The 108,521-nt window shown below is 40.7% G+C and overlaps 8 protein-coding genes across 10 annotated transcripts; 2 read left to right on the forward strand and 6 right to left on the reverse strand.

Annotated features, from left to right (window-relative positions):
* Positions 1-21,894: 21,894 nt before the first annotated feature.
* Positions 21,895-26,452, reverse strand: tmem150b (transmembrane protein 150B). The gene is made up of 6 exons (XM_037791316.1): positions 26,234-26,452; positions 25,619-25,678; positions 24,968-25,035; positions 24,592-24,719; positions 24,314-24,491; positions 21,895-22,655 (listed from the first exon to the last, which is right to left on the reverse strand). Exons 1-6 carry the CDS (start codon positions 26,296-26,298, stop codon positions 22,414-22,416), a joined length of 741 nt encoding a protein of 246 aa, XP_037647244.1. The 5' UTR covers positions 26,299-26,452; the 3' UTR covers positions 21,895-22,413.
* Positions 26,453-27,285: 833 nt separating this feature from the next.
* adsl (adenylosuccinate lyase) lies at positions 27,286-39,852 on the reverse strand. The gene is made up of 12 exons (XM_037793013.1): positions 39,563-39,852; positions 35,049-35,252; positions 34,882-34,926; positions 34,554-34,633; positions 32,678-32,849; positions 32,499-32,545; positions 32,192-32,282; positions 30,365-30,434; positions 30,111-30,258; positions 29,783-29,963; positions 27,601-27,777; positions 27,286-27,465 (listed from the first exon to the last, which is right to left on the reverse strand). The coding sequence occupies exons 1-12, from the start codon at positions 39,704-39,706 to the stop codon at positions 27,379-27,381; spliced, it is 1,446 nt and encodes a 481-aa protein (XP_037648941.1). The 5' UTR covers positions 39,707-39,852; the 3' UTR covers positions 27,286-27,378.
* A 3,183-nt stretch (positions 39,853-43,035) lies between these two features.
* On the forward strand, positions 43,036-52,089 carry si:dkey-110g7.8 (GTPase IMAP family member 8). The gene is made up of 6 exons (XM_037793028.1): positions 43,036-43,743; positions 44,532-45,087; positions 46,426-46,523; positions 46,623-46,754; positions 49,080-49,670; positions 49,789-52,089. The coding sequence occupies exons 1-6, from the start codon at positions 43,713-43,715 to the stop codon at positions 49,860-49,862; spliced, it is 1,482 nt and encodes a 493-aa protein (XP_037648956.1). The 5' UTR covers positions 43,036-43,712; the 3' UTR covers positions 49,863-52,089.
* A 2,415-nt stretch (positions 52,090-54,504) lies between these two features.
* On the reverse strand, positions 54,505-58,872 carry atf4b (activating transcription factor 4b). 2 transcript variants are annotated; one of them, XM_037792293.1, is made up of 4 exons: positions 58,691-58,872; positions 56,085-56,543; positions 55,474-55,943; positions 54,505-55,443 (listed from the first exon to the last, which is right to left on the reverse strand). In XM_037792293.1, the coding sequence occupies exons 2-4, from the start codon at positions 56,437-56,439 to the stop codon at positions 54,904-54,906; spliced, it is 1,365 nt and encodes a 454-aa protein (XP_037648221.1). In that variant the 5' UTR covers positions 56,440-56,543; positions 58,691-58,872; the 3' UTR covers positions 54,505-54,903. The 2 variants fall into 2 exon arrangements, with proteins under 2 accessions (XP_037648221.1, XP_037648220.1); XM_037792292.1 differs by having other exon boundaries at positions 54,505-55,943.
* Positions 58,873-60,667: 1,795 nt separating this feature from the next.
* LOC119501141 lies at positions 60,668-71,096 on the reverse strand. Its single transcript, XM_037791278.1, has 16 exons — positions 71,028-71,096; positions 70,480-70,684; positions 67,520-67,588; positions 66,824-66,970; positions 66,577-66,732; positions 66,041-66,145; positions 65,791-65,910; positions 65,591-65,701; positions 65,081-65,281; positions 64,356-64,469; positions 64,118-64,168; positions 63,375-63,503; positions 63,164-63,268; positions 62,131-62,170; positions 61,846-61,900; positions 60,668-61,532 (listed from the first exon to the last, which is right to left on the reverse strand). Exons 2-16 carry the CDS (start codon positions 70,483-70,485, stop codon positions 60,785-60,787), a joined length of 2,157 nt encoding a protein of 718 aa, XP_037647206.1. The 5' UTR covers positions 70,486-70,684; positions 71,028-71,096; the 3' UTR covers positions 60,668-60,784.
* A 2,923-nt stretch (positions 71,097-74,019) lies between these two features.
* Positions 74,020-81,411, forward strand: napsa (napsin A aspartic peptidase). Its single transcript, XM_037792034.1, has 9 exons — positions 74,020-74,246; positions 74,570-74,723; positions 75,641-75,764; positions 77,363-77,481; positions 77,662-77,861; positions 78,037-78,159; positions 79,277-79,421; positions 79,571-79,669; positions 80,485-81,411. The coding sequence occupies exons 1-9, from the start codon at positions 74,179-74,181 to the stop codon at positions 80,644-80,646; spliced, it is 1,194 nt and encodes a 397-aa protein (XP_037647962.1). The 5' UTR covers positions 74,020-74,178; the 3' UTR covers positions 80,647-81,411.
* Positions 81,412-83,223: 1,812 nt separating this feature from the next.
* mief1 (mitochondrial elongation factor 1) lies at positions 83,224-87,066 on the reverse strand. Of its 2 annotated transcripts, none has more exons than XM_037792033.1 (5): positions 86,939-87,066; positions 86,443-86,596; positions 86,149-86,329; positions 84,932-85,203; positions 83,224-84,676 (listed from the first exon to the last, which is right to left on the reverse strand). In XM_037792033.1, exons 2-5 carry the CDS (start codon positions 86,587-86,589, stop codon positions 83,825-83,827), a joined length of 1,452 nt encoding a protein of 483 aa, XP_037647961.1. In that variant the 5' UTR covers positions 86,590-86,596; positions 86,939-87,066; the 3' UTR covers positions 83,224-83,824. The 2 variants fall into 2 exon arrangements, with proteins under 2 accessions (XP_037647961.1, XP_037647960.1); XM_037792032.1 differs by having other exon boundaries at positions 86,866-87,022.
* A 3,958-nt stretch (positions 87,067-91,024) lies between these two features.
* LOC119501266 lies at positions 91,025-98,011 on the reverse strand. Its single transcript, XM_037791527.1, has 4 exons — positions 97,568-98,011; positions 97,063-97,464; positions 96,381-96,476; positions 91,025-95,891 (listed from the first exon to the last, which is right to left on the reverse strand). Exons 1-4 carry the CDS (start codon positions 98,009-98,011, stop codon positions 92,571-92,573), a joined length of 4,263 nt encoding a protein of 1,420 aa, XP_037647455.1. The 3' UTR covers positions 91,025-92,570.
* Positions 98,012-108,521: the final 10,510 nt, after the last annotated feature.

A 108,521-nucleotide genomic window follows, 5' to 3' on the forward strand; every position in this document is an offset into this window, starting at 1 on the left:
AAATGCATAAAAGTGTCTCTCAAATTAAGTTAGATTTTATGATCAGTTTGATCTACTTAATTACATATTCATCATCTTTGTTTTTAGCCGTGTTAGCTCTAATAGCAATGTCCGTCAGTTGGTCTGTCCACCAATTTGGTCCAGACTGAAATATCTCAACAACTATTGGATGGATTGCCATTAAATTTGGTACAGACATTCATGATCTCTTCAGGGTTAATTGTAATAACTTTGGCGATCCCTTAAACTTGTAATTTAGCTCCATCATCAGGGCAAAACAACCTGAAATATATGAAGTGGCATTGGTGCTAATTAGCCAATTTAAACATGCTAATATTCTAAACCAAAATGGTGACCACGCTAGACGTTATACCTGCTACACATCCACATCTTAGCATTGTCATTGTTAGCATGCTGAAGTTAATGTTTAACTCAAAGCTCATAGAGCTGCTAGCATGGCTGATAACTCTTAAACAGAGCCAGTTTTCTTAAGATTTTAGCTGGTGCCTCTTGCATCGCAGCCGATTCCTCCACCAGTCATTGTTTTCATACACTCACACAGAAACTGCTTAGCTTTATGTCTTTGAGATCGAGTTGTGCAGATCACACTAAAAAGAAAAGGTGTATTTCTAAAAATGATATTGTAGGTTATTCCCCAAACTCTTTCTGACTTTCCCTAATGAATTTAAGGTGAGTAGTATCAGGGTGATGTTGAGGATAACCCAGAAAATAGGGCCTCTTTCATAGGCTATGTAGTTATGTTGTTGTGGGGTTTTTTTTGTAATATTTCAAAATAAGAAGTATTAAAATATTATTAGTAAAAAGTTAGCCTCTAAATTTTGCGTTTTCTTTCTTCCGTCATTCGGGGCGCCTCTATGGATAGACGCCGCCCCTAGCATTCGCCTATACTGCCTATAGGGTCGGCTCTCAAGACAAGAGTTATGCTTTTTAGTGTAACTCTATCTTGATGGTAGTATTTAGTTTAAAATAGTTTTGTTAAGGTTGTATGGTGTATTCCGTATTACACAGCTATATTAAAATGTCTCTTTTATCCCTCCCTGTGCCGACAGCCTTGAGAGCAAAGGGAGTGAAAAGGAGAAGGTGAGAGAGTCAAACGTGTGAGGGAGTAAAGGGAGACGACGTGTCAGACAGACAAAAGGATTCATCACATAACAAAAATAGAAAGGGAACAGATTTAGACAGGGAGGAGTGGGTGGGGAGGTGGGGACAGGATTACAGGTGTATTTGTAACGGTCAATCTAAAAATGCCTCCATGAACTTTGTGTCTCTACGTTTTTTTCTGCAAAGTGGCTTAGCCTCCTCCCAGTCATTCCTGTTTACAAGGTTGCTTCCTGATGACGTTGTGCTGAGTGTGTCACGTTCCGTCATCTGGTATTCCTCTCAGAGAGCAGGACCCCTCTATGTAAAGTGTGCGTGTTTATTAATTGATCCTGTTCTTATTTTATTGCTCCACAGGACCTTTTTTTACATAGATTTCAGATGCACTCTTTTCCTTCTTCTGATTCCCATCATCAACCCTTTGGTGATGGGTTCACATTTCTAAATGTATGGGCCTCAGCGGTGCTGTCTGTAGGTTACACATGGTCACATCCTGGAACAGAGGACGTGACATTGTTCTGACTTTACGAAGTAGCAAATTTGAAATTGTTGATCTAGCTGTCATAACCTGACCCGTGGGGCCAAAACAAAAATGGGAAATGGACGTGGGATATGCCAGCAGATTTAATGTTTCTATTTTTACAAAGGAAACAGACTAAAAAAGGATTTTCTTGTGAGGTGTATTATAGTTGCATTAGTAGTGTAGAAGTGTTTCGCCTTGTGTTGGATACAGAATGTGTCATGTGTGGGTGTGGAGGTTTTGGAGTCGTTTAAAAGGCAACTTTAACGGAGCTGGGCTGAGTAACGAAAGTAAAGTAATGAGTAAAGTAACTAATTACCTTAGACTGTATATAAGAAGTGGACGTAGTCACCGTGATGTCGACCATTGGTTTGTGGACTGCCGTTTTGAAGCCTCGAGTTCGGCATTTTGGCCGTCGCCATCCTGGTTTTTTGGAACCAGAAGTGACACGAGAGGGCGGAGCTACAACTACAACCGAACGCTGTATAAGACACTTTTAGATGACCAAAAGGTTATAATTAACTGTCATGAACTGTGGAAGGGTTAAAGTTGTAAGACAAAAACATGGATAACTCCCAGACCGGACAATGCCGTGGTAGCAACCTGTCAATCACAAAGTAGCCACGCCCCAAAAACATACCCTGCTTTATGGTCTATTTGACTCTAAATGGGACCATAATTTACTAAATGAACATCATGTTGTATTGAAGAAGACTTGAAACTAGCGATTGAGACCATAAACTCATGTGTACAATGTTTACTGAGGTAATAAATCAAGAGAGAAGTAGAGTCATAGACTTGTATACAATGAGACTTCTTTTTACAACCAGAGGAGTCGCCCCCTGCTGGCTATTAGAAAAAATGCAATTTTAAGGCACTTCAGCATTGGCTTCACTTTTCAGACCCGGACGTAGCCCACTGGTTTTGGCAAGTTTTTCGCAATTTGCAGGTTACCTTCTAGACTCAACCATGGAGAAGCAACTGTTTGTTCTAAACAACAATGGCGGTTCCTGAAGAGGTTAGCATAGATGCCACAAAAGCATCAGTTATATCAGAACTGGAGAGCATTTCGTCACTGAAAGAAGAGCAAAGAACGGTACTTAAGGCTTTTCTCGATGGAAAAGATGTTTTTGCTCTTCTCCCGACTGGCGGATGGTTCATCCAATCACCTGCCAAGTATTTTTTGAAAGTGCCCGCCCTTTTCAAAACAGTTTCCAATGCTTCTCAGATGGTTCTGAGTAACAAATCATCTAGCAGGTCAGCTTAGTTCCATAGTGCTGTTGTCGCGTTTTTGTACCTATTGTTATCACACCTGATAGCTGTCTGAAATGTCGGCTGTGATATGGTGCTTCAGTTGTTTTTCTTGCTTTAAAGTTTGAGGCCACAAAAACATGTGAAGTTGACCCGATAGATATTCGCTTTTTAAGAAACATAAAAACTCTGTAATAACTCATCAGGAGTATCAGAGAGGTCTCCATTTAAGCACCTGCTTTAAGAGTCTACAAACGGGCCATTAGTAACCATTAACCTAGAGGCCCCACAGTGTGCCATATGAATCTAGGTTAGGTCTATTAAAATGTAAAATAAAGACTCCAAAGATCCACTGAAAAAGATATAAAGTGAAAGGTCAGGAGGTGGCAGGTAATTAATGTGACACACCCACGCTTGGCACCTTTGTAATTTGGTAGCGCTTTCTCTTTGTTGCTTTGCCATGCAGCTGCTCACCCAGAGTTGAAAATCCTTAGAGCGCCATAAATTACACAGACGTCAAGTCCTCCGCACAGATTCTTGGAAGACTTTTATGCACAGAGAGTGTGCACACCTGCATTCACAGCCGCATGTATAATGTGCTGCACAAACATGCACGTACACACCCATATACTGTACACACACACACACACACACACACTGCAACAAACACACACAGTCCTTCTACAGTATCTCACACATACTTAGTAGGAAGTTTTAATACTTTGGTTGGACCCTGTAATCAAAGCGAACAATCAGACAGGTCCAGACGGCGCACTCAGCAAATACCAAACTGCATCCGAAAATGCCTTAAATAGCTCTGTCGTACCTGCTCATTACATTATAAAAAGGTAATTACTTATCCGATGGATTTGGGGGTGGGCGAAGGGAGAGGAGAAGGAAAAGAGCAAATAATGTTGCCACTTTCTATGCATGATGGGATTGGAGGTAGAAAAACGGGTATTCTGGGTAAGCAAAGAAACAGAGCATGAGGAGGATGTACTCTCACACATGCATGTTTCAAACCGGTCTCACAGGAAGGCACATAAATAGAGCATTACACGGACATTCCACATTTCGTCAGTACGCATTTAAGCCTTTTCGCGCGTCAATTGTACGTTGCTTTTCCAGACAAACGTCTGTCCGCAGTTAGATTTCGGCAACAAAACCACTTAGGTAGGTTAAAGCAGCAGTGGGTAGAAATGGAGCAAATATGAATAAGCTATTTTTTATTAAACGGTCACTATATCCTGACAGTAGTGCATGAGACAGGTAATCTGAAAAAAATCATGTGCCTCTGTGTCCTCCGGTGCTCCTAATGGCATCTGCAAGATTCCACAGACCGAAGGAAAACGAGTTAGAGCTGATCTGGAGTCTGCTGTCCCAGCTGCCGTCTATGAGAGTCAATCACTCGCAAGGTCCGATCAAACGGTCAAACTAGGCAGCACTGATCAAATATGAATCAATATTCTGTGTTACTGTGATGCCTATTTCTCAACTCAAATCTTTTCAGAAACATCTTGTGGTGCTCTTTTTAGCTGTAAAATTAGAAAGTTTGTGACCCGGCAGCCATGTTGAGATCAGTTGAGGAAATACCAAGCACCGCTCACCAGCCGGAGCACAGCCAATAGGAACGCTCTCTCTCTCTGAAATGACCTGTGATTGGTCAAAGTCTTCTGTCACGGGCTAGATTTTTTAAAAACCTGAAAACAGAGCCATGAGGAGGTGCAGAAGTCTAGTTTTCTCTCAGAACTCTTGAATTACAATATGCTGAAAGGTTATTATGGATTTTTTTGTCCAATGATGCCAAAAACATTCTGCCTACTGCAGGTTTAAGTGTCCAATATAGAATGCCATAAGGACAGGTTCAGAGCAGGTAGGCACACAGACGGGAGCTTTTTGAATAAAAGGACATAATGGTTTAACAGGGGAGGAGAGGAAATGAGAGGAGTGGTGCTAAATGAGAGGGTGAGAGCGAGGCGTTAGTTGTTAAAGAGCTAGGGAGAGTGGAAACGGGGAAATCCAGGCTTTACCTCCCAGGAGACATGCAGGGTGGGAGGGGTGGAGAAGGGGAGTACGGAGAAGGGAGTAAAAAGACCTGCAACTGACTCTCGAAATGCAGACGAGGGTCGTTGAGTACAAAACAGCTTGGCGTCTACTGCGGCAGTGATCTCCATCCCCTCCCACTCCAGATACAATGAAAATTGTGTCTGAAAACAATGCCATCTGCAGAGACAGAGTGGGAAGAAACTTGGTGGAGTGGCCCAGTTCAGCTGCATGGCAGCCAGGGAACTGTGTCAAGGATGTGATGTCTGGACAGCGACAACAGAGCAGGGTTCTGAGGAAGGGCCAGTCTGTGGTGGGTGTCTGTACTTTGTGTCAGTCTGTCTGATTTTTTTTATCTTATATTGTAGTATTGTGTTCTGCAACAAACTTGTATTTTCAGACGGCTTGCAGGGCAGAAAGGCGTCAGTATGCTTTTCTTCGATAAAAGAAATGCCTCTTCATTTAGGAAATGTGTATAAACTGGGTTTCAATGAAAATAAACTTATACAACAAAATAAAGCCTGCAGGCATTAGCTTATTAGGCAAGCACAAACTCTTGCACAAATAGCACTGAACTACCGTGATGCAGAAAACCTAGTGGAAAGGTGTGCTTTATTATTCATTCCAGTTCAAAATCACCCTCAATAAGAAAAAAACAAACACAGCTGAAAAGGGCCTAAAGACCAGAGTTTCTGGCTGAATCTGCTAATATGAGGTCTGCATTAAATGGAGGAAGGATCAGAGTGTCCTGGGTGTTTGTTTCTCCACCTCTCTTAAGGGTTAAAGAAAAGGGCGTCATCACACCCTGATTGGCTGAGAGGGGAAATGCACCAAGCTGCTCTCAATTCTTAATTAGGAGCCATCAGACCCCAACACCCTGCACAACAGGTGATCTGAATAACCTCCAATCAACTCAGGGGAACTGTGACACAGAGCACGCAGGGGGAATGTTCTGAGTATATGGGAACATTTGCTGTTTCACAACTGATAAGACTACAATAGAATAAAGCTCATTTGGGTATAAAAAAAGAAAACAAACAAAATCTCAGTCTCCCATTCATTGTCTATGGGGCAGCTCCAGACTTTATACTTGATGACATCACAAGTTTGAGGCTTACTTCTCTGGTTTCTGGCTTTGAGAGAGAGTAGCTCACAAATATTGACTGAATTTTCCTCGGCCATGGACATAACATATTGGCACTCCCCGAGAGGCTCAGCGACGCTAGCCCGTTGCCTCGCAGACATATTCCAGATATCTAGCATGCTAAATATCTGGACCTGTCGGGGACCCCGGCCACGAGCCACAGCCAATGAGAGCGTGAGACACGGGTTGTGGGTAAACCTGGTGGAGGAGGGGTCGCCTGTAACAATAGGAGCTTACTGTATGTGTTGCCTTTGCAACACGGAGCAAAGTTGTTGTTGCACCTAGAGGAATAAATAGTAAAAAAAAAAGCGTGGAAAGCAAGCCCCCAGGAAGTGCGCCGGTCAACTTTCGTAGTGGCCAAACAACGGCGGTACTGCAACTTCCGTGTCCGTCACGTGATGCCGTTGGGCCCAAAAATACTTTTCCCCCATAGACTTACATTGGGAAAGAGACGTCTGTAACTCAGCGGATACATTTTTTTTAGATGAATCAACTTCCCAGTACGAACACTCTAATAGCCCTTATTTAAAAAATTAAGTTTTTAAAGTTGTAAAATGCACTAATAGCTGAATCCAGAGTTATTTCCCTTCCACCGTTCATGTGCGTGAGACCCAGACCGAGGCTGGAGCGCAAGCCGTGACGACGGCGTGACGTTGGGACCCCGTGACTGAGTCATGTGACCGAGCAGACGCTACTGCGCATGTCCCAGTTGCCCAAGATACGGGTACTTTTCCTGACGGAAGTTGAGCCATTTAGGCTTCATGCGTCAATGAGCAACTCTCATAGGAATGATCCGGGCCCCGCCTCCAACGCTGTATCCAGTTCTTTTAATACATCCATGGTGGAAACAGGCTATTTTGTGAACACATGTACCAACCACATCAGCTATATGTCTCGCGTATGGTATCACGTCATTTACCGTGTTTTTCTCGCGTGTGTTTTCGTGACAAAATGTAGTTTGGAGACCTCATCAGGGATTCCTCCCGGTGAAAGATCTTGTATAGTGTGTGACCCCCCCTGTCACCGGTTACAAGACAGCAAGTTGTGTAGCGCGAACAGTACAACGATACGACGACTTTGAAAGTGCCGTAGTGTGAACTTGGCTTAAAGAAGCTCAATCTCAATGATGCTACACTGACGTATAAACCGGAACTCTCTCTTCCCCGGCCGTCTTCCTGGACTCCACATGGCTTCAACAGCAGCTTCTCTCTCTCTCTCTCTCTCTCTCTCTCTCTCTCTCTGTTTAATTCCCCTCCTCATCCTGCCTCTCCTCTCCCTCGTCTTCCTCTTCCCTCCTCCGGGTTTGTTTGTTCTCCCTCAGCTCCCAGGTGTTTTCCTGCACGGCTCCATGTTCCGCTGAGCTCAAGCTCCTCTTCCGCTCTGACTCAGGTACAGCATACCGATGGCTTTCCCTCACTGCAACACACAACACACTGATCAATATACACACGTGTGACACACTGGTCACATACTGAAACACAGATATAAATCACACACACACATACTGTAGTACGTCACACACACTCACATTATTCCAGCTCTCTCACTCTTTCTCCCTCATCCAACAATAACACAACAAACCTTGCATCCTGTGCGTGGGCGAACAATAGTGGGATAGCTTTGATGGCCAGAGGTGGTTTGTTGTAGATACTCCCTTATCGGCCCCAACATCGCCAGATCAGCTATAGATCCTGGCAGCGTCCTACTACATGGAACAGCTTTATCCTTTAACCAGTGTCAGGATGTCAGGATGTATGGACAACGGACAACTGCATTAACAGACAGCACATAAAAAAATGTCTCATTGTTGCAAACATTCTATTGTTATGAATATCTCCATGCTAGCCAGTTAAATTTATAATGATTTTGTAGAAAGTTAACATCTCGTTTTGTACTAAATACTGACTCTGTGTGTGCTACAGCTTAATTTAATTCTACAGTTTCAACTTTATGTTTTTCTTCCTATCATTTACAGTTTACTTCCTCCTTAACAGCAGATTATTGCATGCTTGGTGATTCACAAAGCATTCGTTTTGTTATATGAGGTACTTGCACCACTTTAATTAAACTAATTTGTAATGTAATTAAAGCTGCACTAACCAATAGTTATATATTTAAAAAAAATCAATCAAATGACTATATGTATAATGTGATAGGGTTTGCATGTGGTGATGAACAAATATAGAATTAGCATCCAACTGTTTCCCACAGATCTATGAAGCATTTTGATGTCTTTCAGCTTTTTGGTTTTGTTTTTATGGCACAAAACGTATTGTCAGCCATGTTTCCAGCAGCAGGCAGCTGTTTTCAGCTAAAGGCTCTGATAAACTCACGGTACACTATATCTGCAAATGACAGACAAATTTAGCGACTAATCGGAGAAGATAGTGGAGCATTTAACAGCTAAAGAGATAGTTGGTGGAGACCAAAACAAAGCTAAAAGACGAGTTAATATCGTACTTAGATTAGTTGGATGGCCAGAAACATGGCTCCAGGTGAACGTTGCTCAGTGTCGGTTTAATTTGTGTCATCAGGAAATTGTTCTCTAACATAATTAACAACTTCACACAGTGATAATGTGACAGTGTTGTGTTTAGAGTTTGTTTCGCTGCCCCCACGGGGCCAGAAAAATCAAATAATCCTGCTTTAAACAATTTCTTGTAAATAATATGCTGTTTAAGTTGTTCATTTTATCAATAGGTTGTTAGTTTAAGACATTTTATAACCTCAACCATGATGTTGCACAGCCAGGTTTTACAATATAGAGTGGTGCAGGAATGAGTCCTAAAACCCAGAAGTGGGTTTTTAGTTTGATGCCTGAAATAAAGTCTGTGGTTAACACAAGCTGAAGAGATTTTAACATTTTGAGAAAATATCCCACTCGTGAATTTTGAAGCCTTTATGTGTCTTATAAAAGGCGGCTAATAAGTGACTAAATGACACTATTATACGTCATCACACCGACTCGTCTGCCTTTACAGCCTCGTTGTGTAATCTCACGTTCATGCCACTGGTGTAGTTAGTTTATAGACTAACAATTGCATTTATAAAATTATAAAAGTGGTGCTCATTTTTGAAGATTACCTTGGTGAACAAAACGTGTAAGTATCATAAATGTTTATTTGCCACAGAGTTTATTTTCTGCAATAATCCAAAACCCAATGGAAAAATCCCATTGGCTTTTTTGTTGAGGGAACTCAACTTTCTGGTTGGCCAACAAAAATATGTCATCCCTGCACCGCTCTATAAACAAGATAAAGCACAAAGCTTTCCTTAATAGCTGTTGTGAAAATCAAATATTGTTATGCCTTTCATGATATAACTCTGGTTTATACTCCTGTCTAAAATGCATGTAATCCTGGCTGGATTGAGTTATTTAGTTCACTACACTGACACGTGTTTGTCCCATAGACACTCACACACATGTCCTCACAAGGTTAGAGAATACATACGGGGGGCATGTGGGACAAACACAAACACACACACACACACACACATAAATGCACACACATCATACAGGGCTCTGAGTCTCAGCATTTCGGTGAAAACAATAAAAGTACACAAACACGTGTAAACTCAGCAATACATAAAGCATTCAGACTCAGCAACTAATCTAACACACACACACACACGCACACACACACACACACACACACACACTGTCCTTCTCTGGTTTCTCTCCTCTGTTGTCTCACTCTCTCCATGTGTATCAATACTACCATTGATTCACTAAGCCACAGGCGTTACCGGGGTCAGAACTGTGTTGGGATATCAGTTGCCCCTGGCAACATCTCCATCGGTCCGCCCCCACATCCTACATGCAGCCCCTGTCCTTTTTGTCCATGCACTGTATACCCAATGATGCACCGTGTGTTTGTGTATGTGTGTATCACTATGGAGCTAACAGCAGCTGTGTACGGCTGTTTAAGTATGTATGTGTGTGTGTGTGTGAACGACTGCGTGTGTGTCCTGCGTGGGAGAAAGGAGGCGATGAGTCATAGCACACATACCACCAGGACACAACAGCTCCCCCTGTTGCCGGGGCAGGGGAAGCCCCGGAGGTGTGGGTGTATTGTCTGGGAGAACAGAGCTGACCGTGACATCATAGGACGTCTCGCTCCTACACCAGTCAGTGGAGAAGGTCGGCGAGGAGGAGGAGGAGGAAGAGGAGGAGGAGGGGTGGAAACAGGTGGAGGCAGTGGTTCTTTCTTTCTTTCTTACGGGACAGACTGGTGAAAGCAGAATGTGTCACTCATTCCTGAGTTGTAGTAATACTTTGATAACTGCAGCCATCATCAGCTATTAACTTTTATGAATGAGCCTCACTGTTAAAAGTCAGCGGGATTTAGCAAGAGCATTGATTGAGATGTGATGCAGAGGGAAGAAAATTCTTACTGTCGGATCTCACTATGACGTCCGCTTGCTCCGTCTGTGCACATACGTTACTGCTGACACATCTGTGAGATCATATTCATTCATTCTCCTCTGTAATGTGGTTGCATTCTTTTGCATTAATTAGGGCCGTCAATAGGTTCAAATATTTAATCGCAATGAATCGCTTGATTGTCCGTAGTTAATCGTGATTAATCAAAAATTAATCGCACATTTTTTATCTGTTCAAAATGTACCTTAAAGTAAGTAAGGTACTACATTTAACATAAAAAATATGCTCAAATCATAACATGACAAACTCAAGCCCAACAGGCAACAGACTTGACTATGACTTGCCCCAAACTGCATGTGATTATCATAAAGTGGGCATGTCTGTAAAGGGGAGACTCGTGGGTACCTATAGAACCCATTTTCATTCACATATCTTGAGGTCAGAGGTCATGGGACACCTGATGGCCATGACAGTTTTTCCTCTCCAAAACTGGGGGTAAGTTCGGAGCGTTGTTTAACCCCCTTCGCGACAAGCGAGACATGACATGGTTGGTACCAATGGCACATGGAACAGCCCTGGCATTAATACAATCATTTGTGAAATGTGTTATAGTTTAATTTCTTCATCATAAATCTAAATGGATATTAACAACACTCCTCGTAATAATTCAATTTCAAGGTTTCCTTTTTTCCAGTAATTTTTAATGCAGCATGTAGGCTGTTAAAAAAAAAAAAATGAACCCTTTATGTCCGCAACTTAAATTTTGAATTTCCTTTGGTTGTAGTGTTCTCTGGGCTTGCCTAAGCACGAATGTGAAAACATTTTCAAAATCAGTCAAACCGTTTGGCTGACAAGTGAGTTTTCTTATCATACTATATCTGGTATTTGGACACATGGGACTACTGCTTTTGCATTATATTTTAGGATAAGATAAGAAAATATATGATAAGAAAATGGCTATATACCAGAAACTACAAGAAAGCACAATCAAGTATTTGGTATTTATGAACTCATGACAAGTTGAATATCAAATATATGCACACATACACATGTGTAAAAAAAAAAATCATAGGGAAAAAATTTAATAAACAAAATTAGCGTTTTTCCTAATTTTTCAAAACATTTTGACTTTAACTATTAAAATATAAAAATGTTCATGTGATTTAATAATTTTAAAGTTATACCGTTAGATAATTACCCAAAGTATGTCCCGACTATATTTCAGGATTTTTGATCAACCAGAACAAATATTGTGGCATTTTTCCTTATCATACGAAATATAGTTTTTGGGCACAAATGGGTTAAAAAGGCACATGTCATGCTGCTCCATTTCACACTGTTGGATCTGTCTTTAGCGTTAAATGACGTCACCGCATGGTGGCAACAGGTGATTTCAGGAGAGAAACATTTAAATTTTTGATTCAGTCATTGAAAACAGCAGCAGTGTGTGTGTGTGCGTGTGTGTGTGAGAGAGAGAGAAAGAGGAGTCCAGTAAGTGTGAAACAGCATGTATCACTCTTCAAGACCCTGTACCTTTGTTGTACGCCGGCCCAGTTCACTAAAAGACACACATTTATACACAAGGACAGGACCCCTCGCACGCGCATCAACTCGTACACTCGCATGCACATGTGCGCACACGCACCAGGGAGAGGAAACTGCAACACAATGATAAGGTCTGGGAACACAATGGGCTCAGCAGTGCACAGACAGAAGCCAGGACCAGTTTAGCTCTGAAAGGTCAACAAGCCTCTCCAAGCTTTCATTCAGTTCCCCCAGTTATTATTGTTCCAACATTATAATGATTACTCTGATGGCCTTTATTTTGCAAATGTGGGAGCCATCCGGAAATACCAGTGAAATATGAAAATGCAGGCCAGACCAGCGAGGAGAAGGGGGGAAAAAAGGTTACTTACTTTGGAGGGTGAACTGCTTTGACGTCAAGTTTCCCATGGCCCGGCCCAGCCTCGGATCGGACTTCAGGTTCATCTGAGACCTCTGGTGAGGTGCCAATTTAAAGCACATCTGCTTGTATCCACACAACAGACTAATAGCTGCTATTATGATAGTGAATTTACTTGACGAAATAGAAGAGCGCTCTTTGGTTTGCTGAATGTGTCAAAGGTTTTCAGGTGTTTTCAGTTGTTCTGGTCTGATTAGACCTCTGCTCAGGTTGAAGGTGGCCAAAGCTTTGATGGGAATTTATCAGGTCACAAATCTTCATCTAGCAATAAGAATGATAATGGTGTAATTTGTCCCGCATTAACAGGTTCAACAAAGTTAACAGGAGACATGTCATTTAAGCTCCTGAGCAGAGATCTAATCAGCCAGATTAACTGAAAACACCTGTGTGGGTGTTCAGAGGCTTTAAAACAATATGCAGGGACTAACTAACAAATTTTGAACAAATCAGTCAGATTAAAGTATACTTTAAAGCTGCACTTTGAGACTCTGAGCACCTTCGAAATACAGCAAAAATAACGGACAACTTCTTGTTAGTCTACAGTGAAAATGTTACGCTAACAAGAACGTAGACATATAATTTTGTTAGAGAACAGGAGGGACCAGAATAAATATTTTTCTCTGTATAAGAGTATGTAGAGCTAACCCTGCACGGCAGCTGGATTCTCACGATGAGACTAGATCACGCGAGAATCACGGGATCACATATCACACGAAAATCCATCTTGTCAGGCTTAAAGTAATGTGTATGTGGATCGCCCCCTGGTGGCTGGCTGCAGTATAGGTCATAAAGCCCGCCCCCATCATGTTAGCAGATGTGACAAGGGACAAACTAAAAAGTCAAAGTCAAAGTACGTCAAATAAATTTTTCCCAAAGATGATTTTTGTCATTTTACTTAGCTCTTATCACGCTGATGTACGTTAAAGTGTTAGCTGCGGCCGTGCTTGGCTCGTGATTGGTTCGGGCGGGACTTGGATACCGCAGCTACAACGCCCGATCGCTACTGCACAGACTCTGGCTCCGAATGATGTCAAAATCTCAGGATGGCAGCTCCCGCATCCAGGATATTTCGGCTTCACTTCTGTGCAGAGGGAGGAAGTGGAGACACGTCATCCATCTTTATATACAGTCCACGGTTGCATTCTGCAACCTCATGGCTAGATGCCGCCAGATCCTCCACACTGCACCTTTAAGAGAAAAATGTCATAATATTTGTGTCTCATATAATTTCTTCACCAAAAAAGTTCAGTTGCTACAATAAGTCCCAGTCTAGTTGTGATGTCACAAAGTCTTAAACTAAGGTTTAAGTTGAGCACTGAGAAACTTTCCACCTTTAGTAGATTGAGTGTGAAAACAGCCTTCTAGTATCAAAACTCCGCACAAACATCATTCTGCACAGTGATGGCGAAACCAGCAAAGTAACACATTTTGGAGTGGAGTACGACTTTAAGCTTCATCGGGGATGAATAAGGATGCATTGAAATTTGACATATTAGGTACTGTATGGCATTGATAATGACGTCTTTGTTGTCTTACATAGAATGAGCCTGTGACGGGCCTTTCTACTGTAACCACTGATGCTGCATCAAGACATCAATTCAGCCCACAAGTGGCGCCGACCTCGGGGGTCCGTCTGAGCGAACGTCTGACTGATCCTCAAAGCAGCGGAGGAGCAGAGCAGGTCACAGCCCACTCCAAAATGTCACAGCCCTTACATAATCCCTGAATGTATTTTCTGTCGGGACACACACCAGCTACATACCCCTCTGCCCGCTCGGAAGTCTTCCAACGAGACAAAAAACGGTTGAGACATTAGAGAGGGGAAAATGGCTCTGGCATCACGCTAAAGGTTAGCATGGAGAGTGGGAATTTGGACAATTAGAGAATGACCTTGACCTTCTCACCCCCTCTCTGACCTGACCTTGATGCTGACCTATTGATTACGTCACAGTTATTGTGTGAGTCTGGCTTTGTTAAACTGGTGTGGTGAGTGGGCAACTGGACATTTGTGGCTCAGATCACTGTCATACAAAGTGACTAATTTGTCAATTTAGTCATCTTATATCATATCATTAATGGTTAAACTGAACACAAATCATGGATTCTCTCTTGTACTTTTTATTGTTGGCAGTCAAATGAACACGACATGCCATGAAAAGACAGTTTTTATTTTATTTTTAATTCATGTGTCATGCCAATAAACCTGACCTCTGTCCAATTATTTTTTTTTCTCTGGAAAATATTGAGCATAGCTCAAGAAGCGATGCAAACCTCCGGGGACAAACAAAGCTTAAGATATTGCTGCCAACATCTAAAAACAGCATGCATTAAAAACAGAAAGTCTTGAAAATGGCAGCCATTCCTCCTCAGACAGTAGTTTCTCACCATCTCAAAAAATGTCTAAAGCCCAAATATAGTTCGGCAGCACGGGGTTATTACATGTGAATATCTTCTCCGAGCTGGATGAGAATCTGTAATTGAAGAGGGTTGTTTTTGTTGCCGTGAGAGTGATACTTTCTACCATATGAAGATCTGCTTTTTCCATGTGTTCAAAAGCAGTAATCTCACCAAAGAGGCAGACAATCGGAGCCTCGTAAGTGCTAATGACTGTTTGCTGATGTTTCAGGCAAACAGTCGTCTGCGGTTATGTGAGACAAAGAAATTCTTTACGGTTTCTTATGTGTGTGTGTGTGTGTGTGTGTGTGTGTGTGTGTGTGTGTGTCAGACAGAAAAAATCAAGGCGTTTATCCTCTTGTGTTATGATCATGCACGATACACGGAGAAAATGCAAATGTATAGTAAATGGAATGTACCATATAATGGTGCATGTTTCAGCTCATTAACTACAATGGTTCACATTACTTTTCCAAAGCCCACCATGCGTTTCAGATTGATTTTCTACCCTCTAGAAAATGGATGGTTGCCCAGAAGCTACAAATCTATCTAAAAATCTATGCTGCGCTTTGAAAATGGTCCCTAATGTAAATTAGGTAAGGATATTTAAAGTTAACTGGCTACCCACCCACATTGTTCATTTAAAGAGGACTTATTGTGCTTATTTTCAGGTTCATACTTGTATTTTTGGTTTCTACTAGAACATGTTTACATGCTTTAATGTTCAAAAAACACTTTACTTTTCTCATTCCAGCTGTGCTGCAGCACCTCTTTTCACCCTCGGTCAGAAATGTCCATCTCTGATTGGTCAGCTGGCCCACTCTGTTGTGATTGGTTAACCAAACCAAACTCTTTGGAGTCTGCTCCAGCTCCGCTCTTACTAGATTTGTTTGAGGGCGTGCCAAACTAGCCACTAGGCAAGTATTATGCACATGTGTTACTTGGTGACATCACCACGTTACAGAAGAAAAGGCAGGACTTCAAGCAAGGCATTTCAGGCAGTTCAGGAGCAGTGTTTTTTGCATGGACTTCGGGCTTTATAACTTTGCAGACCTTTCACGTGCAGAAAAAACTATACAACACACTAAAGGAAAGGGAAAGAGCACAAAAGCATAATAGGTGCATCAATATCAGTTTCTGAATAAATATGAGGGGGATATTAACTAAGGTTTTGCAGCCCTTATTTTAGAAATTTGGTTTTGCACCAGTAAAATCTATAAAATCTCTACATTACATACATCAGCAATGGTATGGTCAACCAACCAATGGCGTCATTTAGTATAATGACGTCTTGTGCTTCATATGGTTATACAAGATGTAAGGAACACAATGCCATTACTGGCCACCTATGGATTCTTCATAATGCTTCCGTCCTCGATGATAATATTTCTATAGACACTGCCAAACTAATTTGAGAAAGCTTTCACCACCCCTTCACATTATTGAACCTGTATGAAAGTCTATTTCCATTGTTGTCCATTAAAAGAACAGTGGAAGAATGGATTAACATACATGCAGTTTGAGATGTATGACAGCACTACAAGGATGGCTTAAAGGTGCAGTGTGTAGGATCTGGTGGCTTAGTGGTGTGGTTGCAGATTGCAACCAACTGAAGCTTCTCCCGTGTGCCAAGTGTGTCGGAGAACTACGGTGGCCGACGCGAAACCGTGACTGGCCCTATCTGGAGACAGTATTTGGTTTTGTCTGTTCTGGGCTACTGTAGAAACAGGGCAGCCGGCTCCCTGAAGAGGACCCGCTCTGAATGTAGATATATTCTAAGGTAACGAAAACACAACAATTCTTATTTTCAGGTGATTATACACTAATTAAACATACTTATTAATATTATATTCCATTTCTGCCAATGGATCCCCTAAATTCTACATTCTGTTTAAGGTGTTTTGGGGGGATTTGTGCCAGGCTAGCTGTTACACCCAGTTTTTGTGCTACAGTAAGCTAACAGGCTACTGTAGCTTCATATTTATGGTAATGATATGAAATCGATCTTCTCATGTACCCGTCTGCAAGAAAGTGAATAAGCGTATTTCCCAAGTTTGTCTCTAAACTGGATGTTTGTGTATTGTTGGGTGACTCTTGATATACATCATTATGATCATGCATGGCTTTTGTTAGCTTCTGGACCTGATGCTTTTTGACATATCAGATGCCTGGTGGTTGCCATGAACGACTGGTGCACAATGTTGATCAAATAAAATACTACATGCATAAAGACCGAAGGAAGCAAGACTACGGAGTGTGTGTGTGTGTGTGTGTGTGTGTGTGTGTTGTGTGAATACATGTCCAGTGGCTCTTGCATCAGTGCACACACATGTAAGTGGGAGGGGAGCCATGCTTCATTGTCCATGTGCTTTTCGCTCGCTCGTTAAAAGCTAATTTCTCCCCCAACCATCTCCCCTCCCCACCACCCCCCTCCTTCTTCCCCTGGCTCGCTGTCTTGTGCGATCAACAATAGTCTATTCTGTGCTGTCCCGTGCGAGTGGAGACACACCCAAAGCCAAGGCCACGGTGCGAGGGGAGATTGTTGGGCGGTGGCCAAGTGAGCGGGACACTGGCTCAATTCTCGTCTGGGAGCGTGGATCCTGCCTCGACAAAGAGGGAAGAGGTGGTCTGTTTGGCAATCCTATACTGCTCATTTAGTGCAGCGATTCCCCAACCGGGGGTACTACTTCATGGAAAGATTGGGGAGCAGCTGAGCTGATTAGAAATAATATTACAACTTTTTTTAAAATATATCCGTATCGAGTCGGTTGTAACACCTGAACACCACCACATGTTCAAAGTGCATGAAAACTAGTTAGCAAGCGAGCAGAGAAGTCTAAACAGTTAGCTAGTAAAGGATCAATTGTTAAAATAGAGTGACCAATGGATAAACAGATAAAGTAAGTATAGCTAAATGGATAAAAACTGCAAAAAAAGCTAAAAGTTTTAGTTTCTTCTGTAAGCCTTATTCAGAGCCCTCCCCAACAAATAAACGAACAAAGAACACAAAACTATTCACACAAAAACTCACAAGCAAGCATAAGCAGTAGTAAAAGAAAAGAAAAGAAGGTTTAAATGTTCAGCGTGGCCACTCAGATGGTGGTAATACAAATGCAATTCAAACTGACAAACACTGACAGTTCAGCCCATTTGCATGAAAAAGGCATATGAATGACACGATAATAGAGTGCTACAGGAATGAGTCCTCAAACCCGGAAATGAGTTAGCATTTTAGCACTTCCGATTCCCTCGTCTGGAAGTCAATGTTTTTTTTTAATGGGTTTTTAGATAAAAGCCTGAAATAAGGTCTGTGGTTAATGCAAGCTTGAGAGATTTTAGGGTTTGGTTCTACGACATAAAACACATCAATAAATACCCCACTAGTGATTTCTGAAGATTTTTCTATGTCTTAAAAAAGGAGGTCCAACAAACACAGGACTTTCAACCAGGAGACTGGTGTTCGAGATTGCTGTTTTGTTTTGTAAGTTACGTTTGCGACGTGTTTTCCGTACTTATGTTACGTATTTTCCGTACGTATCGTACTTAGTTTACGTAGTTCTTTAAGGCCAACCATGACGTTTTTCCTAAACCTAACTAAGTGGTTTTGTTGCCCTCTGCCGGTACTTCACCTTTATACAGGCATGTAATATTAGACTACCCTTTAGTGGACAGGTGGGTTTATTATACACTTTTGCGTGGCAATATCCAATTTTATACAATTAATAATGTTAAATAACATCCAACACTGTGCCATCCATTTAATGTGGTCTTCTATGTCACCTCCTGTCTGGTTGTCGGAGCCCCAAAAGTCCCCACCTCCTCACATATCACAAGATCCCAACACACACACGCCACGGCTCGGCCACAATACCGTCCCTGATCTCGGTCCGGTCCGCATGCTGAAGGTCGTTCTATCGACCCGTTCTTCTCTATCATGACAATCTGTTCCTAAGTGCCACAGCTGGAGCCCCCCCACACACTCTCTGCTGCCTCCTCTGATAAGCCCAGGCTCTCTTCATTGTCTGAAAACATAAATATGGCACACCAACACACCATCTGAGGGTCCCTGTCTGCACCAGCCAGCCTAATTATATAATTATCCCTTGTCTGATTGTGCCCGTGCAGCTGAGACGAGGGAGGGCCTTTGTGTGGCCGGTGGAATGCGGTGCGCTTGGCATTTTTCAGCGAAAGGGCAGCTTTCTGGAAGCCGCTGCCAAAGGAGAGGAAGAGGAGGGTGAGATCACGGCTGCTGGTGCCCACTCTTCTCTCTTTTCTGTCTCTATCACTCAGTCCATCTTTCTCTTGCCTGTCTCTATATCTGTCCTTCGATCTAGCTTTCTCACTTCTGGACAATCCCATCTCTCTTTCGGTCTCTGTCATTTTCACCCTGTCGCCAACCATTCCCCCCCTCCAACACTTAACTCCATGTTCCTCTCTTAAACCTCCAAGTCTGGCAGATCCAGCTGTCTTGCAGATAAAGTGGCCTTTCGAGATGGAATGCACAGGATTTGGCTCTCCGACGATAAGAGCCGACGGACCGTTTCAGAGACAGCCGAGCGGCGATGTCTGATAGCGAACTCGGAGGCGACTGCTCCGCCGCGTGATAGGAAGGCACTGCTATTGTTTCTGGTGGCGAGCTGTTGAGGGGATAAGAGAGACTCGAGCACGAGCAGGTGTTGGGAGAGATTACAGTACGGGCCTAGAAAGCATGCACCTCTTTCTTGAATCAAAGTCAAAAGCAACAAGGCGGGCGTCGCGTTCTGTAAACCACGTTCTCCTACACTACAATACAGGCCTTTTTTCTGACATTTACATCAAAGGGCCTCCCAGCCTTTGCACGTCGCTACAGGTGATTTTATGAGTTTGACTACTTTATCAGACGCCTTTTATACTCACTAATGAAAACAGCAGGGCTAAGGGTGTTCTGGGCGCCAACGCTTTCTCTCTGAATTCCTCCGTATGAGCTGCTGTATAATTCAAGAACATACTGTCATATCAGCAGACCTCGCCAAGATAGATTGCACTTTAAAAAATCTGAGGTGAACCCGTGTGTCAGATCCTTCAAGTAGGACAAGTTCTCTCAACTTTTTCCCCAAATTTACATCTGCATTTTGGAGTCAGGCGTCACAAGAGCAACCCAAATCAGCTGCAGAAAACAAGTTTTATCAGAGACCCGAGGCAGCATTGTTTAACCACAAGTGTATATAGAAAACCTGCATGCTGTCTGCAGCAGGAACGCTGGTAACCAGCAGCACTCGAGAAATTCCCATAGAATTCCGAGCCGTCCGTCTGATCCCTGTGCCCGCTCGTCAAAGCCCCCCTCTGGTGATCACACAGCATGGAGTATGTGAAAGAATGCTGCCGGGACATAGCAGGACACTGGGGGCCCAGTATTCCCAGCTCAAGCTCATTGCTCCCAATGATTTTTTGTTAATAACATCAATAAAAAGATAAAAATTTGAGTATGACATAAGACAGACAGTGCCAACAGACCCCAGGACAATTGTGTTTAAATAAACACAAGTTGGATGAGAGAAATAGTTTGAGTGCCGGAGCCAAGAGAAGGACCTCTCCCACTATCGGCGTGGCTGTGAGAGCTCCATTGTTTTGCCCATCTCAAATACCCATGACAAATTGTGCTGAATGTAGAACCTCTGTCTAAACTAGAGGCATCTTCCAAAAACATGCTGGCGTAGCGCCACAGCTCGATTTTCCCATCAGGGAGGATGATCGTCAGCCAGCATCGCTCTACAGCGCCCCCGCTGGTCAGAGCTGTTACTGAGGATGTGACTAACTTGCATTTTTGATTAGTATTACAGAGCTTTGGTTGGTAACTTTTGCAAGGTCCTTCAAAATAAAAGCTTAAATGTATCAAACAGTGGGTTACAGTTCTCATTATGTCATAAGGAAACTTTTTTTTTCCTCTCTTGCTAACAAACCCTTTCCTGCATACCTCCATCCTCCTTTTCTATTCCCCTTCCTCTATTGTATTACCCAGCTGACAGGTGGAGAGTGACGAAGAAAAGGTTTTCCTGGTATTCTATGCACTAATCATGTCTCATTCGAAAGATGGAGAATATGTTATAGAGTATGAATGCTGAGGGAGGCATGAGGGGGGTTATTGAGGGGGAAAAATCACATAACAGTATATGCATGAGTGATGGATCTGTGGATAAATTGTTCATATATATATATAGTTCCATTTGAAGGGTGATTATTGAATAGATGTTAATACACTGTGTGTGCAGAGTGAATGATGGTTGAATGGTGCCACCATGTGTTAGTATACATTTATTGCGATATAGGCCAAGACGAGTTTTATAAACTCAGTCCAATTACATGCAGCTTCCACTATTTCTTGAGCTCAAACAATTAGTCAAAACAATCAGCAACTATTTTGAATCATTTTCTGGGGGGTTTTTTGGTCTAATGTGAGAAAACTAAATGTCTTGGGGTCGAACAAAACAATCCATTTTATGAATATTATGATGAGTATTTTCTTACTATTGTTTTGACTTTTTAATCGGGCAAATGATTTATCAGTTCATTGTAAAAACAACAGTCAGATTATCATTTTAAAGGAACAGCGTGTAACATTTATGGGGATCTATTGGCATTAATGGAATATAATATTAAAGGTACAATAGATAACTTTGAACAACCTGAAGGAAACACCAGTATACGTTTTTTCCATCGTCGTTACACTATTTGCTAACAAGCCTTGTTAGAAGTTGGAACAAAACGTCAGATATCTTCCACACATATAAACAAAACATTCATTAAGGACCCGTCAACATTTTTTAAATGATTAATTCACAGTCATAATAATCTTTTTGAGGAAAAGCCATACTTTTATTTGGCACCTTTCTAACTGCTCTATGGATGTATCATTTAAAAGGAAAAAAAATATTCATGTACATAAAAATGTTATCAATATAACCTTTAATAAGTATTTTTGCTTTAGTGTACAATCACCTGAAAATACAAATTGTTGTGTTTTCATTACTTCAGAATCAGCCCTTATCTACATTGGTCCTTTTCATGGAGCTGGCCGCCATGTTTCTACAGTAGCCCGGAACGGACAAACCAAACACTGGCTCTAGATAGGATTTTCGCATCGCCACTGTAGTTCTCCTACGCACCTGGCACATGGGAGAAGTTTCAGTTGGTTGCAATCTGCAACCTCACCACTAGATGACGCCAGATACTACACACTGCACTTTTAAATAAATACAAAGATACAGTGTTCTTTACTATCCTTATGTTTATATGATGATCATGGGATGACAGGATGGCACAAAAAGGTAGTAGATCTTATAAACACTTGAGACGAAGTAAGAGATAAAAATGTACAGGTTCAAATACAGATTTTGTTAAAAGACTCAAATATACAGCTAAATCTGCTATTATTGCAGCTTTCAAAATGGCAAAATACAAAAATATAATATACAGTATAGTAATATCAGATCAAATGTTTACATTATGAAATAGTGCATGGGTATTGGGACTACATTAAAGAAAAACTGTAGGTACAGCACAAGACAATTGTCGTTTTTGAACCACATGCACTTGTACGTAATTGTACGTGTGTGATTTCAGCTATCTGCATTTGTGGCACAACCATTGGTTTCTAGTGAGGCAGGGCTAATGTCAATCCCAACATCCGGTTTCTGTTTCTGTTTCTGTTCAGTTTCTGTTTTCTGTACAGTGAGGTGGTGGAAGTCGATGTGTCTGAACTCAGCTGCAAAGAGGCCAAAGAGGTAGAAGAACATCATGACCAAGCCCCATTCACACACAGCAGCCCCAGAGAGAAAGCCTGTCTTGTGGAGAACAGCCACTGAAGGAGGGGAGAGCTGTCAAGGAGCGTAACGCTAAAGAAATAGACGTCACGATAAATCAAATAGTAAATCAGAACATTTTGGTTCATCGACAAAATCTGCTCTTGGGTGCATGTTAAATTTGTGTGACCATGAGATGTAGTTTGTATTCTTAGCCCCTTCCTCTTGTACCTCTCTGTTTGTAGTTTCCTGTTCTGTTTTGTGGTCGCAAACAATGTGAGGGGCCTTTCTAAATAGAGCCCATCTCACACTTTAGACATGTACACTGCCATTCAACATGAGTTGAAGCTGTCATTTATTTTTCTAAACGAATAAATACAGCTATTACATGTTTTTAAGAGATTTTAAGAAATTGACTTTATCATATAAAGTATACTTCTACAGTTTACAGTGTGTATGTGGAAAGATTGTGTAGCTAAACTAATTTGAACAATTTTGAAGTAACGATTTGATTTAGAACGCCTGAATACCACCACGTGTTCAGAGTGCGTGAAAACTAGTTAGCAAGTGAGCAGAGTGAGCTAAAAGTAATGGACACAGTTGACACAGTTAGTTAAGAATAACGTATAAATGGCAAATATAGCTAAAAGTAGCGGATAAAAGTCAAAATATAGATAACTGTAAAGGGCCTTTCACACAGAATGCGACAACAGCACCACTGCGCTCTGAAAACCATTACTTGCAATTCTTGTGCGGCGTCACGGCGGCTTTTCACTGCTTTTTGGTTGAACTTGACACCGTGATGTGCAGCGGTGAGTGCAGCTCAAAACCACGTTCTGTGTGAAAGGCCCTTAATGGATAGGGTAGATCAGGGGTAGGCACCTTTGGGTACGCATGCCACCAATGGCACATGGAAGCTTAATCAATGGCATACCGGCAATAAGAGAGTTTTTTTTAGAAATGTTGAAGTGCCATCTCATCCGCATGCCGAATCACCTCTTTCACAGCCATCTGCAGCTGCGCAGCCCGGTATTTATGGTAGTTTGATTGAGTTTTTCCCCCACGCGCATTACACAAAGACTCGCCCCACTCTGCCTCTGACTGGCTAGTTCATTTGTTTGTTCTGCAAGTTTATTGCTGATGAACCACATAGGTGGAAGGTTGGTCGGGTTAATGATTTCAACTCAGATGTGGACGCATTCATTAGGATGGCAGTCTACTTGAATAGTGCTCTCGTACATAATTACAATAATTGATATATCCTATCCTTTATGGAGTGATATCCTATATGGATGGAATAAAATTACAGATTTGTTGGAGATTTAAATTTTTTTAAACTTAATGATAACTTTAAAGTTGATACAGCACACTGATTAACAAGAAAATTTAAAAATGGCACTTCATATACAAAAAGGTTGCTGACTCCTGGGGTAGATGTTTTTTAAGTAGCGGAAAAAGATTGAAATAGATAGCTAACAGTAATGGATAGATGGTTTAAGTAGTTAGCTGAATAAGTAACTGATTAATGAATAGCTGTGAATCACAACTGTGGTTGCAACAATAAGCACACATTTCTTTTTAAATTGTAACAAAGATAATCTTTGTATTCCTAATAATCTTAATATTCTTCACGACGACACACAAGAATCAACTTAGCTTGGATTTTATATTCACCAAAGATGTTTTTTCTTAATGCATACGACTATAGGAAGGATACTAACGATGACCAGGATGGTACAAAGGGTGCAGCCGGTGGCCCTGGCAGGCCCGACCCAGCATCGGTCCTGATCCGGCTTAGCGGTGTAGGTTAGAAACAGCTGTACCCAGAAGTAGGCCAGACCCACGAAGAAAGCCAGGAACGCTCCCAACAGGTGAACACTCTTTAAGGCCGATTGCTGAGTGGGCGAAGGCAGAGGAAGGAGAGAGCACAGAGGGGTTATTATGGGTTAGAGAAAGATAATCTATTATTATTTATTTCTTTTTGTAAACTGTCACCTGGAAGTTGCCAAGGATGGAGATTCCTGCAGCGGAGATGAATCCCAAAACAATGCTGGCTATGTTGGCTTTTCCTTGGTAACCATAGTCCCTAACCTGCTGGAAACGGATCACCACAATCCACAAGGCTGACAGACACACACACAGAGAGAAGAAGAGGGTGAAGATGGTCGAGAAGTTGACAATTCACAATTGTTAATTCTGATCATGTCAATAAAAACAGGCACATGTCCAAGACTTCAAAAGCAGACTTCACAACCACAGCTCTGATCAATAGTAAATTAATTTTGGAGCAGGTTCAGCAAGACTAAAGCAAATCATATGATGGACAGAACATTTCCTGCTACCAAGAATATCATAAATATATCATCATTACATAAAACAGCGCAGATGTTGCAGATCTGGGAGAAGAGACAGCTCTGGGGGTTGTAAGTGCCGCACTGACTAAAGGGAAGGACGAGAGAACAGAATCATTATCATTCAACATTAAGTTGTTCACATGATGATTTCGCTGTATCATTTTAAAGCTGCGGTCGGTAACTTTGAGCAAATATGATGAAACATTATTTTTTATAAAACTGTCACAATATCCTGACAGTAATCTGAAAGAAATCATGTTCCTCTGTGTCCTCATGTGAAAACAACCAATCAGAGCTGACTAGTCTCTACAGCAGCTGTCAATCACTGCTTGCGAAACATGTGAACTCCTTTTTAACGGTCAAACTAGACTGACTAGACTAGCTGATGAAATATGAATCACTCTGTTACTGTAATGCCTATTTCTCACCTCAAATGTTGAAATGAAACCTCTTTTAGTGTACTGTTTAGCTGTAAAATGAGATGAAATTGTGACGCCGCATGTTGAAAACAGTTGAGCCAAAACCAAGCACTGCCCACCGGTCTCATGCACTACTATCAGGATATAGTGAGCGTTTTATAAATATTTATCATATTTGCTCAAAGTTACCGACTGCGGCTTTAACTACTCTATTTATTCCTCGCCGTCTCTCCGTGGAATCACACCGACCTGATGAAAGGGACTCCTTCTGTGAGGTTGACTGATCCATTTGATACAGCTACAGCAAACCTAACGGGGAAGAAAACAACCTTTGATTCATTTATTTTCCAATTTCATTGTAAACTGTAACATGGTCATGCTACCCACTGTGAATTTAAATAAATAGTGGCATATTTTACAGTGTAATTTATTGCTCCTGAATGCACATTTGTTCCACGCTTATTCCCTGCACTTCTTCCCCTCTACCTTCTGGTAGGTAAGTACTTCATTGATAACCTAAAATATTTTCACTGTAATTTGCAGGCTGTATTCTAAAGCGTATAAATAAATAAATAATATAAACAAGTTTTTAAAAAATTGTTTTGCAGTTTTTGCTCCCTTCTTTTTTTCCCAGTGCTCCAGCAGGAGGTGGATGTTGCAGTAAACAGCCTTGTAATAGTACTACGGACCCATTATAACTGTCTTACTGTGCTTTATTGAAGTAGTAAATGCTGCTCTGTTTGATGTGGACGTATCCCCGTTAAGTTACACACAGAAAAGAAGAGTTCTCAATAAAGATCACTTCCAAAACTCTATTAAAAACAGCAATAAAGTGTTAATAAAAGGAGGAAGCTCAATACTCACACAGTCCAAATGCCCACGGTGCTAAAGAGAGCCAGGCAGATGGGGAGCAGTGCCCACTGCCACATGTTAGTACAGCTGCTGCCTGGTGGGAAATATGGAGGGAAACCTACACTACCACTGCCAACTCTTCCTTACAACGAAGTGGCCATAGGTTAAGTAAGAACACACATACACAAAGTAGCTCATTCCATCATTACCATAATGGCACTAACAGATGATGTGAGCTTGGCTGCACTTTGTCCTGATGTTTCACACATGGAGTGATAAGTCAACTTTGTGTCAGCAGTATGTAGATGGAGGAGGTGAACACAGGAAAACTACTAGAACATTTGAAGAAGTTGAGATTCTAAACACCAAAAAAAACGTATCAAGTAGCGCACTACACTGTGAGGTACGGTAACATGCCTGGGCTGGACTTTGAGCCGGTGTTTTTTTTTTTAGATTTACAACCTCTTGAACAAGTTCCTCCCAGTTCTGACAGCGGGTTTCCCGTACTCGACAGTTCACCTTCTCCTTTCCGTTAACTGAAAGCAAACCGCAAAGTCTGAGCACTCTTCACAAGAATTGTGAATTTCCTAACGGTTTTTAAACAGCTTGACGGTTGGCGTCTTAAGGATGATCATCAAAAATGTTAAGTGAATTATTAATCCGTCACGTTATTAGTTAAGTATTGAATTAGAATTTGCTTAGTGATGACGCAGGTTGTAAAAGCCCTTGCAGTACATATGACCTTTGGTTCCTGTCAATAAAGATGATAGAAACATAACTTATGACCACATACACGTTATTAATCCCTATTTGTTTGAGTTATATTTCACTAAAACAAAAGGGCCAACGGTTTTGCCCTTTTGGAAAAATTTCAAAAATTTTGGGCACCCTGGACTTCCTAAGTTAAATAGTTTCAGAGTTTTTCTCCAGAAATGAAAGTGTGACACGCGAACAGACACGCGAAGCGCTATATACCCCCGACTACGTTGTCAGGGGGGTATTAAAAGTCTATGATTTTGAGTATATCAGCAGGCAGAAATGAAAACACTGTGATGGAGATGAAATCATTCAACCATTGTTTCTTTATTGAGGTGCAGCGTTCACCGTTGACACACTCCATGATGAAGTCTCTTAGTAATTGTACCCGTGTGTGTGCGTCAAAGCTCAAGCTCGATCTTGACATCCATCTTAGCCTTGTACGGCTGCAGCAGGGGGCGCACTTCCTCAGACAGGAACCTGGCCACCTGGATGGGGGAGGATGTATTACACCCCGTTAGTACACAGATACAACAATAAACAAAGCTGAGAGCTGTTGTGATGGCAGATGGGCAGTCAGGATGGCAGCTGGCATTAAAGACGAGCGGCTGTTGGTGTTGTACCTGCTGGGGAGCGCGGCCGATGAAGGTCTTGGGGTCTAGGATGGTGTCCAGCTGCCCCAGAATGGGGGCGAAGTAAGGGTCTCGCTGCACTCTGGCCAGCAGGTCGTTGTCACCGCCCTCCTGTTTGACCACAGCTGCTGCCTCCTGGGACAGAACACGAATCTTCTCGTGGCAGTCCTGAAGGAGCAGAAAGAGATTCATTTAAGCACAATAGTTGATTACACGAGGTCAGGACAGTGAGCTGTTGTTACGCTACAAACTTGTTTAAAGGGATAGTCAGTGTAGATGACGGTCGACACGCCCCTCGTTTGGAGAAGCAGACAGGAGTTACCGCACGGAAGCAAAGCAATGTACTGCTGTGGACGTGGCCGGCAGCAAAACGTATTTTAGACATCTAAAAGAAAAGCCCACTTAAAAAAATCATTATCAGTTTAAGTGTACAATATATTTACGACATGTTTGCCTGTTTACCTTGCCATGAGACAGATATATAGTCTATGTTTCCGATGGGGAACTGAAGCCGTTGTGCTCTCGCCAAAACAACCAGACTCCATTGAAAAAAACACTAATTTTACCTCGCAGAACACGGGAGTTGCTGGTATACCGCTCAAAGAACGTATATTGCTAAGAAGTGAAAGTCAATTATACGTTCCATTGCAACGCCAGCACCCAGCAGCAGACCCATACCTCCGCCATTTTGGACTGTAATCGAGTCGACTACCATAATGGCGCCAGTTAAACGTCCGCCTACCAAGTGCTGTACAAAAGTAAAACAAAATGATTTCTATTCTATTGTCATAATTTTAATGTCTCTACCGAAATGGCCTGTGTTGAACGATACAAATATAATAAATATGCACACTATTTAAACTATTTACTTACTTATTTATATATTTATTTATTAAACCTTTTTAACCAGCCACTTCCCAGAGGAGCATAAAGTGAGCGATGGTCATAAATGGTAGTTAGAAAAATCCAGCACACAGATTTTTAGAGCAATCTCAAATTTTTTCATGTCAACGACCTCCAAAATAGATGTTCAATATACCACAGACCATGGATGTATGAAAGGTTGTGTCCTGTGCTTTTGCCCTGCATGTTAGTAAATAGCCTTCAACTACATTAAATTCTGTTTATGTCATGCTACTAGCACTACTAGCTACTGGCCGATAGCCGGTTGTTTGGGAACAGAGACGTTAATACAGCCACCACGGTACAGGCTTACAGCATACAGCCCATGGGTGTATTATAAGATAATAAAAGTGATGAATTACAGCCAATATATCCATTATTACAGCACCATGCAGCTAGCAGGAAGCTGGCAGAACCGGATAAGTCATATGAGCGTGCAGGGCGATGCAGTCCCGTTGGTCTGATGCACGTTCATTATGCCGAGGTAAATAACTCTGGATTCGGCTATTGGTGACCTCTTCAACTTTGAGAACACAACGATTTAAATGAGGGCTATTTAAGTGTTCGTACTGGGAAGTTGATTTACTTTTACAGTTAATATCCTCTGATTTACAGACATCTCCTTGTACATTTATGGCTATGAACTGATTGGTGTTTTCAGTGCAAAGTGGCGGCAGCGCTGCCGCAGCGCCATCTAGCGGCCATTGTCAAAAAAGCCCCAGAGTTTCACCTCTTTGCTTTACAGTATACTCTTTGTACCGCTGCCTTGATCGGTTAGTTTGTTTGTGTTATTGTGTGACTTTGGTTAGTTCGGATTCACCAAAGTCACACAGTAGCATAAAGAAACCAACCGACCGAGGCAGCAGTAGACCAGCAACCCCTGTGAGGTAAAATTACAGGGTTTTTTTCAATAGATTTTGCTGGCTTTGGCGAGTGCATAGATGGATACAACAGCTTCAGTTCCCCACCTGAAAGAGCTGTCTGATGGCAAGGTAAAGCAGTGAAAATACTCAAAATATAGCATACACTTAAACTGATATAGATTTTTTCTTTTAGGTGGCTAAAAATACATTTTGCCGTCGGCCCCGTCCACAGCAGCACATCGCTTTACTTCTGTGCGGTAACTCCTGTCTGCTTCTCCAAAATGGGGTCGTTCCGACAGTCATCTACTGTAGGTGAAACACTGACTATGGATAAGTACCTCATACAACCCCACTTCAAAACACCTGAACTATCCCTTCTAAGGCCAATCAAAAATCCCCACTGATACCTGTCTGTTTCCTCCAGCCTTCACCATGCCCATAATGATGTTCTCTGTGGCCATGAAGGGCAGCTCGTGGCGGATGTGTCTCTCGATGACTTTGGGGTAGACCACCAGTCCCTCTGTGATGTTCTGCAGGGTGCTGAGGATGATGTCAGCTGTCAGGAAGGACTCGGGCAGGGAGATCCTCCTGCACACGAGCGAGGGGGGTGAAATGAGTAAATATGTAGAAGACAAGCCTCTGCATGATCCAGTACCAAATCAGAGCTCCGGATGCCTTAAGCTGATTCAGTAACAAGCAACAAGCATATCAGAATATATCTCTGGGGTGTTGGACCTGTTGGCGCTGTCGTCCAACGTCCTCTCCAGCCACTGGACCGACGCCGTCTGCAGCGGGTCGGCCATCAGCGCCACCAGGTGTCGGGCCAAGCTGCAGCAACGCTCTGAACGCATGGGGTTCCTCTTGTAGGGCATGGCACTGGAACCTGGAGGAGGAAGACAACTTCATACTGACATACTGATACCTTTATTACAAGATAGTGTGTCAGAATGTGATCCAACAGTGTGAGTCAAGTTTAGGAGTGAACGTACCGATCTGCTCTTTCTCAAAAGGCTCCTCGATCTCCTTCAGGTTGGCGAGCAGGCGGATGTCTGTACAGATCTGCAGCAGACAGACAGATCAAAGATGAGCTTCAACAAGTCTGAGGCTAATTTCAGAATTCGACTTTTATAGTTTTTTTAGCGATTGCTTACACACTAAAAGTGAATGCTTTAGACAAAAGCATCAAAACCTTAACTTTTGTGAACACACCTTAAACAAAGGCACCAAAAGTGCAAACACATTTTCTGCTTTGCTCTTTGTTTGCAATTCTGCAACACACTTCTTGCAAAACACTGAATGAAATGTCTTGCAATCATTGAGAAAACACTTACCCACTAATAGAGCAACAATCAGTCTGAGCCTCAGCATTACAAATAGACCTCAGGTAAGATCACCTCTTTTGTGAAAACTTCACAAACATGGAGGAGGAAGAGAGAGAGGAAGAGAGAGACAGAGACAGAGGACGAGGACGAGAACAAAGAAGGGGACGGGATCCAAAACCATCCACCGTCCCTTACAATATCATTTTTTTACCATTGCACTGTAATTTTAACATAATTAATTTTGTTTCAGTGAGTTTACAGTAACAGATTGAGTTGATTACTGTAATGTAATTCTACTTTTCTTTCTGTTTTTTTAGGGCTGTCAATCGATTCAAATATTTAATCGCGATTAATCACACAATTGTCCATAATTCATCATGATTAATCATAAATTAATCACACATTTTTTATCTGTTCAAAATGTACCTTAATGGAAGATTTGTCAAGTATTTAATACTCTTATCAACATGGGAGTGGGCAAATATAATTGCTTTATGCAAATGTATGTATATATTTATTATTGGAAATCAATTAACAACACAAAACAATGACAAATATTGTCCAGAAACCCTCACAGGTACTGCATTTAGCATAATAAATATGCTCAAATCATAACATGGCAAACTGCAGCCCAACAGGCAACAACAGCTGTCAGTGTGTCAGTGTGCTGATTTGACTATGACTTGCCCCAAACTGCATGAGATTATCATAAAGTGGGCATGTCTGTAAAGGGGAGACTCGTGGGTACCCATAGAACCCATTTTCATTCACATATCTTGAGGTCAGAGGTCAAGGGACCCTTCTGAAAATGGCCATGACAGTCTTTTCTCACCAAAATTTAGCATAAGTTTGGAGTGTTATTCAGCCTCCTTCAATACAAGCTAGTATGACATGGTTGGTACCGATGGATTCATTCGGTTTTTCTAGTTTCATATGATGCCGGTATCTTCATTCTAGTCTACTATTCGTGTTAACTTTGACAGCTCTAGTTTTTTTGTTGTTGTAAAAACCTGCAATGGCAAAAAAAAAAAGAAAATAAGCTGCAATTTCTTTTTTTCTGAAGCTTTTGTGCTGTTGGTGCTGTTGTTGTGTTCATTGAAATGCAAGTAGATGCACTGTACTGGAACAATCTTTCACAGACTGAGAAAATTTTAAAAGGTATTTAGGTAGTGTTTTGTATAAAGTACATCAGTGTGTTGTTGCTGCTGCTTTTGTTAGAGTAATTCAAAAGGTGCATGTGTGTATAATTTTGTTGCATTTTGAAAAGGATTGTGAGGTTTTGATTGCATGGTTACATTTTGACATAGAAGTGTTATGTCCTTTTTTGGCTTGCACGTAGAGTTTTGACACAATGAAATTCTGTGTGTAAGCAACTGCAAAAAAAAAACTGTAAAAGTCATGTAAAAAGAGGTTTATCAGAGCGCATGCACATTTCCATTAAAGCACCACTAGATGGCAACATTTCTCTATGCGTCTCCGGCTCCTGCAGCTTACCTTGTGAATAGTGGCTCCCAAACTGGCCAGGCTGGACACACAGTCAACGTCCACCTTACGGCTGTAGGTCTGTCCGGTTACCAGGTAGGCTCTGTGTAGTGTGGGAACAACATCATCAGTCTCCATAACCTATTAAATAACACCAACCTTGTGGCGGTCGTGGCATTTAACAGTTTACACATTAACATCTCAATGTCCGTTTGTCTTGTGTTAATAATAATAATCACATTTCTTCCTTTATGCTTAGAGAACAGATACGATTCTACTCAATATTAGAGGCAAAATTGTAAATCTCTTATTTCATTACTTTTTAAAGCCGGCCATCTCTGTCACCATTCTGTCGAGCTCTTCCACCTGATGGAAGGAAAGTGATTAAAAGTGAGCGTTGTTCCATTTATAATCCATCATCATCATAATAAAAGGCTCCTGAATTTGTTTTAATCTCATCCGTCATTGTCAACATGCCAATTCACTGATGGTGCTTACCTTGTCATGGTCCCCCTGAAAGAGCTGCAGGAAGCTAGCCTGTGTGCCAGTGGTCCCCTTGACCCCCCGGAAACGCAGGTCGTCGCGAGCTCGCTGCAGGTTCCGCATGTCCATGGCCAAGTCCTGCAGCCACAGGCATGCTCGCTTTCCTACCGTGGTCAACTGGGCAGGCCTGCATGGCGGAGCAGGAGGAGGGAAGAGAGGGAATATATGTAAACAACAATGCATGTTCTTCATCAGAAAGAATCAGGTGAAGAAGGAGCCCCAGGCAAACTGATTATTAGCCCTGTTTTGACTGCAGGAACTTTCCCCCGAAACTAGGAACCTTTTGAGGAACTCTTTCGACCGCAGGGACCAGAGTCTACACTAAGTTCCGGGGACGTGTTACCCGCAAAAAAGTTCCCTGGTCGGGGGGGTAGTACTTTCTGGAAGTACAGGAACTTTCAGGGTGAGGTTTGCAGGGATGACCGTCGCTGATTGGTGAAACACACTCACAGCGCCGCTGCTTCAACGGTTTCAACTTTTGTACCGCTTCATTCATAAACAAGGAAATACTCCAATATCGATTCAGGACCAGTTTAGGATGAGGGGAGAACATCTCTCTTTGTTTGATCACATTAAAAGTCAAGCTGTCAATCGATTAAAACTTTTAACACAGATGAATCACACATTTTTTTATCTTATCAAAAGGTACCTTAATTGGAGATTTGTCAAGTTTTTAATACTCTTATCAACATGGGAGTGGGCAAATATGCTGCTTTATGCAAATGTGTGTATATATTTATTATTGGAAATCAATGAACAACATAAAACTATGACAAATATTGTCCAGAAACCCTCACAGGTACTGCTGTCAGTGTGTCAGTGTGCTGACTTGACTATGACTTGCCCACAAACTGCATGTGATTATCATAAAGTGGGCATGTCTGTAAAGGGGAGACTCGTGGGTACCCATAGAACCTATTTTCATTCACATATCTTGAGGTCAGAGGTCAAGGGACCCCTTTGAAAATGGCCAGTTATGGCTAGTTTGACATGTTGGAACCAATGGATTCTTTAGGTTTTCTAGTTCCATATGATGCCAGTATCGTCACTCTATCTTTAAAACTGAGCCCGCTACCACCAAAAAATCGCAAGTTGCGTTAATGCGTTAAAGAAATTAGTGGCGTTAAAACAAATTTGTGTTAACACGTTATTATTGTGTTAACTTTGACAGCCCTATTGATGACATTAAAAGTAATGTTCGGCTTCGTCGGCTTCCCAACTTATTTTAAAAAAGGGAAAAAGAGAGAGAGAGAGAGATCACGCAGCGGTGCTGTGAATGAGAGAAATAACGTTATTTTCCGATTGTTTCACAGCGGTTACATTCTAAAGCACAAATAAATAACCGCCAAACATTCAACAGATGATTGACTGTAGAGACAGACGCTCTTAGTTTCATTTTCCTCTACTGCATTTCATTCATTGCATCCAACGTGCATCACTAAATATATGCAGCAGTAAATGTCGTCACAGTGAGATCAAACCTAAGATTTAGCAGTGATTTTTTTTTTTCAACCTGTTTTGACAGGCGGCCACACTGAACTGCAGGTCAGCCAAGTGCGTTTACCGCTGCAGCCCTAGTCCCATGTTATGTTGCATTTTCATACATTACCAGACTAATAAGCCAAATCTTCGCAGGTCTATATACCGCTATGGAAACGCAGACAACAATGGGCCGAAGGAACCTTAGAGTTCCTTGAAAAGCAGTCCCGGGACTAAAATGACCAGGAACTTCTTACTGGAAACGGGGCTAAAGACAAACAGTGAGACATTGCAGACGGGGATTCATCTGCTGAGACGACCCTCAGAGAGGTGCAGCTGTGTTCAGACTCACTGGTAGTGTGTGAAGCCGAGCGTGGGGAGGTCAGCGTATTTCTCTGCAAAGTTTGCCAGTCTGTCAATGACTCTGGCCAGCTGTGGGAAAAAAAGAACAAAAAGGTTTTAGCACGGATTTATTGCATAATACACACGTGCCCATACAAGCCTGGCATGATGAGCTTATTCATGTATTCTATGTGTGTGGTGTGACAAAACACTGCAAAGGAATTACTGCGGTGATTATTTCTACATTGTTGACTTGTTACTGAACAGCTGAGGCTCGTATCTCATAGAAGCACAACTGGATGGGTGTGCGTGTTTGCTGGCAAACAGCTGAGGCTCACCTTAGGCAAGAGAATGTCGAATCCGTCACGCAGCATAATCAGATCCTGAGGAAGAAAAACAAAACCAAGTAGAGAACAGTTAAAGAAAAGCACCACACGCATAATCCCAATGTAGTATTATTCCATCATTACAAGAAAGAAAAGTATACAATGTCCATCATAATTACAGTGTTGTCTCCCACGTAGCATGAGGTGGCACCGAGGTGGATGATGGGAGCGGCGGTGGGGCAGCAGTGTGCGAAGGTGTGGACGTGAGCCATGACGTCGTGCCTGAGCTTGCGCTCCTCCTCGGCCGCCATGGCGAAGTCGATGTCCACTTCGTGGCTCTCCATCTCCAGGATCTGGGCGTCCGTGATGGGCAGACCCAAAGCCTGAGAAAAGGGAGAACGATGAAGGATAGAGAAAGGAGGGAAAGAGGAACACGGTGGAAAAAAAGGGAAGACTTTGTTAAAATGGTGTAGTTGAATATGTCTGCATACGGGGGTCCCTAAACAGTATAGTGGTGACAGTAAAATGACTTGTGGTGACCACTAGAGTAATCACAGCCTCATGACATTTTACAGCCACTAACTAGAGACCTAGAGCATTCAGAGGATGGATGGTTTCCCAGCTGGATTGACAATAAGGGGGTTTCTGAGCAGTTACCAGAACAGAAGTGCTCGCCATCCAATCGCCAAGAAATGCAATTCTTGCAGAAATCACAGCATGGCTTTCTCTGTGGTGTTCCTCAAGGTTTATGGTGTCTTAACGTGGTGTTTTGAAGGAGACAGACAGCCTGATGATAACATTAGCTATCCTTCTGTTTTTCCATTGACAGGCGTGTGCTCTCCTCGTGAGATCCTGATTAGATTGGAGTTTTTTCTATTGGGATGGAGCAGTCATGTGATGGGACCACAGAATGGGTTAATTGCGAAATCTCTCCCTCGATATTACAACACAGTGCAAGACCCAACAATGTCAGACCTTGCCAGGTCAGACTGTGAGCAGGTCTATTCCAAGCAAATAGTGACCCGACATAAGAAATGACAAAAACACGACAACAATAATTTTGGAGGACAGAATTGTAGCTTTATATATATGTATATATGAAAAGTTGTGGCTGGTCGGAAATTCACAGTAGTGAAACTCCAACGCCCGAGTGCAAGTGAATGAAGCAAGAGCTGCACACAAAGACCTTTTTCTGCTAAACTGTGTGTAGAGTTGACAACTTCTGCTAGTGGAAATAAAGAAGAGCTGTAGATGGATAGTGTTGTGTTGTTTTGTTTAGTAATAGTAACTCGTGTTTGATTGTGTGAGCGACGGTTTAAACCTGACTCAACTTAAATATTTACCGATGCTTATGAGTGTCTCCTGATTGCCTGCAGCTACCAACATCTCTGAAACTGAACCATTCTGTAGACAAACATCCAAGTTTTAGATCAGTCATGCTAGTGCAACATACAAAAGTACCCCATTTAAAAGACACTAAAATCACTCGCTCCAAGCCCATTGACCGTATATAAGAAGTGGACGTAGTCACCATGACGTCACCTATTGGTTTGTGGGCCGCCGTTTTGAAGCCTCGAGCTCGGCATTTCGGCCGTCTTGTATTTTGGCTGTCGTCATCTTGGTTTTTTGCAACCACAAATGACACGAGAAGGTGGAACTAAGTACAACCGAACGCAGAATAAGACATTTTTAGGTGTCGAAAAAGGTTATGATTAACTTTCATGACCTGAAAACACACTGTGAAAGGGTTAAAGTTGACATCCTGGTAGGGACAGGTAAATCACGAGGTAGCCACGCCCTAAAGCATCCCCTGCTTTATGGTCTATTTGACTCTAAATGGGACCATAATTTACGAAATGAACATCATGCTGTATTGAAGAAGACTTGAAACTAGCAAATGAGACCATAAACTCATGTTTACAATGTTTACTGAGGTAATAAATCAGGTGAGAAGTAGGCTCATTTTCTCATAGACTTCTATACAATCAGACTTCTTTTTGCAACCAGAGGAGTCGCCCCCTGCTGGCTGTTAGCAAGAATGCAAGTTTAAGGCACTTCAGCATTGGCTTCACTTCTCAGACCCCAGAGTTGCTCACTGTCCAAGCCCCAATGATGTCCCTACCAATGTTGAGACCCAACCTATGCCCTTGCACTACAAAGGCTGCAGAGGTTATGCTGGGCTCGGCTATGAACATGAAGCCTGTCAGGGGGGCGGTCTCCTGTTACTGTGACATTCTCTCTGCATGCTATTTTCACATACAAGCCACACAGTGGCAGCCACAGGCCTCGACTAACTCTGCACAGACAAACTGTAACAAAGCTACACACCCCTGAGGAACATCTCTAAATAAGTAGAAAAGAAGGACTCTGATCAGTTGTGATTAGTGTGTGGGGTCATGTGAGGCGACGCATGTGAGAGAGGTTCTGTCACTAGTTAACCCCCCCTCCTCCTGCCCTCTTTAATATGACAATCCCTGTGAGGAGTTATACCATGTGAAAAAGAATTAGTTAACAGATGTTTTTGAATTCATCAGCAACTGCAACCTTCTGCTTGGCTAAACACACCTTGTGTCTTTCTTGATACAGCTTAATGCTGGCGTGCTCAACATGAGCTGAGGGTCCTTGAAGGGGTCACGTGGCTGTTTGGTTTGGGAGTTAAATGTCAAGATGTTTCAGAGGGCATTTTCTATTCTAATAACCCCTGAAGCCATCATTACAGACTCACTCTGTGCAACCAAACAACCCACATTCATTTATTCTAGAGTTTATTAAAGACCACAAGTTTCCAAAGAAACCAAATACGTTAGACATCTGGGGAAATGTTTATAAAATCATGCACAGAAATGTTAAATATTTCCATTAGGGCTGCAACTGACGATTATTTTTCATTGTCGATTATTTCCTCAATTAACTGATCAGTTGTTTTGGTCTATAAAATGTCAGAAAAATTGTGAAAAATGTCAATCAGTATTTCCCAAAGCCCAAGATGACGTCCTCAGATGTCTTGTTTTGTCCACAACTCAATGATAATCAGTTTAGTGTCATGGAGGAGTAAAGAAACAAGAAACTATTCACATTTAAGAAGCTGAAATCACAGAATTTGGACTTTTTTTTTTCTTTAAAAAATTATTCAAACCGATTAATTGATTATCAAAATAGTCGGCGATTCATTTCATAGTTGACAACTAATCGATTAATCATTGCAGCACTGATTTCCATTTGATGGAGTGGTGCAACAATAAAAACATGAAGTCTTGGTTTTGACTATTTCACTCAGTGTAAGCATTATAGAGCTTATACATATATATATATATATATATATATATATATATATACACACAGTATATTCACATGAACTAATACACAATATATATATATATGTGATACTGTCAGATATTGAGGGTTTAGATGATTTTACCAACCTTGAAGCTAATTAAGGGGAACAAATTTAGGGGGAAAACTGTACGGTTGCATCAGTGTAACGAACCTCAAATAGAAAAGGTTGAGGTTTGTTGTTGTTGCAGCGATGCTGTTGGATTTTGACCCGTCTGTGGTTATCAAAGCAAAGAACGCAGACAGAGTATTTGGTGTGGTACCCATCTAAATGCAGGACAATATAACCTTTGCACTTTTACCAGCCTCTATTTTTATGAACAGTCCATGGAAACAAGTAGTATTTGGTATTCTAGAATACACATGAATATATAATTTGCAGCTGTATATAACTATCTTTACTATTTTAATTGCTAAATTTATTATTATGGAATAGCTTTTCACATCTATCAAATAACTGTTTATCTGTCAAATGTTTCAAAAGTTTCTTAAAGGGTCTTTTAATTGCTGTCTTGTAATTTCTATTCCCCATGCTGTCCATGTATCTGTTTTTATGTTTTTTCCCACTCACAATGTTGTTTGGTTACGATTGCCCAGAAGTCTGTATAAATATTTTAATCAATATCCTCCTCACAAACACTAACCATACACTTCTACGCAACATCTACACACACTTGTCTTTTTTCATATGTTTACTGTATTTTAATTGTTATTATATATATTTCTGGTTCTAATTGTTTGTTATCACTATTATGTAGTCATATTATTTCTTTATATTAATCTTGTCTCTAGGTGGAGGCTTCAGATAAGCCCAGTGGGGTTTTTTGCCTCTTCCTGCACTGAATATTATTCATCTATTTTTTTGTTGTTGTCATGTTGTGTAGTCTTAAATTGTGCAAAATAAATAAACAATAAACAAACAAACAATAAACAATACATTTCATATTAATAAGTTAAATGTATGAATGAAAAAGAAAAAATGGCATTGTATTTTTTTTAAAACACTCATTTGCAAATAGCTTCTGAGCATATTACAGCTGTTACACTTGAATTATGATAAAAAATACATTTCACCACTCATCTAAAACTGGTTATTGTTATTCTTTACACAATATAATATGTGTTTTTCTACATATTGTATGAGCAGACATTACTGTGCTTAGCTCAGGACCTGACACTGAAGAGGATCCCCTCCTTAAAACTATATTTAGAGCAGGGAACTTGATAGGGCTCTCTGAAGGTCGCACACTTTAGTGCATAAGACTTATAAAGCATGAAAAAGTGTGCATATAAACACAACACTTAGCAAGGACACACAAGCTAAGGTTGCTATTATAATGCAACTACAGTAGTGTCAAACCTTCTCAGCCTTGGCCAGGTAGATCCACAGCTTCCTCCAGGTGGTGAATTTCTTCCTGTCACTGAAGTTGTAGGCCATTTCCTTGCTGGCATACCTGGACACCAGCGGGGATCTGTACTTCATGAACTCATCAGGTGCCTCCATGTTTATAAAACGAGGTGGTGTGACGATAAAAGCACTAAAGTCTGCCCTGCACCATCAACAACACAACACACACACCAGCTCCACCAAGTAGCCACTCCGGCTTCAGCTCACGTGGGCACAAGGAAAAGCTTTTGTTTTTACGACACTACAAGACGGCGTACGGCGTGAGGTGTGAGTACGACACTTGTAAAGGTTGTACGGCAAAGTGACGCGACTGAGCTAAGTAATTAATTAATTGCTCTTTAAAACAGCTCAACAGAGTTAAAAACAACGCCCCAAGGCGGGAGAGTACGTCAACAAATGTTTATATTTATTTTTTCTTTAAAGGCATAGAACTAACTTCACAACGGCGACCATAAACCTTAAGGATGTTTTAAACCTCTGTCTTACGTGATTTTGTTTGGGTCCGTGAATGTATCTCGCCATATAGAGTACATGATGAACCTGTTCAGGAGCCAAGGATTATGGAGGACCACAAGGGTTACCTAAATAGTAATAGAGCATTTAATTGATTAATAACTAATTGTACAATACAAATTAATTTATTAAGTGTACAGTAAAAATAGGCATTAATAAATGTGTTTACAAATTAATTTATTAATCTATGAATAAATGGACAAAACTACAAAGTATTTATAATAATAATAATAATAATGTTTATTTGTATAGCACCTTTCTAAACATAGTTTCAAAGTGCTTGCACAGATACAATGAAATACAGACAAAATAAAAACAACAATAAAAGAACAAAACATAAAGAGCAAATAATGAGAAAACTAAAACCCGTAACCAGTGGTATCAAAACAATAAGTTACTACACATAAGCCAAACGAGGACAATATAAGATGTGGGAAAAGGTGCACCAAGTATTTCATTATTTGACATTTTAATAGGCAATAAAAAAAGATGAATTATGAAAAGAATTTACTTTTTGTTCATCTATGTTTTCTTTACTTTTTTGGCTGTTTTTACTTTGATTTGACAGATGCAGTGACAATTGTGCGAGAAAGAGGATGACATGGAGCAAAGGTCTGCGGGTAATAAATTATTAAATAAATAAATAAATACAGAATAAAAGGAAAGAAAATTGCATGATTAAATGTATCAATAAATACAAGAATAAATGAAAATATAATAAATCTAAATAAATAAATACATGGAAAAATAAGAATAAAAAAAATAAATAAATGCTGAAATATATATGGAATGAATAAATAAAAGTTGATAATAACCCCCAGCCACTGTGACAAGCCTTGATACATGGGGCGCATGCTCTACCAGGTGAGCTAACTGAGCATCCCACCTTCATGTGTATTTTGTTGCTGATGCTGATGCTGATGCTGAAATAAATAAAGAAAGAAAATTGCATAAATAAATGTATAAATAAATACAAGAATAAATGAATGAAATACTAAAGAAATGAAAAAGAAAAGAAAATTGAATATAAATAAACATATTTTATTGCTAGTGAAATAAATAAATACAGAAAAAGAAAATTGCATGATTAAAGGTATCAATAAATACAAGAATAAAGTAGATAAATATGAAATAAATAAATGAAAAATAAATACATGGGAAGAATGAGAATAAAAAGAATAAATAAATAAATGCTGAAGTATATATGGAAATAAGTAAATAAATATTGAAATAAATAAATAAAAGTTGATAATAACCCCCAGCCGCTGTGACAAACCTTGATACATGGGGCGCCTGCTCTACTAGGTGAGCTAACTGAGCGTCCCACCTTCATGTGTATTTTGTTGCTGATGCTGATGCTGATGCTGATGCTGATGCTGATGCTGAAATAAATAAATATATAAAATGAAAAGAAAATCGCATAAATAAATACAAGAATAAATGAATGAATACAGAAATAAATACAGCGAAAAAATAAATAAATAAAAGAATAAATAAATTGTATTTTGTTATATATTTCTCAGTCTCTGTGCTAGTGAGGTAACATATGGACACAGAAATAAATAACTGAAGGTGAACAAAAATGTAGGAATAGATTTAAGACATACTGTATATCTATTTATTTCCCGTGTGGTTATCGACATCTATTTATTTCAGCATTTATTTATTTTTATTTTAATTTGTATTTATTTCTGTATTCAACAACTAAACTGTATGGAGGAACACAAGAGTCATGTAAATATTAATAGAGCATAATTGATTCATAACTAATTGTAAAATAAAAAAATAATATGTTTACACATTAATTTATTAATTGTACAATAAAAAGTCAAAATAGCATTAAAGGTCCCATATTGTAAAAAGTGAGATTTTCATGTCTTTTATATTATAAAGCAGGTTTAAGTGCTTTATAAATACTGTTAAACTATCAAAACGCTCAATATACGAAGAAACACACACAGCCCTTATTCAGAAATTGTGCGTTTGAAACAAGCCGTTAGGATTTCTGTCCATTTGTGATGTCACAAATATACAATATTTAGACCATTAAACAGTTTTAAACGTAAAAGTACTAAATGTGTCCCAGTTTATTTCCTGTTTCAGTGTATGTGAATGGCATCAGCTGACAGGATGTAAACATGGACCCAAGCTGTTGCTTAGCAACGCAATTCCGCTGCCATTCCATTGAAATGCGCTAAAACGGAGCATTTCAGATGGAGCATGAATACAGGTATATTCAGACAGACAGTATGAGAAAAAGTATGTGTTTTTTTAACATTAAAGCATGTAAACATGTTCTAGTAGAAATACAAAATACAAGCATGAACCTGAAATTGAGCATGATATGGGACCTTTAATAAATGTGTTTAATTCAATCAAATGTTCTATTACTATTTACGTGACTCTTGTGATCCTCCATAAAGGATGAGCTCAGACATTCGGGGTGATTTAGATCAATTTCAGCTCAACTTCCGGTAACACTTTGTGCACTATTGCCGTATGAATCAGTACATATGAAAACCAACCGGTTCCTACTGGCACTAAAATGTCGGTACAGTAGGAACAAGGAAGTAACAATTTGGATTTTTTTTAGAGGAAAGAACAAATAAGGTGTACTGTAAGGCTGTATTATAAAGTGTTGCCCAACATCCTTCAGAAATTGACTCACACTAATGTGACTATGTGCTTTGAATTCAATGCGATTAGAGGCTATTTATGGGGGCTTTTATGTATTATGTAAGCTGTGGCTGCACATCTTATATCAATATTTAAATTTATTCATGCAGCATGCATCCCCTCCCTGCCTCACAATGTTTCTGTGTCTGCAGGCATCATATAAATAGTTGTGTGTTTGTGCATGATGATGCAGCAGCTGGGGAATACATCCAGCTGTAAACAGAGAACAGAGTGCTCTCTCTCTCTCTCTCTCTCTCTCTCTCTCTCTCTCTCTCTCACTGTCTATCCATCCTTCTATCTGTCCTCCTGACTGCAGTCTGCATACAGTGCCACGCTGCTGCTGCTGCTGCTGCTGTGTGATACGAGCAAGTGGGAGGAACAGCTTCCTCTGTTTTGCCTAAAAAAAAAATGACGAGACATCTTCTTGGAGCTGCTGCAGCAGGGGTGGATTTGGCTTCCAGTCTCCTGCATTGCACAATCTTTCCTCTCTGCTTGGACAGATAAATAAGACAAAAGACAGAGCGCTGGGGCGAAGAGGAGAAGAGGAGAGCAGCAGCTACAGAGGAGAGGACGGAAAAGAGCCATAAGCGGGGGTGAGGGGGTGTGGAGGATAATAGATTAAAAAAAGAGAGAGAGAGGGAGAGAGGTTGAATGGCAGAGGAGGTATGAGGAGAGAGAGAAAAGGAGGCAGGGGTAGACACACAGGGAACAGAGGATAGAGTGATTTGCACTGCAGTAGAATGAGGGTTAGAGAGAAAGAGAGAGCCGAGAAGCATTCGAGCTGCCAGCCTTTCGCACGCCACTCGGGATCCGTCGCTTTCTGAAGAGGCAAGAAGAGGCATCCACCGTGGAGGCGAGAAGGAGACGGAGGAGGGGGGCCGAGGAGGAGGAAGCCAGAGGTTCCACACACAAGATGGCTGCTGTGTCCTCTGCCTCTGACACTGGTAAGTGGGTTTTCATCCTTTGCACACCTCACCACAGGCAGGTCATCACCATTCATTCATTCATTCAGTCAGTCACAGCATCCGGGGGGGTAGAGCCATTTCATAATTTGGACCAAAACATCCTCAATGCTTCTGAAACTGTTGCTTGAGTCAACTTCCTGTGGCTCACATGGAAACTGTCAGCATGAGTAATGAATCAATAAACTTCCCCTCTATGTCCTCCCACTCTTGTCATCCGCATACAGAGCAGGCGTCATTCTCATCCTCTGAATATTCATGTTCTTCTGTGATTGCCGTTCCATCAAAACATTCATCCTCTTCTACTAAATCATATTCTGTCCACATGCCATTCTCTCTCTGGAAGGAGGCCAAGGTTCCTCCTCTCTGACCCAATTTTTTCCAAAGGCTAAGGACAGAGGAAAACAAAAGAGGAGGCATGCTGGGAGGGAGTGTTAGGGAGGGGAGAGAGAGAGAAGGGGATAAGGACAAGAGTGAAAGAGGAGGCGGTTAAGGAGCAGAGGTATAAGGTAACAAGGAGCTGAGATAAGAAGGGCAGAGGAAATCGAAGGAGAGAGGACAGAAAGAGGGAGAGTGCACGAGTAGGAGAGCGATGTTGAAGTGGAAAGAATACAGAAGCTTCCTCATCCCCCAAAAAGCACTTTGTGGACAAGACAATAATTTAGAAGAGATTAAAACAGAAGATGATTTCCTCTGAGGGCCAACTGCTTCATGTAAGCAGTCAGGAAATGAAGTCAACATCTTCCAGTCTAATCTTTCTGTTTCAACAGGGGACCCCAGGGGCCGCCACCCCCCTGAGCGCAGACTGCTGATCCTGGGAGGGCCACGGTCTGGTAAGACCTCCACCGCCAACAGCGTCCTGGGGGACGAGGTCTTCGACGTCGGGACGGAGACCACTCACAGCAACGTCGGCCAGACGGAGATCTACGGCCGACGGGTCACCGTGGTGGACACCCCGCCGTGGGCCATCCCCAGCGACCCGGACGACAGCGCAGAAGCCGACGACAACGACAACGCCGGCGCAGAGTCGGACAACCCGTCGCGGGCCCCAGCGAGCCTGGACAGCGAGGGGCCGTGCATGGGGGCCATTCTCTGCCCTCCCGGGCCCCACGCCATCCTGCTGGTGGTGTCGGTCACCCAGCCCTTCGGTGACACGGAAAAGAGGGCCGCAGATGAGCAGCTGGGGGCCCTGGGTGGAGGGACCTGGAGGTACTCCATGGTGGTCTTTACTGGGGTGGACAAGCTGCCAAAAGGGGTTTTCATTGAGGAGCACATAGCGAACACTGGAGAGGCCCTGCAGTGGCTGGTGGAGAGATGTGGAAGCAGGTACGAGGTTTCTCTTTTCCTCCCTCTGTCTTTGAGTTCACAGAAAGCCGTCTCTAAACAAAGTCGATGTTAATGCATCAAAAAAATCACAAGTAATTACTGGATCTCGTGGTTTGGAGCAACAGCGTAGCAGCAGTTAATAGATAACTTAAATGGGAACATCAAAGTCTGTACAGGTGTTGGGGACTACTGCTACCTATGTAAAACAAGTTGTATAAAGTCTTTCGTGGCTCCAAAAGGAGCTGCGAGAAATCTGATAAACTGCCTCAAGTGATATCACTTGAGTCAGCGTCTCTCGGGGAATAAGACTATAAGTTTTAAAATGAACAACATCTGCGCAACATTTGCCGCTACTGGCATAACAGCCAAATCTCTGATTGAACTGTTGGCAGTCGAGTTGCATTGTGGGTAATGTAGGTGGAGAACTATTTTCAAAGACTTCTGTATCTGTACACATCTGATCTTTAAAAGGTGCAGTGTGTAGGATTTGGCGGCATCTAGTAGTGTGGTTGCAAATTGCAACCAATTGAGTACCCCACCGCTCATTCCTCAATTTCCAAGACTGCGGTAACGTGAGCCGCCGAGTGCAAAACCGTGGTAACGTCGTTCACCTCGCTCAGAGGCCATCCTTACCATAATAACATTACTTTAGAAGCAACAGAGGTCAAACTGCGGTTGGCGGAACAACGGTTTTGCACTCTGCAGCTCACATTACCGTAGTTTTACAAACGTGTCGGAGAACTACAGTGGCCTTCAGGTGAGGTAAAAACGCGAAAGTCTCTCTCTAGAGCTGGTGTTTGGTTTGTTCATTCTGGGCTACTGTAGAAATATGGCGGAGCAACATGGCAGACTCTGTGAAGAGGACCCGCTCCCTATGTAGATATGAAGGGCTCATTCTAAGCTAACGGAAACACGATTCTTAGTTTCAGGTGATTATACACTAATGAAAACATCTTTATGAATGTTATATTTAATTTCTGCAAATAGATCCCCCTGAAATGTTACACACTGTTCCTTTAAACCATCACATTTTGTTTGCATTGATTTAAGCGGTACTCCAGCGATTTAGTATTGCATTTCTGTAAAGTTATGGGACTGACGAGAGACAGATTAGGGCTTTAAGTCTCAAACCCAAACTGTGATAACCCCGATGACATCACTATGACATCACCGGGGTTATTTTTTACAATTTAGGAACGCTCCCTTCAGAACCGCAGAAGACTTTATACAACTGTTTTCACAGGCTGAGTAGGACTCCTCATGACGAATAGAGTGAACTTCATGTGTAAAATTGGTGGAGTGCTCCTTTAAAAATGTGTTTTTGTTTTCCACCTGCAGGTACCACGCCTTCGATAACACTCGGAAAGACACAGAAGACAACACACAGGTACCCGAGCTGATGGAGAAGGTGGAGGAAATGATCACTGACAACCAAGGTTTGTTTTTCACATCAGGTAATATTGTTGCATTATTAATGAATACGCTAATTGTGTTGATTGAAATTCAATGGGTGATGTATTGTTGCTGTCGCGCAGGCTGGTACTTTGAGGTGAATGAGTTGATTTTACTGGAGGAGGAGCAGGCCAGGAGAGCTCTAGAGGAGGAGAGGATGAGGATGGAGGAGCACGCCAGGCAGAGGGACCAGATGATCGGAGGGCCTCCCAGAGGTATGAGTGTGTGTCTCAGTGTGTGTTAGTGTGTGTAAGTGAGTGAGTCATGCGGTGGAGAGGAGAGATGAGTGCACGCGTCGTGATGCTGCTCAAGACAAAAACAAAACTCCAGAATTTGTGTTCTAGGAAGCAGCTTACTTATTCTAGTCAATCAGGTCATTTGTATAGCCCAAAATCGCAAATCACAAATTTGCCTCAGGGGGCTTTACAATCTGTACAGGATACGACACTCTCTGTCCTTTACAGTTCGACCCTCTCATCGGATAAGGAAAAATTCCCCCCCCAAAAAAAAAACCTTTTAACAGAGAAAAAGGAAAAATTGGAAGAAACCTCAGGAAGAGCAACAGAGGAGGGGGACACCCTTCCAGGATGGACAGATGTGCAATAGATGTTGTGTGTACAGAGTAACAACGTAATGAAAATACAACATAGACAATCCATATGACAAAAATGAATACATATAATGTGAACATATGTGAGAAGGTGGATCCAAGAGGATGTCAAGCAGCTTCCCGGCGTCGCCAAACAGATAGAGCCAGAGCAACACGACCTCCTCTCCACAGCAAAAAGATAAGAGCCAGAGCAACACGACCTTCTCTACACAACAAATAGATAGAGCCAGAGCAACACGACCTCCTCTCCACACCAAAAAGATAAGAGCCAGAGCAACACGACCTTCTCTACACAACAAATAGATAGAGCCAGAGCAACACGACCTCCTCTCCACACCAAAAAGATAAGAGCCAGAGCAACACGACCTTCTCTACACAACAAATAGATAGAGCCAGAGCAACACGACATCCTGTCCACGCCAAATAGATAGAGGCAGAGGAACACAGCTTCCTCTCCACGCCAAATAAACTCGGAAAAAAAAGTTTTGAAATTTGTGTTTGGTCGATTATTTCTCTGTTGTTACAATGCTAATTGGCATTGTATTTTACATCGTTGGAAAGCCTGTTTATTTCCCTTCACAATGATGTCCAACTTGTAAGGATCATGCCTTTGTTTGATGAGCAGCACAGCTGATTATGTGGGTAGCGCTCAAGACAAATTTGCCAAAATGCTCTGCCAATGGTAAACAGTGTAGTCTCTTGTTGGTATTGACTCTTGTTTTGAGTTGTTTGGTGGATTGGATGATTGAACTCTCTATCAGTAACAAGGAACAAACAAGATATATTGGCTATTTTACACTTTATTCATTTAATACACTGTTAGGAGCCTCAGTAGAGGTGGAAGATCCATACGCAGCCACAACAGCCTGGCACCTCCTCCTCATGCTGGTCACCAACCTGGTCACACGTTGCTGTGGGATGGCATTCCATTCTTCAACCAGGATGCAACTTGGTTTTGCAGACAGCAGTTTCAACTTGCCTTATCGTCGGGTGTGCCTGATACAGATTAGACCAATGTGGCATGCCAATGCTTGCATTGGTAAAATTCTCTGCCAATGCTAAACAGTGTATTCTCCTGTTGGTACTGACTCTTGTTTTGAGCTCCAGGTGCTGCCAATCAGGTGCCTGATGTGCATGGGGCCTGTTGGGTGCTGTGCCCTACTAAAGTGATCATTTGGTGTCTGCTACAAACATCAGCCTGTCACGTTGATCTAATCTGGATAATGCCCGTGCGATAAGTCAAGTTGCATCCTGGTTGAGGAATGTAACGCCATCCCACAGCAACGTGTGACCAGGTTGGTGACCAGCATGAGGAGGAGGTGCCAGGCTGTTGTGGCTGCGTATGGATCTTCCACCTCTACTGAGGCTCCTGACGGTGTATTAAATTAATAAAGTGTAAAATAGCCAATATGTCTTGTTTGTTCCTTGTTACTGATAGAGAGTACAATCAACCAATTCACCAAACAACTCAAAACAAAAGTCAATACCAACAAGAGAATACACTGTTTACCATTGGCAGAGCATTTTGGCAAATTTTTCTTGGGCGCTACCCACATAATCAGCTGTGCTGCTCATCCCACAAATGCATGATCCTTACAAGTTGGACATCATTGCGAAGGTAAATAAACAGGCTTTCCAACGATGTAAAATACAATGCCAATTAGCATTGTAACAACAGAGAAATAATTGACCAAACACAAATTTCACAAGTTTAGATAGAGCCAGAGCAACACAACCTCCTCTCCACGCCAAATAGATAGAGCCAGAGCAACACAACCTCCTCTCCACCATGGAACCTAGAGAGAGGACCAGATTTTTTATTATTTTTGAGAGGTTAAATCTCCTGGAGGACACAGCAAACAGTGTTTGTATTCTTAATGGTTTCTCATTCTCCCACCATCTTTCTTTGTCTGTCTTTCTGGATTTACAGAGTTGAGGCTGCTCTTGTTGGGCTGGAAGGGTGTTGGAAAGAGCTCGGTGGGGAACTCCATCCTGGGCCGTCGGTACTTTGAGTCGGGCCAGGAAACGGAGCTGTGCCTTAGGAGGCAGGCGCTCGTATCCGGCCGGCGGATCACAATCGTCGACACCCCCGGCTGGGACTGGTTCTCGGTGAGGCGTACCCCGAAGCGCATCCGGCAAGAGTCCCAACGCGGAGCCGCCCTCCTGCGACCCGGACCCCACACCCTGCTGCTGGTCCTCCCCGTCGTCTCGTCCCTCACCGCCAGGAAGAGGCGGACGCTCCTGGCTCACATAGAGACTCTGTTCGGCGACAGCGCGTGCCTCCACACCATGGTGCTGTTCAGCTGTGGTGACTGGCTGGGCCGCACGCCCATCGAGGAGCACATTCTCAGAGGCGGGAGGGAGCTGCAGAGACTACTGGAATACTGCGGGAACTATTACCACGTCCTGGACAGTAAGATTCCTGGCAAGGACAGGAGTGTGTCAGTCCTGCTGGATAAGATGGAGGAGATGATCAGAGAGAACGGGGACAAGGCCTTCCTCCCAATACAGACCGAGTGGTGTAAGTCACACGAGTTCATTTTCATATCGATTTTGCAAAGTGTTTTAAGTTTGTGTGTCTAATCACTTTAAATGTGATATCATACATCTGTCTAATATATGTGTGTTGCGTTTGACAGTGAGCGAGGAGAGCTCCTACTCTTCTGACAACACCGAGCCTGAGGACGACTGTCGAGGATGCCAGCTACAGTGATGCCATCGCACTAAAAAGGAAAGTGTACCGGCTCTTTATCCTTGTTCGGAGTCCTCAACAGGCCCACCTCACATAACCTAAACCTCATCTAGATATCCCGCTCCAACTCCCAAGAGTTTTAGGGGAAACCGACGGCTTGGAAAAGGTGAATCTCGACACGAGTCTAGCTCTTTGTTAGAAAAGACCGAGCTGATCGCTGAGCAAAAGCCTCGACCTGGACTGAAAGCGCAAACTCTCCTCAAAACCCCCAAGAGGAGGAGAAATATTCTGCTTCTTGCTTCAAGGGGACCAGAGCTCGGTCCCTGTCCATGAGCATGTACACAGATATCAACTGCTGCTAAAGAGACCCTGTTTCAACACTGCAGAGTAAAGAATTACTCGTCATTGTTACTATGAGTTCAGACCGCACTGATAACAAGCTGAAAATCAAAAACCAAAAGAAGACAGTATTATCACGGGCAGTCAGATTTGGCGGTAGGAGTCACTTCTGCAGTAAGTTTGTCACTCTGGGTTATTGGGAGACAAAGAGTAATGGTTGCGTCCGAAATTACACCGGTACTCGGTATCGGCCGATACCCAAGGCCCAGCTATCGTATCGGGACTGAAAAAATCAGATTGGTGCATTCCTAACCACGACAGCCCTAAGTCGACATAAACTACTGCTCGGTGCGTCTGAAAAGATCCATACTACTGTTTATTCGTTGAACGATATGTAGTGCGCAGTATGCGATTTCGGACGCAGCCAATGACTCGTATCATGAATTTGGACCGGACTTTACAATATGGTCATCCCCTTTCTACATCAAGTGCCATTTCTGTCATTCACTTCGAAATTAGTTTGAATCGAAAAAGAAAATGGTTTGAGCCAAACGTGCACAGTGTGACAAAAGATAATAATGTGTACTGAAAAAAAGAATTGTTTGTGCACTGCGGTATCATAAAAAGTACACATTGAGACATGAGTGGTATTAAAATTCTGGTCATTACCGTTTGATTAGTTTCTGCTCAGGGAGTCAGGGTTGAGTTGCTTCCTCCAGGGCAAAATCTGGTGCATTTACAGAAACGCTGATTAATGCTGATTGCTAAACTGCAGACGTAAGTCACATATTAATTCAGAGGGATTTTTTATTTATTTTTTTCCTGTGAGTATTTGCTTTAGTTTGCTGGAAGTAAACGACAGTCGGTGTTTTGCAGTTTGGTTGTAATTGGTTCCCCCTTTGGTCGCTGAAAAACTAGATCCATCTGCAGGAGTAAATATGTAGTCATTCTGAGCCCTCCTCTGCTGTAGCGTTCACGCTCGCGAGGACCGTTACAGTTAAATTGAAACTGTGTGCAGTCTCAGATCCCTGGTGCACCCAGTGCATTTATCGACAAGGTAGACTCAGCTACGTGCCTCAGCATCAAAGCGTGAGAGTGGGAGTACTGTGCAGCCCTGCGGCAGGGCAGTATCCTATAGGCTACATCAAGCTTTCGCATGCTACAGAAAAAAAACAACATAACCTCATGAACCATTGGAGCTCACACAGGGCTTTTACTACCTTTTTCTACATCAGTGACACATCTGTTCCTGACATCAATAAAAAAAAAATTTAAAATATATATATTCAGCTCTCAGAGGCATGTTAAGACAACGCATGCAGATAAACGAGTGCCTATAGAGTTGAAGGCAACCTCACTTCATGTTCCTCTGACTCTTGTGAATTTCTGGTATGACATCACATCCCTCTACCTTTACGACTGCAAAAAAAAAAAATTAAAAGTGGACAATTCCCACTCTGGAAGGTAGAAAATAAAGCATATATAATATGTGACCGACACCACTGCCATGCTGTTATTTTCTACAAATGATGTAGCCTATAAAAGAACCCCTGACACTGCTTCCTCCCTATGCTTTACTGACTCTGTGCTTCATCTAGTGACGTAGGCTATACCGCAGCACTTTATGTGACCAGCATGACTTTACAATTTGATATGAATTCTGTCTCAGTCTTAGAGTCCCACTTCACCTGTGAATATTATTGTATAAGCCGTGTGTATTTACAGTGTAAAACACGTTACATTGTACGCTTTTAGCGAAAGCATTTTTGCACTGTGTAAGTTTTACCACTTAACCGTGGCCAACGTGATGTTACTTCCTGTGTGGTCCGTCCTATAAATGGTGATTGCGTCATCAGTACTTTGCTCATCCCCCAGACAACAATAAAAGATATGGATATATTGTTGTGTATTTTTGGCGTACATGTTATTATTTAACAGTTTTTTTTTTTTTTAAAGCTGCAGTGGGTAGAAATGGAGCAAATATGGAAATACCAATCGCCGCCCAACAGCTGGAACAAACTTTCTCATTTTACAGCTAAACAGTTGAACTAGTGGAAAGCAAACATCCAAAACACACATTTAGATGTTTATTTTACTACTTTGTCTATTTGCGTCTGTAGATTTCTCATAAATTCACCTAAAGTTAGCATTACATAATGCCTCATTTGCATATTTAAATATACAATTTCAGAAAACTTGTAATACAAAAATTAATTGTCTCAATGTAAGTAATAAACAGGGGAAGTTTCATGGTGGTATCTAGTTAATTTTTGTAGGCTAGTGTCTTCAAAATGTATGAAATTTTACAATACATATCTTTAAAGGCTGTTTTCTCTAAATGAGTTTTTTCTCAGACTTTGAGCCAGAAATCTCCACTTAAGTAGCACTCATATACCAAACTCTCCAGTTTCATTCCCATCTATAGTCTGAAGGTTTTTACAGAGGGGTTTTTTCACATATCATTCATAGCATGATTTATACAACATTTTATTCCTAAAAAATATGGCGAAAATAGATTTTTTTTTTTTTTTTTATGGCTGTTGACAGTATTTTCTGATTTATGGAGTGATTAAAAAAATATATACAAAATCCACTCTGTAAAAACCTTTAGCTCTCATGTCAACAAAATGAAACAATCATTTTGAATCTGGCTTTATCCAATGTTCAGAATTCTGTTCTGGAAATGTATGAAAATTAGCGCATATTTCATAAGATAATGCCCCATTTGCACATTGAAACATACAATTTCAGAAAACTTGTAATACAAAAAAGAATTGTCTTATTGTAAGTAATGAACAGGTAACCTTTCATGGTGTCTATCTATTAGTTACAGTTTTTACCCTATTCACTTGGGCTGTCTCCTCATAATTTGTTGTGTACTTTGTACACAATTCTAACTACGTCCATGTATACTACATGTTGTGTGCTGGGAGTAGTAATTGTGCAGAATTGTCACTAGGTGCCACTGTAGCAAGCAGACCATACCAACAGAATACTAACCATAAGGATAATTACAGAGAAAAAATAATAGTTAAAACATAATACATCTTGAGTTTTATCTTTTATGCAATTGCAGACAAAAAAGGTTTTCTTCAACTAAGGCTCAGGCAGTACTAAGTACCTCATAGCCAGTAAAACAAAAGCCTTTTAACCCCTTAAACAAATCAATTTGATGTTTATCTTGCCAAAGAAATGTTAGTACATACAGTAGCTGTACTGTGCCTTTTGTTGCCTTATACTGTGAATATGTTGTTCAGAAAGTATTCATCTGGATTCTACCTCTTAACTCTCAAACACAACACCTGGAGAGCAGTATATAATATAATATTAAGCCAACTGTTTACTATAGACTTATAGTGCATGTTTAATACAATTCTTAAAGCTGGAATTATTATTACTAGGTCATCTGAAACCAAATGTTTCCCTTGAAAAATGAGGGCATTTACAGAGATCTACAGAGTTAGCCAAGTTTTTTTTTTCTGGAGGAATTGTTTGTCCTATTGTAAGTAGCTCTGCACCATCTTGACGTTGGCGTGCCTCCAGATAAAGATCGTCCCTGAGCTATCTGGACCAAAGCCTGGACCAATTACACAGCGCACAGCCAGGGCCAGTTGTAGGCTGAACGTACACAGTTTTTGTTGGTAATATTATTCAAGCTGTGCCTCGGTCAGCACTCTCTTTATCCCTTTATTTCACACGCTGTTCTATTCTACCACAGACACCTATGATAAATACGTATGTAGTCTTTAAACAAGCACTATACTCTTTAGCAGTGGTGGTGATTTTTGGTCAGCAGAGGGACAAAACACACTAAAAGAAGACTTTTTTTAAAAATCTGAAACTGGTTAAAAAATGGCATTTTTAACCTCACATGACTTTCAGTTGATTGGATCCATGTGTCTGCAGCCTGCTGCTGGTCAGGCGGACTCCATTATCCTCTTCCCAGTTTGTAAGAGGCTCCACACAGATGGACATCTGCAGGCTCATTGTGATGTATTATCAGACCAGGAACAAAGACTGTCTTTGTGTGGGACAAGGTTACATTCTGAACCGACTGAAAAACTGCTCATAAACTTGTGCTTTACTGATGTAAACTAATTACCTGTACAGATCTGATCACTTGCACTGCAGTCAGTGTACCTCTTGACCTGCGATTTGATCTTCCAGACTGGCCACACTAAGATACATATGCCATATAAAACTGGCATTTATATACTTAAATGAGTATGTACACTGTATATTTCCTCAACCTCGCTTGCCTACCACTATCCTCCCACTAAACATTACCGATGCCCCCAGAAGGAATCACACCAAATCCTGCCAATAGTTTTAAGACTCTTTATTAAGAGATTCATAATACAGATGATCCGGTTATACTATAATACACAATTTTTAAAATACATCCACCTGGCCGGTAACTGAGGTCCAGAGGTAGGAAACATTTACATACATTACAAAAAACACTCAAGATAATATACTGAATGGAAAATACCTGTTTCCATGTAACTACTCTAAACATTACAAAAGTATTCTATATTTAATACCAGTGTGAGATAATTAAAAAATAAATCAGTTTTGCTGGATTGTGGATCCAAGACATGTTGTGTGGTCAAAACATTCTTTACAGATACTTGTTTGCATGAAAGACATAAAAACTGGTGAGCCCACTTTCTCAATTGTCACTTCCTATTACACACACATATGTCATTGTTAGGTCCGACCACTAGGGGTCAGCACTGAGATCTTTTTTGGTCCTGGCATGGCGGACTTCGTCCATCAGCTCTTTCAGGTACTCGATCTCCCTGGCCATGGATTCAGCCTTCTCCGTCAGCTCCATGTTCTTCCTCTCCAGCAGTGTGTGCTCTTCAAGAAGGCATTCCTGCTCGGTTTTCTTCTTCTGCCTGTAACGTGTGGCCGCCGTCTTATTCTGCTCCATCTTCTTCAGCTTCTTCGCCTTTGGTGGCTTCGAAGTCGCCCGTTCGTCTCCATCTGCACCCCGCTGGGACTTGACTTTGAAGCTGGTGGCGCTGGGAGACGGTGGACTGGCTTTATATGCGGGCTCGGGGTACGGTCTGCTTCTGAAGGACTTTGTTGGAGTGGAGGCAGGAGGGGAGGAATGAACGACCGCTGATGTGGTGGTTACAGTGGTGGTGGTGATCCCGATTTCATCTTTGGGAGCCAGCACGAGGACGATGCGGGTCGGCGAAAGGGTGAGCACGATCCTCGGGACCTGAGGGACGACAGAAACGACCACTGGCTTCACCTCCCTCTCTGAGACGTCTACTTCACTCACCTCGCTCTCTGAGACGTCTACTTCACTGCCCAGGTCCAGGGTGTAGGCTGGGGAGGAGGGAGAGTCGACCATGGGAGGGGAAGGCGGGTCTGGAGAAGCGGGCTCGGATTTGATTTCCAGCTCGTGTTGTGGCTCTGGGACGCACAGGGGGAGGCAAGGGACATCCTGTTCGTCTATGTAAGACTCAGCCTCATCCACTGTAATGACTGACGGATCTGAGCAGACAGTGGGAGGGGTCGGTGGAGGTATGCTTGGAAGAGAAGCAGAGGGAAGACTGGAGAGCACGGGGGTTGAGAGAGTGGGCATTGGGAGGGAGTCGAGCTCCATGGGGCAATCCAGGGAGGCTAGGAGGTCCGCTGGACAGCTGGGGGGCTCTTCACTAGGACTGCAGGAGCCAATCAGAGAGTCCAGGTCAAACTCGTTCAGATCCACCCTCTCAGCCATCCAGTCCAGGTCACAGAACATATCCTCTGTAGAGGCAAAGGAAGCAGTATATTATTGAGATGTTCTTTCCCTGTTAAACTGGTTGTCTATACTAAGAGATGGTGCTCAAAAAGTATTTCAAATATTTTAATAAAAGGTGCTTTTTTATTATTTCACACTGCCGTTACCTTTGCTGTCATCTGAGACGGTCGGTCTCAGCTGACTAGGATGGCCCAACCAGGGGAGGGAGAGCATGTCGGACTCCATCCCAGCTTTGTCCCCCTGGAGGAGGACGTCCGGCGGCGAGGGAGGAGGAGAGTAAAAGGGAGGAGGAGAGGAGGAAGAGGACAGCGACGAGGAGGTGAGAGGCGACACGGGTGAAGTGTCGCCCAACGACGAGGGTCCTCCTCCTTCCTGTTGTTCTTCTTGGTCAGGACGTGAAGTTAAGAAGCTGATGGCGTCAGCCATGGGAGAGGAAGGACCCCAGAGAAGGGCCTCCATGTCTTCCAGGCCAAACTGTGAGTTTGTCATCATCATGGTCATAGTGGCTGTTGTTGGTCACGAACGGGGTGCGCGACGACGAGAGGAAAGTCTCCAACTCTTTTATGCTGTCGGATGCAGCAGTGCTGAGGGTTTCCACGAAGGACCTGAGGATAGGGGGAAAGAAAGAAGACATTTGTGATGAAAATCTGAAAATAAATATTGTGGAAATATACTTTAATTAATAAAGCCTATCAAAACATTTGATGATTTAAACTGTATAATAATACTAAAGAATTTTTATGGGTATATAATAATATAGTTAGTATGAAAATAATGTTTCTGTTCTCAAAAAGGCACATTTAGCTGTAAAATGGAGGAAATACCAAGCACCGCCCACCAGCCGGAACAAACTTTCTTATTTTACAGCTAACCAGTTGAACTAGTGGAAAGCAAACATCCAAAACACACATTTAGATGTTTATTTAACTACTTTGTCTATTTGCGTCTGTAGATTTCTCATAAATTCACCTAAAGTTAGCATTACATAATGCCTCATTTGCATATTTAAACATACAATTTCAGAAAACTTGTAATAAAAAATAATTGTCTTAACGTAGGTAATAAACAGGGGAAGCTTCATGGTGGTGTCTAGTTAATTTTTCATCTATTCACCTGTAGGCTAGTGTCTTCAAAATGTATGAAATTTTACAATACATATCTTTAAAGGCTGTTTTCTCTAAATGAGTTTTTTCTCAGACTTTGAGCCAGAAATCTCCACTTAAGTAGCACTCATATACCAAACTCTCCAGTTTCATTCCCATCTATAGTCTGAAGTTTTTAACTGACGGGTTTGTTCACATATCATTCATAGAATGATTTATACAACATTTTATTCCTTAAAAAAATATGGCGAAAATTGAAAATCTGAACATTAATATTGTAGAAATATACTTAATATATATATATATATATATATATATACTTAATAAAGCCTATCAAAACATTTGATGATTAAACTGTCAATAATACTAAAGAATTTTTATGGGTAAATAATAATATAGTTAGTATGAAAATAATGTTTCTGATCTCATGCAGTCCGGAGAAAATACAGAAGTATCAAATCAAGGACTACTTGGCTGCTAAACAGCTTCTTTCCCACAGCAATCAGAATGTGAACTGCACTAAAGAGACTGTTCCTTTAATAATATCTTTTATTTTTAAATTGTAACTATTTATTCTATTCTATTTTTAGTTTATTTAAATATCTATGTATTTACTGTGAAGCGCTCCATATGTATGTCTGTATTGGGGGAGTGTGTGTGTGAGTGACGGTGTGTGTATATATTCTCTGTTATTTATTTTATAATTGTGTATGTATTCCCTATCTTATATTTATCGAACAAATTGCTATTGTTGCTGTTATATGTTTATAATGATGATTGTATTTTACTTCATTATTGTTATTCAATTGATTGACCGATAGTCTATTATACAGGGATGAGAGAGTAACAAACAGGAACAAAGAATCTCACTGCCATGTCAATGTGTATGTGATCAATAAACTAAACTTTAACTATTTATTAGTGCTCTTAATTACTGGCTAATTACTTTATAGTTTTCACCAATTGTTTTGCACTGAATTTCAGAGTGGTGGATGTAAGAAACACAATTTCGTTTTTATGTGGAAATAAAAATGACAAATAAAAGGAATCCTGAATCTATCTCAAAAAGGCAAATCCCATTTTTGGTGCAACACTGCCCCCATCACTGCAATGCACCTGCTGCACATCACATGCTCTCACCCAGCTACCAGTCTTGTGACTCTGACGTCAGCCTGTCTCTACACAGGGTCACTGACGTCATCCTCCTTCTCTGTCAAACAGCCTCACTGTTGTTCTCAACACGCCTACACGAAGCCGCCATTTTGACCAAAAAAGAGGAAACGAACCATTTTCTTGCTGCCACGTAGACACTCGAGATTATAACACTGATAATTCCTGCACACGTAACAACGCAGTTTTGGGCTATTAGATTGTCTTAAATGGTCTCAAAATGTAGCATTTCACATTAATGACACGTGGTACGTCATCTCAGTAGTTACATGTGTATTTTAATATACCCCCCACGTCATTATATACAACAATTCGGGATTTAAATAGTCAAATTAATTGTAAATGACAAGCTAACTTAGTGTTAGTGTGAACGCACCACGAGCACTAAACTTAGTGCTCGTGGTGCGTTCAGGCTGCTGATGACGCGGTAGGCCGGACTAGCTTTCATCGACCAAATGTTATAAAAATATAATACTTACAACATGTTTCTGAATTGGAAGTGAGTCAGTGCACTGGTTGGATGCACTGTTTTGTTGGCGGCTGGGTAGCGGCACACTTTTAGACTGCCATTTCGGCCTGATAGAGCGCTGTTCGTCAATGTGGTATTTCTCTTCGTTTGTTGTTCCTCGGGAGGGAAAATGGCGAATGTGGTGGCGCGGTGCTGATATATATAGTTCAGGCGAGGACTGGAGGTATCCTTCCGCAGTGAACACACATTATCACTCCGCCACATTCCAGACATACTTTACCGGCATCCCTAAAACAAAGTAATCACTGTTCTAGTACTGCTGGTATTGACTTTAATAATGACAGTGATTTCCATTAATTCTGCGGTTTTATTTATCAGAGTTTTATTATATGTTATTGTAATTTTAATAATCACCGATTTTATTGTATCTAAAGTGTATAATTTTATCGTCATTTTATTAATCACTTATTTTATTGTATTTAATTCGTATAATTTATTTATATTTTAATGTTATTTTAATATCATCTATTGTATTTTATTTAATTTGTATAATTTATTTATATTTTATTATTTTAATATCACCTATTTTATTGTATGTAAAGTGTATAATTTTATTCTATTTTATTGTTATTTTATTAATCACTTATTTTATTGTATTTAATTCGTATAATTTGATTTTATTTTATTGTTATTTTATTAATCACTTATTTTATTGTATTTAATTTGTATAATTTATTTATATTTTAATGTTATTTTAATATCATCTATTGTATTTTATTTAATTTGTATAATTTATTTATATTTTATTATTTTAATACCACCTATTTTATTGTATGTAAAGTGTATAATTTTATTCTATTTTATTGTTATTTTATTAATCACTTATTTTATTGTATTTAATTCGTATAATTTGATTTTATTTTATTGTTATTTTATTAATCACTTATTTTATTGTATTTAATTTGTATAATTTATTTATATTTTAATGTTATTTTAATATCATCTATTGTATTTTATTTAATTTGTATAATTTATTTATATTTTATTATTTTAATACCACCTATTTTATTGTATGTAAAGTGTATACTTTTATTCTATTTTATTGTTATTTTATTAATCACTTATTTTATTGTATTTAATTTGTGTAATTTATTTATATTTTATTGTTATTTTAATATCATCATTTGTATTGTATTTAATTTGTATAATTTATTTATATTTTATTATTTTAATATCACCTATTTTATTGTATGTAAAGTGTATAATTTTATTCTATTTTATTAATCACTTATTTTATTGTACTTAATTTGTATATTTGATTCTAGTTTATTGTTATTTTATTAATCACTTATTTTATTGTATTTAATTTTTATAATGTATTTATATTTTATTGTTATTTTAATATCACCTGTTGTATTGTATTTAATTTGTATAATTTATTTATATTTTATTATTTTAATATCACCTATTTTATTGTAATTAACCTGTATAATTAAATTATATTTTTTATTATTCTATTAATGTCTTATTTTATTGTATTTAATTTGTATAATTTAATTCTATTTTATTGTATTTAAGTTGTAGAGTTTTATTTTATTGTTATTTTATTAAACCAGTTTTTACTTCACACTGTTTTAATATTACTGTTATTATGACTTTTAATTCTATTTTATTACAATTTCATCGTTTCATTGTCTCGCGTGCATTGGTCTCAGATTATCTTATTGTTAAATTGTTGAATTGTTTTTGTCTTTTCTGTTGTTTTCACGGTTCACTCTTCTGTTCTATCTTACGTTCGGCTTGTCAATTATCTGTGAAGCACTTTGAACTGCACTAACCTGTATGAAAGATTCTATGCAAATAAAGTTTGATTAATTGATTGAATGGTAGTAGAACTACAATCTTGAACTTTCCTTAAATACTGGCTTTAATAAATCACACATTAGGATTTAAAAAAATAAAATGTTTATTCAAATATAAGTAGTAAATAAGGGATTTATTCTTCAATTGCACCGATCAAAACATCTCTTTCTCTCTCACACACACACACACACACACACACACACACACATGCATACACAAATCAACACTAAAGTGCTTTGATTCACCCGAACATTTCCCACATGTGATTCAGGTTATATAGTTCATACTGCAGATTTTCAGCCAGCAGGCGAACTCTGACAGAAAACCTGCTCTTATTGGACTTCTTCAGCTTCAGTCCGTCCTTTTCTGTAAAATACTGATCCATATCCTTGACAAAAGCCAGAAGCAGCCTCTCAGATGCCATCCCACCCCCCATATGTGCAACAGTAGTCCTACTATCCTTGTTCATGGTGTTCTGAAACACAGACCGTGACAGATGTGCCACCTTCAGTACCTCGGCATGGGCTCCTGCCCTCTGTAACCTGGCGATGTCGTGCATTCGAAGCTCATTCATCCCAGAGAGGATGAAACTCAGACAGTTTTCCAGGTCGACAATATTTCCCTTATATTCGTATACAAGTTTCTCAACCGCCATCCTGTTCACGATCTTCTTGTTGGCCTTAGCAGTGTGGACGCTCATGCCCCCAGCGGACGCCACCATACCAGCACCAATAGCTGTAGCGATCAGCGAGGTACCCAAGGTCATAGGAGCGAAGGCGATACCCAAGACTGCAGTCACCCCTCCTACAGCACCCGTGGTGCCTCCAGCGATGTCCATGGTTTTGCCCTTCTTCTTCAACTTGTCCAGGCTGTCGGAGATGGAGGTGAACTCTGTGATGACGTTCCGCAGGCACTCATTGCGTTTCATCATGAGGAGGTTGTAGAGGCGCAGGGCCTTCCTCACGTTCATTGCTCTCTCACTAAATGATCTACATAGGGAAAGTGACAAAAATCAGTTTCTTTATCCAGCTCATTTAGTTACATTTATTCGGAATTACTGTAACTTTCATTGTCACATTCAAGTTGTTATGCAAAAGGCCACGTTTTGATTAGGTGTTTAGAACTGTTCACCAGAAAACTGTAGCTGTTCCAAACTGTACTTCTAATTTGTATACTCTGAAGCCCTTTTTTCCTCTGAAAAAGTATAAATACATTTCTAGAAATATCGTGACACAAAACTTATGGCCCCAAAATGACATTGTTAGAGCACAAGTATTAATATGATAGTGTCTTTTTGGTTACCTGAGTTCCTCCTCTATGCCGAGGCCATACACTGACGGATCCATTAAATCATTTTCTGTTGGAGTGACAGCACATAGATTAGATAATGTACACTTTGATCACGCTCTTTGTTACTGAGGACACTGTCAGTTTTTACATGGTTACTGATTTATTTATTTATTTTACTTTTTTTTTTTTTAATGAATACATTGAATATTGGTAGTCAATATAAAAGCGTTTAAAGCTTCGTTAGTCTTCAAGAAAATGACACAATATCTATCTAAAAAAACAAAATGTTGTACTTACTTGACACTCTTTGCAACCATCTCAACATCCCAATGACGTCCTGAGGAAAACAGGTTTTTATTTAGTATCATTCATTCATTCATTCATATCATTAGTATCTTTTTTATATCTATTGCTTTTATTAAATTTTTTTCTGTTGGTAAGACAATACACTCTTCTGCAAACTGTGAATCTGTATTATATGGTGCCTTCAAATGGGGTCGTGTTTGCTGTGTTCACGAGAAGAGTCCACATGAACGACCACAAGAGGGGGGCTCTTGTGGTATTCACAACCTCGTAAGTGGAAATTTTCTGAAAGCTACAAGTTCACGAGTTGTGACGTGTTTGTTGACGTTTTCAGAAATAGCGGAGGCCATGGAGGTTTATTTTTCGGTGCATAATAACTTCATATATTGTAATTTTAGTCGTATATTGTTTTTCTTCTGAATTATATAATATGTCTGAGGAAAATATTGATACTCCCAACAGCCTCATCTTTCTCCTCTGTCATTATGCCTTTGCATTTCCTGCATTATTTTACCCACTTAATAGCTTGCTAAATTGTTAGCCTCTGTGGCTTCTAGATGCCGACAGTAACGTGTTCTCACGACTTAACCACTTGAACGGCAAGCATATTGTGTACACGGCTTCCCAAATACGAGCTCACGAGTTTCATTTGAAGGCACCAATAGACCTTTCCATTGCAATTCTGTTGCTAGGGCAACCACTTTGGTCCAACTTTACTTCCTGTCAGTTACTGCATTAGCAAACATTGCAACAGGAAATACAAATGGGGCCATTTAGAATATTTATGTTGCCAAGTTTGAAAAGGTCTCTATGACACAAATGTATAATTATTGTACTTTGAATGGCCAGTCATGTGGAGAGTTTCAATCGTTAAAAGCACAATAAAAACCGTGTTTAAAAATAAAATCTTTTGCAGAGAAACAATACATTTTATTCATAAAACCATCTCAAACTTAGTACAAAATGAACTTGTGTTAAATCACAGTTTATTTGCAGGTGGAGGCGTGAACTATTTAGAAGAGCCTACCTCTGATTCCACGGTGGACTGGTGAAGAGTGAAAGTGCGGCAGCGTACTGTTGGACTCTCTTCTTGTTTCTGGTAGCGTAATGTTGGCCTCTCTTCTTGTGTCTTCTGTTAGTGTTTAACAGACATAGATTAATGGATCAGAATTTAAATAAAGCATGCAATTGTCTATGTCTATGTGTGTGTGCGTGCGTGCGTGCGTTGTCTCTCTTACCATCTTCTCTATATCCTCTGGCAGAACGTCCAGGTAGGGACGGTGCTCTAGCTCACTGTACACTGTATCCAATGGCTCCCCCTTTGAAGGTGGGTGAGGCGGGGAGAATGAAGGTGGTGGTGGTAGAGTCTGTGATAGACAAAGAAAATTAAGCTTTTAATTAGGTTGTCAATCGTTTAAAATATTTAATAACGATTAATCAAAATCGGGATCGGATGTAGTAGGACATCCTGGTATTTTTGGAATATTGCATTTGACATACTACAGTATGTATTGGGACATACTAAATGTTTTTCTGGCGTACCATTCAAATGTAGATATGAAGGGTTCATTCTAAGCTGAGGAAAACACAATGATTCTTAGTTTCCGGTGATTATACACTAATGAAAACATAGTTATGAATATTATATTCAATTTCTGCTAATATATCCCCTGAAATGTTACACACTGTTCCTTTAAAGATCTAGGAAAATCTTCAACTAATTTTCTCAATTTCTCTACAAGTCAAATTAGTTGTTGTTGACTCAACTTGGTAGGTGTCACTTCCTGTTATAAGCCCAAACAGCACTTGGGCCGGCCCTACCAAAATCAACATTCCACACACTGACTGATTGAACAAATAGTGAAGCCATATGATTTTCCATGACAGCATGACAAACCCATGTCTTTCAGCATCTTTTGTTGCTGTTTTGACACCTGTCCAAGCATTATTCATCACCTATAATCTGCAGTGGCTCTCATACCTTTGGAGATGACTGCCCGTGTCGAGGCAGAAGTTCAGGTGTGTCTGGTACCTGAAAATCAAAGACATTCACTTTGTGGTTGCATAACGCAGTTGAATACGACCAAAACACTGAATGCATTCCAACAGTTCTTTTCATACAGGTTGCTGAGCTTTCATGCTGTTGATTGTTGAGTTGGAATCTTTATTTATTACCCTTAACTCACAGAAAACACTGAGTCCATAATAATAACTTTTACCTTGCAATTTACTGTCCCAAAAGTCCTGCAGATGTTCACCTCTTTAGCAACAGCTGGTGAGACTGGAGGTTGTTGAATAGAGCATTTGGATTCCTGAATCTCATCAGTGCCGCTCTATCCAAGAAAATATTAACAAGACAGAAAAAAAAAACATTATTAAAGGGGAACTACGCCCATTTTTCAAAATTCATACATGTTATTCGTATGGTCTAAGATAACACGTTAAAATCTCTTAAGCTTGTGTTAACCACAGATCTTATTTCATGCATCTAACTAAAAACCCATTGAAAAAACCCATTGACTTCCAGACGAGGGAACCGGAAGTGCTAAAATGCTAACTCATTTCCGGGTTTTAGGACTCAATCCTGCAGCACTCTATGCATAACTTTGAGCTTGGAATTTATCGTTGCACAAGAAGTCAGCGGGTCAGCTCTTCTTTAGCGACAGCTGGTGAGACGGCCGGTTGTTGCATAGAGCATTTGGATTGCTGACCCTCATCAGTGCCGCTCTATCCCAGAAAACATTAACAAGACAATTTATTATTTACATATTTTTTAAATCAGGAACAGTTGAGCTTTTGTTCTGTCAACATCTAGCTATATAGATATGCACACACACATATAAAGTCGGGACTCAGAAATGGCTGTCAATCACCTGTAGATGTGTCTCAAAGAAGTCTAACGTGATGCAGAAAGGTTGATGAGGTAAAACACGTTAGCCCTTACCTCAGGTTTTATGCTCATTGTAGAACATCTCTTGGAGGGAAGAGGGGGGCGTTCAGGTCGTGTAGGAGAGTGTACTCCCTCAGTACTGTCAGCCGTTGTACTAGAAGTCCCGCAGAAGGTCACCTCTTCTTTAGCGACAGCTGGTGAGACTGGAGGTTGTTGAATAGAGCATTTGGATTGCTGACTCTCATTTGTGGCGCTCTATCCAAGAAAATATTAACGAGACAGAAAAAAAAACATTATTAAAGGGGATCTACACCCATTTTCAAAATTCATACATGTTATTCCTATGATCTAAGACAGTCCAAAAAATATCAGTAAAATAAACAACTCTCTCCCAAATCCAAAAATTATGACCCTATACCCTATATGACACCAAAACACTGAATGCATTCTAGCATTTGTTTTTATGCAGGTTGCTGAGCTTTCATGCTGTTGATTGTTGAGTTTGAATATGTATTTATATACCCTCAACTCACAGAAAACACTGAGTCCATAATGATAATTTACCTTGAAATGCGTCGTATAAGTCCCAAAGATGTTCACCTCTGAGACGGCTGGTGAGACTGGAGGTTGTTGCATGGAGCTGATGTAGGATTGCTGACTCTCATCAGTGCAGCTCTGTCCAAGAAATATTAACAAAACATTATTAAACACATTTCACATTTTTAAACCAGTTCATAATGCATAGCTTTTAGCCTGCAATTTACCGTTGTACAAGAAGTCACACAGAGGGTCACCTCTTCTTTAGCGACAGCTGGTGGGACTGGAGGTTGTTGCATGGAGCTGATGTAGGAACATCTGGATTGTTGACTCTCATCAGTGCAGTTCTATCCAAGAAAATAGTGGATTTTTGGGACAACTTAGAAATGACTGTCAATAACCTTTCAGATGTGTCTCAAAGAGGTCTAACGTGTTTTGCAGAAAGGTTGGGATGAGGTGAAACACGTTAGCACTTACCTCAGGTTTTAGCCTCATTGTAGAACCTCTCCTGTAAGAGGAGGGAGGTGGGGGGCGTTCAGGCCGTGTAGGAGAGTTTACTTCCTCAGTACTGACAGCTGGAGACTAGCAGAGAAATTAAGAAGGAGCAAGTAAGCTATAGTTGCCCCTTGTATCATTTAAGGGCTTTTCACACTGCACTAAGGGAGCTGCTACTAAAGGTTATCCTTGGGTCAACTCTTAGCAAATATGCAGTGTGAAAAGACCATTAGTGAATCACAACACACTTGGAAAAACAAAAATGGTAGCCTAAATATCAAGGGTTTGAAAATTAATTTTGGATACATTTTTTATCCTAAAAGTCATTATTTAAAAAAGTATTTATGTTACTAAAAACATTATAATATGAGCAAAATTTTAAAGGAATAGTTCAACATTTTGAGAAAGGTGCTTATTTGCTTTCTTGCAGAGTCGGACAAGAAGATCGATACCACTCTCACGTCTATCCGTTAGGAGAAACAGCTTGTTACTTTGTTTAAAATATCATATACCTTCACATTTGGCTCAGAAATTGAAGTCACATAGTGATTGCCTCCGTCGACTGTGGGTTTACTGGAGATCAAATATTTGTGTGAATACAGTGGTGGTCTGGGAGGAGAGCGAACAGGGCGAGGCGTCTTATAGTCTGCAGGATATCCACCGAGTTGGGAACTCTGATGACAGAATGACAATGAAAAAAAATTAATGCATGCTAATTAATAAGCGCTATCGTGAGTTAATCTTAGAGACAATATCCCGACTTACCACTACATTGGTTGTATTGCTAGTCATGTCTGCAGGGTCAACAGTGCTATTGTTGTTGTTATACTGGGACTTTGGTTGTATTTTCGACCTGGGACGAGGTACAGGCCTGACTTTAACCTCTGACTGGCTTCCATCTGTGACATCAGGCTGACAAAAAAACAAAAACATAAGTGAATCAATATTTCTAGTAATGCATGAGAACATAGCTCAATAACCACAATAGTGTTTAAAAGAAAATCATCAAGTCTATACCAAGAAGTTCAATCTCAAGTCCTAGGATTTCTATTTTTACAGCACTCTGAATGTCTCTGGTTCCTCTAAAGATGCAGATTAGACTGTTGTCAGGCTAAAGCATCATAGATGTGGGTCAATAGGGGCCTACTACATCCAATAGTGGGTTTTATCATCTATTTACATGGTAGTGTAAGTTAAGTACGTTTTATAACGTGTTAGAATGTGTTGCTTTTAAGTTTCGCATTCACTTTTATAACGTAGTAGGTGTAGTAGGCCCCTGTTGACCCACATCTATGGAGCTTATAGCGACCGATAACGCATAGTTAATGAAGCCTGATAACAGCCGAATAGGGTGAAAGATGAAACAATGTGATAACATGAAAATTACCGGCAGACACACCAAAAACCATTCAGCAATTCATGCATTCGGATGGAGAACAGTTAGCAGGAACTTGTGTTTACCATTAGTGCATCCAGTTCTTCGTACACCGACTCTGAGACGTCCCAGGAGCTGGCGATGGTGGACTTCATCTAGGGGTTTAATAGTGACAGAAAGTCTAATATTAGAGCTATTAAGATAAGAGCAAAGGCTGCCAAACAACCAGTCATTGGTTTAAAATGACTACACATGCACTGTATTGCTGTTGTCCTTCTCTTTGTATATGATTACATAAAAACTGTTCTTGTTGTCTAACAGGGAAGAACCGTGTTTCTTGTCTAATTGACTGTACAGGTCCTGTAAACCTTGAGTAAATGATTACCACATATATCCGTAATTTAATTCTGATCATGATAATCAGCAGTTGTAAACATCGTGGACGGATTAATCTGTAAGGTTTCTTGGTGCAATGAGCTGCTCGGCCTCTATTAACCCTAGGTAGTTTTGGTCTTAGTCGATTAAGATTTCTGTAGTCGATTAGTCATTTTTTATCCTTTTTCACGCTGAATTACTTATTTCCAAGAAGCTTATGAGCACATCTCTGGTAAACACAAGATTTAAAGTGGTGCTTTTGTGTGATTCTTTGTGGAGAAACTCAGTTTTACAGATCTGTCGGTTAAATCAACTCGATCGATTAGTCGACAAAATCGTCTGAGGGTTAGTTGATTTCAAATTTCTTTGGTCAAGGACAGCCCTAATTAACCCCACCATTATATTGTTTATGGTATTTCCATGCCTGACCCCAGGTGTACTGTGTGATAATTTTATTTAAAAACAAATTTATTTAGTAATATGCACAATATGAGCATAACACTGAAATAATGAAGAACTAGATTTTGACACAGGGGTCCTCTTCAAGACATGGCCTCAAAATAATCAGGAACCACCAAAAGGCCCTCACCATGTCAGTTGATGTTGTGCTTTAGTGCTGCGTGTTCCCAGTCATTTTTAAATTAATTAAATGACCACAAATCAGTTGACGCAAATCGACCATGGGGCATCAGGGCCCGCTTTGCCCGGTTACTAATCCAGTCTTGGTTGCCATAGCGGGAGACCAATGTTCATAATTTGTGAATAATGTTTAATGCTGAAAAAAAATAACCAAATGGGCATTTTTTTAAAACACCGGGCATTTTGACATGTCACAGTACCGGAGACACACAGGTGTGTATGTTGGATCACTGTCATACTGTCAGGACTTACTGGAACAGTACATAAATATGTAAATCAATTTTTTTCCGATTAACTGTTGGCAGAGAAGTTAATTAGTACTGTGACATTCAATGATGTGAATAGATACAAGCACTGTCTACCAGCCAAAGAGAAAAATATGACTGCAATGCATTTTACGGAATTTGCGTGCGAAACCAGCTGAGCTGAGATCAGCATTGTTTACAAAAGCAATAGCATTCCTGATGGGAGGGTTTGCTGGAAAGCGCGCACAGGCAACACTGGTAATTCCACCTGCAGTGTAATTAGTGCTTCTCAGTGTTGTCTTCTACATATTTCATCAGAGACAAATGGTGTATTATAACAAATCTGCTTTTGTGTTGCAGTCTGCTCTTATCAGTACAATAGTTGGATAGTTGTTTGAGCAGCGGGACTATAGCAAGACATTTAAGCATTTTAAACGCACCACCATGCGCTGCTGTATTCACAAGTTCATATCACTGGTTTGATATGTTTAGCTGGACTCCCACATTGTCTCATAGGTGCTCTGATTCTACAAGGTTTGCTGCTGTTTTAGTTCGAGCTTGTGTTTCACTGCTTGGGACAAATTCATACTAGCTAATTGACTGTGTAACTTATTAATGTACAGAGCTCCAGATATAATGACCAATAAGTTATAGTAATTTATTCAGTGAATTGGTGGTATATGTTATGTTAGATGTTATAGTTATAACAAGATGTTATTCACATTATAACAATATATTTTCATGTTATTACGATATACAAACTTATCACTTTATAACATGAAACCTTTCTTTATCTTTTCTCTGTTTAACAATATAGTATTTATCTGGTTATAACATTCAACTTTTCATGTTAAAAAATGATAACTAATTGTTAAAACATAAAACATTTTATGTTATAACGTGATCATCACTTATATTGTTAAAACATAAAAAATGTCATGCTATAACAATATACTATGTTATCACGTTATAACGTGATTATCATCCCTTATATCGTTAAAATGCGAAACATTTCACTTTATAGCAATATAAGTGATGATCATGTTAAAATGTGTAACGTTTTATGTTATAACAATAAGTTATCACGTTTTAACATGAAAAGTTTCACGATATAACAACATAAATAGTATTTTGTTATAACGAAAAAGTTTCTTGCTATAACGTGATAAGTTTGTCGGCTGTAATAACGTGGAAAAACATCTTGTTTTAACAACAAACTTTTCACGTTATAAAGTGATATTGATCCATTTTTTTCTGCCGTAGAATAATAATTAGTGGTGCAGTAATCACTGTTAATTAGTGGGTTAATGTTGCCGCTGGTAAAGGTGGGTGGTGCTTATTTAAATTAGTTTATTCACTGCCAGGTAGCTTAATCCATAATAATATAAATGATGTATTATATATATATTTTGTATGAATAATCTAAACCTGAAAAGTAACTAATATTGTCAAATAAGCCGTTCTTACAGTGGAGTAAAAGGTATAATATTGCATTCCGAAATATAGTGGAGTAGTTGGAAATACTGAAATAAAGTACCTCAAAATTGTATAGTTAAGTACAGTACTTGAGTAAATATACTTGTTTAACATTTCACCACTGCATGCAACTCACATGTGAGGCATCACCCCGGTATGTTTCTTAATCTCTGAATGAGGGTGGAGGTAGAAACAAGGTGAAACCAGGTACACCCTTGTAGGTTAGAAGAAGAGTAAAAGTCTGTATCCCTTAAGCCCAACTCTCTCATATATTTGACTATTTATATACAACAGAAAGAGCTGATTCTTACCATCATGTTCCACTTTTATCCACGTTATCAGTCGTCTTTACTTCACTATTCCGTTTAATCCTTTGGTTATGGATCCAGTGTAAGAAATCTCCCATGTGTATCCTTACATGCCTTTACTCTTGTCAGGACACAGATGCCATTAATGCCTCTTTCTCTGTCGTCCGGTCCGAGTAGTTAGTCCTACTCACACTCAGGTGTGAATTCCCTGCAACGTCACAACAGAGGAAGACTGTGTGGGTGGTTCCTCTTTTTTGCAAAAGTACAACAATTAAATACAGTAAATTACAAGTGGAAAGTAGACTGTAAATATGCCAACGCTGTCATTTCGACAAACTCGTAGTCAGGTATGAGGATATTGCATTGACTTACATTCATTCTTGGGAGGCTTACCCTAACCCGAACCATCACCATACCAAACACCTCCCATAATTCTAAACAAACCCTCACGATAACCATCACCACTACATGCCAAACACCACCCTCTAACTCTAAACTAACCCTAACCTCAACCAATCTCCAAGTCTTCACCCTGATGTTTAAAGGTTTACCTTGTGGGGGACCGGCTTTTCTTATTGTCAACAGCCCCAAGTCTGATTCATGATGATGGAGGGTGTGTGTGAGTGTGATTGTTGATGTTTTTGTTCATACATAAATCTTTATGTCCAAGTGTAGGTGTTTCCTGTGTTGGAGACCTCATCTAAAACTCGTTCAACAGGCCAAGGGAGTGCCTGTTCTGTGATCATGTCTAGGAATGCTTCAGCGTTTTGTTGTCAGAGAGCTCAGGATTGTTGAATGGTGGCTTGGATGACTCATCTTGAATTGGTATTTGCTGTGGTTTGTATATAAGACTCTTGTTCTTCATAAGTGTGGGTTACTACCGAGTACCTGAGATAGCGACTTTTGAATGATACGGTATCAATCTTCTCATGCAACTCTCAGCAAGAAGGCGAATAAGTGTATTTTCCAAAATGTTGAACCATTCCTTTAAAGGAACGCTCAAAAGATTTTAAACATCAAGATCAGTCTACTCGTCACGGGGAGTACAACTCTGTTCTGAAGCTTATTTCATAGATATACGATTATGATTTTAGTTTTACATCTGCAAATCTAATTTTGACCTCAGAGCAGACAAATCCTTGGGCACACCCTGTGATATTTGGCTCAGGTTGGGAACCACTGCTCTACAATGTTAACATCGTCTACAATATATATATATATTAGGGCTGTCAATTGGTTAAAATGTTTTATCACGATTAATCATATGATTGTCCATGATTAATCATCTGTTCAAAATGTTCCTTAAAGGCAGTTTTGTCAAGTATGTAATACTCTTATCAACATGGGAGTGGGCAAATATGCTGCTTTATGCAAATGTATGTCAATATGTATTATTGGAAATCAATTAACAACACAAATAAATTACAAATATTGTCCAGAAACCCTCACAGGTACTAAATTTAGTATAAAAAATATGCTCAAATCATAACATGGCAAACTGCAGCCCAACAGACAACAACAGCTGTCAGTGTGTCAGTGTGCTGACTTGACTTTGACTTGCCCCAAACTGCATGTGATTATCATAAAGTGGGCATGTCTGTAAAGGGGAGACTTGTGGGTACCCATAGAACACATTTACATTCACATATCTAGAGGTCAGAGGTCAAGGGCCCCCTTTGAAAATGGCCATGCCAGTTTTTCCTCGTCAAAATGTTGCGTAAGTTTGGAGCATTATTTAGCCTCCATCGCACAAGCTAGTATGACATAGTAGGTACCGATGGATTTCTTAGGTTTTTCTAGTTTCATATATGTCCAGTGCGCTGTGTAACGTTATATCAGTTACATTTATTTACACTTTCACATCTCCCCATCATGTTCTTCCCCTTTTCCATTCAGCGGGATCTAATTCAACAATGTTCATATGGCAAGGCACGACCTGGCACGGCTCGGCACGGTCAAAAACTGTTTGGCTCTCTGTCTCACACCCCCCCGATCCTAATCAGGAGAGCTTACCTATATGCACTTTCATGTCCATGTTACACCCTGTGGTCAGTGCTGGAACTGCAGGAATATATTACAGTTTTTCTCGATTGTTTACACACATTTTCTGAAAGCATGCCTCATACTCTCAGAACTCTACACACAAATCAAAAAACACACACACAATGGGCAAAACCCCTCAATTCTCCTGCAAAATGAAACTTTACATTCAAAACAATGTTATTTCTTCTCAAAATGGTATTTTGTTTTCAAATGACACACACAAACCATCATATGAATAGACATTTATAAGAACCAGTTGAACACTGATGTGCTCAATGTAAAACACTATGATGAATGGAAAACACTTCTTCTCCATTCATCATAATGACTTAGGCCTTTTTTTTGTTCAGTGTTACACTTACTACAGACAGTACATACATAAGTGTGTTGTAAAATATTTTAGAATATTGTTTTTATACTCAGAACACACAAATACACGGTAACAAATATATTTTATTTTCCCCACAAAAACAATGTACACAGTGAACATCCCAACCAACACAAAGTTGCACATACAGTGGTCTACATACAAAACAACAGAGGAATTTACTGTATACAGTTACAGTAAAAAAAAACGAAAAAAAAACTATGCTGCATCCTCTCTTCTGTTTCGGTCTGGCCACAGCACCTCATCCTCATCACAAGCAATGTTTGCCCTTTTATGCTAAAGCTCTGATTGCTAATTGTAACACTGTGTGACAGGTGTTTGCCCATGTGATGAGTCAGTGTGCATAGTAGGGCAATTGACTTTAGAATTTTGAATGACAGTGTGTTCCTTGTGAAAACGAGATTTTCTTCATGAAAATTGTGCCAAATGCAGAGAATTGTGTGTAGTGTTTTGAAAAAAGTGTGTTTTAGAACTGCAATTTGAGTGCAAAGCAGGAATTGCGCTTGTAGTTTAGCAGAATTGGTTCAGGGGGTTGGTGCATGAGTTACATGTTGTGGTCATTGTGTGTCAAGTACCAGTATTTGTGTGTAAACAATTGAGAAAAACTGTAATTGTGTCATCCAAAGATAAAAGTAAAACAAACAAAAACCTACATTAAGTCTCCAACAGGATGGATGGATGGATGTTTCTCCCACAGCACATGTAATGGAATGCAAAATAAAACCACTGGAGTACCTCTTTAATTTGATTAGGCGGGGTGATATCGTCAGTCATTAGGCTTTCCAAATGCAAGTACCAAAAGTGCAAGATCTGATTAAACCGAGGCCAAAAGCATACTGACTTTTGTATGGTTACTGAACTAACTTATCTTTAAACTTCAGTCTGTGTGGTTAGGGTTATAGATTATATGGGAGAAAGGTATTCAGTAAAAATGTTTTCTATTATGTGAAACTGTTTCTCAGCTGGTTTGAACACAATGTGCTAGTATGTGCCCTATCACAGGTCTCAACAACTCGTGACCCTGTCTGTACACCGGTTTGTAATGCGGTATGATGGACAATCCTCTCCGACCAATCAGAACGTGTTACTGATTTATTCTCCTCCAATCACCGCGCCTACATAACGGAGAAAGCCGAGTAAACCCGGACATTGCCGAAGCACTTTCACACATCCAGCGTTCTTCTGCGTCAGTTGTGTGTGTTGTTGAGCGCTCGTTAGTATCGGAAACAACTCTTCAGTGTGTGTTATTATTTCTGACCAGGACAGACACGATGACACGGCTGGAGGTGCTTTGTATCCTCGGGGCGCTGCTGATAACGCAAAGCGTCGCCATATTCAGGTAAATACTCTTTATTAGCTCATGTTTTGGCAACAAAAATGTGCACTTCATAGCATTTAGACAACAAGTTGAATGCAGGTCAATGTATGCGCGCGCGCGTGTGTGTTAACTTCCTTTTTTTGTCATGGTAGCCGCACGTGTTTCCAATTAATGTTACTTAACCCGCATTGACTACACCGATGCACTTAGAATGATGTTCAGGCTGCATATAGCTAGTAACAGTTATGCATGAAAGTAGACGCGCTCCGAAGCAGGAAACAGTCTTTCACGCATGGTTGTTCCCGTGACATGTGATGAAGTAATAACACCTTTCATCATTGCAGAGTTCCCCTTTATAAGACCAGGAGTCTGCGCCGCCTGATGAGCGACAATGGGATGTCTCTGGAGGAGCTCCGGGCTTTAGCGAAGAGCACCGGAGCACCGGACTACTCTCCCTCCCCCAAAGTGCCCATAGAGAGGCTGACCAACTTCATGGATGTATGTATACTAACTACAGGATATATACTTCAATTAGCAGCTGAACCCACAATGACAATTACGTCATCCTCTCCCCTTGATGTCCATCGCACATAATCCAAGAGTTAAGCACTGTGTCAAAGTATAGTTATGGTATATTTCCCCCGAAGTATACTTTATGTAGTATACTAATATCAATGTACTAGTGGTATACTTTTAAGTGTACTAATTCAATACTTCTTAGTTTTTAAATGTATACTTTTAAGTGTACTTCAAGTGTAAGAACATTAAACTTTGAGTACACAACTAGTTTACATCTAAGTTGTATTTTGTATTGCAACTATACTAAGAAATATACTACAAATGAATAGGTATACTTGCCCACTTTTTAGTTTATGAGAGTACACTTTAAAGTACTCTCAAGTTTAATCGTTTTTATACTTGTATAGACTTGTAGCCCACTTTTTAAATACAAGTAAGCCAAGTATACTTAGACATTACTGAATACTTGTCAGTATAAGCCAAGTATACTTAGACTTTACTGAATACCTGTCAGTATAATCCAAGTATACTTAGACTTTTCTGTATACTTGACTGTATAAGGTAAGTATACTTAAGTATATCTCAGTATTTCTAGTACATAAAAAGTTAACTGAAAGTATACACTCTTATTTTAAGTTTAAAATAAGTATACTAAAAGCACACTTGAATAAACTTGTATTTGGTAAGGGCAGTATTGCCAGTGTGAAACAGGAGAGAATGATGACGTAAATATTAGACTTGTGCACCCACGTTATCGTGGGTTATTAGTTAACACCTGTGCAAGCTTTTAGTCAAAGGGTTTCTGTGAAAGAATGTCCACACTTAATCTTTCTCCTGATGCAGATGTAGTGGTGGTTTCACAACAGATCTGTGTTCTATATCTATTGTCTCCTCAGGCCCAGTACTATGGGATGATCAGCATCGGCACCCCTCCACAGGACTTCACTGTGCTGTTTGACACCGGCTCCTCCAACCTCTGGGTTCCCTCCATTCACTGCTCTTTCTTTGATGTGGCCTGCTGTGAGTTGTGGGGAACTGACTCATTCATCACGCTCTATATGTGTTTCTGTTGGCTACTTCCTGGAAGACGCTTGCTGTATTTACCTTCCAGAAGTGACTAAAATATCACACATTTAGCTGCAACAATTTTTAGCTGTATCTCGTGGCTGTTTAGACTACTTGAGTGTCATTCCCGTTAACTATTTAGTGATACTTATCTACAGGAATGTATGTCTAACTTGACTTTACATGTCAGCATTCTGGCATAAATGTAATCACAGTACATTACAATGGACAGTACATTGTAAGTAGGACAGAAGTTCAAAAGACAAAACGTTACACAAAGGAGCGTCCCTGTGTCCTATTAAAAAAAGGATGTGAAACCCAAACCTGACCTTTTGGCCAAACTGTCTTTTAACAATATGAAAGACAAGTTGTCACATGGCTGACATTCATTGACAGGAAATCACTTTAATCTACCATCAGCTCTGTTCAGTGGTGGGTAAAGAAACATTTGAATAGGGGGGCAGGGCTGGGGCACCAATTCAAAGAAGGGAGGCACATTTAGGACATGAGTAAAAATGTGTTAAGACTCAAATTTAAAGCCTTAATTCTTGATGATAATAAAAAACTACATTATTATTAGTTTATTCAGTGAAATAAATGAATGTCAAATACACAACTTTAAACATTTGAATATTTTAATAAATAGCTGCTATTTGTAACTCCAAATAGCCCACAGACATGGACTTTATGAGACAATTGGCCCCTGAACATAAACATGTAAAAGGCCCCCACCTCTCCTACATAGGAACAAGACCCACAGACTGAAAGACACAAAACAACCACATCTTTTCTTCATCGTTTTGCATCTCAATGTTGTAGTTTTTTGTCTCTTTGTAGTTGCTTTGTTTCTTTGTAGTTGTTTTGTGTCTCTTTGTCGTAGTTTTGCCTCTCCTTGTCGTAGTTTTGCCTCTCCTTGTCGTTGTTTTGCCTCTCCGTGTCGTTGTTTTGCCTCTCCGTGTCGTAGTTTTGCCTCTCCTTGTCGTAGTTTTGCCTCTCCGTGTCGTAGTTTTGCCTCTCCGTGTCGTAGTTTTGCCTCTCTTTGTCGTTGTCTTGCCTCTCCGTGTCGTTGTTTTGCCTCTCCGTGTCATAGTTTTGCCTCTCCTTGTCATTGTTTTGCCTCTCCGTGTTGTAGTTTTGCCTCTCCTTGTCGTTGTTTTGCCTCTCCGTGTCGTAGTTTTCCCTCTCCTTGTCGTAGTTTTGCCTCTCCGTGTCGTAGTTTAGCCTCTCCTTGTCGTTGTTTTGCCTCTCCGTGTCGTTTTGCCTCTCCTTGTCGTTGTTTTGCATCTCTTTGTTGTCCTTCTACTTTCCAACAATACATGTTAACAGTCACTTCATAAAAAGATTCTCATACTAACAAGCCAACGATCTATCACATTCTGATTCATGTAAGGGGGGCACCATTGATGACAATTAGATTCAAGGGGGGGGCCTGTACCACCCTGCTGGCTCTGTTTTAAACTGTTAATGTTGTTCACTATTATCACTGACCTTCTGTTTCCTAAATCCATGAAATCTGTACATCCTCATTTTGACCGACTGTCCTCTCTCATTAGGGATTCATCATCGTTACAACTCTAAGAAGTCGAGCACATTCGTGAAGAATGGCACAGAGTTCTCCATCCGGTACGGCAGAGGCAGCTTGTCCGGCTACATCAGCGGAGACACCGTCTCTGTGAGTTTGAGAAACGCTCCCTCACATCACATTCCCTCGCTCACTCACATAGCTCCTTCTGTTTAACTGCATTCCTCAATTCTGGTGGTCACACCATTCCTATCATTTCATTAAAAGACTTGGGATTTTTTTTCCCCTTCGTATTTGACGTCTCTCTCTCTCTCTCTCTCCTGCTCGCAGATTGCAGGTCTGCCTGTTCCTGCCCAGCAGTTTGGCGAAGCGGTGAAGCAGCCTGGCATCACATTTGCAGTGGCACGGTTCGATGGCGTCCTGGGCATGGCCTACCCCTCCATATCAGTCGCCAGTGTCACCCCGGTGTTTGACACAGCCATGGCTGCCAAGCTGCTGCCCGAGAACATTTTCTCTTTCTACATCAGCAGGTTGGTGTCTGACAGAAGCATGGAGGAACGGGCATGAATTAAACTGTTTCACTGCCACTGCCAGTTGTTAATTCAACAACTGTGGGGGTTTTCACAGCTGTGAAAGGAGTTGACACATTTTTGGTGTTGTATTGTTAACATATTAAGTCATGCTTCTGTCCACCCTGTCTCTTAGAGACAAAAAAGCAGCGTTAGGAGGGGAGCTGGTGCTGGGTGGGACAGACCCCGAGCACTACACCGGAGACCTGCACTATGTCAATGTCACACGGAAGGCCTACTGGCAGATCAAGATGAGCGGGTGAGAAAGAATCACGTGTGGCTTCATTGTTACAAGGAACCGTAATAGCGTCGTCGAGGTCGGCACACTTTCAGTTCTGCGTTTTTCATCGACACAATTCTCACTTTTGGTATACTTGGGGAAAGAAGTATTCTCACGGATGTGGAACACTTGTACTTCTGGTCAGTCTTCATTTTGAATAATAGGAACTAACTCGATGAGCCTCAGTTGTCCTTATGTGAATATTTGTTTATAACAACACAAATATGACGTCGTCTGAAGATCTTAGTACAGCATGTATGCATGGACACAGTCCTACCAAAAACGGAAACATTACATTCACTCAGCTTTATACAGTTTATCCCACGTCATACAGAATCGCGTGTGATCACACAACGGGGTGGGGGGGCAAAACAATTTCTCATCCATGTTTCTCATGGTAGTCGAAACATCCACATAGTCCTCCATCTTATCTTAACCTCCGGTCACCCAGAGCCTCCTCACTAGGGCTGGGCGATATGGAGAATATCAAATATCACAATATTTATGACCTAATACCTCTATCGATATTGTAGGTTTGATTATTGGTGCTTTCATAAAATATTTACACAATGAGATTTTTGATAAATAATCATAAATGATGTAGACATAACGACTAAGTGGGTAAAAGCAAATGATAGAACAGCTGAAACAGTCTGGTAAGTTCAGAAAATGACATCACTTTACTGTAATGCAGCCTTTAAAACCAGGAAAAGATACTTATGCCATATTACGATATCCAAAATCTAAGACGATATCTGGTCTCATAGCACGGTATCGATATAATATCGACATATTACCAAACCCTACTCCTCACATAAAGCATGCCAAGTGTGAACTACGACAATGCGGAAATCATACATACCTTAATGTCTAATAAATTACCAGCATAGTCATGAAGCAGGTGCGTGCATGAAAAGGTCATTTCTCAATTAAAAAGTGGTTCTTTTGGATAGTGTAAAATCCTAATATAGTTTAAATGAGTCTCCATTACAGTAGCATGACAACAAATTTCTCAGCAGATGTTGGAAATGAACTGATGAACCTCTTGTCCCTCTGCCCCGCCCTGCTGCTGCTCCCTCTCCACCCTGCCCTGCAGAGTTGAAGTCGGCAACCAGCTGACTCTCTGCAAAGCCGGTTGCCAGGCTATTGTCGACACGGGAACATCCCTAATTGTCGGTTCCGTGGAAGAAATCAGAGCGCTGCACAAAGCCATCGGAGCACTGCCGCTGCTAATGGGAGAGGTAGAACTGTCTGACGCACGTGAAACACACAGCTATTTGGCAAATGATGCCTTAGTCGCACTCTTGTATCTCAGATGTAACTTTTAAAACCTTCACTGGAGCAATCGCTCACTTTGGTTTCTGTACCCTCTCCTCTCCCTCTTTCCTAGTACTGGATCGACTGTAAGAAGATCCCATCTCTCCCCGTCATCTCCTTCAACATTGGAGGGAAGATGCTTAACCTGACCGGAGAGGATTATATCATGAAGGTAGATACTCTCATGTCAGATGGATGGCATCCACTTTAATTTTGTCCTTGCCACTTGTTTAAACTAATTAAAAGGTCGAGTGTACTTTTTCCTCACGGTCAATAAACGTACACATACAGGTTATTAGAAGATAATGATGGTAATATATATCCAGAATACAATGCAATCGCCTTGCAATAAACCCTACCTTTTGTAAAGGATAAGTCTGGGGATATATTATATTTTCTTTCTCCTCAACAAATCCCATGAAAGTACAAAACCGACAGTGCATTGATCCTTTTAAAACAAGTGTGTGTTGTGTAGTGAAAGCCTAATGTAGCTTATTCCTCTGTGCCATAGAGCTCCATTGTTATTGTACTATAAAACACATCAGTGCGTCACACCATCGCACTGTGCGGCATGTCCTTTTAATTGATGAACAACATGGGCGATGTCATTTATTGTGGTCACGTCCACAGATGTCATCCTGGGGCCAATTTCATAAACTTAGTTTAAGACTAGCCTTGGGCTGGCCCTAGAATGTTGTCTAATTAAGCCGACTGACTTAATTTGAGGTAGGACAGTTGATGTTAGCCACCTCTCCCCATGGCTAAGCCTGAGGCAAGAGCTTTGTTGCTGTTGCAACAATCTGTATAGCTATTTCAACTGTTTATCCATCACTTTTAACTAACTATTTCAACTGTTTATCCAACCGTTTTTGAAATTTTTTTCAAGTCTATCTTGATACAATGGGAGACAAAATCCTGTCTTTTGTTTTGGGCAAGACTGAAAAATATTCGCTTTTCTTTGAAATGACTTTCTCCAATTTGACGCAGGAGACTCAGCTGGGCACAACAATCTGTATCTCGGGCTTCATGGCCATGGATATCCCGCCTCCGGCCGGGCCCCTGTGGATCCTGGGGGACGTATTCATCGGCAGGTACTACACTGTGTTCGACAGGGCCGCCGATCGTGTGGGTTTTGCCCCCTCCAAGTAGTTTACTGAACACGTTTGTGTGAAATATGTTGCACTTCTCATTTTAAGTGGTTTCTTGACTTTCAAGGTCCCGTCAAGCAAAAATTTCATCATCTATGTTGCGTTATTTCATTTGCAGCAATCAGTTGTTGTATATCACTGCAAGACCTGGCTTGCCATATAAATCTTACATCTGCTTAGAATGAGGTTTACACGAGAAATTGGCTGCTGATGAGTTGAGTATGGATGCTACATTAATAGCCATTTCCACACATTTATGCAAGGAGTGTAGATGTTTTGTGCCACTGAACAAAGGGACCGCTTCACTCAGTTTCATGCACCTATCTGAGATATGGCAGGATTCAATCAGAGCTACGCATTTTGATGTATTTGTGCTGTATGATTTTTGTATTGTAGATGCTTTGGGGTGGGAGAACAAATGCAACTCATTTTGGGATGTAATTTTCAGTTTCATTCCTAACATTCCCAGATCCCAATGTCTTAATAATAGATGTTATAATTGGGGCTACTTTTGTACACTGAAGGTTTCTCAGGATGTTTCTCTTAATATGCCTATATGAATTTTATTACCAAATCTCACTGAATAAAGCTTTAAATAAATACATGTTTTGTCAAATTTTGAATGGATTGGTTTAGATTATGATCTGCTATTGTGTAAAATCAAGTATCCTTAGGGGGGGAGAAAAACAAAGATCAACCTACAGAGTCATTTGTAACATTTAATGAAGTATACAAAGTGCTGCAACGTTCAACTCCAGAGCTGAATGAAAAAATAAATAATAAAAAGCTGGGGGGAAATACACAGCATGCAACAAAGCATATGGCTAGTGTGAACTCCACAAGGTAGAGGTAGTGATCTACTTTGGGTTTTGTTTTACAAGAACATTACAAATGTGGCACAGTGACTCCCGTCCCTTCAGCACAGCAGAAATTTGTAGCATAAACTTAAGTCTGCGAAGGAAGACGCTTAATATGCAAACAAAGATCTACTGTGGATTCATTTTTACATCAGAACATCCAGAACAAAGCACTTAATGGAGCACAATAAGTGATACTTTACATGTTGAATTGAATGCAAATAAATAGTCGGCTCTGTTTGGTTACAAATGTACAATAAATACAAAAATATTCACCTGTTTATCCGTTATTATCTGAATGATTATTATTAACTGAAAGGAACTATAAACAACCCAGATCCCTCCATATTGTACACTATATATATACAACCAGTGGGCTGGGGACACTTGCTCAATATCACTGCATTTATATTTCATTCTAAGGCTAAAAGTGAGAACAAAAAAACTGATTACTTTTGGACAGCATGTTCTGGGTAGTTATTTAAAGAGAACTCCACTTGACAGTCACCTATTGTTGTAGTGACTCCACCTACTGTCACCTGCACTGAGTAGCACGCTGATCTAGCATCAGAAACCTTGGCTATCAAAGCTGCTTTTATATAATCTGTGAGTAGATCCCTCTCAAATCAGATCATGATCTAACAGAGATTAGCACCTGTAATCTATTAATATACACATAGACCTGACAACCTGCTAGTAGTGATCATCACTACATGTCGGGTTGTTGGTTCACTTCATGTAAAGGACCAGGACTGAGTGATATGACCTCACGTACAGTACTAATCCATGTCTGGCTACCTACTCTCGACAGACAGGGCACCTAGAAGTTAATGAGGACTTAAAAACGTGCACAGGCGTGTACGCAGACACACAAATACCAAACTACAGAGGTAACCAGGCCAGGAAGTTAATACTGAGACTAATTCACTAAATGACAAACGTAAGTACCGTGTTTACAGCGGTGTGTCGTTGGTAACGCACTTCTCAAACTGCAGAGGTACAGTAGCTGAAAAACTGAAGTGTCCAGCCAACGGAACAGTCAATATTCAAGGTAATGACAAAGAGGAAAGAGGATGTGATTGAATTTGAATTAAAGCAAAAACAGGTAAACAAAAGCACTTTCAGAATGTCCTGCTGATACACTTGAGACAAACTTACTAATAACCTTAGATGGAGATAAAGCATATTTGGCCTGTGCACCAGAGCAACAAATGTGAGACTGAAGAAACCTCCTTTTCATAACAAACAAAGAGCAGCTCTGTATTAGACACAGACAGTCACATGGAAACATTTCCCGTTCTCGCCAAAATAAGAGCATTAGAAAATGGTGGCGCTGTATTGTTCAGATTTCATAAATCGCCAACAAATCCGATTTCCATAAATGGTAGTATATTTCATTCATGGATGTATATTCAACTTTACATCCGATTCATAGTTGAATGGTGTCAAGTTAGAAATATTACAAACAGATGTCAACGTATAACTCAATGTATATTCACCTGTTTGGTTTCTAGATTAGGTAGATAATACATGCACACATTCCAATCATAGCCTAATGTTTGTTTTCACCGATCCCTGGAAACATGGAAAGCATACATCTTGAATGCAGACAGCCACTGTATTAATGAAGTTCTTACAAAAAAAAAAAAACCTGGATTTCAAACTAAACTCTAGCAGAATTTTATATTATGTGATAACAAAAAAGGAGCATGAAAAGACAGTTTGCTTGTCTCTTTAGGCTGATCAACAATTTATTAGGGTTAAGGTTGGCATACAACACAGTCAACATGACACTCTATCCCTTGACACAGAGGTTTGGACCCATCTCAAAACAAAGAAACATCATTTAACTGCACTGGACATGTTTGTCCTCCTAAAACTCTCCGACAAGTTAAAAAATATGATGCAGACGTACGTACTGTATTCCCCTTCCATTTTGATCAACCAATGCAGAGTGCAAAACCTCCATCCCAACGTATTAACAGCATGTCTACTCTTAACTTCATTAATACAATGGCGAGAGTTTAGTGAGAGCCATGACCTCCAATGGGGCTTCACTTTTCATCGGAGATTAAAATAGCATTTGCATGATCACACCACATACAGCTTTCATGTCGACACTGAGTTACTGCTACTGTGTGAATCACATTTTCTCACCGATGGCATTTAAGACTGAAGTGACCGAGTGTTTCAGGAGGAGACGATGATTCCATGCAGTTGTTTTGTTGTTCCCCAGGAACCTCTTTATGGCTCGAGGTCACCATCGGCCACAAAACAGTGGTTGACATTTCAATGCCACGTTGCCGTGCAGTTGACGTTCTTTTACGAGCTTGTCAGGGATGAGTTTGGCTGTGCCACCGCAGTTCTCAGCAGCCCCTCTGGATCTGAGAGTGCGCAGTAGAGCGTGTACCCCAGCTCGTCCACTTCCAGTTCAGTCAGCTCACAGAATAAGTTAGCTTTAGGGCTGAGGGCGCACGGCAGCCTCCCGGCTTCGAGGTGTCCCACTAGCGCTCGTAGCAGCTGTAGGAACCGGTCCGCCAACGCCTCCTGGGTCCAGTCGCCTTCTTTTTCGCACAGCAACAAGATGGCGTTGGTGAGCTGGCTGGCGTTGAGCCGGTTGAGGGCGGGGTTGAGCTTGCACACGGCCTTCGCCAGCTTCAGGCAGGCGCATCGGTAGCCTCCGTCCTCCTGGTCCAGGGCCCTGAGTCGCGCCGTCTCGGCCACACGGAAGCTCTGCCGCCACAGGTTTTCGTGGCGGTCTGCGGCAAGTCGATGCGGTTTGGCTATCAGCGAGGTCCCGTCCTCCATCACGAGTAATGGCAGGAAGTCCACGTACAGTTTGCGGTCTGTCTCGTACTGCACCTCCAGGGTCAGCGTTTCCGAGGGAACCACGGGACGAATGATGTAGTCTAGGACGCTCCCTATAGCTGGCCAGTTGATGGAGCCCGCCACAAGCTTGTCAAAGACCTCGAGGACCGATTTAGGGGAGAGGTAGCCTCCGACCATGCAGCGGTCCCAGTAGCTGCTGTTCCGTGGAAAGTACTCCAAATTCTCCCTGCGGACGAGCCAGAAACCTGGGACGTTCATGATGGTGTCCTCCCCGGGGATGGACGACCACAGGTTCTTCTCTAAGATAAGAGGTACCATGAGCTGGGCGTGGTCCGCTGTCACCACCTAAAAGATGGAGGAGAACTTTTACCAAATCTTTTCTCAGAATGCAGCAGTAGACCAGCAACTCCTGTGTTCTGTGAGGTAAAATTACTGTTTTTGTGAATGGAGTCTGGTAGATTTGAAGACTGCGACATAATGGCTTCAGTTTCCAATCAAAAAATCAGAACACAGATGGACCCGCCCTTTAAATAATCGGCTCTAAGCTAAATTAAAAACACCTTTGTCTGAAAGCAGGACCAAATGTAAGTGACCTCTTACCTGCAGGTCATCATACAGACTGCCACTCAGGTACATTTCTCTGAGTGGCATGTCAGGCAGTTTGGCGTGAAGGAACACCCGGAGTTCGGCACAGATGTCCAGCGCTGCCCTCCTCGCCACGGCCTGCTCCCCGGCAGGGATGTTCACGTTATTTTGGTAGAACACCCACAGATGTTCCTGCAGGGACAGACGCATCCGGGCCCGCTGCAGGTCCGACTGAGAGGCACCGCTGCCTCCCACAGCGGCTCGACCAACAGCCCGCCGAAGACAGTCTGAGGAGATTACAAGCAATTGAAAGTTAAAATTTAACATTTGTGCAAAATGCTGTTGCATAGATGAAGGAGAATTTTGCAACCTTCTCTCTTCTGCCATTTCAAATAATGAAGGAGAGGCAGCGGGTAAAGTTGAAAAAAAACAAGACAGGCATGATATTAATCTACTAATACTAAATTAAAAAGGGACAGTGTGTAGGATTTGGCGGCATCTAGTGGTGTGGTTGCAGACTGCAACCAACTGAGTACCTCTCCGCTCACTCCCCCATTTCCACCCCCCCACAACACTACTTTAGGAGCAACGGAAGTCAGACGGTGGCTGGCGGTACCATGGTTTTTCACTCTGCGGCTCACAGTACCGCAGTTTCACAAGCGCGTCGGAGAACTACGGTGGCTTTCAGGTAACGTAAAAACATGAAAGTCTCTCTCTAGAGCCAGTGTTTAGTTTGTCCGTTCTGGGCTACTGTAGAAACATGGCGGAGTAACATGGCGGAGCAACATGGCGGACTCCTTGAAGACGACCCGCTCCCTATGTAGATATGAAGGACTCATTCTAAAGTAATGAAAACACCAAGATTCTTAGGTTCAGGTGATTATACACTAATGAAAACAATATTATATTCCATTTCTGCCAATAGATACCCCGAAATGTTACACACTGTTCCTTTAAGGGGCTTCTACAGTATCTGAGAAATTATAACAATAAAAGGTTAAACTACAACATATTAAACTAATATAATACAGCTGGCAGACTAACTACTGCACTACAGAGAGCCAACACCCACTGTAAAGGAAGAGCAAGAATCCTCCAAATAGGCTGTCTGTCAACAGATAAAATGACAGCTGGCTGAAAGTCCAAATCACAAAAATAGGCTGGTCAATGCTGCATAATATAACACGAAAAAGACATTTGAGACAATGACGTTAAAGGGAACTTTTCCTCACCTGGTTCAAAAGCATGCGAGGAAGTGGGCAGAGACTGTAGAGACCTGCTAACTGTGGACTTCATGTCATGGTTCAGTACCCGTGGTGACGAGCCCATCCAGGCGGGCTCCTCCCAGCTCCTCTTTCCCGTCGGCTCCATATTGGTGGGGCTGGTGGGAGCACTTATGGCACGGTCATACATCTGCACAACGAAAAATTGTGTGCACACTGTTCACGTTTTTTTTTCTCCCTTCATCATACAGTACATGGGAGTGGAGAAAACGAAAAGTTAGAGATAACTCGCTTCTCACTTACTCTTTTGACAGCAAGTGTTGCAATGCCGAGCATGGCTGCTCCTCCCACTCCCAGCACAAGCTTGGCATTGGAAAGCATGAAGTCAATGGCTGTGCCAATCCCATTGTCATCTTTCTTCCCTTTACGGTCTCCATTCACCCCCGCCATCCTACCACTGAATACAGAGGAGATAAAGAAAGAGAGTAAGACAGAGGGACACTGGCAGGAAGAGGACAGAGACAGAAAAGGGTCTTCTTTGTTCTGTTGATTAGCTCAGAGGCACTGAAGGAAAATCTATGAGTAGCCACACCCAACATGGTCTTACTCATGACTTGTGATCTTTTTGCCTTATCTTACTCTAAATAGTCCACCATCCCCCACAAAGAATGTCTCAAATCTAAACTATTTCACTGACATAGAGTATTTTCACATGTGCAAACCCACCTGGGAGATACACCTCCAGACGACCTTTAACCCACCTCCAGATGACCCTCTTTTCCCCCCTACATAAGCCCACCCAATCGGCTGTGGAGGAAGAACTGGCCCCTCTTCAGTGCGTCCTCCTTATCTTCGGGTATTGTCAGGGCTTGGCAGCGGCGAAACTCACGAGCCACGGCGCGGCGATAGTAATTGCGGTCAGTGTACTGAAGTTGACGCCCTGCGCGGAGCAGCGCCCGGTACAGCTCCAGCACGGCACTGCGAGACCAGCCGCCCATTAGGGACCACGCATGGAGAGGGGGGACACCCTGGCACCTGGAGGAAAGGAGAGCAGGGGGTTATGTGATGAAGGGACTGGTGTAAAAGGATATCAAAGTTGCATCATTTGTTTAGATGCAATGAGTAAATAGGATGACACAGCGAACATATCTACAATATTAGAAAGGTCATATGGGCCAAAAATTGTGGGTATCATGCTGGATAAATGGTCATCGAAGGATGTAACTGGTAGGAAGTGAAGTTAGAGAGTGTGGGAGGAGAGAGAGAACAAGAGTTTGCTGCTGTAAAGATTAATTTATCGAAACAGTTTATGCATTGCACTTAGAAATCATGCAGGAGGCTCCCAGGAAAAGCTACCGGCCTTTCACTCTTGGTTAGTTATAAATGGTAGTATTTAGGGATGCAAAAAGCAAAACATTATCCCCTAGTCCAGTTCTGAGGTCTCTACACTGGCTCCCTGTCTCTCAGAGAATTGATTTCAAAAATACTGCTGCTGGTTTGCAAAGCACTAAATGGTTTAGGGACAAAACATATTTCTGATCTTCTGCTATGTTATGAACCATCCAGACCTCTCAGGTCATCTGGATCAGGTCTGCTTAGTGTCCCCAGAGTCAGAACTAAACATGCAGAAGCAGTGTTCAGTTTTTATGCACCAAATATTTGGAACAAGCTCCCAGAAACCTGCAGGACCGCTCAACTCTGAGTTATTTTAAATCAAAGTTAAAATGTTCCTGTTTGCTGCTGGTGCCTTTTATTAAACCAGATAATGATCTTATATACTGCACTAGAGCTTTTACTCTTGTGTGTTATATTCTATTTTAGCTTTTATTTTTAGCTTGTTTTTATTTTCTAATCTTTTATGTTTTTATAACTGTTTTAATTATGTCTTAATGTTCTTTTTGCACTTTGTCACAATGTTCTTGAATGTTTATGTAAAGCACTTTGAATTGTCCTGTTGCTGAAATGTGCTCTACAAATAAAGCTGCCTTGCCTTGCCTGGATGCAATGAGTAAATAAGATGACACAGCGAACATATCTACAATATTAGAGGAGTCCATATTCATATGGACCAAAAATGGTGGTTATCATGCTGGATAAATGGTCATCGAAGGATGTAACTGGTAGGAAGTGAAGTTAGAGAGTGTGGGAGGAGAGAGAGAACAAGAGTTTGCTGCTGTAAAGATTAAACAGTTTATGCATTGTACTTAGAAATCATGCAGGAGGCTCCCAGGAATAGCTACCTGCCTTTCACTCTTGGTTAGTTATAAATGGTAGTATTTAGGGATGCAAAAAAGCAAAACATTATCCCCTAGTTCATCCATGACCAATGCAGGATTTAGTTCAATCTGTCTCTGCCTTGGAGATAGTAGGTAGATATAGGTAGTAATAGATTACATTTAACATTTAAGAGCACGTCATCTTTATACCAGAGGTCAAAGCTACCTGCTCCTTTTCCAATTGATATGTGTGGATAACTGGTTCACACTCATCATCATCATCACTGCTGCCTCTCAAGTGCAGAGTCAGGCTGTAACGTTAGCAACCATCCAAGTGTGACCACTTAGCTTAGCATGGTGTCTCACTGTCTCCTTGATTTCCCAGCGACTACAGCGTGACCATCGCCTCTACCGACTGTACAACAGTGGCTCTGTAATCTACCGAGGTTCACTTGTCTTTAGAAAATGGCTGGCTCGACGGAAAGTCACACATTAGCTCACTCCTGACCGACTAGCATGTTAGCTTAGCACGCTAACTAGCTAGCTGACCTTACCTTCAGCAGCCTTACTGACACAAGACACACTCATACAACACAGCGCGGAGGATAGAGTAGAGGCAACAACACAAGAGCACACAGCAATAACAGAAAACAGGGTTCAACCTACGTTTCAAAGGGGAGAGCAAAGGTTGTGTTCAGTGTTCAGACAGAGACAGCAGTTCTGCTAGAGCCGGGGGTCACACACAACGGTGACAACCGGAAACACATACATACTACATCCGGGTCAGTACCACTTTTTATTTATTTTTATTTCAAAATTACAGTATACATAGTAATATCAGAAAACATTAAACACATTTACATACAAAAGAAGCATAGCGAAAACAACAACAAAGAGCTATGATAAACATTAAAGGACAACAGAAATGAAACAAAACCAACATAAAATTAAAAAAAAACACACAATAAATAAATAAGTAGATAATAATAATAAAAAGACCACGCAAGAGTATGACAATACTTTCACTTAAAAACATTAAAGATATTGCATACATTCATTGTTTTCATTGCTTTTTTGTTTTGTGAGGAAGACATTGTTGTTGTTGTTGTTGGGTTAGTATCCTTTTGTTACAATACATGTGTAAATAAATGGTCATCTCATTTTATGATTTTATTTACTTTATTTATTATTACTTTACTTTTTTTTTTAAGTAAGTAAGTAAAGCTTTTTTTATATAGCACCTTTTAAAACACACCGTTACAAAGTGCTTCACACACAAGAAGAAATGTCAAACAATGAAAAAAACAAGGAAAAATTACGATATGACACAGAAACAATGAGAAACAGATCAAATAAAAACAAACAAACACACATGTGGATGAGGCCTGTAGAAAAGCTTGCCTATAGAGATGGGTTTTTAGAACCCGCTTAAAACAGTCCAGAGATTCAGCAGCTCTTATAGATTGAGGGGGGTGATTCCAGAGAGTTGGGGCTAAAACAGAAAAGGCCCGATCACCTTTTGTTTTGCAGTTTGAGCGGGGGATGGATAAAAGGCCGAGATTAGAGGATCGAAGTGCATCTGATTTTTTGCAATGTTTCTTAACTGGAGAAAGCAGGTCTGGACAACGTTAGTGACATGATGGTCAAAAGTTATATTTCGGTCAAAAATGATACCAAGATTCTTAGCTGTAGGACTGATATTTGATTGAAGTGGGCCAATAAACCGTTAACTATTAACTATTAACTATTTCTATACTAATTATCTATTTGCCACATCTGATAGATTTTACGTAATGCATTCAGGAATTATGCAAAATCATGTTTGTGTTTCTATCATTGACTTGTATGATGTTAGGGTTACTTCTGGTTGTTGCTATGAATCAATCAAGATAAAGTGATGGGGGAAAAAATTACTTAGAGTGGTAATGTCTTAATGTCTTTTCAGAAAACAGATAGAGTTATCGCAGGATAAAAAATATATATATTTCTCCTCTAAGTAGGGTGACCAGATCCCAACAAACCAAATGTGGGACAAAGTATGTTTCTGTGGGACACGTTACCAAGACTGAGAAGTAGTCTACAATTTTGATATAATTTTTTTTTACTATTTCTATACTAATTATCTATTTGCCACATCTGATAGATTTTACATGAAGCATTCAGTAATTATGCCAAATCATGTTTGTGTTTGTATCATTGACTTTTTATGCTATGTTGGATATTATTCATAATCATTGTCTGGATACTTGATAGAATAGAAGGAACCAATTTCTGCATATACAAGTATACTTGCAGTATAAAAACTATTAATCTAGTAGTTTACTGAGAGTATACTTTAAAATAAACTATAAAGTGGGCTACAGGTATATACAAGTATACTTGCAGTATAAAAACTATTAAACTAGTAGTTTACTGAGAGTATAGTTTAAAAAGTATACTTTTATAAACTGAAAAGTGGGCCAATTTAGTCCCAAGAAGTATTAAAATAGTACAATTACAACTAGTATACTACTAGTACATTGATTGGGTGTACTTAATACATAAAGTATACTTGGGAAATATATACTTGAACTTTAGTATACTTCATAAAATAAACTTGAAGTACACTACTTTTTCATATCCAAAAATTGAATTTCAGGTACAATGAAAGCCTTTGTTACCTTGGAGAGGCGTGGTGTGTTTGGGGAGAGTAACATCTTCAGAGCTTCTTACATTCTTCGTGAGGTTAAAGGACAGATGCTGCTGAGCCAATTTCTGTAGTTCACTGACCTTTTATTTTTTTGGTGAAATATCAATATTCATGTTAAACATTTATTATTATCAGTATTTCTCACCCTTCATAGAGACATTGCATTTATTAAGATATTGGGTCACTTTTCACCTAAAACCCGCTTTGCAAGGTGTTCGTGAGTGCGTATGGATTTGAATGTGTGTGAGCAAAACTGTGTATGACATTCTTAATTAATGGAAAGATTTGGCCCAGAACATTTTACTTCTACACAAATTATGTACAGTCTTTATAAAATAAACTCCAAATTATCATCTTTTCAGTTGCATCAAAGGAAAATTCTGTAATGTGAGAGTGTTGGTGGTCACCCAACTTGCTCAGGTATGCGAGAGAGACAAACTGATAAGTTGATGTACATTGACCAATCAGGTCTGTTTGTCATTTTAAATAGTAACTTAACATCAGTCTGAAAAGCAGTGTTTCACTGCCCTCTCTGATTCAACTCTGATCACACTGCATCATCACTGATGGGTGTGGTTGGGTGTGATCAGAAGCATCCTTTGTTTAGTGAAACAAACTAAAAATAAATAAATTAAAAAATTAGTTTGCTTTGTTGTGCCTGTAACCACACCCAGCAGTGATGTCATAGGGTCCTGGAGTACACCTGTACATCACTACAGCAAGGTGAGAAAATAAACCACTGGAGGTCAGCAAAAGATGTGTTCAGGAGATGTTGAGTTACTTTTTACATAGTTTATACACTGTAAAATGAGCATGTGAGCATTTCATGATCCATATGACTTTCACAAAAAAACATTTAAATATAAAGACTGTGATTGAAATAAAAAAAAACATTACATTGAGGGACAATATAACAAGTTTGCTTGAATAAATGATAATACAACATTTAAGGACTTAAACATACAGTATGTGTTCCTTCATGTTGTCCTTACATAGTGTGAAAAATGTATCCATACACTTTATATCCTGCAACTAATTATTTTCTCAACACCATTAATAGGTCTCAACAAGAAATGAAGATACTAAAACAGTTCAAGTTGTACTACAGTATTTGTGTATTCTCACTTTGCTGTTACATTGATACTATAGTTTTAAGAAGGGAAACCAACTCTTAGTGTTAACATTTAAAGAACTGCTGATTTACGTCCTGTAACCTCAAATTGAACTTTTCTGCTATAATACTTCGAGTTTGTATTGCAGTGCTTTAACACTAAATTTTCAGAAACATTTTACTTTGAAGGGTATAAGGGTTGGGTAGGATTGAGGGCTGTAGGAAGATTTCTCTTGCCATCGACAATGCAGGAAGGATAATTGGTGATTATAAGACGCACAAAGCTGGATGAAAGTCCCAAAGTCTGGATTATTGAGGCATTTTATTGTTAAATCCATATTGTATATTGGTCTTTGGCCCCATTATTACAAATATATCACATCTAATGGCATGTAGACTTGTGGAGTACTTGTGATCAGGGCAAGTACTTCATTCCTTTCATCCTAGGAATGATATGTAAATCTCTGACGTCATCATGCTGAAGCAGCCAACACAAGTAGCGCTCTGTCCCCATGCCCCATCCACTGGTGAGGAGTGGTTTCACTTTCCGCATGCTAATGTACCATTTGTAGGACTGCTCTGGCACTGCATGGTGCCTGAGGGCCTCCTGTACCATCTCAGGGGTGGAATGACGTTCACCGAGACCCACGGTCTCACCAAGCCCCAGGAGAAGGTCTGCAGCTTTGGCTTTGCACCGCCCAGTGCCCTCCACATAGGCCTGGTAGAAGGGAACTCCTAGATGGTCCATCTCAGTCAGCCAAACAGCACCACCATATTTCTCTATCAAGACCCGCTCTCCTTTGCGTGTTAGCTTTCTGCCAAACTGTGGCTGGCCATCTTGTACCCACTCTAAGCAGTCAGCAGAGGGCATCATGGGAATGGCCTGGTCTAGAGGGACTCGTGGGAGTGGAGTGTTTCCATCCAGCTTACTCAGCATGGCTTTGACGTGTGTAAGGGTCCCGGCAGTGTTGAGGATCATATCAGAGTGTTTCTTCAACATGGACTTAGTGAGATGAGACAAGTATCCCTCTGCTGTAGAAATGGCCTTGTCCATGTCACCCAACAGTTCGCACTCCACGTGGTAGAACTGGTTCAAGTGTGTAGCATCAGGATCTTCGCCTCTAAAGCTGGGAGATATGTAGTACGTTCCCGGCAGGTTCTCCTGGAAACGAAGGAAGTACTCAAGTATAAACTGCATTGAGTCAGCCAGGTAGATGTCCTGGCCCAGCAGGTCAACAGAAACTGGTTCTGAGTCAGATCCCAAGCCCATTGGTGAGGAGATGGTGTCTGTGGTGAGAGGGGTTAGAGCGTAGGAGAACTGGCGGGAAGTGTGGAAATATTCCACTGTGCTGTGGAAAAGAGTGTTTTGAATCTGGAACAGGTTGTGATACCACTGGCTCTTGATGGCAATTGTGGAGTGAGACTGAGGGTCTTGCCATGAACGGGGAGCCCTGCACTGGGTTATTTTTGAGTGTATCTTTTTGAGGGCCTCAGGGTCAGCAGCTGGGCCATCCTGTGATGACACATATCCAGGGTAGCTCTCAAAGAATTCTGGTTGCAGATCAGCAGGCTTAGTGCCATCTGGTGAAGGTAACAGAGGGATCAGCTTGGCATGAGCATAATCAATCTCAAAGCCCTCGAAGATCAGTGCAACGCCTCGAGCTCTCATCCCCTCTTCTAGTAGTCGGGCAACTTTAGAAGTGGCTAAGATCAGCGCCTTGTAGTCAGCTTCCTCAAGTTTGAAGATGTCGCTGGACAGTTGTTTGCGTGGCACCACAACAGTTAGTCCAGGAGTGTTTGGGTACGGTGTGAGGAAGGCAACATGCTCGCTGTCTTCCCAGACTCTCCACTGTTGCTGCTCTCCACGTACAATACGACTGAACAGGTTATCATTGGAAGCGTCACCAAAAAAGTCAAAGCAAGAAGGTGCATTTGGTGTTGGCAGTCCGTTTCTAATCTTGGCTTGAACCTGGGCCAGTGCCTCATCATCCCAGTGTGGGCCACTTTTTGAGGTGCAGTATCCAGGATCGTAATTGTGGAATTCCTCTTCATTTGCAAGATGGGGCTGCCAGTTTGGCTGTAGGCCATGAAGCGGGAGCAGTCTGATTTGTGCTGACTGATCATTGGTTGGATTGAAAACCAAGGCACAGCGCTGCACTTCCAATTGCTCACAAAGCAACCGCGACACAGCTCTTGCTCCTTGTAGCATAGCCACAAAATCAGGTGTAGCCAACTGGAAGATGCTGCTTGCCCCACTAAGAGTTTTTCTAGTCAGAATGGTTGACCCAGGGATCCAGGGGTTGGGATCCAGGTAGGCAACCAGCTCATCGGTTTCCCAGATCACATGAGAGAAGCTCTTGAGGGGCCTGAGGACCTCTACTCGTGAAATGCCATCTACCATTGAGGCCACAAACATCACACCAGCATTTGTTTCAATGATGGCTTCACCTTTAGTGTCCACAGCAATGATTCCTGCACAGATCCCATCTAGATTTTCAGCCATCACGTCTCTACATGCCTGCCTGAGGCTACAGCCCGTGTGGTGGTAGAGACTGGCTATTTTCTGTGCAACTGTGTGTCTCAGAAATACATCTCCATCTCCAGAGCAGGTAATAGCTAACTTGTCATCAGCATATATTCCTGCCCCTACTACTGCTGTATCCCCAACTCGTCCTTTCAGCTTTCCTACAACCCCACCTGTGGATGATGCAGCAGCCAACCCACTCCAACGGTCCAAGGCCACAGCTCCAACTGTCTGTGGGTGATTGTTTTTTGAGGTATTTCCAACAGTGAGCTTTGCAGCTAACTGTCTGTGGCGTATATCAGTGTAGAAATACTCAGGCCCAACAGGTTTCTCCTTCCCCTCCAACCCTTGCAGAAACTCCTCAGCCCCATCTCCCACAATGAGTGAATGTGAGCTTTTCTCCATGACACATCTGGCTGCCTTTATGGGGTTCTTTACACTTTGCACACAAGCAACAGATCCTGACTTCATTGCATTGCCATCCACAATGGTTGCTTCCATTTCATTTTTTCCATCTTTGTTGAACACTGAGCCTTTACCTGCATTGAAGAGGAAGCAGTCCTCCAGAGCTTCTACTGACTTCTGAACTGCATCCAGACTCCTTCCACCTTGTTGAAGGACTTGGGATCCAAGGGTTAAGGCTGTCTGTAGAGCAAACTCAATAACCCCAATGACTTCGGTGTTCAGCATCATCTCCTCTCCAGCGCCACCATGGATCACCAGAGTGTGGTCTGTGCTCATGCCAGAGGTGGAGTCAACAGCTTTTTTGCCATTGTCTGGACTCTCAGGACAGTGGTTTGTCTCTCCATTCATTTTCCCTGTTTGACCCTGATTCTGTAGACATTCCAGGGCTCCCATTTGGTATGCAACAGCATACCTAACAGCTAGAAGCATCACTAACTTCAGGTTTATCTTCAGGCTTTCTTGAAGCTTCTCCAGTGCCAGAGCAAAGCTCCCTTTTCCATTAAGCGCAATGCGAACCATGTCTCTCTTCCCAAGGTAGGTTACAGCCAGCTGATCTTGGGCATAAACATTCCCTACTCCACACTCCGCGCCCTCCATCACATCTGTACCTGTGAGGTACACAGATGGACATCCAAAGGGGTCCAGGTACTTCTTCAATGGGTTGTCAGATGGTAACGATCGGCGTAGGGCAGCTAGATGGGGACCAACTCCCTGACCACTTTTGGTGTTTCTGATGAGGCTCCTATGCTCCAAAAAAGCAACATGGAACAATCGTAGGAGGTCGGCTGTGTATTGGATTTTGTTATCTGAGCCAATGCAAGATGCCAAGGCACCTATTAACTTGTGAGAATGCATGGTGATGGAGTATGTAGGATCACATCGGCCATGTTTGTAGTGGCGCATATGGGTAGGTGTGACAAGCATGTGCTTGGCAGCGGATTCCCCAAGAGTCTGCCTCAGGGAAAGCTGCAAAGAGAAGTTGATCCAAGCATCAAACATGCCTCTCTGCCCTCTGAGAGTAGTAAAGACATCAGGATAGGCGGACACATCAAAAGTGAGAACCGGATGTGTTGCTTTTAAGTCAGTGCTCAGTTTGGGGGTATTGACTCCTTGCAAGGGGAAGGTTAGGGAAGTGAGACAAACAGAATTAACACTGTTTACTGTGACAGACCCATTCATATGTTCAGTGTCAGTATGGACTAGGTTTAAGTCAGCACTCTCAGACAGATTGTATACATGCTCAGTCACAAGCCCAGCCACCATCCCATCCACAGCACTGTGCTCAAACACCATCCCAGCTGTGCTGTCCTTGAACACCACCAGGTTCACCACCTTTCAAAAAACAGAAAAAACAAAGATTGGTTTATTTTTTCAGTCCATTGAATATTAGAGAGCACTGTAACCTCCGGTACTGATGCGTTCAGTCGTTGAATTTATGTATTTCTTTACTTTGACTGTTTTGAAAAATCTAAATATTTTACTAGCTTATTTTTTTTTTTTTTATAGATTCATTTTTGGCTTTTCAATGCTTTTATTGATAGTGAGAGTTAGTAATGAAAGGGGGAGAGAGAGAGGGGATGACATGCAGCCAAGGGCCACAAGCCGGATTCGAACCCTGGGCCGCTGCGGTAAATCAAATTAAATGAGCTTTACTCTGAGAGTGTAAATGAATTACATTGTAATATACATGGCAATGTTTACTTGAACCCTTGAATAACTCGTGATAATGTGTGTTTTGCCTAATTTGACGACATAACTAAAAAGTAGCTGCAAATTGAAGCAGATGTTTAGGTAATGAAAATATTTCTTTCTTAGAAGCAATAGAGTTCCCAATTACTGCTACTCAGGGGCCTTTTTATGCCATGATTCTTATTGAATGCAAAGTTCAACAGTATGTTCAGTATATTCTATCCAATACCTTGTCATAGTATCTTAGACATGGACGGTCTCCTCCTCCTCCCAGCCTCACTGCATTGAGGATATCAGCCAGTTCAGAGGGTGCGTTGCAGTCTTCCAGACAGAGCGTCAGCACGGCACTCTCCATCAGCCCCAGTGATGCTGCGGCGTCCCCTCCTTGCCCCAGGATTTCTTCTCTGGTGGCAGCCCAGACTTTGCGCTCCAGAGCCGAGAGGCTGCAAATGACAGAGGGATCATTCTTTTTTCCTGCACTGGGTTGATCCATCACCTGAGCCAGCTGGTTGTAGATGTCAATGAACGGTCGGGCAGAAACCGGCCCACCAGTGCTGGGACGCCCCAGTATGTCAACAGGGAACACTCCTCCAACACAGGTGACGATGGCATGGAGGCTATCTGGGTAAACCTGGAGATAACAAAGCAACAAATTACAAATAGAGCCGACCTGACATATTGATAATTGAAAGCTTTGATAAATCTTTCCAGTTGTGCCCTGCCAGTAATCTCACCTTAATCTCATCTTGACTCCTTCCAGGAATCCTGCTGGCAGCGAATACCTCAGACTGCTGTGTGCGCTCCGTTGGCACATTGCCTTCCAGTAACAGTGGCTCACTGTAAAGCTTTGCTGCTGCCCAGAGCAGAGCAGCTGCCCTCCCCAGTTGGGTACATCTCTTTGCTTTGGAAGGAAGAAAAACAACAGGAAGGGTAGTGGAGGTGGGCAGGGGGTCAGCACAAGACAGCAGTGCCCTCTTGAACTGCGCCGTTACCCAGTTCTCTTGACCTGCAGCAATGGCTGACCATTTTTGCTGGGCCTCTTGAAGGAGCTCCCTCTGCTGTTCCAACGTATTTTTGAACTCTGGGTAAAGGTCAGGACTTAAAGTGAGCTGGAGGACACGGCTCACTTCTTGCAAGGTAACATCCAACGTTGGAACAGGGTAGTTGAGAAGGGCCATCCTGTTGATGTGGAGGAAGCTTGATAGAAAAGGAGAAAAAGAGAGAAGGAATGAATGGTGATGCTCATTTCAGTAGATATCTATGCAACACAATACATAGATGTCTATAGACAAAATGTCCTCACATAAGCACAGTAGCCTAAACCACAGTTGAGCATAACCAGTATGATCAGCCAAAGTCAGTGCGACAAACTCAAAATCATCAGAAGCTGCTAGGTAGGGTGTGTGTTCTCTTGATCATTTATGTAACGAATGTACAGAGAATAGATACGATAGGCCTCTATGTGAGTGAAGAAAAAAATTAAACTGTCTTACTTCAACTTTGTGTTTAAAGCTTAGAGCTCTAAATCCATGCTACTACCATGACACTAGGAAAGGCAATGCCAGTCTATCATACGGTCTGTCAGTTGGTCCACTACTGTGTTGGGACTGTAATATGAGTCCTTTGGTGACTTCCTGTCATTTCCTCTAGCGCCACCATATGGTTGACTTTTGATTTTTTTTTTAATGAAATTTCACAACAAATTAGGATATTACTATGAAGTTTGGTACATACATTCCTGTTTACCTCAGGATGAGTTTTCACAACTCTGATGATCTGTGAACTTTTCATCTAGTGCCATCTTCAGGTCAAAATTTGTATTTGTCCAATACTATGGACTATGATCAATTACCTGCAAAACTAATGACATTCCCATCAGCCTCAATCTCAGAACCCATCAGCTATCGGTAGTCCCTTGTCCCCTCTGGAGGCTATATCTTGGGGTTCCGGTATAGCCAGCGGATATCCGGGCCGAGATTTCCTTTTCCGTGCGCTGCTCATTGTTTGCAGTCTGATTAGCACCTTAACATGCAAGACTGGAGTTGGAGTTGAGAGAAGACGTCTACGACCGGATTGTTTCACAAGTAGCCAGTTTACAAGTTAATTTTAAACCAATAAAAAGCTAAAACCATCGTCAGGCGATAGCCGGTGGGTTTCCGAGATTGCATTTCAGCCAACATGTTCCACCTCTTTTGCTCTTCATAAGGACCGTTTACCTGCTTTCAACAAAAGCCTGCTTGAACGTGATTGGTCAATACTACTCGGACTACAAACGGAAACCAAAACGCTTCTGGGACCAATGCTGCCTTCAAATGGGGTCGTGTTTACCGTGTTCATGAGGATAGTCCATATGAACGCCCCCCTCTTGTGATATTCAAGTGGAACGTTTCTGAAAAGCTCTGAGTTCATGAGTTGTGACGTGTTTGTTGACGTTGTCAGAAATGGAGGAGGCCATGGAAGTTAATTTTTCAGTCCATAATAAGTGAATATATTGTAATTTTAGTCGTATATTGTAATTCTTTGTAATTTTGCAATATAAAAAAGTTGATATTCCCAATGGCTTCATCTCTTTCCTCTGTCATTATGCTTTTGCATTTCCTGCATTATTTTACCCGCTTGCTAGTTTGCTAAATTGTTAGCCTCTGTGGCTTCTAGATGCAGACAGTAACATTAATATTTCCGTAGTTTAGCAGCGGTGTTCTCGCGACTTAACCACTTGCCAAGCATATTGTGTACACGACTTCCCATTGTTGTAAACAGGAGCTCACGAGTTTCATTTGAAGGCACCACAAAACCTTGTGCCGTTGCCTACAGATTCTACATGTGAATGTAGAATCTGTTTATAGAGATTACATCAGCCTCAATTGTGCTTTGTGTAATAATTAGCAAATGTTAGCAGCATGCTAAGCTAATTGTTAGCATTTAGCTTAGGCATCACTGTGACTACAGTCCCCATAAAGCCGCTAGCGTAGCTGTAGTAAGGCCCTATGTGTCAGGTTTACTGACATACAGTAGTAGGCTACACACACACACACACACACACACAAAAAAACTGGCATGTGCCCCTTCTCATTGCCCTTTACATTTCCCTCACATGATGTCCAACCTTTCTCACATTAGTGGAACCAGTAATTCAATTATCTGATTTTTGGTAAGGGACAGCTGAGTGTAACACGGGTCTCTTTGTGTATTAATGTCGTAAACATGAATGGAATGCATCCAGATTTGACTTCTGTGTGAGACAATACCCCCTGGAACCAATAAGGACCCGAGTAATGACTGATAACTAATCTCATCTGCTCTCACGTGAAAGCACTTACTCTCTTTTTCACCACTCCTCTGTCCAAAGCTGGGCAATTTTTGTTACTGGTTGGTTGCCAAGGGAATGCATCCCTCTCTGTATGACTATTGGAAAATTAGATTTCTCCTGATTTGTCTCATCAGTTCAAGTTGTCCACACAATGCCGTCTGTCTGTATTCTAGCTGAAGATGGATTCAGGGTTCTGCGAGGATACTGGTCTTGTGATTCCAATAGCTCATTTACTGAATACAAGCAGTAATACCAATACTACTACCATGTATTACATAATATATATTTTTCAATGTAACACTACATTTGTGTTATATTCCATAAGAATCAAATTTTTGTATTTCTAATTCTCTTACTTTAAAGGACCAGTTCACCCAAATTGCATGAACAGAATTTCTCATTTAACCCCAATGGTGTTAAGCCTTGCAGATCATTTCTATTTTATCTGCTTAGGTTTTGAGATATCTGTCTCTGAGATGTCCGTCATTGCCCCATGTACAGACATATAGTAAATGGAATTTAGTTTGAGCTGTAAAAAAAAAGCATAATTTCTTTCCAGGAACAACATCCCAATTACTCGGGATTACCACAGAAATGGCTGTCGACGTTCATATGAGAAAAAACTTTCTACCAAAGAAATAATCCCTATAAAAACTGTTTACACAGTGGATTAATGGGACATTGAGACACTGTGCTCTTCAAAATATGAATATATGCAATATTAATAGATCTCAGGTTTCATTCTGGTCTCCTTTTTAATTTCTATCTTAATGAAACAAAGTGTATTTTTCTTGTATAAAACAAAATGACTCCATTGCCAATGAAATATCTGTTAATAATCACAGACACCAATATTCACATATCATTTTCGTTTATGACTTTTTGCGTTTGACGACTTATTTAAACTTCCATTTTAAAACCATTCTCAAGACAAGAAATTACGGCCAGTACTGCCCAAAAGCAACCAGTGACAGAAGACTACTTGTGTTTTTCATTTTGTTTTGTAGTTGTTGTTTTTTTTACTTTATACACCTATAGTACAAAAACACCAAGACTTATCAAGTTTCATACTTATCATACAGATACATACTTCAAACGTGAGTACATCATTATAAATCCATCATCTCTTTTCTACATTATTCACTTCTTTTTAATTTCAGAGAGAACATCGGCTTACCTCAATATGGATATTTCTCAAAGATCTGTCCAGTCGGTAGGATGGAAAAGCAGTCAATGGGAGGAAAACTTGGTTGGACTACAAAAACAAGGGTTTGCCTATAATGTAGAAGCAGTGACTCCAATTAAGCAATTAAGTTTCCTGCCGCCCCCGTTCTCTGTCTCTCTCTCTCTCTCTCTCTCTCTCTCTGTCTCTTCCCTGTTTGTTCGTGTGTTTATCGCCATGTCTGTTACACAGTCTAACTTCACTAAGCACCATCACCATCATCATAGTCAAGGCAACATTTAGACATATATAACAGGGAGTGTTGTCATGGTAAAAGCCCAATCTTCTTGTGGATACTTGATGGCCAGAAAGTTGAGAACAGTAGTGTGCCATAGAGTGTCCATAATGATATTTATTTACTGACTGCAGCTGTTTCGTTTTACATAAACCATATTTAACTTAACTGGATGTACATTTTCAATTCAAAGTGTCTGTATTTAATTTGTCTTTAGCTTCAATTGTTTCTGCTTTATAGATACACTGGTTTGCACCGTTTCAACATTTTGTTTCAGTTTGAACTCACATCCAATGGCAGAAGAAGTATTCAGATCTTATACTTAACCCTTGTGTGGTGTTCATGTTTTTGTTACTCAGCCAATGTTCGTGGGTCTGGTGGACCCACCCCATTATTAGATTTATAAATCAATACAGCTATAACAATTTATGTACAAATATTAAACAGATGTTTACTTTATCCAAATTACAAGCAATATAGGCAGCATATATGGTAAATGTTTGCTGTTTGCCATTTACCTCTGTTAGATCATATTTATGAATAAAAGTGCTTTTTGTTTTTTGTGATAAAATGTAATGAAAAAAGAAAAATCAATTATAATCAAGATGAGGGTGCAAAAACATGTTAATCTTGAACAAATATGAACACAAACTTGGAAGAGCTGATGGGCCTGTCTCTTTGCAGCAGACAGGTGTTGGTGCTTGAAATGTAACAATAACCTTGTGCTGGAATAGCAGGAGCAGAAAGACAAAACTCACACACACACTAACAGCAGGCCCAGGTAGGAGGAGGATAGAGAAGGAACACAGCACCTATAAATTCCAATGAGCCAAGGCCAATGAGTCTGAGGTTGAAAAAATAGTTAATCGCATCATTTTTCTTTGAGTAAACATTGAAAACAGGTCCCACAGACCCAAACACCACGCAAGGGTATAGCGTCACAGGTTATTTGAGTCTGCAAAACATTTGTGGGCTTCATCTTTGACACTATTGAAGCAATGGGACGTTATTAAAGGAGGTAGCTGTAAGAATCATTAGCATGTTAGCTGTAACATGTCACCACTTTGTGTCACTGTTGCTGCTTTTGTCATCTTAAAGGAATAGTTCAACATTTTGGAAATCTGCTTTCTAGCACACAGTTAGATGAGAAGATACCACTCTCATGTGTGTATGAGAGGGGTATCAATCTTCTCGTCTAACTGTTGGCTAGAGAGCGAATAATATGCATATTTCCCAAAATGACTAACTATTCCTTTAATGTGCAGCTTACTTACTCAGTCCACGAAAACAGAGTCGTTCACTTCTGTTCTGTCCATCTTGTGGTCTGTCATCCATCTGACTCGGTCGGGAATCATCATTTTCTTTGTCGTAAAGGAGCCGCTGAACTACAGGAACACTCAGTCTGAGTCTCTGTAAAAATACAAATAAACAATGGTATTATATAATTATATATATATAAACAGGTGTAGCATACGGTATGTAGCTCATTTCTCTTTACATAATAAAGTAGTTTATTCCAGGTCATACTCACCTTTTTGTCCACAGTGAACAGCAGCAGCAGCTCAGGTGGTGGAGGAAGATAAGAGGAGAGAACAATAGATAATGATGAGTAAGACAGACAAATCATCTTTGAACTTTTAAATAATAATGCATACAGTATGTAGCTAGTTTACACAATCTCATAGCAGCATGTTGTTTCCTCTGTCTTCATATTACAGCCTATTTTAAGTCTCTTTCTTCACACGTCAGACACTCACACTAACCTTTTTAGTCCATAGTGAACAACAGTTACTCAGGTGGTTGAGTAAGTTAAAGTAAGATAAACAAAAAGGTCAGTTAGACAAGAAAATTTAATATTACTCAATAATTCAAATAAGTTTATAAGATAATAATTTCTATTAAAAAGCTCATACTGGAGTGAGAGGAAAGAATGAAAAGTGGTTAATAAAACAGACAAATAATGTTTGAATTACAAAATAAGTGATATTATATACAGTATATAAATAAGTCACAAGTCAGAAGCTCATACTCACTTTTTTCGTCCGAGCATCCACCACCTAAGCAGCAGCTCAGGTGGTCGAGTAAGATCAAAGAACAACAAATAATAGTTAATAAAACAGATAAATAATGTTTGAATTACAAAATAAGTGATATATGTATAAATAAGTCACAAGTCAGAAGGTCATACTCACTTTCTTCGTCCAGAGTGAACAGTAGCAGCTCAGGTGGTGCAGTAAAATAAGAGGAAATAAAAGCAAAAATATTTAGTAAAATAAGTCATCTTTGAATTATTGACTAAGTAATACTTTAAGGACAAACAGGGTTATACAATAACATACATTACTTTCTCGTCTCTATATTAAAGCCTATTCTAAGTCACTTTCTTCACGTCAGATGCTTGTACTTACCTTCTTCGTCCATATGAAGTGAATAGACGTAGTTTAGTAATAGACGTTTTTACAATTTAAAAATACTCCATTACAAGTCCTGCATTCAAAAGCGTAGTACAGAAGTATTCTCAGCAAAATGGATCTAACGTATCAAAAGTCAGAGTATGTATTATGCAGCAGGATGTAAGTGATATATTACCACATATTATATTAGTGGATTATAACTACTGATGCATTAACGTGTAAGCAGCTTTTGGTAAATGGCTGCATTTACATACATTCTGGTAGTTTAATCTGTAGAAAGGCATCATGTTTTGTAATGTAATGGAAAATATACTTACTTATGTGAAATGTTGACTTTGCTTTTCTGTAATTGAGATGTGGTGAACTGACCCCGAAAGCACCCCCAGAAGCACAGTTGGCCTTTTGATCATATGTGTATTTTTGTTTTCACACCCGTCTTGCAGACGGGTCTATACTATAGTTTCAGATACGCCTGAGTTTCTTAAAAACGTACGACTCACTGAGTGAGTAAGCTAAGTAACCGCATCCTGCTTGTTAGGATAAAATAGAAGCCTCAATACATTTCTGGGTTGTTAGTCACCAGAACAGACTTGCAACTGTTTATGCTCTGTGTGTTTTGCTCAACAGCTATTGCAACAATAAATAAGACAAAGACATTTATTGTTCCTGTATCTTTATTGACAGTTCTCATCTAGCAAGGTATCAGGAAAATTTCCAACACAGTAATCCGATCACAAACAAAATCTTAATGTGCAAAGTAACCAGTGGCGGCTGGTGGAAATTTTTCTAGGTAGGGCTGTGCCACATCCAATCAATTTCAGCAAACATCCCGGTATGATTTAATGCAAAAAAGTGAAGGTATCAAAAACACATTACTACTTTTCAGTTAAATAATCAACAATTATTATATATGTTATATATAATAATTGTAATAATAATATATATATTCCAACAGGAGCAGTAATGAATGCTTAGAAAAACACAACGGTATAACATGTACTCAGTGGTGGAAAGTACATTTACTCAAGTACTGTACTTAAGTACAATTTTGAGGTACTTTACTTGAGTGTACTCCACTACATCTCCGTGGGACATATTGTACTTTTTACTCCACTACATTGATTTAATAACTTTAGTTACTTTACAGATTCAGAATTTTTTCAGAATAATTTATATTATGTTATTGGATTGTAATTACTGATGAATCGTTGTGCACGTCACTTCAATGTTGGTAAAGCTGGTAAAGTTGGTGCTAGGTAAATTAATTCATCATATTTTTTTGTTAATATATGATAATCTTAATGTGCAAAGTAATTGTTTAATAAATGTAGTGGAGTAAAAAGTACAATATTTCCCTCTGAAATGTAGGGGAGTAGAAGTGTAAAGAGGTACTCAAGTAATGTACAAGTACCACAGAACTGTACTTAAGCACAGTATTTGAGTAAATGTAGTGTACTTTCCAACACGGTATCAATCAGAAGACTGTTGTAGTGGACTACCACACCACTTGGTGGTGCTAAGGAGGGACACAGACGTCACCAGCAGGATTCACCCTCAACTCTGTCACAACACACTGAGAAGGGGTGTCACATGGAGGCCAAAAATTACCGACCCTCCCACACTGTACTTAGTTACTGGAGGTGTCATTTCTGGCAAGTGACATCTTCCTCATTCCCCACAATCGCATGATTTCAAGGAAAAGGATTACCTCAGACTCGTTTCCTTGAGAGGCGCTCAACCTGCTGATCCCCTCAGGCCTCTTCCTCACCCACCAACTTCTGCTGTCCGTCATATTAGGTGCTGTTATGCCCCAAATAAGCCTGATGAGCTTTTGATGGTGTTCCTGGGGGACCTCTACATTTCAAACTCTTACTAGCAGCAGGAAAATCATGAGTTCTTGTGGCAACAAAATGTAGAGCAAAATACAGATATACTAGTTAATATCGTCAATAGGGCTGTCAAAGTTAACGCGATAATAACTAGAAGGAATCCATTGGTACCAACAATGTCATACAAGCTCCTCGCGAAGGAGGTTAAATAACGCTCCAAACTTACGCTAAATTTTGGTGAGGAAAAACTGGCATGGCCATTTTCAAACGGGTCTCTTGACATCTGACCTCCAGATATGTGAATGAAAATGGGTTCTATGGGTACCCACGAGTCTCCCTTTTACAGACATGCCCACTTTATGATAATCACATGCAGTTTGGGGCAAGTTATAGTCAAGTCAGCACACTGACACACTGACAGCTGTTGTTGTCTGTTGGGCTTGAGTTCACCATGTTATGATTGTGTATATTATTTATGCTAAATGCAGTACCTGTGAGGGTTTCTGGACAATATTTGTCATTGTTTTGTGTTGTTAATTGATTTCCAATAATACATATTTACATACATTGATAAAATATAAATAAATAAACAATAAATATAAATATACAAATATGCTCTGATAAAGCAAGCATATTTGTCCACTCCCATGTTGATAAGAGTATTAAATACTTGACAAATCTCCCTTTAAGGTACATTTTGAAGAGATAAAAAAAAACTTGTGATTAATTAGCAATTAATCGCGATTAACTATGGACAATCATGCGATTAATCGCGATACAATTTTTTAATCAATTGACAGAACAATTTTTTTAATTATTAAAACTGACAATAAAACATAAAGTTTTACTCCTCAGAGCAAACTTGTGAGTAATACAGTCTTTTGCTGAATAACATTCATCAATTAGCTAACTCATTTACATGTACATTTTTAACAGCAGCTCTAAAGTGATCACATAACACTTAATTATTAAGACAGGATTAGCCAATCAGACACAAGGAATTAACCTATATCTGCCCTATTGTTAATTCAGTAAAAAAATATTTATTTATTTATGTCTGCATAGAGAAGGACAATACAAGGACACAAATATTAATGATGCCATAGAATACATTCCCAAAATCATGAAATCACTTCCGGCAACACGTGTTAATTTCCTCTCGTTACGTGCATACAGTCTTTTCAAAATAAACTTCAGTTTTCACCGGAAACAGCTTAGTTAGGTTTAGGCAACAAAACTACTTAGTTTAGGAAAAGATCGTGGTTTGGCTTAATATAACTCCGGAAGTGGCGTAACTTGAGTACGGAAGTTACGCGACAAATCAACGTTGACTTCTGGTTTCCCACTGGGTACAAACGACGGTCTCCTGGGCGAAAGCCTGGTGCGTTTTGACCCAACCGTCCACTCCGACCTCCTCTCCATGTGGCGTTTGTCGCTCTTTATACTTCCTGGTTCACGATTACGTGGGTTACATACAAATTTATTTCGTGGGAAATATACGAAATACAGTGCGTTACTTTTCGTAGCTATGAACGGTGTATGAGCACAGCCTGAGCAGTGACATAGGTCTTCACAATAGAAACTTTAGTAGGCCTACTCAGTCCTCAGGGATATAAGCAGCAGTGTCTCCAGCTGCCAATGATAGCAGAGACTGCACAGTACTTTTAGTCCTTTAGCCCCCTTTTTGGGCATCCCAAATTGTTGAAGCCCTCTAACGACCAACCTATGAGTGTGTCCTTGGCTGCCAAATACGAAAACAAGTCGTCTGCAACTTTAACCCAGTTCTGATATGGTATTTAGGAGTGGTTCGTAATTTGCCCCCTGGTCCGCCAATCTGGCATGACCTGCTATGCAGGCCTACATTCCTTTTGCAAACATGACAGCCTCTCGAGATGCTTGACCGTTTCAGTGACATGTTCTGTGATGTGATGCAAACAACAAGGAACCAGAGTGGTAGGAAACCAGATGGAAAGATTCAGTCTTGGTACTTGCAGTCTGGCTTTTACTGTATCCTGTTATTGAGCAATGAGTGAGGGTGAGAATGAGATAAAGATGAAGTTTTTCTCTGAAGTTTTAGTCCAGTGTTGTTGTTGTTGTTGTTGTTGCTGTTGATAATGGTGTAAATCCATAAGAGTTCACTGGATAACTGTAGGTTTTTAGCAGGTGACTGTGTCCACCGTATGTGGCTGTTTATTATAACTGACCTCAGTTATAATGTCTTCTGAGACCCTCACAGTCCCAGAGTCAGACCACGCTTACTCCAGGGACACTCCAGTTCGGACACAAAGGTCATTCAGAAACCGGCCAATCTGACCAGACCTCAGTTTCATTTTGACTCATTGAGCTCTGAGTTTAATCTGCAACAGTGCAACATATTTCATAAGCTTATATTGTTTGGATGAAATGTTTAATATGAAATAGAACAATAGCTCTTTAATAAGTGTAGTAGAAGTAACATGAAGTACTTAGGTGAAGTACAAATGCCAAAACATTGTACTGTATGTATGACTACATAGCACAAGAATTAAAAGAGAAAAAAATCAGGATGTAATCAGGAGGAAACTTTTATCTTGAAAATATGAGATTCCTTCATTGCCTTGTCAGAAAGTATGAATTTGATGATAGTTATATTATAGGTGAGCAATTTTAACATAGAAATCAATAGGATTAGAATATAA

This window comes from Sebastes umbrosus, chromosome 14, assembly GCF_015220745.1.
Source record: "Sebastes umbrosus isolate fSebUmb1 chromosome 14, fSebUmb1.pri, whole genome shotgun sequence".
NCBI lineage: Eukaryota > Metazoa > Chordata > Actinopteri > Perciformes > Sebastidae > Sebastes > Sebastes umbrosus.

Coding starts and splice junctions, on each gene's coding strand:
- LOC119501266 (XM_037791527.1), bottom strand. CDS start 98,011: ATGGCCCTTCTCAACTACCCTGTTCCAACGTTGGATGTTACCTTGCAA. Junction 96,477..97,062: donor GTCTAAGATACTATGACAAG/GTATTGGATAGA, acceptor GTTTTTTGAAAG/GTGGTGAACCTGGTGGTGTT. Junction 95,892..96,380: donor CTGGGCTTGTGACTGAGCAT/GTATACAATCTG, acceptor GCTTTTTTGGAG/CATAGGAGCCTCATCAGAAA.
- napsa (XM_037792034.1), top strand. CDS start 74,179: ATGACACGGCTGGAGGTGCTTTGTATCCTCGGGGCGCTGCTGATAACG. Junction 77,862..78,036: donor TTCTCTTTCTACATCAGCAG/GTTGGTGTCTGA, acceptor CCTGTCTCTTAG/AGACAAAAAAGCAGCGTTAG. Junction 79,670..80,484: donor GAGAGGATTATATCATGAAG/GTAGATACTCTC, acceptor AATTTGACGCAG/GAGACTCAGCTGGGCACAAC.
- mief1 (XM_037792033.1), bottom strand. CDS start 86,589: ATGGCGGGGGTGAATGGAGACCGTAAAGGGAAGAAAGATGACAATGGG. Junction 86,330..86,442: donor CAACACTTGCTGTCAAAAGA/GTAAGTGAGAAG, acceptor TTCGTTGTGCAG/ATGTATGACCGTGCCATAAG. Junction 84,677..84,931: donor GTCTGTATGATGACCTGCAG/GTAAGAGGTCAC, acceptor TCCATCTTTTAG/GTGGTGACAGCGGACCACGC.
- tmem150b (XM_037791316.1), bottom strand. CDS start 26,298: ATGTGGCAGTGGGCACTGCTCCCCATCTGCCTGGCTCTCTTTAGCACC. Junction 25,679..26,233: donor ACCGTGGGCATTTGGACTGT/GTGAGTATTGAG, acceptor CTTCCCCGTTAG/GTTTGCTGTAGCTGTATCAA. Junction 22,656..24,313: donor TACCATCCTGGTCATCGTTA/GTATCCTTCCTA, acceptor CCCCTCCTTCAG/TGGCTGTTCTCCACAAGACA.
- LOC119501141 (XM_037791278.1), bottom strand. Junction 65,702..65,790: donor GTGTGACTTCTTGTACAACG/GTAAATTGCAGG, acceptor TTTCTTGGACAG/AGCTGCACTGATGAGAGTCA. Junction 62,171..63,163: donor AGTCCACCGTGGAATCAGAG/GTAGGCTCTTCT, acceptor TGTTTTCCTCAG/GACGTCATTGGGATGTTGAG.
- adsl (XM_037793013.1), bottom strand. CDS start 39,706: ATGGAGGCACCTGATGAGTTCATGAAGTACAGATCCCCGCTGGTGTCC. Junction 35,253..39,562: donor ACCTGGCCAAGGCTGAGAAG/GTTTGACACTAC, acceptor CCCTTTTCTCAG/GCTTTGGGTCTGCCCATCAC. Junction 32,283..32,498: donor GAGATGGCCGGCTTTAAAAA/GTAATGAAATAA, acceptor CACACTACACAG/AGCCTACCTGGTAACCGGAC.
- si:dkey-110g7.8 (XM_037793028.1), top strand. CDS start 43,713: ATGGCTGCTGTGTCCTCTGCCTCTGACACTG. Junction 45,088..46,425: donor GTGGAGAGATGTGGAAGCAG/GTACGAGGTTTC, acceptor TTCCACCTGCAG/GTACCACGCCTTCGATAACA. Junction 49,671..49,788: donor CCCAATACAGACCGAGTGGT/GTAAGTCACACG, acceptor TGCGTTTGACAG/TGAGCGAGGAGAGCTCCTAC.
- atf4b (XM_037792292.1), bottom strand. CDS start 56,439: ATGACCATGATGATGACAAACTCACAGTTTGGCCTGGAAGACATGGAG. Junction 55,944..56,084: donor CGTCTCAGATGACAGCAAAG/GTAACGGCAGTG, acceptor TTGCCTCTACAG/AGGATATGTTCTGTGACCTG.